At 35.5% G+C, this 144179-nt stretch overlaps 1 non-coding gene across 1 annotated transcript; it reads right to left on the bottom strand.

The window, feature by feature from the left end:
* Nucleotides 1–141686: 141686 nt before the first annotated feature.
* LOC139894803 (small nucleolar RNA R71) lies at nucleotides 141687–141793 on the bottom strand. Its single transcript, XR_011775285.1, has one exon. It is a non-coding gene; the product is annotated as a small nucleolar RNA R71 (small nucleolar RNA).
* Between the last annotated feature and the right edge of the window lie 2386 nt (nucleotides 141794–144179).

Raw genomic sequence — 144179 nt, 5'->3', positions numbered from 1 at the left:
GTAAGTATCTCATTAGGTATTTTAACAATGAGTTATATACATAAAATTGAGTTTATTGAATTAAGAAACTCGAAACAATATATATAATGATTATCGTTATAACAACGTCTTACTAAATACATATGAATCATATTAAGATATTGTTACATATGAATCAATTCGTCGAATCTGTCTTTTGTCTTCACCTTTTATTATTTAAACGAATATCACTTGTAAATAGAACAATTGCAACTAAAAGCTTGTCTTTCTTGAGGGATAATGCTATGAAATATATGTTCCTATTTAACGTTATCAAATATTCCCACACTTGAGCGTTGCTTGTCCTCAAGCAATATAGAACTTGAATATAGCTTTACAAGAAACACTTCTTTATTCTTCACACTTTGTACATCAGTGATTTCTATACGGCAGTATGAACAATGATAGTAACGTTGTGGTTTACAGTCCCACATGACTATGAAAATTTAGATCCATTAGGAAATTGGATCTTTATGAAAACATTTGATTTTTTGAAAATTCAATCTAGTTTTTACCCTAGATAAGTTTTCCGGAATAACCCTTCACTGGTGTTTGCAAAATATTTTTGTGGGTTTTGTGGGTTTCAGATTTGAAAATTTTGGCTCAAAACTTATGGTTTTGTGTCACCCACTTGCTAACCTTGTATTAGGAAAGCAACACGTCCAGTTTACTTGCTCCGTATATTACCTTTCAGTAAACTACCGTCCAGTTGTAAAGGAAAGCGTTGAACAAGCAACTGTTAAGGCAATGTCCCGTGACATGCTTTTGATTATGATCTATAACGTGTCAGATGCAATTACTATCCTTTGTAGGAGCAATAGTAAAGATCACCCTATAGTTTTTCGGTCTGCCACACGGTCCTGTCTTCGACCATGCTATGCAACCACCGTTCTTACGCTTGACACCCGATTTGGTTCAGGTGACCTAATGAATTCCAGATGAATTTCTAGGATTTTACGTTCAATAGTAATGAACGCATTAAAAATGGGTTTTCAGAAAACAAAACGGTTTGTAATTTTGATCAAAATATTTTCTCGTTCAAGCTCGAGTTTAGATATCATCGAATTCCATGAGTTTATAATTCTCAATCTTTAAGGTCAATCTCAAGGATTGAGTAATATCAGTCTTAAAAGCTAATTTTTGATCTTTAAGGAAATTATCCTTTCCGGGGATCTGATTCATTAGTCTTATAAGCTAATTTGCATGGTGCCCCCTTATTGTACAAGACAGATCCTCTCATGGTTAGGATAAGTCTGACCACTTGGCGACCCTGTTTGATGCTGAGGTCCGTGGATTTCCAGCTGATTTTCGAGAAAACTTTTCAAGATTTTTCGTAGACTCTACAACTGGTCTGGACGACAACTTCCTGACCTAAATCAAGAAGCACGTGTCTTTTTCTCTCGGAAGACTTTACTTCCTTTTAATTCAAGTGGCACATTTCTTTCAAATATATTATAAGAAATCGGGTAAAACTGATAAAATTGTCCAAAACAAAAGTATCTTCAATTATTTGTACAAAAATATGTGATATATGTTCTAAATAACTTGGTAAATTTTTCCCACACTTGGCTTTTATTTTCCTTTCTTTGCCTTTTTATTTTCCTCTATTCTATTTTAAATGAATTCTAACATTTTGGGTTGTTTCTCAATTTATGTCCTTTCCAAGGTAACAATAATGTCGGTGTTAACACCTAGTTTTATCGTTCATAAATATGTATAAAAATGATTTTGAGTTCATTTAGTTGAAAATTTTGAAAAATATTACTAGAATTGGGTAGTCAGTATATAAGACTAGGGCTGTTCTTTATTATCAGAGAGCACTAGATTCTAATGCAACTACTGCGTTACTAGTATTTTTAATGGTAACCAGTGTTTAAATTTAAAAATTTTAAAATTCGAAAGAATTTAACCCCTTCGCACACTTAAGATCTTGCAATGCCCTCATTTGCAAGAAATCAGTAACAATTTTAAATTATTGAGGGTAATTAGCGTAGAAAAATGATTAAATTTTACTAAAGTTTCCAAACATGTTGTTGTTTATGTTGAATGATAAATGGTGCACATCATTTGTTCATTCCTGCAGTTGTTATTTCACATATATTTTGCATCTTGTCGTCAAAATTAGTTGCTTTTGCTGAACTTCATGCCAGTCTTTGAAAATGCTCTGTTTTACCCTGTTTTGCACATGAGATAAACTACAAACATATATATACATATTTTTGAAGTTGGGTATATTACCCACATTCAAAAATTATTAAAAATCTAATAATAAAAGTTAGAAAATTATAAAAACTATTATAGTATCAAAAGAAATATTAAAAGTATAAAATTACAAGTTACCAAATAAATAAAAATAGGCATAAAAGAAAATTAGGGTTGATGAGGATGGTGCCAGTAGGGATCCCATTCATAGCCGTATGTGTTGTAGAATGCTTGATCTGGGTCGTATGTAGGGTACGGTGGTCGGGTCTGTATAGTCCAGGGAGGAAATACGGGCATTGGAGTAGAAATGTAGTTTGAATTTATTTATGCACAATGACTTATGATTTGATTTTGATGATACTGCCAATCTTGAAATGCTCGTTGTCTAGCCATTTCATACTCATGTTGAGCCATAAAAAATTGCATTTCTGTCATCTGATTCCCCCCTCCCGCAATACCTTGCTGCTAATCTCTTTCGACCTGTGGATGATGGCCGTCATATGGTGCTGCAGCGTTATGTCGTTTCTTTAAAACCTTAGCACCATGATATACTTTCAAACCAATTGGATCACGGGGTTCTGGTGCTGCAATTATTAATCCCCCCTGATTTCTATCGACACCGAGATACTCAGCAATTAAAGTAACAAAGATACCACCTCCTATTATACCATTAGGCCATATACTCCTAACCATATCCGATAAATAATAACCCACACAATAAGGTATACTCACAGCGCTCTGTGGGTCTCGAATACACATGAGATAAAATAAATCATTCTCATTTACTTTCTCTTTGTTCTTACCTCGCTGTGTAATCGAGTTTGCTAAGAACCTATGGATTACTCTTAGCTCAGCTCTATCAATATCAGTATAAGAGTTATTCCCCCCTCGAAATCGGTTATGCCTAGTCATTCTACTCCATATTCCATTCATATCAAAATTTTCATCAACCCTCCTACCATTAACTATCAACCTTTGACAATCAGTAGATGCTAGTTCCTCAGGCGTATATATACACAAAGCCTGAGCCATGTCTAGTAGAGACATATGGCGCATCACACCTCCTAATAAAAATCTAATAAAACTACGATCGGTTAAGGTAGCTACCCGATCATTTATTTCAACACTACATAATAATTCCACACACCATTCTCTATATACACACCTACGTATATTAAACAAACGTTCCCAATCATTAAAAGTAGAATTACCATACCTTTGTGTAAGTAATTCTCTGATTGGACCGGCCAGTCTCACTGTTTCTAACGGTTCCCAATCTATTACTCTGGATACTTCAACAACATTAGACTGAAGGGTGTGCAAGTTCCTCTGGTATTTTGGATAATCTATCCAATGTCGGTCAAACCTTAAATTAGGATGTAAATCTGCCAATTCTATATTTGAATATGAAATGAATTGATGCGGTAGATTTTGTCTATATTGGTCGTTAATCTCCTATTCTTCTGCATTCTCAGGAGGAGCATTGTGAGCCTGAGATGCGGATGAAGATTCACCCCTTTCAGTCTGCAAAACACATTAAACACAATTTTTGTGCATCCAAATATGCATTAGTGTTAGCAAAATCATAAATCAAAACAATCATAATGACATGTTTAATCCATATTAAACTTTATATGCATTTTCACAAAATTAACAATTCTACACTTTTACAAATAAACATATATGAAAATGTATACAATGTTCTTTAGCTTTTATCTCAATTAACATGTTAAAATAATCATTACTAGCAATTAAACAAGTTCCTAATGGCATTTCTATCAATTAAATTGAGTTCATGCATTTTTTTTATTCAAAAAGTCCACTTTAATTCTTAAAAATCATGTTTAGGATCAAAGTTTTTATCATTTAGCAACCTAAACATGTTACACTACTCAATTTAGTATAAACTAACAACAAAATTCGGCCATAACCCGTTTATATCAAAAAGCCCTAATTTTGCTCAAGAACACAAACCCTAGATTACTCAAAATTTGAAGTTTAAGGCTTCTAATCATGTTAAATAGCATCAATCTTGGTTATACAAGCATAATATACAAACAATTTGAGTATAATTAATCTAGAAATCATCAAAATCAAATTAGGTATAAATTTATTCAAGAACACTAAAAATCCGAATTAAAGGGTGTTTAGATGTAGAAATTACCGATCTCCTAGAGAAACTTCTTGGTAGCATCCTTCTCAACATGATTTTAGCAAAAAATTTGATGTTTAACGGTGAAAAATCTCGAATTTGAGAGCGTTTTTGTGGGTTTTTTCGCAGAAAAATGAGTGTGGGTGTGTTGGGGACTGGTCTATTCTACCAGTTAACCCATCTGGGTTTTGATATCTCCATGAGTGCGGATGTGGGACCCTATCAAGTTCCGCGAGTGCGGTTATTTTTTTTATTTTTATTTTAGTTTATTTTTATTTTAAAAACTTTAACTAATAAAACATAGACTAATAAATTTTAAAAATTTGTTTCTTTTAAGACTGAGGGCGTTTCGGATCGTTGTCCTAGTCCGTCTCTCAACAAAGTTTTAAAATTTGTTATTTAAGAGTCGTTTTAAAAACAAAGATTTTTGGGTTTTTTAAGGTTTTTGGCATACTTTAAATCAATATGATTAAAAATAATGATAACAAAATTTTTCGTCCCGCCCTCGGGTAAAGCAATTTCAGTTCAACGACCTAGTCTTCAATTCACGACGAATTTTAAATATCAAATTTTTAACTTAATGAAATAAAGTAAATTTTTGTTTTAAATTCACACCAAACTTAAATTTAAAATGTATAAAATTAAAAATTCATATAAATATCATTAATATTTTTATACATTAATTTTACAAACTTAAATTAAAAATATTAATTTTTAAAAATACCTAAAAACTTAAATATATTGGTTTTAGAAATTTACAATAATAATTTAATATTTATATATTAATTTTAAAAACATGGTAAAAATTAAAATTAAAAATCTTTTTGGTCTTTTTATCCCACTTTAATCAATCAAATATTATCAAAAATATACGCCCCACTTTTCGGTAAAGTAATTTCGGTTCCATAACCTAGTTTTACTCCTGACGAATTTTTGAAATATTTTGGGTCGATTGATTAAAGATATTTATACCTTAAGAATAAACGGTAAATTTCGCAGTGATGTAATAAATTTTTATATGATATTAATAATTTCGGTTACGCATACCTAATTTTATTGAATACCAATTTAATACTTTATTGCGAACGATTCAGCGTTTATTATTAAAAGGTTAAAAGCAATAAATAAAAAAAATAAAAACTGTACACACTTACCTGTGAGAAATAATTCTCAAAGACCTGCTTTAGCTGACTCATAGGAGAGTCGTGTGATTTGGTTTTCCATAGCTACATAAGCGTAACCTCGATTCTTCAGTATCTTTTCTTGTAAACATATGAATGGTCCTTCTCTGCATAGAGTAACAAATTCGGTATTTGAATATGTTTGATTGTTTGAACATTTACCTTCGTGTGACCATTTTCCGCATTTATAACATCTTTCAAGGTGTCGTGCTCTTCTTTTTGTTGCGGATTTTGATTTTGCTTTACCAAAATGTATCTTATGATGATCTTTCGTGAGTTCTTTTCTTACTCCGTCCATTTTGCCTATTATGAATGATACCAATTCACTCGGAAGGGTGTCATTATTACGTTTAGTAATCATAGCGTGTAGTAGTAGACCATGGTTCAGATCAAAGGAATTCTTCATCTCGTAAAACCTAAAAAAAAATAAAAATTCAGAATGGAGGGAGAAGACTAGTTCTTTAGGGTCTGCTAGGGAAAGACCATTCGGATTCCATTCTCGAGAACTACACGAAAACAGAATATCTAACTTTATAAGAAATACATATTACCCTAAAAAGATTCGAATTTTCCCACACTTAGTTAGCTGTGGTGTCGAAATTGTGATTAACTTCATCTTCAACTTCCATTGGATTATCTATGTAATGTTTAACTCTGTGATCATTAACTTTAAATTCAATCCCATTTGAATTTATTAATTCTACTGTTCCGTACAGGAAAACTCTTTTGACTATGAATGGTCTAGACCATCTTGATTTCAATTTTTCAGGAAATAGCTTAAATCGTGAATTGAAAAGAAGAACTCTGTCTCCTTCTTTAAATTCTTTTGAACTTCTGATTCTTTTATCATGCCATTTCTTCGTTCTTTCTTTATAGATTAACGAATTTTCGTATGCTTCATGTCTTAATTCTTCTAATTCATTTAATTGACTTAATCATAAACGTCCGGCTTCATGTAAATCAAGATTACATGTCTTCAAAGCCCAAAATGCTTTGTGCTCAATTTCTACTGAAAGGTGACATGCTTTTTCGTAAATGAGTTTAAAAGGTGTGGTTCCAATTGGAGTTTTGTAGGCTGTTCTAAAATTTCAGAGTGCATCCTCCAATTTTATGGACCATTCCTTTGGATTTGATCCTACGGTTTTCTCTAGAATACGTTTTAATGCTCGGTTGGTATTTTCAACTTGTCCACTTGTTTGTGGATGATAAGCGGTTGAGATTTTATGAGTTACTCCATATCTTTTGAGAACTTTCTCAAGTTGATTATTACAAAAATGAGTACCCCGATCACTTATTAAAGCTTTCGATGTTCCGAACCTAGCAAAAAGACGTTTTAAAAAGTTGACTACAAATCGTGCATTGTTAGTTGGGAGAGCTTGTGCTTCCGCACATTTAGATACATAATCAATGGCAACGAGAATGTAGAGATTATTATGAGATTTTGGAAATGGACCCATAAAGTCAATACCCCAAATGTCAAATACTTCACATACTTGAATGACATTTTGTGGCATTTCATCACGTTGCATTATTTTCCGGCCCTTTGACAAGCATCACAGGATTTACAAAGAAGGTGTGCGTCTTTGAAAATTGTAGGCCAATAGAATCCAGCATCGTAAACTTTTCTTTCTGTAAGTTGAGGCCCATAATGCCCTCCTGTTGGTCCTGTGTGACAATGGTTTAAGATTTGACTAGCTTCATCTCCGAATACGCATCGGCGTATTATTCCATCGAGACAACTTTTAAACAAATTTGGATCTTCCCAGAAATAGTGTTTTATATCACTAAAATATTTCTTTCGTTTTTGGTACGACAACCCTTTTTCAAGGAATCCACATACTAAGTAGTTTGCATAGTCTGCAAACCATGGAATTTCATTATAATATATCTTCAATAGATATTCATCAGGAAAGTTATCTTGTATAGCCGATTCATTTAGAACTTCTAATTCGGGATTCTCAAGACGAGAAAGATGATCAGCTGCGAGATTTTCTGCTCCCTTTTTTGTCTTGGATTTCAATATCGAACTCTTGTAGGATTAAGATCCAACAGATTAATCGTGGTTTGGCATCTTGTTTTGAAAATAAGTATCTAAGAGCAGAATGGTCAGTATAGACCACCGTTTTAGCTAGAACGAGATATGAACGAAATTTGTCAAAAGCAAAGACAATAGCAAGGAGTTCTTTTTCAGTAGTTGTATAATTCATTTGTGCTCCTTGTAACGTCTTACTAGCATAATAAATAGGTTGAAATCGTTTTTCAATCCTTTGTCCTAAAGCGGCTCCCATTGCAAAATCACTTGCATCGCACATAAGTTCAAATGGTAGATTCCAATTTGGAGTTATCATGATCGGCGCATTAGTGAGTTTTTCTTTAAGAATATTAAAAGATTTGATGCATTCATCTGAAAAGATGAATGGAGCATCCTTTTCTAAGAGTTTATTCATAGGAGTGTCAATTTTAGAGAAATCTTTTATGAAACGTCGATAAAAACCGGCATGCCCAAGAATGATGCCTTCTCTAACCATGAAATGGCATTTCTCCCAATTAAGTACTAGATTTGATTGCTCTCATCTAATAAGCATTCGTTCAAGATTAACTAGAGATGATTCAAATGTATCACCGAAGACTGAAAAGTCATCCATGAAAACTTCCATGCATTCTTCTATCATGTCGTGAAAAATCGTCATCATGCACCTTTGAAAGGTTGTAGGGGTGTTGCAAAGTCCAAATGGCATGCATTTGTAAGCAAAAGTACCATAAGGGCATGTGAACGTGGTTTTCTCTTGGTCCTCGGGTGCGATTGGAATTTGAAAGTATTCGGAAAAACCATCAAGAAAACAATAGTAACTATTTCTGGCTAACCTTTCCAAGATTTGATCAATGAAAGGTAAGGGAAAGTGATCTTTTTTGGTGGCGTCATTTAATTTTCTATAATCAATACAAACACACCATCCTGTTACAGTCCTAGTAGGAATAATCTCATTTTTCTCATTTGTGATGACAGTCATGCCACCTTTCTTAGGTACGCATTGAAATGGGCTTACCCATAGACTATCAGAGATTAGATAAATTAAACCTGCATCTAGCAGTTTAATAATTTCTTTCTTAACAACATCTTGCATATTATGATTTAGTCTTCGTTGGCGTTGCACATACGTTTTATGGCCTTCTTCCATAAGGATTTTATGTGTGCAATACGAAGGACTTATTCCTTTAATGTCAGGAATCTTCCATGCAATAGCTAGTTTGTGAGCTTTTAGCACAGAAATGAGTTGAGATTTTTCATTTTCAGTAAGAGAAGACGATATTATTACAGGTAATTTAGATTCACTATGTAAATAAGCATATTCCAAATGGTTTGGAAGTGGCTTTAACTCTAATGTCGGTGGTTCTTCTATCGATGATTTGTATTGATATCTGTCTTCTTCTTTTAGCATTTGAATTTCTTCTATTGTTGTTTCATATCTATTAGCCATGAGTGCGGTTAACATTTCAGCTTCATCAATTGGTTCAGTTCCTTCTCCTAAAGAACATTCTCCTGTTCCTTGTAATTCTGGAAATTATTCTAACAATTCTGCATGTGAATCTATAGTTTGAATGTAATAACATGTATCATCTACAGATTGCGGTTGTTGCATGGCTCTATCAATAGAAAAAGTAACACTCTCGTCCTCTATACTTAGGGTTAATTTCTTACCGAACACGTCTATTATTGTTTTAGCCGTGTTTAAGAATGGTCTTCCTAATATGAGAGGAACTCGAGAATCTTCTTCCATGTCCAGAATAACAAAATCTACTGGAAATACTAAAGTACCAACTTTAACTAGCATGTTTTCCATTATCCCTCTAGGATATTTTACTGATCGATCGGCTAGTTGTATGCTTATTCTTGTTGGTTTCAATTTTCCAAGGTCTAGTTTAGCGTATAGTGAATACGGCATTAGATTTATACTAGCATCTAAATCTGCCAATGCTTCTATTGAACTAAGACTACCCAGAAAACATGGAATTGTGAAACTTCCTGGATCTGATAATTTTTCTGGTATCTTATTCAACAGTACTATAGAACAATTAGCATTCATAGTAACAGCCGAGAGTTCTTCCATTTTCTTTCTATTTGTGATTAGATATTTTAGGAATTTAGCATATCTTGGCATTCCTTAAATCACATCAATGAAAGGAAGATTTACATTTATTTGTTTAAACATATCCAAGAATTTGGATTGCTCGGCTTCAAGTCTTTCTTTTCTCATTTTACTCGTGTAAGGAAGTAGTGGTTGGTATGGTTTAACATAAGGTTTAGCCTTAACTGTGTTATCTTCATTAACCTTTTCAATTACCGGTTCTGTTTCCTTATCTTGTTCAGTCTGTGGTGCCTGTAGAGTAGGAATAGCGTCATCAGAAATTACAGGTATTTCAGGTGGTTTAAGTGTAATACCACTTCTTGTGGTAATGGCTTTAGCTATTTCATTCCGGGGGTTAGCATTTGTATCACTAGGTAAACTTCCCGATTTTTTTTCACCTATCAACCTTGCTAGGTTACTCACTTCTTGTTCCAGATTTTGAATAGAAGTTTGTTGATTTCTAAATGCTTGAGCATTTTGTTCATTAGTTTGTTTCTGGGATGTGAAAAATTAAGTTTGAGATTCAACTAGCTTTGACATCATATCTTCTAAATTTGGCTTTTTATCATCGGTTTGTGGTGGTTTATTTTGAAAAACAGGTCTTTGCTGGTTGTAAGTATTATTGGATACTTGTTGATTTCTAGGACCTTGTTGGTTGTTGTATGGAACATTTCGGTTATAATTCTGGTTTTGATTGTAAATTGGTCTTGGCGGTTGATAATTATTCTGATAATTATTTCCAGGCCTTTGGTTTATATATGAAACATTCTCTCTTTGTTCCATTGTTTGTTCAATGCTGAGACAATCTTTTGTCAAATGTGGTCCTCCACACTGCTCACAACTAATTCGTATTGAGTGAATATCCTTAGTCATCTTTTCCATTCGTCTCTTGACAGCATCCATCTTTGCAGAAATGGAATCAAAGTCATGTCTAGAATTGGCTCTAGCTGTGATGCCCAGTACAAAACCATCGTGTACGAATCATCAACAACGGGATCATTATAAGGTCAAATACTATATGATGTTTCAAAAGAATTTTGCATTCATAATAAAAGGTGATGTCTTAACCAACATCAAATATTTTACAACAGAAGTATGCTTCAATGAACAGAAGCAATTAGTATTAGTACGTGACCCCAATGGTTGTTAAAATCATTGTTTCAAAAGGTAACATAGTTTGAATGCAATAAAAATGTTTCATGCGGTGACATCTCTAGTAAGCACAGTGGAAGTCTACAAGGCATGACTAGTATAGCGGAAGCAAGCAAACCTTAAGCATCTGAGAAAAACATGCTTAAAAACGTCAACACAAAGGTTGGTGAGCTATAGTTTAAGTATAACAGTAATGTAAGGTAGGCAACGAGATTTCAGTGCTTCAACAGAGTTTCAAAACAGTATGAAAAGTATATGTATAACCGTGGGCACTTGGTAACTAACTTAACATTTATCACCCCCTAAAAGTACACTTGGCGAGTGCATACGTTTACGAAGTATTAAACACCCGTTAAATGCTAGTGCTACTAGCCTGAGTGGGGATGTCAAACCCTATGGATCCATATCTAAGATTCGCGTTCACCGGTTCAAAGACCAATGACTAAACGTTACTGAGCTAAGGGGAAAGTTTATGCCGTTGTATAACTCACACATATAATAAGTTTAAGTACTCGTGCCTAGTATGTAAAATGTAAAATGCGCATGTATTTTCAGTTCCCAAAATAGTTAAAGTAAAAAAGGGATGCTATAACTCACAGTGGAAAGTAGTAAAAGTCGGTACGCGGGAATAGTAAGCAAATGGTTGGTCCGGAAGGTCCTCAACCTAAGTCAAAAGTTACTAAGTCAGTAAATCGTTCCCAAAGGTTTAAAAGTATGTAAATTAGGTCTTAAGTATCATCATCATTCATCATTAAACAAAAAGTGTAAAGTAAGTTTCATTCTAGAAAAGAGTTAACAACAAAGGCTGACTTCGATCAGTCGCCACGACCTCTATAAAAACTGAAATGAGGTGATACCAGTGGCCATGGCTCCGTATATTAGTCCCCTAGAGGCTGACCAATTTACAGAACCAAACTCATCTTCGTTTGACCGTGGAGATGGTTTAAGTGCGAGTAGGTCAGAATTTGTTAGCACAACATTAAAAGGACATAGTGACGTTCGGAGGGCCATAGATCCTAAACCGTAACTCGGATTAAGACGAGTCTTAAACGAAAAATTATCTACTTGAACAGAGATAACTGAAAATCAACTTTACAGTAGCCCAGGTATTTTTATCAGACCCAAAAAACAGTAGGTTTAGTGTTCCGGTGGGTTCTTGGTGCTCGATGCTCATCACGGTTCTCATCCTTGATGCGTATAGCTTCAAGTGTACAACTCGTTGATGGGTTTGCATCATCTTAGCCAAGTTTTGACCATCATAACACTAGTGTAAGTCTAAGATAAATTGTACAACTCACTTAAGAGTTGTATGTAGTTTGATGAACCAAAGTTACATCAAGATCTTAGATCCGACACATACATGAGTTACAAAAGTAATATTTAGCTACAAACTTTAAATTAAACTAACTAATCAAGATCTTAAGTTGTAGAACATAGTTCTTAGTTAGATCTTGAAGATCCTAGACCCAAAAGTCTAGATCTAAAGTTCTTAAGTTAAATCCTAAGTTATAAGACATGAATCTTTACTTTAATGAAACCATAAGTTATGAAACTTAGATTTTCATCTTGTAAAGTGTATGTAAGCTCATAAGCTCTTGTTTACAACAAAATAAGTAGACCATAAGCTATAGAAACTTAGATCTTTCATAAGTATATGAAGTTATAACTAGAAAGTTATACTTCTATGTTCTTGAACTTATAAAGTTAACTTTTAGTTTCAAGAAATATGAGATCAAGATTAACTAGTAATACTTGACCAAAATAACAACAGCACAACTTTAAAGTACATAAAATGAAGAAATAAGTTAAATCCACAAGTACTAAGTTCATGGTTGTTCATACTTGGAAAGATTCAAGCAAAAGCTTTGATCCTTAAGAAAGTAAACTTTAAGTTTACAACATGAACACAAGTATGGTTTTACAACTCATGAACTTTAAATCTTTCAAACATTAAGTGTAGAACCATAAAATAGAAAGTTTAGATTCTTTGTTCTTTTTTCTTTTCAACAAAAGATGAAAGTAACCAAGATTAGATGAAGATACAAGTTATAGAACTTGATCTTTAACAAAGATAAACAACAAGTAAATAATCAACAACAAAGAACAAGTAATCAAAACAAGCAAATGATGATGATGTACATGTATATGTTTCGGTTTTTGGAAGAGAAAAAGAAGAGAGGAATTGTTCATGTTACTTACAAGGTAGAGTGCAAATAAGAGAAAAAAGAGAAGTAAGTTTGTGTGTGTGAAAAAGTGAAGTGAACTAGTGAATAAGTAACACCAAAAATTGAAAACAAAAACTCCCTCCCTCACTAGTGTGGCCGATGGTTTTTAGGAGGAAAAAGGGGTGGTCACAAGCTTTCTCTCATGCATGGGGAGGAGATGTTAGCCTAAAATGGTAATAAAGCAAGTTGGCATGGGAAAGTTTTGTAAGTTTACATGTAACTAGCCTCCTTACTTCACTAACCATTCTAGTTGTATCATAATGAGCTACTTGCATAAAAGATGGGCTAATTAGTCCATTAAGTGTGTAGGGTGGGCTTCCAAGTCCATTAATCATGAGTCCATTAATAAAAGACCAAGTAATCAACAATTTAAATAAAAGCCCAAGTAATTAACTAGTAACCTTAGTTAATTAAAATGATTAATAATAATAATTAAATCATGAATGTAAATAATATTTGGAAATATTATTCGTGATACGTACATGCGTCACAAAGACAATTCGGGCCATGAAAAGTTAAATACGGTAAAAAGTAAATCGTATAAGAACACGTTTATTAAAACTCAAGCATTAATAATAAATTATTAATAATTAAACGTTGGAAAATCCAGGGTCGTTACATTACCCACCTGTTAAAGAAAATTTCGTCCCGAAATTTTAAGCTGAGGTAGATGGAGGAGTTGGGAAAAGGTAAGGATACTTCTGCATCATTTGATCCTCTCGCTCCCAGGTAAACTCAGGTCCTCGTTTGGCATTCCATCGTACTCGGACGATCGGAATCTTGTTGTGTTTCAAAGTTTTGACCTCACGGTCCATAATTTCAACAGGCTCTTCCACGAAGTGGAGTTTGTCGTCAATCGTAAGTTCCTCCAATGGTATGACATGTTCCGGTTCAGCAAGACACTTCTTCAAATTCGATACATGAAAAGTAGGATGAACGAAGCTCAATTGAGTTGGAAGATCCAAACGGTAAGCAACGGGTCCAACACGCTCCAAGATTTCAAAAGGACCAATTTATCGCGGGTTGAGCTTCCCATGTTTTCCAAAACGGATCACACCTTTCCAAGGTGCGACCTTCAATATTACACGGTCACCCACGTTGAATTCAAAGTCTTTACGTTTTAGGTCAGCATAACTCTTTTGGCGAACACGGGCCGTCTTAAGTCTCGCTTAAATTTGGACAACCTTCTCAGTTGTTTCATGGACTTCCTCTGGTCTGGTGATTTGCGTTTCGCCTACCTCAGCCCAACAAATAGGAGATTGGCACTTGCGGCCATACAACGCTTCAAAAGGTGCGGCATTAATACTCGAGTGATAATTGTTGTTGTAGGAGAATTCGGCTAGCGGCAAATGCCTTTCCCAGGCCTTTCCAAAATCAATAACACATGCACGCAAGATGTCCTCCAAAGTCTGAATTGTACGTTCACTTTGTCCGTCGGTCTGTGGGTGATATGCAGTACTCATGTCGAGACGTGTCCCTAAGGCTTCTTGCAAAGAACGCCAAAATCTGGAAGCAAAACGGAGATCGCGATCTGAGATGATCGATAAAGGTACACCATGACGAGATACAACCTCTTTGATGTATAGTTGAGCGAGTCTCTCCATCGTATCCATCTCCTTCATGGCTAAAAAGTGTGCAGATTTGGTAAGACGGTCAACGAAAACCCAAGTGGTATCGTATCCGCCCACCGTCCTTGGTAGCTTCGTAATGAAATCCATTCTTATCCTTTCCCACTTCCATTGCGGGATTTCCGGTTGTTGAAGTAATCCAGAGGGCCTCTGATGCTCGGCCTTAACTTTTGAGCAAGTCAAACACTTACCGACATAAGCTACAACGTCCTTCTTAAGATTCAGCCACCAATACTGTTCTTTAAGATCGTGGTACATTTTGCCTGCTCTGGGATGAATCGAATATCTCAACTTGTGGGCTTCATCTAGTATAAGGTTCCGTAGATATCCATAACGGGGTACCCAAATTCTTCCGGCATAGCATCAGAGTCCAGTCTCCTTAACCTCGAATCGAGAGACAAGTATGTTCAAATGTTCATGAGATATATTCTCCTCCTTGAGAGCCTCATCTTGGGCTACTCGGATCTGGCTGTTGAGATTTGAATGGATGGTGATGTTCAGTGCCCAAACACGAAGAGGTGCCATCCTATTCTTTCGGCTTAAAGCGTCAGCTACAACATTTGCCTTGCCAGGGTGATAACGAAGTTCACATTCATAGTCGTTCAGTGTCTCGATCCATCGACGCTGTCTCATATTCAGTTGCTTATGATCAAAGATGTGTTGGAGACTTTTATGATCGGTGAAAATAGTGCTCTTTGTTCCATAAAGATAGTGTCTCTACAGTTTTAATGCAAAGACAACGGCTCCAAGCTCGAGATCGTGAGTAGTGTAATTTCATTCGTGAATCTTCAGTTGTCGGGAGGCGTAAGTGATAACCTTTGTTCGTTGCATTAGTACACAACCAAAACCACTTTTCGAAGCATCGCAATAAACAATGAAATCATCGCTGCCTTAAGGAAGTGATAAGATAGGTGCGGTGATTGACTTCCTTTTCAAGGTTTGAAATCCAAATTCTTGTTCGGGCTCCCAAATGAACTTCTTCCCTTTGTGAGTCAGCGCGGTCAAAGGACGCGCAATCAGAGAGAAACCTTCAATAAATCGTCGGTAGTAACCGGCGAGACCTAAAAATTGGCGAATATGAGTCGGAGTAGTGGGGGTTTCCCACTTGCTGATAGCTTCGATCTTTGCGGGATCAACTTTGATACCCTGGTCGCTCACAACATGACCCAGAAATTGGACTTCCTTTAACCAAAATTCACACTTGGAGAATTTTGCATAAAGTTGCTCTTGTCTCAAGAGTTCCAATACTAGACGAAGATGTTGTTCATGTTCTTCTTCGCTTTTGGAGTAGATGAGGATATCATCTATGAAGACGATAACGAATTTATCCAGGTATGGCTTGCATACACGATTCATGAGGTCCATGAACACAGCAGGAGCGTTGGTTAAACCGAATGGCATCACGAGAAACTCATAATGACCATAACGGGTTCTAAATGCAGTCTTCATCACATCGCTCTCTTTCACCCTCAACTGGTGATAACCGGATCGCAAATCGATCTTAGAGTAAATGCTCGATCATTGTAGTTGATCAAAAAGATCGTCAATTCGGGGAAGAGGATACCGATTCTTGATCGTCAATTTATTGAGTTCACGGTAGTCGAAACACATGCGGAATGATCCGTCATTCTTCTTCATAAATAAAACAGGTGCACCCCAAGGCGAGAAACTTGGTTGAATAAATCCACGGTCTAGCAGTTCTTGTAATTGGCTCTGCAACTCTTGCATTTCGGAAGGTGCGAGTCGATAAGGTTCGCGAGCTACAGGTGCAGCTCCTGGCACTAAGTCGATCTGAAATTCTACTGCTCTTTGTGGCGGCAATCCAGGCAATTCCTCTGGAAAGACATCGGAAAATTCGTTCACAATTCGTACATCGCCTACGCTCTTCACTTCGGTTTCTAATGTTTTCACATGTGGCAAAACAGTAAGGCGTCCTTTCTTCATGATCTTTTGCGCCTTCATGCAACTAATGAGATTCAGTTTCGAGCTACATCACTCTCCATAAATAATCAGTGGCTCACCATTTTCGTGCGGTATACGAAAAGCTTTATCTCCACAGATAATGTCAGCCCTTATCTTGGTCAACCAGTCCATACCGATAATAACGTCAAAGCTTCCTAACTTAATAGGTATCAAGTCAATCTCGAAATCCACACCAGCTATATTGATAATAGCTCCTCGGCTAATTTGGTCAACTTTCTCAAGTTTCCCATTGGCTACCTCTACAAGCATACTCTCCTTTAAAGGAACTAACGACCAATTTATCTTATCGCAAAAGTGTCTACATACATAACTTCTATCGGCACCAGTATCAAATAGGACAGAAGCTAATAGATTATTGATAGTGAATATACCTGTCACCAAGTCAGGGTTCTCACGAGCATCCCTTGCATTTACATTGAAATTGCCCCTACGCGGTGGACCACCGTCCTTTCGCTAGTTGGGACCCTCATTTCTGAAGTGGCCCGTCTGTCCGCATTCATAACACTTTCTCGGTCCATTGGGGTTCGGCTTCCCAGTCATGGTGGTGATCTTGCAGTCTCTGCCAATATGCCCGATCTTTTTTCACTTTTCACAGACAACATTACAGTACTCGATATGGTGCTTGTAGCACCTCTTACACTGTGGTAGAGTACCTTGTAGTTGGGGTTCGAGTTGGTATTCGGATTGGGATTTCCACCGTTGTTGTTTCCCTTAAAACCCTCATGTCGCTTCATCGGGTTTTGATCATAGGCTCTCCCTTTGTTGTTATCCCACTTTCGCTTATCACTACTACCCGCTTCGAATTTTTCCTTTTCCGGTTCATCGATGATGATTTGGTTCATTAAGGTATGTGCCATGCGCATCACTTCCAGGACATTTGGTGGCTTAGATGAGGTGACATTTCCCTTAATGGACTTAGGAAGTCCCCACAAGTACCTTTCCATGCGCTTAAACTCCAGGGTAACCATGATAGGACACATCAGGGCTAATTCTAGATACCTACGGTTGTAACCATCGAGATCGTTTCCCACAACCTTCAACTGCATAAACTCCATCTCCATTTTCTGGATCTCTGTCCTAGGGCAATATTCCTCAATCAGGGCCCTTTTGAATTCCTCCCATGGGGTAGCAAACGCCTCATCAATACCCTTTGCTTGAGCCAGTGTGTTCCACCAAGTTAGTGCGCCGTCTGATAGCGTACATGAGGCATACTTGGTTTTGTTCGCCTCTGAGCAGTTACTAACTCGAAACACAGATTCTAATTTCTCGAACCATCTAGTGAGACCAACTGGCCCCTCAGTTCCACTAAAGTTCTGGGGCTAGCAGCTTTGAAACTCTTTGTATGTGCACCCATTAGGAATGGGCTGGATAGCCGGTGGCGGTGGATCTTGGGGGTTCATTTCCGCTAAAGCTGCGACGACTCGTTCTTTGATCATTTCCTTGATTTGGGCTGCGGTGGGTGTTGATCTTCAGTTGGCCATTAATGTTCTAAACAAAATTTTGACTCAAGTCAAAATCCAGCATTCAATAAATAATAATACAGTGTATGGTAACCAACATGGAATCAACACATCACATGTTTATTAAGTAATGCAACTAGGTACAAATACCACAGAATCATCATACAGTAACGTAAATTGAACACCGTGCAAGAATTAAATAACACAAAGTTCCATTCATTAATAATAATAAGTTGCATACATTCTCATAGGTTCGTACAATACATAAGTGAAACATGAAACTACAACTAGATTACATAATGAAATCTACTACAAAAGTCCTACGGTGATGGTGGGTGTAGGATGTCCAATACGTGGGACATCTGGTCCTCGAGCTCAGTGACCCGAGCAGGGAGGATCTCCACTTCCCTCGTCAGTTCCTCGACAGAGGGAGATGGTGGAGCAGGCGGTGCAGTCGGTACAGGTGGTGCTGGTGGTGCAGGTGGTGCCGGTGGTACAGACGGTCCGACTCCAGAAGTAGAGGCTGCAAAGCGGTAAGGCATACGCACAAAAGGATCAGCAGGGAACGGCACAAGCAGATTACGGGCGGTAACCCTACGACGCCGACCATGAGCGTCAACGAATGATCGACCTCCATTAATCCCTGGAATGACGGTACCTTCGAAACGGTACCGTTTCTTCGGCGGGGTGGAGGCTGGCTGTACAGGTGCATCATTAGGGTCCTCATCTGAATCCACGTCACTAGAGTCGTCAGAGGATGAGTCGTCGAATGAAGAATCGGTAGATGATGGGTCGTCTAAATCGGCTGGGGGTGGCTGCACGGGTGGCTATCCTCGGGCAGCCATCATCTGTCGATATCTGCCGGGTCCGATCGGCACGAGACGTCCATCAGGAAGGCGTCAGCACCAATGGTTATGCTCATTACGGACTGGACCTTCCCCAAGTTCCGCGGGAATCACAGCACAACCGGAATTGTGCTGTGGCTCCGGAGGTCCTGGGGCAAGTGGAGCTGGAATCTCCGGTGGGTCCTCGGCTCCGTCTGAGGTAATCACTGGGCCGTGTGCATGGCTACTAGCTCCGGAGGACGAAGCGTCTGAGTTACTGGAGGGTGTCAACGACGGGATCTGAGAATCGGCAACGATGGCAGGTGAGGTGGCTGATGAGTCTGTGTCGCTATCCAAAATGATGACAGGTGGAATATCCGACATCTGAACAAGGAAAAATAACTTTTTCCTTGTCAGTAAGTCATAAAGCAAGCACGTATCAAGCAAAGTAACTATGACAGTCTAGATCATGTATAGCAGTAAGTAACATGGCAATAACGACAAGCATCATGCAATCGAAAACAGATAATAGCATGCAGTAGTGAAATCATATAGTAGCATACGACAGATAGCAGTAAAAGTAAGCAGCAGCATGCAGCAAGTTTCGCGGAAACAAGTAAACTAGCAAGTTGTAGATTAGTCCTATTAGTGAATCCTACTCGAGTCGGTCAGACTCACTAATGCAACCTAATTCCCTACAACCAATGCTCTGATACCAAATGTGATGCCCCGTATAAAACCATCGTGTATGAATCATCAACAACAGGATCATTACAAGGTCAAATACTATATGATGTTTCAAAAGAAGTTTGCATTCATAATAAAAGGTGATGTCTTAACCAACATCAAATGTTTTACAACAGAAGTATGCTTCAATGAACATAAGCAATTAGTATTAGTACGTGACCCCAATGGTCGTTACAAATCATTGTTTCAAAAGGTAACATAGTTTGAATGCAATAAAAATGTTTCATGCGGTGACATCTCTAGTAAGCACAGCCGAAGTCTACAAGGCATGACTAGTACAGCGGAAGCAAGCAAACCTTAAACACCTGAGAAAAACATGCTTAAAAATGTCAACACAAAGGTTGGTGAGCTATAGTTTAAGTATAACAGTAATGTAAGGTAGGCCACGAGATTTCAGTGCTTTAACAACGTTTCAAAACAGTATGAAAACTATATGTATAACCGTGGGCAATTGGTAACTAACATAACGTTTATCACCCCCTAAAAGTACACTTGGCGAGTGCGTATGTTTACGAAGTATTAAACACCCGTTAAATGCTAGCGCTACTAGCCCGAGTGGGGATGTCAAACCCTATGGATCCATATCTAAGATTTGCGTTCACCGGTTCAAAGACCAATGACTAAACGTTACCGAGCTAAGGGGAAAGTTTACGCCGTTGTATAACCCAGACATATAATAAGTTTAAGTACTCGTGCCTAGTATGTAAAACATAAAGTGCGCATGTATTCTCATTTCCCAAAATAGTTAAAGTAAAAAGGGATGCTATAACTCACAGTGGAAAGTAGTAAAAGTCGGTACGCGGGAATAGTAAGCAAATGGTTGGTCCGGAAGGTCCTCAACCTAAGTCAAAAGTTACTAAGTCAGTAAATCGTTCCCAAAGGTTTAAAAGTATGTAAATTAGGTCTTAAGTATCATCATCATTCATCATTAAACAAAAAGTGTAAAGTAAGTTTCATTCTAGAAAAGAGTTTAAAACAAAGGCTGAATTCGATCAGTCGCCACGACCTCTATACAAACTGAAATTAGGTGAGACCAGTGGCCATAGCTCCGTATCTGAGTCCCCTAGAGTGTGACCAATTTCCAGAACCAAACTCATCTTCGTTTGACTGTGGTGATGGTTTAAGTGCGAGTAGGTCAGGATTTTTCAGCACAACGTTAAAAGGACATAGTGACGTTCGGAGGGCCATAGATCCTAAACTGTAACTCGAATTAAGATGAGTCTTAAACGAAAAATTATCTACTCGAACAGAGATAACTTAAAATCAACTTTAAAGTAGCCCAGGTATTCTGATCAGACCCGAAAAACAGTAGGTTTAGTGTTCCAGTGGGTTCTTGGTGCTCGATGCTCATCACGGTTCTCATCCTTGATGCGTATAGCTTCAAGTGTACAACTCGTTGATGGGTTTGCATCATATTAGCAAAGTTTTGACCATCATAACACTAGTGTAAGTCTAAGATAAGTTGCACAACTCACTTAAGAGTTGTATGTAGTTTGATGAACCAAAGTTACATCAAGATCTTAGATCCGACACATACATGAGTTACAAAAGTAATATTTAGCTACAAACTTGAAAGTAAACTAACTAATCAAGATCTTAAGTTGTAGAACATTGTTCTTAGTTAGATCTTGAAGATTCTAGACCCAAAAGTCTAGATCTAAAGTTCTTAAGTTAAATCCTAAGTTATAAGACATGAATCTTTACTTTAATGAAACCATAAGTTATGAAACTTAGATTTTCATCTTGTAAAGTGTATGTAAGCTCATAAGCTCTTGTTTACAACAAAATAAGTAGACCATAAGCTATAGAAACTTAGATCTTTCATAAGTATATGAAGTTATAACTAGAAGTTATACTTCTATGTTCTTGAACTTATAAAGTTAACTTTTAGTTTCAAGAAATATGAGATCAAGATTAACTAGTAATACTTGACCAAAATAACAACATCACAACTTTAAAGTACATAAAATGAAGAAATAAGTTAAATCTACAAGTACTAAGTTCATAGTTTTTCATACTTGGAAAGATTCAAGCCAAAGCTTTGATCCTTAAGAAAGTAAACTTTAAGTTTACAACATGAACACAAGTATGGTTTTTACAACTCATGAACTTTAAATCTTTCAAACATTAAGTGTAGAACCATAAACTAGAAAGTTTAGATTCTTTGTTCTTGGTTCTTTACAACAAAAGATGAAAGTAACCAAGATTAGATGAAGATACAAGTTATAGAACTTGATCTTTAACAAAGATAAACAATAAGTAAATAATCAACAACAAAGAACAAGTAATCAAAACAAGCAAATGATGATGATGTACATGTATATGTTTCGATTTTTGGAAGAGAAAAAGAAGAGAGGAATTGTTCATGTTACTTACAAGGTAGAGAGCAAATGAGAGAAAAAAGAGAAGTAAGTTTGTGTGTGTGAAAAAGTGAAGTGAACTAGTGAATAAGTAACACCAAAAAATGAAAACAAAAACTCCCTCCCTTACTAGTGTGGCCGACGGTTTTTAGGAGGAAAAAGGGGTGGTCACAAGCTTGCTCTCATGCATGGGGAGGAGATGTTAGCCTAAAATGGTAATAAAGCAAGTTGGCATGGGAAAGTGTTGTAAGTTTACATGTAACTAGCCTCCTTACTTCACTAACCATTCTAGTTGTATCATAATGAGCTACTTGCATAGAAGATGGGCTAATTAGTCCATTAAGTGTGTAGGGTGGGCTTCCAAGTCCATTAATCATGAGTCCATTAATAAAAGACCAAGTAATCAACAATTTAAATAAAAGCCCAAGTAATTAACTAGTAACCTTAGTTAATTAAAATAATTAATAATAATTAAATCATGAATGTAAATAATATTCAGAAATATTATTCGTGATACGTACGTGCGTCACAAAGACAATTCGGGCCATGAAAAGTTAAATACGGTAACAAATAACACGTATAAGAACACGTTTATTAAAACGCAAGCATTAATAATAAATTATTAATAATTAAACGTTGGAAAATCCAGGGTCGTTACACTAGCTGCTTTAGATGATCTAACGATATCTTTTTCTTGATGCCACTCATGTGAGTGGGAAGCAGTGTTATCAATAATTTTGTAAGCTTCAGTTACGGTTTTCTTCATAATGGAACCACCAGCTGCTATGTCGATGTCTTTGCGTGTAGTAATATCGCATCCTTGGTAGAATATTTGTACTATTTGATAAGTGTCTAAACCATGTTGCGGATATCCTCTTAATAACTTTCCAAATCTTGTCCACGCCTCATATAGTGTTTCATTTGGCTTTTGTGTAAACGTAACAATTTCTCCTTGAAGTCTCACGGCTTTAGATGCCGGAAAGAATTGTTTAAGAAATTTTTCAACTAAGACATCCCATGTATCAATTGTCCCTTCAGATAACGATTCTAACAAATCTTTGGCTTCTCCCATTAAAGTCCAGGGAAATAACACGAGATAGATCTGTTCATCCTCAACTTCTCTTATTTTGAATAGAGTACAAATTCTATTAAAAGTTCGAAGATGTTCGTTTGGATCTTCCTTCGGCGCACCACTAAATTGGCATTGATTAGTTACCATGTGTAGGATTTGTCCTTTTATTTCATAATCTGGCGCATTAATATCTGGTTGAGTAATTGCGTGACCTTGGCCAGTGCGTTTAGCTCTCATTCGGTCTTCCATACTTAGAGGTTCCAGATTTTCCATGATTGAATTTGTTGAATCTGAATCACTAGAGGATTCTGACTTAATGGTTTCTTTCTCGACAACCTCTGGATGAGTGATTTGTGGTTCAGGAGGAATGATTAGTGGTTCAGGATCTCTGAATTGTCCCTGAATATCCTCCGAATTCTCAATTGTGAGGTCGGGTTCAAAAAATGGATTATCGGAAATTTGAATTGGAGTACTTGGTCGACTGGATGACGATTCTAAAGAAAAATCAATGGCGACATTATTGGATAGATGTCTTGATCGAGTTACAGGTGGTGAACGTATGAAAGGTGGTGAACGTTTCGCTCGGTGCATTCACTGAATATTCTATTAGTTATAAAAATAAAAATTATATAAGTTATCAAATCAATAGACTTTTCTGATTTTGCCCACATTTCGGATAGCCAATAGAAGCAGCAGGTAGCCAGGACCCTTTAAATCGGAAGCCCACAACTCGCCACTAACAAATTCAACTATTACTACGAACCAGAAAATTTTGGATGTCTGTCAATTTAACCACTTAAAATATTATTTTTTTCGAAGTTTAAAGAAATTTTAGAGAAGAAATAGAAAATTCTATGTCCTAAAATAAACTAGAGCGTCGAGAAATAAGAAAGAAAAAGTATACGTCGAAAAACGTCGAAAAATAAAAGGTCAAAAAATAATAAAAAGAACGTAGCGGGTCTGATGTCGTAGGGGGTGTATACAAAATAGTATTATTTTTAGTGCGAAATACTATTAAATATGCTACAATTTTACACAAATTATTTATTTATTTATCGAGTGGATATACTTAAACCTTGCTACAACACTTATAGGCAGTGTACCTAATCGTATTATAGTATAGTTTTTAGTAAGTCCGGTTCGTTCCACAGGGAGCTAGTGAAGTTTAACGCTATATTTTTACACACAATATTTGTAAAAAATACAAAAATATATATATGTACTAGTAGTATTATTATTATAAAAGGGGAGTTTTTTTACCGTTTAATGACCGGTTTGTCGATTTTTAAGACTTAAGTCACAATTAAAACCTAATGTAAAATATAAAAATAACTTAATTTAAAGAGTAAAGTAAATAACGATAATGAAATTGCGAATAATAAAAGTGCGATAAAATAAACTTGCGATAATTAAAAAGTACGATAATTAAAAGTTCAATTAAATACAATAACAATAAAAATGCGATAATTAGAAGTGCAATTAAATATAAAATAAAGGAAATAAAATATGAAATAAAAGAATTATGCTTATTTAAACTTCCGTAATCATGATGTTTGACGTGTTGATTTTAATTTTATGCCCATGGGTTAATTGTCCTTTGTCCTGAATTATTTAATATGTCCGTCTGGTTTTTGTCCATAACAGTCCATCAGTCATAAATATAAAGTGCGAGTGTCCTCGTCAAATTATCCTTATACCCGAAGTTAAATATTCCAACTAATTGGGGATTTAAACTGTAACAAGATTTTAATACTTTGTTTAATAATTACACCAGGATGTCGACTGAGTGTAACCCAAGGTTTTAATATTTTGTTATCAATTATACCAAGTGTCCTTTGTACATAATTTCACCCCTGTTTTAATTATTCTAGTGGCTATTAATCCATTCCCGTGTCCGGTTAAATGAACGATTATTCGTACATATAAATATCCCGCCCATCGTGTCCGATTGAGTGTATATGGTAATTTATAGGGACGCCCAATTGTAAATCTTTATATTAACATTAACAAACTATCATTTAGTTAAACAAATATAAAGCCCATTAATATCCCATAGTCTAATTTCCACAAGTGTCGTTCTTTTGTCCAAACCCCAATTATGGTACAAAGCCCAATTACCCAATTTTAGTAATTAGCCCAACATCATGATTACTTCGGATTAAGATAAGCATAATAATAACTTAGCTACGAGACATTAATGTAAAAAGGTTGAACATAACTTACAATGATTAAAAATAGCGTAGCGTTACACGGACAGAATTTCGACTTACATACTCAAACGATCTCTATCATAAATCTTATTATTATCATAATTTAAACTTAAAATTAAGATTATTGTTATATCTTATTACATTAACATTATGATAGAGAATTATAGATATTGATATTAGATATAGAAAAGGGATCGATATATATAGAAAGATAGATTTAGGATAGAAAAGGGTGTATCCTATATCGATAATACACTGCCTTTTATAGGCGAATTCTGAAATTGAATTTTCATTTACGACCCCTGAACTATGCTCAATTAACAACTTTTTATTATTTAATATTATTCTTATTATGAATTATTTAAATATTATATTTTATTCTTGTGCATAGTTGACTCGTAATTTTTACACCGTTGCGTCGAGCGTTGAGAGTTGACTCATGTCCTGGTTCCGAATTTTCGAACGTCCTTTCGTACAATTTTATATCGTGTACTTTGCGTTTTGTAACTTGTACTCTTGTCATTTTTAGACGTTCTTAATCAATAATTTGAACCTTTTTAATTGAATCTTGTACTTTTTAGCTTTTTGGACCTTTCTGTCTTCAATTCGTCGTTTTTGCCTTTTGTCTTCGCACTTATTTAATATAAACGAATATTACTTGAAAATGGAACAATTGCAACTAAAATCTTGTCTTTCTTGGGGGATAATGCAATGAAATATGTGTTCATTTTTAGCCTTATCAATATTCCCACACTTAAGCGTTGCTTGTCCTCAAGCAATATAGTCTTGAAAAACACTTGAATCACTTCTTTATTCTTCACACTTTGTACATCAGTGATTTCAATATGGCGGTATGAACAATGGTAGTAACAATGTAACCATGGTTAAAGGTGGGTGTGTCATCCACAGTTGCCTCGGGTTTAGGTCAACGACACTTGCAATCAAATAGCCGATTTACTTTCGGTTTCCAAAGCAAAGTGCACATTTGAAAGGCGGTTTACAGTCCCACATGACTATAAAAATTTAGATCCTTAAGGAAATTGGATCTTTATGAAAACATTTGATCTTTTGAAAATTCAAGCTAGATTTTACCCTAGACAAGTTTTCTGATTTGATCCATCATTGGTGTTGCAAAATATATTTGTGGATCAATATTTTGGCTAAAACTTTTAGGTTCGTGTAATCCACTGCTATCCCGGTATCGGAAAGCACACATCCAGTTTACTTTTTCAGTATATTACCTTTCGGTAAACTACCGTCCGGTTGTAAAGGAAAGCGATGAACAAGAAACTGTTAAGGCAATGTCCCGTGACATGCAGATGATTATGGTCTTTTAACGTGTCGGATGCTAGAACTATCCTTGGTAGGAGCAATAGTAAAGATCATCCTTATAATTTTTCGGTATGGCACAAGGTCCTGTCTTTGACCATGCTATGCAACCACCGTTCTTACGGTTGACACCCGATTTGGTTCAGGTGACCTAATGAATTCCAGGTGAATTTCTAGGATTTTACGTTCAATGGTAATGAACGCATTGAAAATAGGGTTTTCAGAAAATAAATCGGTTTGTAATTTTGATCAAAATATTTTCTCGTTCAAGCTCGAGTTTAGATATCATTGAATTCCATGAGTTTGTAATTCTCAATCTTTAAGGTCAATCTCAAGGATTGAGTAATATCAGTCTTAAAAGCTGATTTTTAATCTTTAAGGAGATTATCCTTTCTGGGGATCTGATTCATTAGTCTTATCAAGCTAATTTGCACGGTGCCTCCCCATTGTACGAGATAAATCCTTCTCATGGTTAGGATAAATCTGACCACATGACGACCCTGTTTAATGCTGAGGTTCGTGGATTTCCTGCTGATTTTAGTGATGACTTTTCTAGATTTTTCGTCAACCTACAGCTGGTCTGGATGACAACTTCATGACCTAAATCAAGAAGCGCGTGTCTTTTTCGGAAGACTTTACTTCCTTCAAATGATGGAATTGATTCATCGTGTAGATCCATCTCTTCTTTTCTTTCATCGGATAAAACAGTTGATTATCGTTTAAAACAAAAGTATTTTCAATTGTTTGTACAAAAATATGTGATATATTTTGAATAATTTGGTAAAGTTTTCCCACACTTGGCTTTTATTATCCTTTCCGAGGTAACGATAATTTCGGCATTAACACCTAGTTTTCATCGTTCATAAATATGTATAAACATGATTTTGAATTCATTTTGTTGAAAATTTTGAAAAATTTTACTAGAAGTGGGTAGTCAGTATATAAGACTAGGGCTGTTCCTTGTTATCGGAGAGCACTAGATTCTAACACAACTACTGCGTTACTAGTATTTTTAATGGTAACCAAGTGTTTAAATCAAAAATTTTTAAAATCCGAAAGAATTTAACCCCTTCCCACACTTAAGATCTTGCAATGCCCTCATTTGCAAGAAATCAGTAACAATTTAAATTATTGAGGGTGATTAGCGTAGTAAAATGATTAAATTTTACCAAAGTTTCAAACATATTGTCGTTTGTTTGTTGAATGATAAATGGGGCACGTCATTTGTTCATTCCGTCTTGTTGTTATTTCACATATATTTTGTATCTTGTCGTCAAAATTACTTGCTTTTGCTGAACTTAATGCTAGTCTTTGAAAACGCGTTGTTTTACCCTGTCTTGTAAGATAAACTACAAACAAATATATACATACTATTTTTTTTTATAAAACCTTTAACTTATAAAACAAATATTAATTAATTTTAAAAATTTGTTTCTTTTAAGAATGAGGGCGTTTCGGAACGATGTCTTAGTCCGTCCTTCGACAAAATTTTAAAATTTATCATTTTCAAGCAATTGTTTTAAAAGCTTAGATTTTTGGATTTTTTAATTTTTTTGGCATACTTTAAATCAATAAGATTAAAAATAATGATAATAAAAGTTCTCGTCCCTTCCTCGGGTAAAGCAATTTCGGTTTAATGACCTAGTCTTCAACTTACGACGAATTTTAAAAATCATATTTTTAACTTAATGAGATAAAGTAAATTTTTGTTTTTAAATTCACACAATTTAAATATAAAATTCAAAATTAATATTAAAAATTCACACCAAACTTAATTTAAAAATTCATATTATAAATTCACACCAAACTTATATTAATTTTTCAAATATTTACAATTTTAAAAATATTATTTTTACAAAGTTTACAATATTAATTTAAGATTTAAATATTAATTTTAAAAATATGGTAAAAATAAAATTAAAAATCTTTTTGGCTTTTTATCCCACTTTAATCAATCAAATATTATCAAAAATATGCGCCCCTCTTTTCGGTAAAGTAATTTCGGTTCCAAGACCTAATTTAACTCATGACGAATTTTTGAAATATTTTGGGTTGATTGATTAAAGATATTTATACCTTAAGAATAAACGTTAAATTTCGCAGTGATGTAATAAATTTTTTGAATGATATCAATAATTTCGGTCGCCAAACCTAATTTTATTCAATACCAATTTAATACTTTTTAGCGAACAAATTAGCGTTTATTATCAAAAGGTTAAAAATAAAAATAAAAATAAAAACTGTACAAACATACCTGTGAAATAGATTTCTTAGTTATATGATCTATCCCATTCATAAGATAGTCGGTTTAATTGTTTTCCATGGCTACATAGGCGTAACCTCGAGCATTCAGTGTCTTTTCTTCTAAACATATGAACGGTCCGTCTCTGCATAAAGTAACAAATTCGGTATTTGAATAGGTTTGATTATTTGAACATTTACCTCCACGTGACCCCTTCCCACACTTAATTTATATTTGTAAAAAAAAAAATTAAAAAAAAAATTATATTTTTAAGATTTTTTCTATAAAATTAAAAAAAAAAATATATTTTAAGTTTTATTACCTTTAGTTTTTTTTAGACTATAGTCACAACTTTTAGTATTAAATTTAGTTTTTTTTGCCGTAGTTATTTTTATACTACCAGATTTTTAGGCTTTGCCAAGGGGTTACGTGCTCATAGTCACATTCTGTATACATTACTTACATACATATGTAATGACTTTCGAGTGAAATGAATGGGGTCAATTGACCCCAGTGCCACACAAGTAGCTACGCCACTTGGGTTGAAGAGGTCCGTTTGTGGGCTGAAGAAAATGGAAGTGGGTGGCTCAATGATTAATTGAGAATGCTTTTAATTATCAAAAGGCAAAGAAATTTGAAGAATGGGAGATAAATATTCTCGTTTGTCAAGTGGGTGAAATTGTGATTGGGACACTAACACTTTTTTTTTTTTTTTTTTTTACGAATTTTTTTTTCTTAAAAAAAAAACGTTTTTTTTATATAAATTTTTTTTTTTAAATATATATATTTTACAAGAACTAAAAAAAACTTAATAAAAAAAAACTTTTATGTGGCGTTTCGCTTCGGCGTGTCCCCTGCAGCGGCGCCAAAAATACTTGATGTCGTAGGGGGTGTATACAAAATAGTATTATTTTTAGTGCGAAATACTATTAAATATGCTACAATTTTACACAAATTATTTATTTATTTATCGAATGGATATACTTAAACCTTGCTACAACACTTATAGGCAGTGTACCTAATCGTATTATAGTATAGTTTTTAGTAAGTCCGGTTCGTTCCACAAGGAGCTAGTGAAGTTTAACGCTATATTTTTACACACAATATTTGTAAAAAATACAAAAAAATATATATGTACTAGTAGTATTATTATTATAAAAGGGGGGTTTTTTTACCGTTTAATGACCGGTTTGTCGATTTTTAAGACTTAAGTCACAATTAAAACCTAATGTAAAATATAAAAATAACTTAATTTAAAGAGTAAAGTAAATAACGATAATGAAATTGCGAATAATAAAAGTGCGATAAAATAAACTTGCGATAATTAAAAAGTACGATAATTAAAAGTGCAATTAAATACAATAACAATAAAAATGCGATAATTAGAAGTGCAATTAAATATAAAATAAAAGAAATTAAATATGAAATAAAAAATTATGCTTATTTAAACTTCCGTAATCATGATGTTTGACGTGTTGATTTTAATTTTATGCCCATGGGTTAATTGTCCTTTGTCCTGAATTATTTAATATGTCCGTCTGGTTTTTGTCCATAACAGTCCATCAGTCATAAATATAAAGTGCGAGTGTCCTCGTCAAATTATCCTTATACCCGAAGTTAAATATTCCAACTAATTGGGGATTTAAACTGTAACAAGATTTTAATACTTTGTTTAATAATTACACCAGGATGTCGACTGAGTGTATCCCAAGGTTTTAATATTTTGTTATCAATTATACCAAGTGTCCTTTGTACATAATTTCACCCCTGTTTTAATTATTCTAGTGGCTATTAATCCATTCCCGTGTCCGGTTAAATGAACGATTATTCGTACATATAAATACCCCGCCCATCGTGTCCGATTGAGTGTATATGGTAATTTATAGGGACGCCCAATTGTAAATCTTTATATTAACATTAACAAACTATCATTTAGTTAAACAAATATAAAGCCCATTAATAGCCCATAGTCTAATTTCCACAAGTGTCGTTCTTTTGTCCAAACCCCAATTATGGTACAAAGCCCAATTACCCAATTTTAGTAATTAGCCCAACATCATGATTACTTCGGATTAAATAAGCATAATAATAACTTAGCTATGAGACATTAATGTAAAAAGGTTGAACATAACTTACAATGATTAAAAATAGCGTAGCGTTACATGGACAGAATTTCGACTTACATACTCAAACGATCTCTATCATAAATCTTATTATTATCATAATTTAAACTTAAAATTAAGATTATTGTTATATCTTATTACATTAACATTATGATAGAGAATTATAGATATTGATATTAGATATAGAAAAGGGATCGATATATATAGAAAGATAGATTTAGGATAGAAAAGGGTGTATCCTATATCGATAATACACTGCCTTTTATAGGCGAATTCTGAAATTGAATTTTCATTTACGACCCCTGAACTATGCTCAATTAACAACTTTTTATTATTTAATATTATTCTTATTATGAATTATTTAAATATTATATTTTATTCTTGTGCATAGTTGACTCGTAATTTTTACACCGTTGCGTCGAGCGTTGAGAGTTGACTCATGTCCTGGTTCCGGATTTTCGAACGTCCTTTCGTACAATTTTATATCGTGTACTTTGCGTTTTGTAACTTGTACTCTTGTCATTTTTAGACATTCTTCATCAATAATTTGAACCTTTTTAATTGAATCTTGTACTTTTTAGCTTTTTGGACCTTTCTGTCTTCAATTCGTCGTTTTTGCCTTTTGTCTTCGCACTTATTTAATATAAACGAATATTACTTGGAAATGGAACAATTGCAACTAAAATCTTGTCTTTCTTGGGGGATAATGCAATGAAATATGTGTTCATTTTTAGCCTTATCAATATTCCCACACTTAAGCGTTGCTTGTCCTCAAGCAATATAGTCTTGAAAAACACTTGAATCACTTCTTTATTCTTCACACTTTGTACATCAGTGATTTCAATATGGTGGTATGAACAATGGTAGTAACAATGTAACCATGGTTAAAGGTGGGTGTGTCATCCACAGTTGCCTCGGGTTTAGGTCAACGACACTTGCAATCAAATAGCCGATTTACTTTCGGTTTCCAAAGCAAAGTGCACATTTGAAAGGCGGTTTACAGTCCCACATGACTATAAAAATTTAGATCCTTAAGGAAATTGGATCTTTATGAAAACATTTGATCTTTTGAAAATTCAAGCTAGATTTTACCCTAGACAAGTTTTCTGATTTGATCCATCATTGGTGTTGCAAAATATATTTGTGGATCAATATTTTGGCTAAAACTTTTAGGTTCGTGTAATCCACTGCTATCCCGGTATAGGAAAGCACACATCCAGTTTACTTGTTCAGTATATTACCTTTCGGTAAACTACCGTCCGGTTGTAAAGGAAAGCGATGAACAAGAAACTGTTAAGGCAATGTCCCGTGACATGCAGATGATTATGGTCTTTTAACGTGTCGGATGCTAGAACTATCCTTGGTAGGAGCAATAGTAAAGATCATCCTTATAATTTTTCGGTATGGCACAAGGTCCTGTCTTTGACCATGCTATGCAACCACTGTTCTTACGGTTGACACCCGATTTGGTTCAGGTGACCTAATGAATTCCAGGTGAATTCCTAGGATTTTACGTTCAATGGTAATGAACGCATTGAAAATAGGGTTTTCAGAAAATAAATCGGTTTGTAATTTTGATCAAAATATTTTCTCGTTCAAGCTCGAGTTTAGATATCATTGAATTCCATGAGTTTGTAATTCTCAATCTTTAAGGTCAATCTCAAGGATTGAGTAATATCAGTCTTAAAAGCTGATTTTTAATCTTTAAGGAGATTATCCTTTCTGGGGATCTGATTCATTAGTCTTATCAAGCTAATTTGCACGGTGCCTCCCCATTGTACGAGATAAATCCTTCTCATGGTTAGGATAAATCTGACCACATGACGACCCTGTTTAATGCTGAGGTTCGTGGATTTCCTGCTGATTTTAGTGATAACTTTTCTAGATTTTTCGTCAACCTACAGCTGGTCTGGACGATAACTTCATGACCTAAATCAAGAAGCGCGTGTCTTTTTCGGAAGACTTTACTTCCTTCAAATGATGGAATTGATTCATCGTGTAGATCCATCTCTTCTTTTCTTTCATCGGATAAAACAGTTGATTATCGTTTAAAACAAAAGTATTTTCAATTATTTGTACAAAAATATGTGATATATTTTGAATAATTTGGTAAAGTTTTCCCACACTTGGCTTTTATTATCCTTTCCGAGGTAACGATAATTTCGGCATTAACACCTAGTTTTCATCGTTCATAAATATGTATAAACATGATTTTGAATTCATTTTGTTGAAAATTTTGAAAAATTTTACTAGAAGTGGGTAGTCAGTATATAAGACTAGGGCTGTTCCTTGTTATCGGAGAGCACTAGATTCTAACACAACTACTGCGTTACTAGTATTTTTAATGGTAACCAAGTGTTTAAATCAAAATTTTTTAAAATCCGAAAGAATTTAACCCCTTCCCACACTTAAGATCTTGCAATGCCCTCATTTGCAAGAAATCAGTAACAATTTAAATTATTGAGGGTGATTAGCGTAGTAAAATGATTAAATTTTACCAAAGTTTCAAACATATTGTCGTTTGTTTGTTGAATGATAAATGGTGCACGTCGTTTGTTCATTCCGTCTTGTTGTTATTTCACATATATTTTGTATCTTGTCGTCAAAATTACTTGCTTTTGCTGAACTTAATGCTAGTCTTTGAAAACGCGTTGTTTTACCCTGTCTTGTAAGATAAACTACAAACAAATATATACATACTATTTTTTTTTTATAAAACCTTTAACTTATAAAACAAATATTAATTAATTTTAAAAATTTGTTTCTTTTAAGAATGAGGGCGTTTCGGAACGATGTCTTAGTCCGTCCTTCGAGAAAATTTTAAAAATTGTCATTTTCAAGCAATTGTTTTAAAAGCTTAGATTTTTGGATTTTTTAATTTTTTTGGCATACTTTAAATCAATAAGATTAAAAATAATGATAATAAAAGTTCTCGTCCCTTCCTCGGGTAAAGCAATTTCGGTTTAATGACCTAGTCTTCAACTTACGACGAATTTTAAAAATCATATTTTTAACTTAATGAGATAAAGTAAATTTTTGTTTTTAAATTCACACAATTTAAATATAAAATTTAAAATTAATATTAAAAATTCACACCAAACTTAATTTAAAAATTCATATTATAAATTCACACCAAACTTATATTAATTTTTCAAATATTTACAATTTTAAAAATATTGTTTTTACAAAGTTTACAATATTAATTTAAGATTTAAATATTAATTTTAAAAATATGGTAAAAATAAAATTAAAAATCTTTTTGGCTTTTTATCCCACTTTAATCAATCAAATATTATCAAAAATATGCGCCCCTCTTTTCGGTAAAGTAATTTCGGTTCCAAGACCTAATTTAACTCATGACGAATTTTTGAAATATTTTGGGTTGATTGATTAAAGATATTTATACCTTAAGAATAAACGTTAAATTTCGCAGTGATGTAATAAATTTTTTGAATGATATCAATAATTTCGGTCGCCAAACCTAATTTTATTCAATACCAATTTAATACTTTTTAGCGAACAAATTAGCGTTTATTATCAAAAGGTTAAAAATAAAAATAAAAATAAAAACTGTACAAACATACCTGTGAAATAGATTTCTTAGTTATATGATCTATCCCATTCATAAGATAGTCGGTTTAATTGGTTTTCCATGGCTACATAGACGTAACCTCGAGCATTCAGTGTCTTTTCTTCTAAACATATGAACGGTCCGTCTCTGCATAAAGTAACAAATTCGGTATTTGAATAGGTTTGATTATTTGAACATTTACCTCCACGTGACCCCTTCCCACACTTAATTTATATTTGTAAAAAAAAAATTAAAAAAAAAAATTATATTTTTAAGATTTTGTCTATAAAATTAAAAAAAAAATATATTTTAAGTTTTATTACCTTTAGTTTTTTTTAGACTATAGTCACAACTTTTAGTATTAAATTTAGTTTTTTTTGCCGTAGTTATTTTTATACTACCAGATTTTTAGGCTTTGCCAAGGGGTTACGTGCTCATAGTCACATTCTGTATACATTACTTACATACATATGTAATGACTTTCGAGTGAAATGAATGGGGTCAATTGACCCCAGTGCCACACAAGTAGCTACGCCACTTGGGTTGAAGAGGTCCGTTTGTGGGCTGAAGAAAATGGAAGTGGGTGGCTCAATGATTAATTGAGAATGCTTTTAATTATCAAAAGGCAAAGAAATTTGAAGAATGAGAGATAAATATTCTCGTTTGTCAAGTGGGTGAAATTGTGATTGGGACACTAACACTTTTTTTTTTTTTTTTTTTTTACGAATTTTTTTTTCTTAAAAAAAAAACGTTTTTTTTTATACAATTTTTTTTTTTTTTTTAAATATATATATTTTACAAGAACTAAAAAAAACTTAATAAAAAAAAACTTTTATGTGGCGTTTCGCTTCGGCGTGTCCCCGGCAGCGGCGTCAAAAATACTTGATGTCGTAGGGGGTGTATACAAAATAGTATTATTTTTAGTGCGAAATACTATTAAATATCCTACAATTTTACACAAATTATTTATTTATTTATCGAGTGGATATACTTAAACCTTGCTACAACACTTATAGGCAGTGTACCTAATCGTATTATAGTATAGTTTTTAGTAAGTCCGGTTCGTTCCACAGGGAGCTAGTGAAGTTTAACGCTATATTTTTACACACAATATTTGTAAAAAATACAAAAAAATATATATGTACTAGTAGTATTATTATTATAAAAGGGGGGTTTTTTTACCGTTTAATGACCGGTTTGTCGATTTTTAAGACTTAAGTCACAATTAAAACCTAATGTAAAATATAAAAATAACTTAATTTAAAGAGTAAAGTAAATAACGATAATGAAATTACGAATAATAAAAGTGTGATAAAATAAACTTGCGATAATTAAAAAGTACGATAATTAAAAGTGCAATTAAATACAATAACAATAAAAATACGATAATTAGAAGTGCAATTAAATATAAAATAAAGGAAATTAAATATGAAATAAAAGAATTATGCTTATTTAAACTTCCGTAATCATGATGTTTGACGTGTTGATTTTAATTTTATGCCCATGGGTTAATTGTCCTTTGTCCTGAATTATTTAATATGTCCGTCTGGTTTTTGTCCATAACAGTCCATCAGTCATAAATATAAAGTGCGAGTGTCCTCGTCAAATTATCCTTATACCCGAAGTTAAATATTCCAACTAATTGGGGAATTAAACTGTAACAAGATTTTAATACTTTGTTTAATAATTACACCAGGATGTCGACTGAGTGTAACCCAAGGTTTTAATATTTTGTTATCAATTATACCAAGTGTCCTTTGTACATAATTTCACCCCTGTTTTAATTATTCTAGTGGCTATTAATCCATTCCCGTGTCCGGTTAAATAAACGATTATTCGTACATATAAATACCCCGCCCATCGTGTCCGATTGAGTGTATATGGTAATTTATAGGGACGCCCAATTGTAAATCTTTATATTAACATTAACAAACTATCATTTAGTTAAACAAATATAAAGCCCATTAATACCCCATAGTCTAATTTCCACAAGTGTCGTTCTTTTGTCCAAACCCCAATTATGGTACAAAGCCCAATTACCCAATTTTAGTAATTAGCCCAACATCATGATTACTTCGGATTAAATAAGCATAATAATAACTTAGCTACGAGACATTAATGTAAAAAGGTTGAACATAACTTACAATGATTAAAAATAGCGTAGCGTTACACGGACAGAATTTCGACTTACATACTCAAACGATCTCTATCATAAATCTTATTATTATCATAATTTAAACTTAAAATTAAGATTATTGTTATATCTTATTACATTAACATTATGATAGAGAATTATAGATATTGATATTAGATATAGAAAAGGGATCGATATATATAGAAAGATAGATTTAGGATAGAAAAGGGTGTATCCTATATCGATAATACACTGCCTTTTATAGGCGAATTCTGAAATTGAATTTTCATTTACGACCCCTGAACTATGCTCAATTAACAACTTTTTATTATTTAATATTATTCTTATTATGAATTATTTAAATATTATATTTTATTCTTGTGCATAGTTGACTCGTAATTTTTACACCGTTGCGTCGAGCGTTGAGAGTTGACTCATGTCCTGGTTCCGGATTTTCGAACGTCCTTTCGTACAATTTTATATCGTGTACTTTGCGTTTTGTAACTTGTACTCTTGTCATTTTTAGACGTTCTTCATCAATAATTTGAACCTTTTTAATTGAATCTTGTACTTTTTAGCTTTTTGGACCTTTCGGTCTTCAATTCGTCGTTTTCGCCTTTTGTCTTCGCACTTATTTAATATAAACGAATATTACTTGAAAATGGAACAATTGCAACTAAAATCTTGTCTTTCTTGGGGGATAATGCAATGAAATATATGTTCATTTTTAGCCTTATCAGGGTCGAAACTTAAAAGTCTAAAAACTAAGAATTATAGGTTGCGTCTAAATGTATTAAAGCTTAAAGGAATTCTATATCCAAAACGGTAATTACTTAAATAGGTACTAAAATATATTACAAACAAAAGCGATAAGCGACGTCGTAAAATTCTAAAGCACCTAAATCTTAGTCTAAAGAAAAAGCACTTAAGGGATTTTACGGCAAATCCTAAAAATCTAGAAATAAAAATAACTACGGCAAAAACTATAACTTAAAACTAATTACGAGCGAAAAATATAAATATTACGAATAAACGATTAAAAAGATACAAAATTTAAAAATAAAACTTAAAAAATACAATTTTTACAAAAATATTATTTTTATATTATTATTTTATAAAAGTATTAATTTTTATAAAACTAAATAAAACTTAAAATACAAAATTAATTAAACTAAAACTAATTAATATTAAATATAAACCCTAATTAGGTTTAATTAATAATAATAATAATAATAATTAATTTAAACCTAATTGTGTAATAAATGCGTACAAGGTTCAGCCTGTCAGAAGGCTCCGCGAGTGCGGATACCAGCTGGCAAAAAGCTCCGCGAGTGCGGAGGATACAGACTCAGCTGAGGTGCAGGTCGAATTTGTGCAGGTTCAGTTGTTGTTTTTTTTTTCTTTTTATTTTATAGAAAATATAATTTAAACAAAACTTATATTTTTTTCAAATACTTATTAGTTTGTTGTAACTAAAAAAATAAACTTTTTTTTAATTAAAACACCTAAATATATATATATATATATATATATATATATATATATATATATATATATATATATTTTATATTTTTATATTTTTGTTTTTAATATTTAAAAACTTATATTTTTACAAAAATAAATTAAAACTTAATAAAAAAAATTTTTTTATAGCGTTTCACTTCGGCGTTGAAATTTCCCCGGCAGCGGCGCCAAAAATACTTGATGTTATGCGAGGTGTATACAAAATACTATTAATTTTTACTAGGAAATACTATTAAATACGATACAATTTTACACAAGTTATTTATTTATTTATAGAGTGGATATACCTAAACCTAGCTACAACACTATAAGCAGTGTACCTAATCGTACAGTAGTGTAGTTTTTAGTAAGTCCGGTTCGTCCACAGGGAACTTGCCAAGTTTAACGCTATATTTTTAAAACTATATTTGTATATAAATATATATATAAGTAGTTTTATTATTATAAAAGGGGGTTTTACCGTTTAATGACTGGTTTGTTGATTTTAAAACTTTAGTCGCAGTTAAAACCTAATGTAAAATATTAAAAATAAAAATAACTTAATTTAAAGCGTAAAGTAATTGACAATAATTAAAGTGCGGTAATTTAAAGTGCGATAAATAAAATGACGATAAGTAAAATTGCGATAATTAAAAGTACGATAATTAAAAAGTGAAATAAATAAAATGACAGTAAATAAAAGTGTGATGAAATATGAAATAAAGGAATTATGCTTATTTAAACTTTCGTAATCATGATGTTCGACGTGTTGATTTTAATTTATTACCATGGGTTAATTGCCCTTTGTCCTGGATTATTCGATATGTCCATCTGGTTTTTGTCCATAACAGTCCATCAGTCATAAATATAAAGTGCGAGTGTCCTCGTCAAATTATCCTTATATCCGAAGTCAAATATTCCCACTAATTGGTGACTTAAACTGTAATAAGGTTTTAATACTTTATTTTCAATTACACCAAGTGTCTTTGCATGTAATCCACCCCTGTTTTAATGAGTCCATTAACTATTAATCCATTCCCGTGTCCAGTCAAATGAATGATTATTAGTATTTATAAATATCCCGCCCATCGTGTCTGATCGAGTGTATGTGGTTATTTATAATTACGTCCAATTGTAAATCTTTATATTAAATTAATTAACTATCATTCAATTAAACAAATATAAAGTCCATTAATAGCCCATAGTCTGATTTCCACAAGTGTCGTTCTTTTGTCCAAACCCCAATTATGGTACAAAGCCCAATTACCCCGTCTTTAATATTTAGCCCAACATCACGATTACTTCGATTTAAATAAGCATAATAATAACTTAGCTACGAGACATTAATTTAAAAAGGTTGAACATAACTTACAATGATTAATAATAGCGTAGCGTTATACGGACAGAATTTCGACTTACACACTTACAACATTCGCCACTATAACCTTATTATTATTAAACTTAAATTAAAATTAAAATTATAAATTATATATATATATATATATATATATATATATATATATATATATATATATATATATATATATATATATAATTTATAAGAGAGAAATTGAAAAAGAGTGAATAAAATCAATCAGAATGCGCAACCTTTTATAACCCCACATTTCACTGTAGATCTCCGCGAGTGCGGATGTTTTCTTCATAAAAGCTCTGCGAGTGCGGAGGTCTGGAATCCAGCTCACCAAATGAATTCAACGTGGGCTGCTTTGATTAAAATAATATATAATATATATAAAATTAATTATATATAATATTATATTCTTGTGCATAGTTGATTTGTAATTTTTAGTCCGTTGCGTCGCGCGCTGAAAGTTGATTCATGTCTCAGTTTCGGATTTTTGAACGCCTTTTCGTACAATTTAATATCTTGTACTTTATGTTTTACGGCTTGTACTCTTGTAATTTTTAGACGTTTCTCATCAATAATTTGAACCACTTTGATTGTACTTTGTACTTTTTAGCTTTTTGGTCATTTGCGTCTTCAATTCGTCGAATCTGTCTTTTGTCTTCACCTTTTATTATTTAAACGAATATCACTTGTAAATAGAACAATTGCAACTAAAAGTTTATCTTTCTTGAGGGATAATGCTATGAAATATATGTTCGTATTTAACATTATCAATGATGAAGGTTTGGTCTCATTTAGTTTGATTTTATCTTTCAAAACCTTGTTTTCGGATTTTAAACCTTTGACTTCTTTTGACATTGAAACCAAATTCTTCATCAAGTTATTTTGCATTTTGACAAAATCAAGTGGGATTTCAGTTGATTGTACCTCATCATCATCAGATGCTAAGTCAGAATTCTCCATTGCTTCCTTTGCTTTGATGATCTTAGTCACCTTGCAAACATTTGCATGTTCCACCTCTGAATCTGAATCATCAGTCCAGTTAAACCAAGTATCATCAACCGGTTTCAGCACTCCTCCAGTTTCCATGATCTTTGCCATCAACATTTTCTTCTTGTAGTAAGCTGCATCCTTTTTCTTAGGCATCTTGCACTCACGAGAGTAATGACCGGCTTTGCCACAATTGAAACAGATTGAATCATCCTTCTTGGAATCATCAGCACGTTGATGTTTTGATTAATCAGGTTTCTTGTAATATGAGGAAGAAGATGAGTTCTTGCGTTGATTACTTGATTTGCCTTTGAACTTATGTTTGTTCAAGGCTTTAGTGAACATGGCTGCCATCTTGACTAATTCAAGGTGAGAATCATCAACATTAGAAAGATTCAGCTCTTCAGAATCATTTGATTCTTCAACAAGCACTTTCTTGGATAAGCTTTTGGAAGTAGTATATAATTTTCTCTTCTTTTTGGCAATGAGGGAAAGTGGATCACCCGGAGAAGAACTCCAACAAGCTCATGAATAGTCATCGTGTCAATCTCTTTGGTAGAAAGAATGATGGTTCCATAAGGAAACCAATCAACATTGAGCTTTTTGAGGAACTTCATATTGATTTCAGCGTTTACTTTTGTAATCTTTCACCTTTTCAACTCATTGAGAACACCATTGAAATGACGGTAGGTTTCCTTAAGTTGTTCTTCTAGTTCCTGCTTGAAATCTTCATAAGATACCAGAGCCTTATTCAGTTTAGTAACATCGGACATGTCATAACATTCTTGTTGTCGTTTGATCTCATCCCATATTTCTTTTGCTGTGGTGTTGCTATCAACATTTTCGAACAACTCAAACGGAATGGCTTGCATAACAATGTTCTTAGCTTCTATGTCACCCTGTGCTCTCTCACGTCTGTCTCTAGAAAGTTCATAGACTGGAATTGGCAAACCAGTATCCGGATGATACTCTACAATTGGACCATCTCTCAGAGAAGCTCATATGTATTTTGATTTTTCACCCTTGTAGTCTATGTACTGAGTGATACGGTGAAGTCACTGAGTGTATTTGCCATCAAACAATGCTGGAGGTCGGGAATCTGATCTAATGATCAATGTATCCTGGGTAGACATCTTAAAATTGAGGTAGATTCGGTAAAGATTCGGTATTACACAAATCTAAGATGAAGGTTCACAAAAATCTAACAAAAATGTCATATTCGGTATTTGGTTCGGTACTGTAGCAGACTCGGTAAATGGTTCGGTACTGTAGCAGATTCGATAAAACAGATTCTGTATCAAAAACTGATTAGTAATACAAGTATCACACCCAAATTCGGTATAGATTCGGTAACCACAAGACTTGTGTTAACACCTATTTCCTTATGAGGTAAGGTATAGTGTGTTAGCACAATACTAGAAGTATCTAGATAAAAGCGGGGGAGTGTTGTTGATTGATGTTTACCCTCGGGAAGTAATCCCTGCAGACCCGGTTCACAAGTATAGAAACTTGTGGGGTGGCTTAATCAATCTTTTGTCCGTTCAGCGTAGAGCTGCTAGCCGGATGACTTCTAGTGAGAGAAATTACTATGTGAGAGAGAAAGGTGAAGTCTCTGCTCACAAGTTGTCAGAATGTCTGAATGTGGAAAATGACGACCCAAGGGGTCTATTTATAGTGATAGATCCACCGGATTTTTCGGGGACACGTGTCAAATGATGATACGTTCTGTTATTTTGATCCGAAATATGCACTAGATGTGACGTTCTCTGGTCAGGGCTTAAGCGCTAGGCGGACTTCAGGGCTTATGCATGACGGAAGCAGCCTGCACAGCGGAGAACTCTTGATGTAAAGTTTCCTAAAACTGTTATTCTCAGTGTTCCTGATGCCAATTTCATGCGAATATTATGCCTTTATGCGTGTATACAATAGGATACACCATTAAGTCCCCCCAGTTTAATGACTTAAGCATTTGAAAAAGGATTAAGTTGTTAAACTTCTGCTAACGCATGCCAAACAAGTCTTCACATTTTCCATTTGCATCAGGGAAAACATTGTTGATAATGATGACAGACGAATTTTACTGACATTGTGATGATTACTTTTAAATGGTTGAGATTCTTCATGCGCCACCAGCTGTAAAAAGCGTTTCTTCATATCCCACTTTTAAACTTGCCCATACACGTGTCACGATCGTGTCCATAAAAAATACATTGATGAATCTCTATATAAACCGTCATAACCTTTGAACTTCACTTTTTTACTTTTGCTCAAGATCTAAAAAGCATATCTCTGCCCAAATCTTCATCGCCTTCCTCAAGCTTTTACTTTCAACTTTTTAAGGTTTTTTTCATCTTTCAAGGTCAGTTGCATTTTACCTCGCTGTTACTTCATTTTCACTTTTACTGTTCATATTATTACCATGGCTTCTGTGTCGAGTACTGGCCGAGAGAACGTGGAGCTTTCTTCTTCATAAACAACCGACCTTCGTGAGGTTAGCACGATAGCATCGTCATTATCGGAGAGCCATTTTGACGGCTTGAAGATCGCTTTTCATCATCTTAATCAATACAACCCTATTCTTCCTACTGGCAATCAAAGGGCCAATAAACCGCCTGCCAGAAAAATTACTTTGTATGCTTTACAACTTACTCACGGCAACCTCCGTGTTTCTCTTACTAAATTTCTTCTCCGTATCCTTAGATACTATAGAGCCTGCCTGAGCCAAATCCATCCCCACGGCCTTCAAAAAATTATCCTTTTTGAAATGTATTGCAATGCCAGCAATATTAAGCCTTGCCTTAATGTTTTCATCTCTCTTTTTAGAATTCGAACGATTAGCCACTGATGGCTTACGATTGACAATAAACGAAATACATATTTTGTTGGGAAAAATAAAGTTTCAAACTTGAAGGACTAGAAGAGTCCATTTTTATTTGTTGACGAAGGAGTTATTCCGGAGGAGTATTCCGTGGTCTGGAAATGGAAGTCTATAGATGCTGGTGTGGGAAAGGCCGTTAAGGTAACCTTCGCAGAGAAGCGAATAGTGAATAATCTTAAAGCTCTCCGCCTTCCGCCTAGATCATATGCGAAATATGAGGGTATTCTTGTGTTGTGTAAAGTGAGCCAAGAATGGCCAAGTACTTCTGTGCCAGTACTCCGCCAGAAAAACCAGGGTAGGATGTGATATGATCATCCTAACATATATATTTGTCTATCTTTTTATGTCATTACTGCCTATGTTTGCTATTTTTGCCCTTGTTTAATTTTTGCAGAAAATACCGAGATGCTTGTTCGTTCTGCTATCTTATCCCTTGATCTTGAGGATGACGTGGAGATCACTGCCCGTGACAAAACCCCTGCTGAACTAGAGGTAGAAAGGGTTGTTGCTGAACCTGAGGTTGTTGCTGCTGCTGCTAATGTTGATAAGGAAGGGGAAGGCAGCGGCAGTAGTTTAGATAGCGAGTCCGAGTCTGACACTGAACGGACGGCGGAGGACACCACTACCGAGCAGGAAACAACAGGCTCGGTTGATATTACTGGTGAAACGCTTCCTAGCCCTCCTGCAACCAAAAAGACTCGCAAGAAGAGCATAGGCTCTAAGAGAGCAAAAAGTGTTGAGGGAAGCCCTAAGCTAAAACGTAGAAGAAGTATGCCAACATTATCCTTTCTTGATATTACATATATCTTTGCTCATAACTGTTATGTTTGCTAATTTATTTATGTTAGTAGTTTTAGTAGATTCTGATGATAGCCAAGGAAAGGCTGCTGAAGGTGGTGAACAGAGGACGGCGGAGAACCTCGAAAGTCAAGAGGATGAAATTTTGAAATCTCCTGACCGAAACTTTACTTCCTTTGATGAGGCTGATTTTCAGGAGCTGAGGACGGAAGGCGACTCTTCTTATCATTATCCTCCTCCCAGTACCACTACCCCTGCTGTCACATCATCAAATGTTCCTGTACCACCAATTCCTGCTCATTTGGGCGCGCTGCATGTGTTTATTGATAACCATGCCACTAAGTGCAATGATCTTTTGACTCTTCTTCAGGTAACAATGATAAAACAATTTATGCCAACAATTTATTTATGTGGATTGCTAATGTTGATCATAACATTCTTCTTTCACAGGGTTGTGCTATCCCTGAGCTAAATCCTCACTTTGTCGCTCTCCGTTCTGAACAACTTAGGCAATTAGCTGCTGCATCTGCTATGTTGTTCATGAATCATCTAAGGAATGCTCTTCAATTGCAGCAGCATCAAGAGTCTATTCTTGCATTAGCCTGTACTAAAATTGCTGAAGGTGCAAATGCTCGCAAAAGAGCTATTGAGGCTGAACATGCCTTAACCAGCACTCAAGAAGCGTTAAAGGCTAGAGAAGTTGAGTTGAAAAGTGCTCAAGATGTTGCTGTTACTCTGCAAGAGGAAAAGGATAGAGTGGTGGAAGCTGAAAGGAAGAAGGTTGAGGAAGAGAAGCTGAAGGTTAGCAATTTGGAGAATCAGCTGAATACTGAAAGGAAAAATCTGCTGAACTTCTCCGCAGGGCGGAGGCCGGTGAGGGTAACTTTGCTGAGCTGAAGAATGGGATACCAGGTGTAATAGCGAAGGTTCTAGGATCTCAACTTGTTAGGACTCCCTACAATGATTATGTTGACGCTATAGTCACCCACACCATATCTGATGTTGCCGATAAGGTAACCAAACGCCTTGCCCCAAACCAGTGTCTTCCCCCTTCTATTGCTAATCTGATGCGTCCTGGGACCCTGGAGAGAGTCAACGAGACAAAGGACAAATTGATAAATCTCAAGATTGATGTGTTTAATGATGTGTGCAGTATGGAAGAATCATCAGCGAAGGATGTACTTGGTGTGCAGTTTACATGAATTCTATAATGATTCCTGAACAATGTCTGTAATAAACTTAACTACTTTTTATGTTAATAACACATGCTACTTTTGATGATGATATTTGTCTTTATGCTTATTACAAATATTTTGATGCTTTCTTGCTAAAATAAATCTGCTGTGCACTAAGCATATGATAGATTTTCCATGTTTAATTGCATATTGAAAAGTGTTTGATGTAAGTCTTATGAAGATGTTTTGCATTAGTAACTTCTGCTGAATTAATAACATATCCAGTATTGAAATTTTACTTTGCAAACATCATGCCTTCAAAATAATTGCTAGGACATTAAAGTCTATTATATGCTTTCCATCATAAAATTAATGAGGAATAGTTATGAAGTATTGTTGAAGAGTGGTTATGAATGAATAACCTTTCCGCCATACGCCTTCCGTCATAAAATTTATGAGGAAGAGTTGTCAAATATTTTGCCCTTCATATATTGTAAGAACTTCATTCGTTATGTGAAGTAAGTTTTTATAATGTTTGTCATGACAAGTATCTGATTTTTCATTTTGCCTCGGTGCGTTCTAGTAAAACTTTAATGTTTTCTAGCCGATCCCTTGTGCCTTTTTCTGGCCAGCACAAGAGCATCCGCCATCGGAGGTATAGAAATACTCTCCTTCTGTGGGCAGGATATAAATGCAATGTTTTACATTTGTCATAGGCAGCACTTTGCATAAGAAAAAGATAAAATTTTATTAACTGATAGTGAGCAGTACATAAACAAATCATGATGAATTTAGGTGGATCAGGCCTAATTAGTACATTATGATAGTTTGATGTATGCCATTGTAAACATAGGCATTGTAGCATAGCTACAATATCATACAGTGAAATGATAAACTTTGCTCTTCATAAAATAGTGAAATTTGTTCTTCATACGCCTAGCACTGTCTGGCCTAAACACTTGATCATGGTATAAAAAACTCCCGAACTTCATCATCTCTGAACAATCGATTACGCCTTCTCCGATGTGCTCTATCCTCTGGCAAATTTGAAAATGTGGATCGTTCCCTAGTTGGTGCCACATACTGTGAATGTATGGCAGCTACTCCGTTAGGAGTTGGAAATCTGATCTCTGCATGAGCGGTGGATGTAATTGCTCCAAATTTAGCCAATGTTGTTCTTCCAAAAAGCACATTAAATCGAGAAGTGCCTTCCAAAATAGTGAAATCAATTGTTTCAGTCCTTAGCAATGGGTATGTTCCCATGACAACCTCCAAACGAATTCGCCCCATGGCATTCACCGGTGTACTTGTCAATCCTGAAACTTTTAGACTTGTTCGCCTAACTCTATCCTGCACGTGCCTTGGGAAAGTTCTCAAATAATGCCAATAAATGATGTCAGCCTCACTGCATGTGTCTGTGTAGATATGGCTGATGAACTTATTAGCAATTTCTGCTGATATGACCACTGGCTGGACGAAAAAAGTCCAATTTTGAATTGGTTGAAAGATGATTGGAGCATGTCTCCAGTTGTCCACATTGTTGTTTGACTGCACGCCATCTTCATAGCAACTGTCATTAAACCATACCATCTTAATTACCACATCTGGAGTTGGTTCACACTCCGTTACCCGGTCTCTGTACTGGTTTCTGTTATCTCTTCCACCATGCTCTTCCCTTCTTTTATTCTCATCTCGACATCCTCTTCGACCATCATTTTTTTGCCATGTGAATTTCTTTCGGGGATCATTTCTTCTATATTGTTTGCCTGGAAGCAAATGATTTAACTCTCCTGCCTTGATCTTTGCAATGATTTCTCTCATCAAAGATTTGCAATTATCTGTGTCATGACCCCATGCCTCATGAAAGTCACACCATAGTTCACTCCTTGGACCATCTCTTTCCTCCATATGTGCTGGAAGAATTAAAGCAGTCCGGATGGGTTCAATGAAAAGAATCTCCTTGGGAGTTTTAGTTAATGCCATTATCAACGGATGTCTCTCTATAGGCCTCATGTTGTGGTGAAAATCATTAGGATGATTGTTGCCTCTCCATCCGCCATTGGAATTGTCATTTCTCCTCTGGTTTCTATCAAAGTACCGTCCTCCGTTATTCAGTTTGGTACTGCTGCTGCCACCATAAAATTTGCTTGGTCCTCGCTCGCTGGCTCGGACATGCTTTTTATGCAACTTCCAATGCCTGGTGCAGAGTTTTTGGCAGGTCATACCTTAACGTATGAACGAGTGTACTAAACCTTCGCTGATCCAAGCAGAAAATAAAGCCAGAAACTAGCTGTGACTCTGGGGAATCAGGTATCTTTTATGCTTCAAGCGTATATCTTTTCATAAAATTACTCAAGGACTCATTATGATGCATCGTTATCTCATGTGCATCAAGATGCGTCAAAGTGCAGCTACGAAGATTTTGATACTGCATAACAAACTTTGCACGAAGATCCAAATAACTTGTAATACTCCTTGACGGTAAGCTAGCAAACCATTCCCTTGCCATTTTATGCAATACCATTGGAAACATATGACAAGCTACTTCTTCATCCCAATGATGCAACCTCATTGCACCTTCAAACATAGTAAGAAAATCCTGAGGATCTGTAGTACTATCATAAACTCCAATTACCGGTATGCCAAGGTTCCTAGGCAATGGATAGTTAGCAATTCGATCAATGGAGCATTGAGTGGACTCTGCCATAGCTGGTGGTTTTGTTGCTTGTTCTCCAGTGATTAGAGCAAAAAAATTATCCACAGCCACATCACGGACGGCGGGCTGCGCTAAGCGTTGTTTATACTTTGCCGGAACTGTCTGCTTAAGGATGTCGTTTAAAAGCAATACTGCCTGTTTTTCGGACATGAACTCGTCTTTCTTATCAATCTCATCATCAGAATCATTATTAATATAACTCAGATCATTATCATCTTCAGATTCATCAATAAGACTGCCCAACTTGTTAAGTAGTCTGGATAACTTGGACTTTGATATAGATTGCTTCTTCATGATTTGCTTGTCTTTACCATCCGCTATCCGTCGAAAAGGTATAAATGATGGACATCGCCGTGGATGCATCAATGGTCGCCTCTCTGGATTATTAACAAGATTTTGAAGCCTTTCTGCACTTTTGGTTGTTGTTTCTTCGATTACTGGCCTTTTCTCTGAATTAGTTGCCAAGCGTTTAAGCCTTTCTGCAGTTTCAATAACTGTTTCTTCAATTGTATCCTCCGTTGGCTGAATAAGTACATCCCCTTCAGGAATTAACGGATAAATTTCCACGTTGTCAATTAATGGATTGTTGGATTTTTCGAGCACACCCGTGGATGGGGCCTCAGTTGTTTTTGTTCCTTTTCCGTTCCGCGTGTTCTTAACATTAGTGGATGGCGCCATTGTTAACACCTATTTCCTTATGAGGTAAGGTTTAGTGTGTTAGCACAATACTAGAAGTATCTATCTAAAAGTGGGGGAGTGTTGCCGATTGATGTTTACCCTCGGGAAGTAATCCCTGCAGACCCGGTTCACAAGTATAGAAACTAGTGGGGTGGCTTAATCAATCTTTTGTCCGTTCAGTGTAGAGCTACTAGCCGGATGACTTCTAGTGAGAGAAAGTACTATGTGAGAGAGAAAGGTGAAGTCTCTGCTCACAAGTTGTCAGAATGTCTGAATGTGGAAAATGACGACCCAAGGGGTCTATTTATAGTGATAGATCCACCGGATTGTTCGGGGACACATGTCAAATGATGATACGTTCTGTTATTTATGATCTGAAATATGCGCTGGATGTGACGTTCTCCGATCAGGGGTTAAGCGCTAGGCAGCCTTCAGGGCTTATGCATGACGGAAGCAGCCTGCACAGCGGAGAACGCTTGACGGAAAGTTTCCCAAAACTGTTATTCTCAGTGTTCCTGATGCCAATTTCATGCGAATATTATGCCTTTATGCGTGTATACAATAGGATACACCATTAACTTGAAGCCTTAGAATAGTTAAAACCAAAGAATTAAGTGATACCAAGACTCTGGTTCGGTATTTGACTCGGTAGTCAAATTCTGTAAAACTTTGAACTCAAACACAATCCAATTCTTTTGAATTAGATTCGGTAACCTTGCTGCACAAGGAAACAAGTTAGTAACACACATAATATCAATGATACCGAATGTGAAAGATACCGAATGTCAACTGTAGCAGTTGACAAACTGAGTCTAAGTATAGAACTTAGAAATTCAATCGAATCCTTTCTCAAACCACACCAATTAGCTGCATATGAACAAACCAAATGTGATAAAATCACTAACACACCATAATCTGCAACACTTAATATGAATTATCAACTTTGAAGCAGACTCGGTATGGCAGTTACGATACCGAGTGTTGATCGAATCTTCAAAACTTGAAGAATTGATGAAATTGAACCGTCAAAAATGTGATTAAACACCTCACGAACACAACTGAATCTACAAACGTTAATTAAAATACATAATCAAGCTTGGATTGATCAATACCGAGAGTTTTTGCTACGAACTCTAAAAATCAACTTGATTCTCCATAATTGTTGTTAAAAAGCTGTAATGATGATCGAAACTCTTTCTAATCAATCTAATAAACCTTCGCTGAACTTATCACATGAATCTGAACTTCGGATTATCAAATTTCAATATACCGAATGTGATTCAATCTAACCGAGAGTGTACAGATTCTGTAATCTTCAATCTCTGGATCGATATAGTGATGTAGAATCACTTCATGGAAGCTCTGATACAAAATGATAGGTCAGTTCATAGTGAGATTAGAAGATGTGATGAGTTAGAGTGAGACTCGGTAAGTGAAGAACAGATTCGGTATTATAGAGAATCGGTAAAATTACATTCCACAGCTTCTTAAACTCAGTTACAATGGAATGGCTATCTAATTAGGACTACTTAGGTTCCTTATATAGCCCTCTTCTGAGGAACCTTCATTTAGGCATGTTTCACATTAACACTATACATACTTCGGGGTCCTAACACCGACCCATCTCCAGTCCCTATCTATTTTTACCTAAATCGACCCAAGGAAAACCATCACCCTCCACCACCTGGTTACAAACCGGATGAACGTCAGAAACACCATTTACATCCAAAAAATTAGGAACACGACCCGAACCCCAAACTTCATTATCCATTTTGCAATTCTCTGAAACCACATCATCATCCCATAAAATAAAACAACGAGCCCATTTGCGACTTCGAAAACCATGAGAATCTAAAGCCGCTTGAACCTTGTTAATAGATAATGTAACCGAGGGAGACCGATCCAAACCCAAACCTGCACATACAGCAGATTTACCCCCAATGCTCTTGCCACCCGACTTCAAAATTTCCAAACACAAAATTGCCATCACTTCGATCAAATTGCTCGGACTAAACCACAGGACTCGACGGCACATCCATATCAACCATTACAGCTATATCCACATGGCGACCAACACCACCCAAAACAGAGGAACCGAAACAGACTCCCGTAGCCCGTGGAAGTTCAACCGAATGTACATCCTTCAAAATAGAAGCATTTATCTCCTGCACAAAGTCACAAGAAAAATAAAGAGCCTGTATTCTCTCCACAATCGATGTGTCGGAGAGCTCGTTAACCCAAATCTGTCCTTTAGCAAGTGAATCATAGATTAACGCCACTCTGACAAGCTCATGAAGATGTTTAACACATGTAGTTTCAATAAAAGCAAACGAAGATCCAATTCTTGATAAAACAGATGAGGGTTGACCCACCTTCACCACCTTACCCACACTGCTTGCAATTCTCTTAATATTCTCATCGGAAACATACTTGACCGGAAACCCTCGTAATTTGACGGAAACGAATAAAAAACTCGCTAGCCTTTGGAGAGAAAGGAACCACCATCTCGAACCCGAACCCCGGACCCATCGCAAGAACTGTGAAATATGACTCCAAATTGACACATTCGACAACCCCAGCAAATGTGCCAATCTTTCTAAATTTTGAAACACGCCCACTACAATTGAGAAGGAACTCTTTAACCTTGACCTCCACAAGAGGCGTAAAATCAACCAAGAGCATACACCGATCCAAATTATCAGCAACGACTCAATTTGGTGTAATTGACACACAAGATCATGAGTGAACACCACGGGTAAAATTCCCACCACTCCGCCAAAATGGCCAGCCAAAAATGATAGGTTTTCCGAAGACAATAGAACCATTCATCTCTTGAATTTCCAAAGAAGCATGAGCAATTTTTTCATAGGTAATCAATGAAAATCTCCGAAACGACCACGACTTTATTTCCTTATTCGGCCCAAACCTACCAAAAGTGTCTTCGAGCATATTATGTGAATTCCCTTCCAATCTTCCAATAAAAATGGAATCAACCATCTCTAAAACTTGTAGAATGATGGTTATCGGGTTAGAATAACCAAATCCGCTACCCCACAAAACCACCACCACTTATCTATTCCAAATTAGCCAAAATCAGAAACACCATTAACTGCGGAACTAAATTCCGAATCAACCCTGAAAATTTCAACTACGCCGACCTCCATACACGTATATGGGGATGGACTGGACAAATATGGGAGTGAAATGGGTTCCCTTTAGCCCACTTTAATGTACGGAAAAATAGCTTGTGGCTTGAAAGCCCGAACGAATCCCGATTCGCGAAAACACTGTTACGCGATTAAATTTTTGGAATGAACACGCATACGTGGAAAATAAAATATAGAAATATTTTATAATTTCATATGATATAAAAATATCATAAATAAAATAATTTAGATTTAAAAAAATCTCAAAAGTGTTGGTTTGAAAACTGAAATGATTCGCCGGATAGTAATCCACGATACATAGAAACGTACAATTTTAAATACGAATACATATATTCATATAACACATAATAAGGAATATATTATTACTAAAATAATAATATAAGTCATAGAAATGATGTGGCATGAATATCAATTAACGGACGTTAAATACTAACGAAAAAAGATAACGGAAAAAGTAGGGTCGTGACAGTACCTTCCCGTTACGGAAATTCGTCCTGAAATTTAAGTAGGTGCAGGGGTTGACTCGCAATTTGAGAACAAATGCGGGTATTTATGCCTCATCTGATCTTCATGTTCCCAAGTGAAGCATTCCATCTAACTCGGACGATAGGAATCTTACTCCGCTTGAGCTTCGTAACTTCTCGATCCATAATTTCGACAGGTTCCTCAACAAAATGGAGTTGTTTATCAACACGAAGTTCATCAAGAGGAATGATTTCATCGGCCTCGGCCAAACACTTCTTCAAATTAGATACATGAAAAACGTCATGAACAGCGCTAAGTTCTAGTGGCAATTTCAAACGATAAGCCACGGTCCAATTCTTTCAGTAACCTCAAACGGTCCAACAAATCGAGGACTCAACTTCCCCTATTACCAAAACGTACCACACCATTCCAAGGTGATACCTTCAACATGACACGATCACCAACTTGAAATTCTAAGGATTTTATTCTAACATCGGCATAACTCTTTTGCCAACTCCTGGCAGTTCTTAACCTTTCTTTAATCTGCACGATCTTCTCGGTAGTCTCATGAATAATCTCCGGGCCTGTGAGTTGAGCATCCCCAACCTCATTACAACAGATAGGAGACCTACACTTTCTACCATATAGTGCCTCAAACGGTGCGTCTTTAATACTTGCATGATAGCTGTTATTATAAGAAAATTCAGCCAACGGAAAATATCTATCCCAACACTAAAATCAATTACACACGCTCGCAACATGTCCTCCAACGTTTGATTGGTCCTTTCACCCTGACCATCCGTCTGTGGATGATAAGCAGTGCTCATATCCAACTTTGTTCCCAAAACTTCCTGTAGAGATTGTCAAAACCTCGATGTGAATTAACTGTCTAAGTCTGAAATAATAGATACGGGAACACCATGTCTTGAAACGATTTCCTTCAAATACAAACGAGTAAGCTTCTCCATCGAATCAGTTTCCTTAATCGGTAAAATGAGCTGACTTCGTGAGTCGATCAACAATCACCCAAATGGTATCATAACCACCCACAACTCTTGGTAACTTCGTAATAAAATCCATAGCAATACCTTCCCACTTCCACTCGGGAATCTCAGGTTGCACTAAAAGTCCGGATGGTTTCTGATGTACAAATTTAACTTTAGCAGAAGTCAAACACTTAGCCACATAAATAGCCACATCAACTTTCAAGTTAGGCCACCAATATAACTCATTAAGGTCATGATACATTTTCCCTGAACCAGGGTGAATAGAGTATCTAGACTTATGAGCTCCATCTAAAATAAGTTGTCAAAAATCACCAAATTTCGGAACCCAAAGTGGTCCCGCAAAATACCGAGTACCATCTTCTAGTACCTCTAACTGTTTACTCAAGCCTTTGATATTTTCGTTCACAACATTCTCCTTCTTTAAGGCTTCTTGTTGTGCCGCAAGAATCAGTCTTGCGAGGTTTGTTCGAATACTCATATTCAAGGCTCTAAACCTACGAGGTTCAACTCTCTCTTTTCAACTTAAAGCATTAGCCACAACGTTGGGTTTTCCCGGATGATAAAGGAGTTCACAATCATAATCGTTCAGCAATTCAACCCATCTTCGCTGTCTCATATTTAACTATTTTTGGTCAAAGATTTGTTGGAGACTTTTGTGATCAGTGTACACTGTACATTTGACCGCATATAAATAATGTCTCCAAATCTTGAGTGCAAATACAACAGCTCCCAATTCTAAATCATGGGTTGTATAATTTTGTTCATGAATCTTCAACTGATGTGACGCGTAAGCAATGACTTTCTTTCGCTGCATCAAAACACAAGCAAAGCCCTGACGTGAAGCATCACAATAGATAACAAAATCATCTTTACCTTCAGGTAGTGATAATATCGGTGCGGCAGTTAACTTCTCTTTCAACATTTGGAAAGCAGACTCTTGTTCACTTTTCCACTCGTACTTCTTTCCTTTATGCGTTAAAGCAGTCAGAAGTTTCGCTACTCGTGAAAAATCTTAGATGAACCTTTATATAATAGCCTGCCAAACCTAGGAACTGACGAATCTGAGTAGGATTCTTTGGAGTTTCCCACTTTTCAATTGCCTCAATCTTAGCAGGATCAACTTGGATTCCCTGTTTACTAACAACGTGCCCAAGGAATTGAACTTCTTTCAACCATAACGCACACTTTGAAAACTTAGCACACAACTCTTCTTTTCTTAACAAATCAAGCACTAATCTCAAATGCTCTTCGTGCTCTTGATCACTCTTGGAATAGATAAGAATATCATCGATGAAAATGATAACGAACTTATCTAGATAAGGACTACATACACGGTTCATGAGGTCCATGAACACTGCAGGTGCGTTAGTCAATCCGAACTGCATAATCAGAAATTCGTAGTGACCATAACGGGTACGGAAAGCGGTTTTCGAAATATCAGTTTCTTTAACGCGTAATTGGTCATAGCCGGAACAGAGATCGATCTTAGAATAAACGGATGAACCTTGAAGCTGATCGATCAGATCATCAATTCTCAGAAGAGGGTAACGATTCTTAACAGTAAGCTTGTTCAACTCGCGATAATCAATACAGAACCGAAACGAACCATCTTTCTTCTTAACAAAAAAAACAGGAGCTTCCCAAGGGGACAAACTAGGACGAATGAGATATAGTTGCAACCAACGAAGGAAGAAATATATAAAGTAGTCATATCAGTGGTATAGATATTTAAGGCAATTCCTTCAAAGGGGATAACGAGGATCATAGATTTCAAATTATATTTTCATTACATTTTCGAAAGGAAAACGTACAAAAAGTGTGATCATTCAACGAGAGTGAACTTCCTCGTACAATGAGCGAGTCAATCTAAGATTCATCCTTATTCTTAAATTTATGTGCGGATGAAAAGAAACGTGAATCATGGCTTATAAAGAATAGTCGACCCCAGGTGAGATGAATCTCCAAAAATGATTTCGTGCACCTTAAAGTATTGAATCATAGGATTGATGTTTACGAGGGTGTTGCGGTTAGCCGTGAATATCGAGAGTAGAAACTTCTCAGACGGTCTAGTGTAATATCTTTCTGTGATACCAACTATAACAATAGTTGGGGTAGAAACTCACCCAGTGCCTTTCCTGAGAACAGGGTGACCACTGAACGTACCTCAGAAAACTGATTTATCGGTCCGCGTTTCGGTCATGTCCAACCATAAGAGGGAAAATTTTATGAGCGCAAAGACTTCCCAACAATTTTATAAAACCTCCATCCAAAGTGGCGTAAGAGTTTTTATCAATGAACTTAATGGTAAGTTTCATCCTTAAACGGAGGATGAGAAGAACTTTGATCCAAACACACTGTAGAGTAATACGAAAATTTTATTATAATCAATCAAAGAAGTTTTGAAAAAGCTTTAAATGTCTGATGTGACCCCATAAACGGAACGAAGTTCTTAGTAAATTTAGAAGTATGTACAACGTGTACCATTTTACATAAAACAATTTGACTTAATTAAATGACTCAATAAAGGAGTGGTTTTAAAATAATTTGAAGGTATAGTTTAGTATGTACTAACCAAAATAGGTAAAAGTAAATTTATTCATTTGATTTTATACATACATATATGATTTTATAAATTGCATATGTGACAGAATATTTTATTACTTCCATTCGCCCATAAATCTCATGAGGACCACACAAATAAACAAATGTGTAAAAATTTCGATAAACAGAGTATTCGTATTTCAGAGGTTACGAGTTGAAGTAAGATCGTGGATGATCGGGTGAAGGACTTGAATCATCGTGCGACATTTGATCAATAAATGCTACGAGGTCATGAAAACAAATGAATTAAATGTTGTTTTGACTATCATCAGGACGTAAATCCTTGGCCCAAAACTGTTCACGTGCGAAGCTGGTGCTAACAAGCGAGATATGAAGGATAGAGCATGAGATAGGTAGTTTGGTTAAAACGAGTTTCTCGTATATCAACAAATAAGATAATGAGTATTTACCTTACTCATGTAATACATTGGAATTTCTGAATGAGCGGTGTAAATATTTTCTTTGACTCGCTTTATATTCCTCATGTCACAATATTGGAATTTCTATATGAATTACCGTAATATAATTCCGTTGGCCAGACGCCATTATATTTCACAAATTTATAGTTCCATTCCAATAGCACAACATAAGGTCAGGACACGTGATCAACCTCGAATTTCTACACAATTTTCTCTTAAACGTTTTCTTAAATATTGTGCTAAGGATAGCACAAAGAGACAAAAACATCAAAAGTAATGAATAGGAGTAACGATGACATAAAAATATCTTTGAAGTATCAAGAATCTCTAAAAGTTAAGAATGACGTTTTCCGGTTCGAAAACCAAAGTACAAAGGCACAATGAAACGTAATATAACAAAAATGTTATATACATAATCATAATAGCTGACATTGAAATGCCGAGCATTTTAGAAGTCAAGAATGACATCTCACGTAATATAACTCAGACGTTATATGCATAACCATAATGGATGACATAGAAATGTCGAGAATTTCAGAAGTCATGAATGACATCCCTCGGTTTCACTAATCGAGAGGATCTTGTAAAAATATAATCTCATAAGAGTCGGAGAATACGTTTAATCGAAATGGGAGTTCCTCCCGGATTCAGAACATAAGAGGGAGATATGAACGTATATGAATCGGTATACATAGTATAGGATACAAACAATCACCTATAATAATACTCTAAAGCTATAGGTCGAGCTATAGACTAGACTCACTAATGCACCCTATTGACTCGGGTAACGACATCGATGCAGTCTAATTCCCTACAACCTGGCTCTGATACCAACTGAGACGACCCATCAAGTACCTTTAACGGCTCCATCACTTGGTCCCACAGCTTGATCATAACTCTAAATGAATTTAATAAATAACATTGTATTCTTTATTTAAAAATGATTTCCTATAAAGGAAACATACCAAAATATGTATGTTTAGAAAAACCAACATAAGTACTTAACCAAAAGTTGACCAAAACAAAGTCAACAAACACCCACGATTAATATAATCAAAATAGAATGCAAGTTAATATTTATCAAAAGTTGCCAACATGCATGCAGACTCTCTAAGCACATCGGAAGCCAAATAATCAAGTATATGAGAAAACATGCGAGTAAACTGTCAACAAAAATGTTGAGTGAATTATAGGTTTAAATACCGTATAAACTTTAGACCACAAGATTTCAAATGTTAGAAAACATAAAAACATTATTCTATTAACCCGTGAGCCACCTGGTAACCACTTAACCATTCCTTACCCTTAAAATACAACAATATACACTGAACAGGTGTATCTTCAAAAATAATGAAGTACTAATAGATTTTGATTATAAATTGCTAGCGCGACTAGCTCGAAATGGGGTTGTCAAGCCCGATAGATCTATCCATAGGATTCGCGTTCACCAGTAGAAACCAGTGATTACAGTTACCAGATTAGGGAATATTTTTGTTCAACTCACAATGAATAATTTAAATTAATTTCCACTTGTGTCTAAACATAAAACAAAAGTTGCATGTAATCTCATCCTAAAAATACTTTAAAATAGTATGAAAAACGGGACTATAACTCACCTTAAAGAAAATGAAGCAACGACACAGAAATGCGAACAGTAAAAGGTAAAGTGATCAAGAATGACCACAACGCCGACCTATAAATAAAGCAGGTCGATATAAATAACTATCTTAGGTCGAGTCTTAGTATGATAACCATAGTGCTTGTTTTATTAAAGCATAGAACATCACTCGGTATGACCCGGTATGATCAGGACAACGTATAACACGTACTTTCTATTTTTAGTAGGTGTCCATTTTTGGAAAGTTTCTATTTTTGAAAAGTTTCTATTTTAGTAAAGTTTTTGTCTTTGGAAAGTTTCCTTAATTAGAGAAGTCAGCAAAAGTCAACTGAAAGTCAAAGTCAACCAAAAGTCAACCAAAAGTCAACTCAAAAGTCAACCTTGGTCAAACTTAGTCGACATTTAAATTTAAAGTGTAAATTATATTAATAATATAAGTTATAATATTATTTAAAATAATATTTGCATAATCATTTCATATCATAAGTTTAATTGAATTAAATCGAATTATAAAGTTAACATAAGTTTAAATGATATAATCGATATAACATAAGTATTTAATTAATTAATTAAATATTAATCATATCATAAGTATTAGTAATTAATAATGAATTATTAATCATATCATAAGTATCTTGAATAATTATGAAATGTTACACATATCATAAGTATTTTAATATAATTATTAAATCATAAGTATTTAATAATTAAATTGTATTATAATTAAATAATAACTAAGTCTTATAATAAATAAATAAATAATTAATCTTTATTATAAGTCTTGATATAATAATCTCATAACATAAGTTTTATACTTATCATAAGTATTTACATTAATAATAAATGTATTATTAATCATAAGTTTAATTATAAGAATAATTAAATCATAATGTAATTATTAAATGATATAATAAATATATATCATAAGTATTAATAAATATATATCATAAGTATTAATTAATAACAATTACTTTTATAATATAAGTAATTTAATAATAATGAAAACCATTATTCATATAACCTAAGTTAAATTTTATAACCATAAGTTTCGTTAATAATCGCCGGGTCATAACTTGAGACTCGGGTGTCGGTTTTTGACGAATCTTATATATATCCTCGTCCAACAAACCATCCTAAAACTTTAGAACACTCAAGAACACCCTAAAATCAGTTCATGGGGTCGTGATGATCAGCCATGAACCAACCATATCATTAATCCGTTTCAAAACAAGTTTAATCATTCTGGGTGATCCGTGGCTCGGATATTGATAACCCGAACATGAAAGTTCATCCATTCATCAACCCTAACCCAATGGAACACCCTAAAATCTCAGATTATGGCCCCAAAGTCGGACCACAACCTGACTTTAAAAGTTATCCATTTCAATCTTTACAAAACCTTAAATTAAGCGTAGATTTTGATCCGTAACTCGAAACGAGACGAATCCAAAGACTAAAATTATCTACTCGATGAGAAGAACACACTGAGACACTTAAGTTAATAAAAAATATTAGTCAAAGTCACTGATTTTAACAATATATCCGCTGTCCAAAAATTGATCAACCGAAAACATACGAAATCGAGCATTTCTAAGCAAGCTAACTACACCACAATCAAATACAAGTACTATAAAATTAACATACATGTAAAATCAGTAAAAATAAATGAAAAATAAAAAGATAGGGTTTGTGTTCTGTAACGACCTGGATTTTTCCGATCATTTTATACTTATGAGATTAATATTTACATAAAATAAACCTTACCAACATGATAAGCAATCCAAACTGTTGAGACTTATGTTTTTGAAAAGAGTTTCACACAACGTTTGACCGTCCAATTTGACCGATGATATCACGAACTATATAACACACGATAATTATACGATTACGTATATGTACATATCTATATATATTTAACATGATTTAAGGATGGTTTAACATTTCATTGTGAACTAACAACAATGAGTTATAAGTATACTTTGAGACCACTAACTTAAGTTTTTAAAACGATAACTATATGTAACGTTCTTTGACATATATACTTACAATCTATAATGTGTTGGTGATCTATGTCACCAATATGATTTAAGTGTAATGAGATTAATTTGTAACCAAAATAATCTTGATAAATATCGAACAAGTTTGGGGAAGTGTGGACTGCACACTTGTTTGAACTTATCTTGATTATAACGGGGGTTCAGGGGCAGCGCCCCCGATTAGCGGGCTCCAAGGGGTGGCAACCCCTGGCGGGGTCCAAGGGGTAGAGCCCCTGGCTGGGGTCGAGCTGCCAGGTCAGCTTGGAAATTTTTTTTTGGGCTAACATTGCTTTATTAAAAATGTCTTAAAATTTTATTTTGGCCCGGTTTGACCCAAAAATAAAAGCCCAGTTTTGAGCCTCTTTTACAGTTATAAACCCGTCATTATTTGAATTCTCGTTCCGATTCCTCAAAATTTCTACAAGTATATCTAGGGTATATGTAACCGTATCATACCCAGCTTCTATACGTATTTACTATTGGTATATACCAACAATAAACTTCAATGATCAGCCACTAGACATGATGTTACATGTGGGAACCAGCCATTTAACCTCATGTGTGACTTTTGTGCAAGAAAACAAACTAAATCTCCTATATATCCATCCCATAATCATGCTATTTTGCACACACACACATACAATTTCATTTCCAATTTTCTTTCAAGTTAATTCACTCCCTAATCTCTCTTCATTTACCTACTCAAGAACGTATCAATATAGTCATCCGATTTCAAGGAGATTACTTCCAATCTTTCAATCCCACTCCACCACTCTTTTGATTCCAAGATTTTTCTTACCTTTTCCAGTAGCTTTGTCCAAGTAACTTGAGGTAGTAACCTTATTCATAACCTTATTCGATTCATATTTATATAGCTATCTTATTTTGTGTTGTAAAATTTTAACAACAAGAACATAGTTTGAGAGATTTCAAACTTGTTCGCAAACTAAATAGATCCTTCTAATTTGATTTTTAAAAACACTTCAAGACCTGTAATATATCATATTATGACAAAATCGGATTAATCATATCTTGGCTAATTAACATAATATTTAATATATATTTACTTATGATTTGATTTTATATATTTCAGGACCACCCGTAAACAACACGAGAAGATTAATCATAAGACCTCATGATTGTACGCAACACGTCATTTGACAACACGGTACTTTATGTACGCAACACGTCACTTGACAACATGGTACCATGGGTCGAGATTAATTCTGATCAATACGAATACGATGGGGTCTTTATTTATTTTATTTAAGCAACTAATTGTGGACCACTAACATCGGACTGCTAACTACGGACTAAGAAAATATTAAAAGTATATATATATATATATATATATATATATATATATATATATATATATATATATATATATATATATATAACGATTACTTAAAAAGAAAATATGTTGATATATTATATATATGGTTAGGTTCGTGATATCTATTGGAGACCAAGTCTAGTTAAATACCTTCAAGACAAAAGTGAGTATATAGTCCCACTTTTAAACTCTAAATATTTCGGGATGAGAATACATGCATTTTATGATTTACGTTATGGACACAAGTGGTTAAAAATATATATTCTACGTTGAGTTGTACCACTGGCATACTTACCTGTAACTTGGTAACTACTATTTACATGAGGTATTGTAAACGCGAATCCTGTTGATAGATCTATCGGGCCTGACAACCCCAACCGGACTGGACGACCAGTATTCAACGGTTGCACAGTACTTCGTTTCGGTGACTACACTTGGTACGGTGTAGTAAGATTTCATAATAAAGGGAATATGCGACGTTGATTAAATGTTAAGTATGGTTATCAAGTGCTCAACAACTTAGAATATTTTTATTAGAACGTTTATATATGAAATCTTGTGGTCTATATTTATAACGCTGCCGGCATTAAACCTATATCTCACCAACTTTATGTTGACGTTTTAAGCATGTTTATTCTCAGGTGATAACTAAAAGCTTCCGCTGCAACATGTTGAATTTAAGCAAGATCTTGAGTATGCATATTTGTGTCAAAAATAAAACTGCATATCGGAGGATTTGTAATGTAAAATATGTTGGAAGTCGTATTGTTATTATCACATGTAAAGTTTGTAAGTCTAAGATTATCGCTAAACGATAATCATTATTAAGTTGTTTAAACCATGTATTTGTAATAAAAGCTATGGTTTGTATTGTAAAAACGAATGCAGTTTTTGAAAAATGTCGCATATAGAGGTCAATACCTCGCGATGAAATCATATGTTATTGTATTCTTCCTTATTGTTAAGGTCGAGTTATGACATGTTCATACCCAAATCGAAAATTAAGAAGATATAGATTAAAGATCGCGAGATGAAGCACCCGAATATGTAATTAACCTTGAGAAATGATGATCAATTGTGTATGATCAAAGGTTGGCCAATTTTTGGTGATGGAAGAGGCTAGGGAGGCAGGAAAAGTTTTCCATAGGTGATGGGGAAAGGAGAAAGAAATTAGGTTTAGGTATTTTCAAGTGAAGTACTGTAAAAATGTAGAAAATAAAAGATATGTGATATTTTACATTTTCAAACCCATGGGCATATGGGGATGGGCTGGACGAATATTTGAGTGAATTGGGTTCCCTTTAGCCCACTTTTAAGTACAGAACAATAGCTTGTGGCTCGAAAGCCCAAACGAATCCCGATTCGCGAAAACACTGTTACGCGATTAAATTTTTGGAATGAACACGCATACGTGGAAAATAAAAAATAGAAATATTTTATAACTTCATATGATATCATAAAATATCATAAATAAAATAATTTTGATTTAAAAAAATCTCAAAAGTGTTGGTTTGAAAACTGAAATGATTCGCCGGATAGTAATCCACGATACATAGAAACGTACAATTTTAAATACGAATACATATATTCATATAACACATAATAAGGAATATATTATTACTAAAATAATAATATAAGTCATAGAAATGACGTGGCACGAATATCAATTAACGGACGTTAAATACTAATGAAAAAAGATAACAGAAAAAGTAGGGGCGTGACACAATCAGATTCCCAGAGATTCAAGTACACTCGTTCGAGTTAAAATATCATATTATACAGCTCATCCAAAATGGCTGTCAATTTTATGGATTACCGAATGATGATCCTAACTCTCACCTTGATAAATTCATCTCTCTTTCGAGCTCCTATAAACAGCCAGGGATAGGACAAGATATAGTCCGACTATACTTGTTCCCCTGTTTTCTCACTCATCATGCACAAAAAGGGTTTAAAGGATTGGAAAAAGATTCCATCACGTCATGAAAGGAGATGGCTACTAAATTCTTAACCAAATATATCCCTCCTTCTGAAAGGACCCGTTCATATACATTATAAACGATTCACAATAGTTGATTACATCGCGAGGTATTTGACCTCTATATGATACATTTTACAAACATTGCATTCGTTTTTAAAAGACATACTTTCTTTACAATGAAAATTGACGGTATGCACACCATTTCATAATACATCCAACTATAATTGACTTAATAATAATCTTGAGGAACTCAACGACTCGAATGCAACATCTTTCAAAATATGCCATGAATGACTCCAAGTAATATCTTTAAAATGAGCTAATGCACAGCGGAAGATTTCTTTAATACCTGAGAATAAACATGCTTTAAAGTGTCAACCAAAAGGTTGGTGAGTTCATAGGTTTATCATAACAATCATTTCAATATATTAATAGACCACAAGATTTCCGTTTATAAATATATGTACACTCGCAAGTGTATAAAAGTATTCTATAAGTTGTAGGCACCCGGTAACAAGCCTTAACGTTCATGTTTTACCCTCTGAAGTACACCAGATCAGGTGTGTTTAAAATAACCTCGAAGTACTAAAGCATCCCATAGTCAGGATGGGGTTTGTCAGGCCCAATAGATCTATCTTTAGGATTCGCGCCTACCGTACATAGACAAGTAGTTTAATGTTACCAAGCTAAGGGTATATTTCTGGTTTAAACCCACATAGAATTAGTTTTATTACTTGTGCCTATTTCGTAAAACATTTATAAAAACAGCGCATGTATTCTCAGTCCCAAAAATATATATAAAAGGGAGCAAATGAAACTCACCATACTGTATTTCGTAGTAAAAATACATATAACGTCATTTAACAAGTGCAAGGTTGGCCTCGGATTCACGAACCTATATTAATTATATATATTTATATGTTGGTCAATATTTGTCTAACAATTTTTGGTCAAGTCATAGTGTACCACAATCCTAATGCTCGAGACTAATATGCAAAAGTCAACAAAAGTCAATGTGACCCAAAATGACTTCTAAAATTTATACGTGTTTATTATATAACTTAACTATATTCGTTTTATATGTTTAAATATATTTATTAGATTTTATAATAATAAAAGTCATTTATTAATAAAAATTTATATTAACGTTTATATATGATAAAATATACTTTTATATATCTTAAGTAGTAAAATTTATAAAGTTCACTTAATATCTTAAAACTATAGTGGTAAGTATTATTAATGTAATTATATTACACGTGGTGAAAAATATCTTTGTATCCCCTATTTATTTGATAAAATAATATTGATCATAATAATAATAAGTAAAAGTTGTATTATTTTGTAATAATAATTATTATTATTCTATAAAAAAATAACAATATTTATATTTACTAAAAATGTTATTATAAAATGATAATACTAACATAATAGTAATAATGATATTTTATAATAACAATGATATTTCTATTAAAATAATAACGACGATAGTAATAATAATCATTTTAACAATAATACTAAAATTCAGTTGACTATAACTTCAAATCCGTTCATCGAAACCATTCGATATCTAAATGAAAAGTTCTTAATTTTTCGCTAGCTTTCCAATGACATGCATATCATATACCCTATCTCAGTAGCATATGTATCTAATTCAGGATTCAACAAACCTATCTAAGGACAATATCGAATGTACAAGCATGCATAATCCTATATACTCGAGCACTAGTCAGGGATACACTATTGATATATAAAAGTTAAGTTATGAGTGCTCACGTATCAATATTGAGATTCAATATTGCAGGAAAGTATGTAGACGCAACGGAGATGATAAACACTAGATTGACCTCACGAGCATACCCATGAACCATACCCATCACCTCCATAGCTATAACCCATAATTTCCTTAGCTTCGACTCATTCAAAAAAACTATTTTGAAATCACTCCGTCGTAATATTTTATGTATACTAATAATATCTTGAAATAATATAGAGCAAATATATATATATATATGTAAATCAATTGAGAGAGTTTAGAGAAATATATTTTCAAGTTTCTATGAAATAATGAAACCTATTGAATTCTATTTATAATAGATTTTTGAATTATTAAAGTGAATTATTAAAGTATGAATTATTAAAGTGAATTATTAAAGTATGAATTATTAAAGTGAATTATTAAAGTATGAATTATTAAAGTGAATTATTAAAGTATGAATTATTAAAGTGAATTATTAAAGTATGAATTATTAAAGTGAATTATTAAAGTATGAATTATTAAAGTGAATTATTAAAGTTAAAGTAAAGTAAAAGTAAAGTAAAGGTAAAGTTAAAGTATAGTAAAAGTATAAAAACTATGTATGTATAATACGTGTATAAATATATATAATATTAATTTAAATCGTTATATATATTTAATGAAATAAAATATAAATATCGTTATATTTATTATACTGGTTAAGTAATGAGTTGTCAAAAGTGATTCTAGAAATTTATAAAAGTTATATAGGTTTTAATAATAAAGTTCTTTTTAAACTGAAAACGTTTTTGTACGTTTGAAAATAGATTAATAGAATATTATGGAAACCAATTCTCCACTAGCTTTTGTCTAACTTTCGTAAATGACACTTTTTATTTTTATTTATAAATAGCTTTACAAATTATTCCGAATATCGTTAAGAGAAAGATTTCTCAAATCATAGTGGACCTCTCAACAGAGACTTGTAATCATAATTCAATGTTTCTGATAATTCAATCATTTAATATATATTTTTTAATTTCGTCGATAATCATATTGAAACAAATACGTTCATATAAAGCATTATACTTTTAAATACTTTGTTGACATTTTCAATTTATAACATATACACATATACATACATATTCATATATGTTCATTTAATGGTTCGTGAATCATTGGAATTTGGTTGAGGTTTAAATGAATGTATAAACATAGTTTAAAATCCTTGAGATTTAACTTAACAAACATTGCTTATCGTGTCAGAATAATATAAAGATAAAGTTTAAATTTAGTCGGAAATTTCCGGGTCGTCACAGTACCTACCCGTTAAAGAAATTTCATCCCCGAAATTTGATAGAGGTCGTTATGGCTAACAATGAGAATGTTATTATGACGATTATGAAGTTTTATCATGTCTAAGAAGTATGGATAAAATAATTCGATTACTCAAAGCATATGAGGGAAGTTATCGTAAATGAAGGAAATAAGATTATAGTGATTCGTCATATCTTTTGACGTCATCACAATTGATCTCCGAATTTAAAGAAAATCTTTGTAATCTATGTTGGATTTGATGCTTCGGTGATTAAGGAGATTATGATTCTCTTCGAATTAATACGATAATCCATCTTGATTTCTCTGTCGGGTATTTCACTATAAATCCACCTCCTTCGTTTCCTTACAACTCACACCTTCTATTCTCTCTCCCTCAACTCATATTTTAAAGTATTTGTCAATATGCTTCATCCAGTACTGATTCTCGATATACTCCTCACTTTCATATCTGTCGTTCTTCTTTTTCATCTGCCTCCGGAATAATCTATTTACTTCTACTATACTCTCAGTTTTATAGTGTTTTTAGTTCTTCCGTGTCTTTATATTGCTATATGCATCGATATATACGGTTTATAATTTTTGGGTGGTTGTTGGGTTTTATATCTTCCCTTATATTTCAAAGCCCCTGCTTTTGTCTTCTATAATCATTGACATCCAAGTTAATGCTCCCTTCTATTTGCTACGATTTATACTCCAATTTCTATTTTGGAGTTTTATCCTTTCGTTTCTTCTTCTTGCGATTAAGCAATTTTTGTAATGGTCCAGTATTCGCAGATATGAATTTCAGAATGAACATAGTTAATGTTCTAAGAAGGAAATGGTAATGGCACGATCTTGATTTGTTAATTTACCAGAATACCCTGAAAAGACCGAATCATCAAGAAAGTATATTCTTGATATTTTTAGAGATTAAATAGAATACAAGAGTCGTGTAACATGGAACATGATGACGGCATAGTCTGTGAATCGTCATGTCCTATTAGAAACTCAGCATGACTTACTGTAATATAATCACGTTGATCAAGTGTCATTATATTATACTAACTCATGCTTCAGTTCCCAACACTACTTCAAAACATTCATAATTTAAACTCGAAAGTTTATAGAATATAGAAACTAATAGTTTCTTATATGATGTAACACTGATAGCGCAAAGAGATAAATGACTTCAGATAAGATTAGTTGTGAAAATATCTTCAGAAATATCGCGGATAATTATAATGAAAGATATGATAATATCTTAGAATTTCTAATATTGATGGATGATGATGAAGATTTGTCTGTAAAGGTTTAGAATAAAGAGTAAGTTATTCGTTAATGACTTTAGCAGGCACTGAATCATTTGGATTCTTTGAAGGCAGATATAGTCTTTGTGATTTGTCCACAGCCTCCTTCATAGTCTGTTCAATCCGTTTTCCAGTTCCAAACCTTCTCTTTTTCTCAGCTTTACCCCCTTACTATTCTTTGTCATTAAACTTTTTACTGTTAAGATCGTTTACAGTTTTTGATGCTTCGTCAGCATTTCAAGAACTAGTTTGTTGTTCAAAATATTTTTCAGAACTTCACATTCAAAGTATGTAAGTCCAGGAGATAGAAGTTTTACATACACATATAACTGTTGGCGTAGACATGCTGCGAGATTTCAAAATACTGGTTACTGTTTTTCGATGATTCGTATGACAATTCTCGTTACAAGATGCGAATGAGTAAATGATGTGATTTCAATAAATATAATGATTTTCCGAAAAGTCAAAGATAATTGAAGTTGTTGGTAAGTTTATTGCTAAGGTGGCGAGATATGAAAGGTCCCCAGTAACGATGACGAAAGGGAAACGTATCTATCGAGGTTATAATAAGACTAGTCCGACTGAAAAGTCGAAGTTGACTTGCTGGAGCTGTGACAAAACTGTCTACTTTGAAAAGGAATTGAAAAGTCATTTTAGCTAATAAATGCCAAAGGGTCTGACACGGATACGCGTCGAACTATGACTTTGGCTTCGAGAGCTTTTTTGGTACATAAATGTGGGTAATATGTGGTTGGATCATCATCTCGATTGTTCATTGTTTGAAGTGTCTTCGAAAACTTCGGAGAGTTTGAACACAGTTTGTAATCGTTAATATAAATATGATGTTCTAACACGGTTTTGAAGTCAAAGTATAGCTTTGAAAGATGTAGGAATCTAAGAGTGATGTCTTCTGTTAAATCATGACTTGGATTTTGATTTGTCAAAATCAGAATGCGTAATCAAATTTGGGTGAGAATGGTTGTTTTGATTTCTATACAAGAATGTATATTGTTGTGAGATTTTGGGAGTATAGTTGATGATTTGCTTAATCAGATTCGAAAAATGTAATATATTAATTGTGAATTTATATATCTCTCGGGTATTACCTACCCGTTAAAAAAAAATTTCACAATTAATATTTTGTACAACAGAATTTTATTACAGTCTTTATGAAAATATATATGTGCATATTTTCTTCAGATGTAACATAGATTTAATGAGTTAATATTAAATTAAACTCATTTGATTTACGGTTGAAACTAGAACTGAATAATCCCTAAAGACTTTAGAAATTACATAACTTTTACGGAGTATTTATTCAATAAAATTGAAATTATGAATTAATACTTCGTTATTTGTTGGTGTTTGTAACCCTTGCACCATATTCTCTAAAGCCACTACTCGAGCGCGAAGCTCGTTGACTTCTTCTATTACACCGGGGTGATTGTCGGTTCGGACGAGCGGATAAATAAAATCTAGAATTTGATGTAGTATATAATCGTGACGAGATACTCTGAAAATGAGAGAGAAAATGGTGTTTCGGACCGGTTCGCCGGTAAGTGTTTCAGGTTCATCGCCAAGAGGGCAATGTGGTGGATGGAAGGGATCACCTTCTTCTTGTCTCCAATTATTGAGGAGGCTACGAACCTATCCTCAATTCATTCATAATAGATGATGGCTAATTGGTTAATCCATTCTGGTCACACTACAACGGAGATGATAAACACTAGATTGACCTCACGAGCATACCCATGAACCATACCCATCACCTCCATAGCTATAACCCATAATTTCCTTAGCTTCGACTCATTCAAAAAAACTATTTTGAAATCACTCCGTCGTAATATTTTATGTATACTAATAATATCTTGAAATAATATAGAGCAAATATATATATATATATATATATATATATATATATATATATATATATATATATATATATATATATATATATATATATATATATATATATATATATATGTAAATCGATTGAGAGAGTTTAGAGAAATATATTTTCAAATTTCTATAAAATAATGAAACCTATTGAATTCTATTTATAATAGATTTTTGAATTATTAAAGTGAATTATTAAAGTATGAATTATTAAAGTGAATTATTAAAGTATGAATTATTAAAGTGAATTATTAAAGTATGAATTATTAAAGTGTGAATTATTAAAGTGAATTATTAAAGTATGAATTATTAAAGTGAATTATTAAAGTATGAATTATTAAAGTGAATTATTAAAGTTAAAGTAAAGTAAAAGTAAAGTAAAGGTAAAGTTAAAGTATAGTAAAAGTATAAAAACTATGTATGTATAATACGTGTATAAATATATATAATATTAATTTAAATCGTTATATATATTTAATGAAATAAAATATAAATATCGTTATATTTATTATACTGGTTAAGTAATGAGTTGTCAAAAGTGATTCTAGATATTTATAAAAGTTATATACGTTTTAATAATAAAGTTCTTTTTAAACTGAAAACGTTTTTGTACGTTTGAAAATAGATTAATAGAATATTATGGAAACCGATTCTCCACTAGCTTTTGTCTAACTTTCGTAAATGACACTTTTTATTTTTATTTATAAATAGCTTTACAAATTATTCCGAATATCGTTAAGAGGAAGATTTCTCAAATCATAGTGGACCTCTCAACAGAGACTTGTAATCATAATTCAATGTTTCTGATAATTCAATCATTTAATATATATTTTTTAATTTCGTCGATAATCATATTGAAACAAATACGTTCATATAAAGCATTATACTTTTAAATACTTTGTTGACATTTTCAATTTATAACATATACACATATACATACATATTCATATATGTTCATTTAATGGTTCGTGAATCATTGGAATTTGGTCGAGGTTTAAATGAATGTATAAACATAGTTTAAAATCCTTGAGATTTAACTTAACAAACATTGCTTATCGTGTCAGAATAATATAAAGATAAAGTTTAAATTTAGTCGGAAATTTCCGGGTCGTCACACCTTCTAAACAAACCGAGCTTAAGAACGACATCATTAACTTTAAACAAAGTTATGATGAATCTCTTTACACTGCATGGGAGAGATTCAAAACCCTGTTGAAGAAATGCCATAATCACCAGTTAGAACGGTCACCCAAAATCTGTACCTTCTACAATGGTCTTACGGTAAATCATAGGACGACGATTGATGCAGCAGCTTAAGGAAATCTGATGAACCAAACCGCAGATGAAGCATGGGAGTTGCTCGAGAACATGATGATGCATCCTCATGACTGGAACAGTGGTGAAACAACCTCATCATCTGCTCCAATCTCCGCACTTAACAATCAAACGGAGGCCATCAAATTTCTCACAGATAAGATGGAATCTCTTGCCAAACAACTCAGAGAATTGAAGACACAACCGCAACAGGTCAACCAGTCAGGCTTGTGTTAATTGTACTAACCCATAACCCACTGAAGAATATCAAGTTGAGTACGAGAATCCTGGCGGTTCAGTCTGTTACGTTCAATACCCAGCTCATCAATCAAATCCTGGATTCAATCAACAACCTAGGGTTAACCAATTTCAAAGAAACAACCAGACTTTTCGCTATCGTTACCCACCTTATCCATCCCAACAATCTCAATTGACCTACGATCAACCGCTTCCACTCACTGGTCTACCACCCAAATTACGAAAGTAGCCAACCCTTCTCTCGGGACTGAAGATCAGTTGACTTAGTTCATTCAAGGACAACAACAGCTAAATCGGATAACTGCATCTAGACAAGGCCAGATTGAGATACTAATGCGAAACCAATTGGCTCTGCTCAAAAGTCTAGAAACGCAGCTCAGACAGTGATCACAATGCCTTGAAAACCGACCCCAAGGAAGATTACCTAGTAATACTATCCCCACATAGGGGAAGTGAAGCAAATGGACTCCATAATCTCAAGGGAAGAACCACGGAGAAGATCAGCTAGGCTCAAGAACAAATCAACATATACTCAGAAGCTTCCCACTCAAACCTCAGTTCGTATAACTTATCCTGGAAGGCTACAGGAAGAACCATCCAAGCTTGATACCTACAAACTTGATGGAAGATTCCTGGACACCATTCCAAAGTTCCCAACCAGAAGAGATACATCGAAAGGCTTCTCTCTACGAAGGAAAGGATACCAGATTCCAACAAAATTCCACTGAGTGAAGAACGCTCGGAAAAACTAGGAGATACGGGCCTATTCATTTTCACGTGTTCAATCTACTAATCTGGAACCATTCATGCCCTAGAACATATAGGAGTAAGTATCAACCTAATCCCCTATTCTCTCTACAAGAGATTAGAGTTAGGAGACTTGACACCAACTAAAATGATAATCCAACTTGCCAATCACACAATTCAATACCGTAAGGGCATAGTTGAGAACGTCTTAGTGAAAGTCGACAAATTCTTGTATCCTACAGATTTCGCAGCGATGGACATTAAGGAAGACCTTCACACGACGATAGTGTTAAGATGACCTTTCAAGAACACGGTTAGGACTGTGATTGATGTGTACAATCAAACCTTGATCTTGCGATCACATGGGGAGAGTGTTACCTTCAAAATTGATCGACCTACCGATCTTTCTGGACAGGCAGAGATGTTTGCTATTTCCACCAGATGGATCACTTCCGATGATGAGTCTCCACCACCAGCCGATGATATTGAGATGGGTGTCGAATCATAGTCTGTTGACGACTGAAAAATGGAAGAAGAGGATCCCAGCGAAGAAATAGATGAAGAGGAAAAATCTGAGGAGGAAGAGCAAATGGGAGACGAAAAGAAACTGCGATAATACCCTCTCTAAGCTTGGAAGCGAATCATAATCGTCATGAAGAATTAATGAGGCTAGAGACGGAGGATCACAGTTTAATTATTCGATTAAAAAAAAACTGCTGAGGATGTCAAAATTAAAGATATAGAGATTGACCCTGCAAGAGTCGAAATGAAGCACCAGAATACTGAAGAAGCTCGTTCCTCATATGAATCCACAGAATAAAGCTATATCGATGATGACGAGGAAGAACAAAATGAAGACATTATGAATGATTCATATTCTCCACCCGAACCAGATCAGGAGGAGCCGGACTCTTCTTCAGATCAGATTCCGGTCATATCTAATCATGCCGACATGATAACCTTCATCAATGACACCGATGAATTTGAAGATATTCTAGAAGCCATCCGTAAATCAACAATTGATTTTACACTACGTTAAAGGAACAGATCAAAGCTATCGAAGATGAGTACAACCTCTATCTACAAAGGGAAGATGATAATATTGAAATCTTAGAAGGGTGCATTCAAGAATTTATCAATACCCTTCACGATCATATCTACCATGAAGAAAGGCAAAGAGAGCACAATTAAGTGGTTTGCACTATTCTCGAAACAAGATTTTGTCAAGATCAGAAGGTCATTTACTCTAAGGTTTATAACGCCTTGGACGGATCTGCACTTCTGTTCTCAGCACCCCAACGAGCACTACTGACTCTCATCCAAAAGTACATGGATCTTTCCACCGGACGCCCGACTTATCACTCTGATTTACAAATGATCAAAGATATTCACAGCCTCTTCATTATCTTAGAAAAAGATAATTTCAAAAGCACACCAGACAGGCCATTAATTTACGTAACAATTGATCACCACGCTGATCTGATCATCAAGGAGTTACGAGACGTAGTAGCGGAAGAAGGGAGACGCAACAATCCATTCTCACATCTTGAGCCAGACCGAGTCAACATCGCCACCTATGTTACGAAGCAGATAACGCGTATCTTCCATGAATTCACGGATCCTAGTTTCACATTCAAAGCTGGATGTTAGGAGATATTCTAAGATGGTGTCATTAATGTTTGGGTCAGGACTGCTTTTCACTTCTTTTCAGCTTCGCCTCTTGAAAAAATTTGTGCAAAGCTACAAACTCCTACTATGGAGATCACCGTTCAGAAAATTTTGAGATACTGAAGATACAATTTCTAACACTATTTGAAGATCTCCGAAATGAGCATCCTGTCAGAGAAATAATCACCACCAGCACTGCCTCGATGATTGACGTTCATGGATCAATCAGCACAGCCGTAGATCATATTCTAATCAGACTTCAAGATTTGTCACGAGCTGAAACCGCACATTATCTCTCCTTCAGAAGATCTTCAAGAAAAGTACCAGATCTGCTACCATTCTTAGTCCGGCACTTTCTTCGAATTTATCAACCAAGACTCACATTCCCTCGAGAAGACGACGATTACAACTACCAGAGGGGAATTTCTTCTTTTTAGGCATCATTATGGTCGAGCCAACGACCTTAAATAAAAGCGCTTCTCGGGAGGCAACCCGTGCAATAAAGTAGAGTAAAAGAATAAAAGATGACAAATGAGCCGATCAGTAAAGGACGTAACTTCCAAGATTGCTGAAACAACCTGTCTTCACAAGCCAGCTAGTTTCTCAACATGCAACCACGACTATCCACTAGGTTACTCCTTTCTTCCCGTTACTATCTCAAATTTCAATTATGCGCATCCTAGCTTATCACTAAGTGTGAGACTCCAACCAAATAAACACTAGACAAATATTCCCAAATCTTCAACTAAAACCCCTAAGTGTGGGATACACTAGGAACATTGGGGACAATGTTCGTCTGTTGGTATAATCTTTTTATGCTGAATTTAAATAACCCCATTACAAAGATTCCGAGTTCTTAAGCCAAATTTCAAAATTTTTAACAAGAGAAAGCCTTTCCAAAAAAGTACTTTCGAAAACCTAAAACGTTTGTAAATAAAATTAAGGCTTAAGTAAGGTACAAACCTTGTTGGGACGAACCGAATCTCTAATAGAGCATTGCATGACTAGGCATTATCAACCTAAATTGATTATGGGGAGGCACCCAAAAAAGACCATATGAGCATTTATCTTTTATGCTTCACTATTTTCCGTTGAGAGTGCCGATGTCTGTACTCAGAATCAGAACTTGCTCTAGATCTGCATTTCCATGTAACGAAATGTGATTCGTGTATAATCAGAAGAGCTAGCCATTTGTCAAAAATAAGCCTTTCACACCTTCATCACTTCTACCACATCAAACCCTCATCCACATCATCTTTACTATCACTCGAAAAATCCAGAAAATGAGATTCCTTACAAAAACCCAATGTTATAAACCTCACAAGTATCATGGCAAAGGTCTTGAAAAAGTTTACCGGCAAAAATTTTATCAAGATATTTCTCTAAGAAAAATGTGTATTTTCAAATTTCTGAGAAAACGAGCAGAACTTATAAAGAGAAACGCCAAAGCAGAACTTGACCACAAACGCCTATCACTCAAAAGGAGAAAAAGTCAAAATGCTTCTAAAAAATATCAGCACTCCTATCTATCTTACATTTCCGAAATTCTGAATAAAAGTCTTTAAAAAGACTATATTACCCTTTTCTCACCCCCTTTGAAACAACTTCACCACCATTCCAAAATTCCTTTCCATCCTTTCAAATTGACAAATGACCTAGAAGCTATGGTTACTACCACTTTTACATTAGTAGCAAGGATTTGAGTCTTTATCAAGCCTATGACAATGGGTGCAACATGACTGGCTAAGAGCGAATTCATTTCTCAGATCTATAGGGAACCCTAAACACTTGTGTGATTTAAGTGTCTCGTGAAAGCTATCCTAAGTCATGTAACCTCCTCGCATGCATGCAGAGATAGTTTCAACCGTGACATAGATAACTCACCTTATTTTTCGCCCTTATAATAAAAAGCAAACCACTTATACAAATAGAAAGGAAACTCCAAAAAGATTTCTTAAAGTAAAAACGAGAAGTTTGCTTGAGGAAAAGCAAAGTCTAAGTGTGTGATATTTGATATCGGCTAAAAAGTCATGTTCTCACCCCGGTATTGAGGTCCAAAAACAATAAATTTCCAAGCTTTATTGCCAAATACCCAGTTCGTCGGAAGAAATTGAAGATTAAGTGATTACGAATACGGTGCAAAAAGAATCAAGAGAATCGGAGCTAAAGCGAGGATTCTAGAGCGAAAACGGTGAAAGACGAGAAATCAAGTTACGATCAAGGAAATCAAGTTGCGATCCAGTGAAAACAGCAAACCAGGGCATGCCATATGGCTTGCCATACAGCCTGTAATGATACGCATAGAGCATCGGGCTAATAATTGGTCTTGTCCTTAAGCCTGGCCCGTTAGCGGTCCATTACCCTTTTCCCTTAAAACCCTAATATTGCCTCTATAAATAAAGGGCATGACCTATACCCTAAAGACATCCTGGAAGCTCAAACGCTCTCCTCCTCTCCTTCTAGGGTTTTACCTACACAAGTGTAGGGTTTTTCCCTTAGCCGCCAATCGACACACCTCGATGGCCGGCAAACACCCATAACCGCCCTCCCGAAATCATCATCTCGGCTAGGGTTATCACGGTAACCGGACCAGAGGTTAACGCCGCTGAACATAATAAACCCTCCTCTATTGCACTCAAACGTATTTCTAGCATTCTATGGAAATATGTTTGATTATTTGGCACCATCCGTGGGACCTACTACAACAACTACTCTGGTCTCTACCGTCAAACAAGAAATAACGAACTCAATCAGATTCGTATATGTAAGTTCTCCTTTATATTTAGTCAAATAAGTTAGTGTTATTATAACTTCATGCACCATTATTTGATTGAAAGGTGTTCTCTTGCAACACGTTACACGAAAGAAATATATTTTATGTATAAAAGATTACTTGATCCATGCTCACGTGTGGATGAAATGCTCACGTGTGGATGAAAGCATAAATAAATGATTAAACTAAACATTTATTGTCTTTTCTTTAAATGGTGCATATGAAATTTGCATGAACGTTTGATTATTAGAATTTTTTTTTTGAAATAGTAATATTTTTTAATATGTTTACAAAACTAGAAATTTTGAAAAAAACTTTACAAAACTAGTAAAACCGGAGTTTCAAACTCCGGTTTGGCCAAATCAGTGTTTCAAAGTCCGGTTTCTATCTACTTTGTCCACATGGCAGAGTGACATGGCAAACCGGACTTTGAAACACCGGTTTGCCACGTGGCATTTTTTTTTTTTTTTTTTAGGATTATGGGATGAGCTCGTTTATTTGTTTAGAAATTTTTTTTAATTATTTTTGCTAGATTTAAGGGATGAATATTAATTATTAATAAGCTAATTTGAAACTTCTTTTAATATAGTTTGAGAAGTGAAAGTTCAGATAGTTATTACTCCGTAATTAATAAGCTAATTCTTTTAAGGGATGAATATCAATTATTAACAATTAATTTTTTTTTAAAACAAATAAACAAGCTCATCCCAGAATTCTAAAAAAAAAAAAAAAAAAAATGCCACGTGGCAAACCGGTGTTTCAAAGTCCGGTTTGCCATGTCACTCTGCCATGTGGACAAAGTAGATAGAAACCGGACTTTGGAACACCGGTTTGGCCCAAACCGGAGTTTGAAACTCCGGTTTTACTAGTTTTGTAAAGATTTTTTCCAAATTTCTAGTTTTGTAAACATATTAAAAAATATTACTATTTCAAAAAAAAATTCTTGATTATTACAACTCATATCTCTTCATTAACCACATGAATATGAAAATACATGAAGGCCAATTTATGCTTCTTTTGATTCTTGACCAAACCTAATAAAAATATAAATAAAGATTAAAGAAGGTGTGGCAATAAAACTCCGGCCATGAAATCGTTCATATTGGTTTTTCAAAAAATCTGGCCCGAATCATAATTACTTGGTTACGAACGTTTGTATATTCTTATTGATCTCGAAATATACTCCTGGCAAACATGGTATTTGATATTACTACAAAATAATATCACGTTATTTTAAGATATAACACGTAGCATTTTATTAGGAGAGATATAATCCGATTATATAATGCGAAAACTTTGCATATTTTAAAATAGTATTACATCATTTTAAGATACGGCGCATTCTATGTGCACAAAGCTTAATCCATGCTAATAAAAAGAAAACATATTACTCGGTTATTACAAAAACATAAAGGTAGATAATTATGGGTGAATCTCACGTGGTTATACACACATGTAATCTAGTAACACGTAGCATAATTATGTTCTCTTTTACTCTACCTCTGATTCTAGATATATATGAGATTTATTCACAAAAATATATAACTAGTAACACGTGGATATTATCACTTTAACATACGTGGATATTAACAACTAATAGTCGATTAACTTTATTCTATTATATCAACTGATATTCACCAATTGAATATTTCATCAATATTTAAAGAATATACATCCACAATAAAGGAATGAGATAAATTCTCATTAAGATTTTATCGAACCAGTAATATAACTCGCTCAAATTATTTTATATCCTTAATATTCGATGATAGCTTGCAATAAAATAATTTGTATCTTCAAAATATTGTGACCAATCTTATTGTAACATCCCGTTTTTTTCCGTACACGTCTAAAGGTACATATTTAATCGTTAGTACATATATATATGTGTGTATGAGAACGTATGCATGTATAAGCATAAGCATGAGTTTTGATGGTGTTAAGACGTATGAGGCTTAAAGACGAAGTTTAGATGTATATAGGAAGCGTGAACGAGGTGTACGAGTCGTATAGTTTACATTTGATTTAAAATAGTCTAGATGGTCAGCTGCAGCCTTTTGTCGCGCCGCGATAGGGCTCGGCGCGCCGCGACATTTCACGCGAACCAAATTCAGGAGGCATGTTCTTCAAGCCGAAATTCGTTTGCATTGTCGCGCCGCGGGGAAGTGGGTCACGCCGCGACATTCCTGTGCAACTGGTTCCGAATTCAGATTTTAAAAGGTGTGGTTCAAGGGTAATTTCGTCCTTTCGCGTGTAGATCTGATTGAGACTTTAAGTCTCAGCCACTTATCTCATTTAATTCATTTCTTTTCTCTTTTCTTTCTCTATTTCCTCTCAAAACATAAAACCCAATTGAATTCAAAGTGTGATTTGAGAGTGAAGACTTGAGATTTGATCTTTAGAGCAAGAAGTAAAGTTGCTCTCCTCGTTCTTAGCTTCGAGTGGATAGTGTTGGTAAGTCTTAACTCCGTATTTTGAGTTTTAGTTAATTTATGGCTAGAGTTTGGCCATTTGACTCTTGTAAGACCCATTTAGGGACTTAATGGGTGGATTTGGGTTAATATGATGCAAGAAAACCCAAAGGGTGTTAGTCTAGGGTTTTGGTCATATGAATTGAGGTTGTAAGTGTTAAATGGTGTTGTTAGTCACTATTACACTTGTAAATGATGAAAGATTTGTAAATAGGTCAAGTTTGACTAAAATTGTAAGTCTAAGTATCAAAATGGGTCAAATGGGTAATTGTTGATCTAGTTGGGTGAAATGGGTATGAATTACCCATAAATTGTGTTAGTTGGTAATAGTAGACTCTAATCACTAGCTTTTAGTGATTTATGACGATTCATGGCCATTAATGGGCGGTTTTGGTGGATGTGAGTCATTTAATGCATTTGGGTCATTAAATGCTCAAAGGTAAGTGTTGTGGTTAGTTCCACAAGTTGTGTACTGAATGTGTACTTAATGTAGGTACTTTTCTTTAAAGCATACGGAAGTGTTTAATCACCAACGACGTGTTAAGGTAAGTGGAATAATTATACGTGTACGTATATAATATATTTATTTGTGTAGCATGAAATGTGGGGTAGTCGCGGTGTTCAAGACACCACATTCTACGTAACGAGTGGGATAGTCGCGGTGTTCAAGACACCACTCATTGGTTTGATTGACATGTGGAATAGTCGCGATGTTCAAGACACCACATTGTCATGGGAGTGGAATTGTCGCGGTGTTCAAGACACCACTCATTGATTTGATTGACATGTGAGTTAGTTGCGGTATTCAAGACACCACATTGTCATGGGGGTGAGTTAGTCGCGGTGTTTAAGACATCACCCGGGGGATTAGTGATTACGCGGTGTTAAGTAACACTAATGATGTTATGAACTCCGACAGTCTTTCATGTATCGTTCCCTTGTTCGATTGGTTAACCATGGTTGTGTAATTTAGTGTTAGCATATTAAATTGTGCACCATATGCTATTGACGTTGCTAGCTTATTGTGAATTGCGGATAGTAGTTTATGCATGTTGTATGCATGGTTGTTGAATTGCTAGCTTGTATGCGGTATTGTGTAAGTGATTGCAAGTAAGTAGGTTATATATGCACATGTATAATTATTGCATTCACTAAGCGTTAGCTTACCCCTCTCGTTATATATCTTTTTAGATGCAGGTGCGGACAAAGGGAAGGGGGTTGTTGGATACTAGTTCTCCATGTTGGATTCGTGTATGAAGCTTTTGAAGTCGACCTAGCATTTTGGGTAGTTTAGCCCCAAACCATGCTCGGGTATAGTTTGGATTAAAACTATCATTTTAAATGGGTCGAACTTGTATTACATTTAATTAATGGCCTTCGTGCCTATTGTAAACATTAAACTTATGGTATTGTTTTAATGGATCGTATGGAATGGTTTAAATACGGGCTGGGTCAAAACATAGTCTAAGGGATTTAGGTGACTTGAGATAGGTGCCTAAACTTAGACTTTATTGTGTGTGCGCTTTATGCGGGACTTGTAGGAGACGGGTCGGCCCGGGTTTGGTTAGTGCATAGGTTTATGTGAACTAACCTTGTGCTATTTGTTTTGTGTTGTATTTGAAGTCCATCAAGTGAGATAGATGTTGTACTAGCAAGTTAATGCGAGATGCTAGCGTAACAATGACTAGCTACCATTGTTACGGGTGCAAATCGTGTCAAACAAGCGATGTACGACGATTGTTAAGCAAGAAGGGGCGGTATGGTATATATTTGTGTATATATGTGTTATGTCTTTTCGTTTCGATGTTTAACCTCTTCCGTTTTATAGAATGAAGATGAGAAACGGACACGACACCGATAATGGGGGCACGAGCGAGGACCCCGAGTTCACGGCCAAATTTGAGGCCATTTTGAAAAGTCATCATGCGTCTTTCCTAGAAGATGTTAAGAAGATGTTTCTAGATACGATTGATGAGCAATTAGTCAACGTAGTAAAGGAGCAAATTAAAGTTGTCCTTCAAGAGGACAATGTTGGAAGACGAGACTTTTTCTATAAGAATTTCAAAGATGCTCAACCTCCTACTTTTGAGGGCGAACGGGACCCACTTAAGAGTGCCCGGTGGATCTCCGACATGGAGGGGGCTTTTCTTACTTGTGAATGCCCTCTTGATAAAAAGACGAGGTATGGTTGTAGCATGTTGAGGGGCGATGCTAAGTTGTGTTGGGACGCGAAAATCCAACTTTATGGCGAAGAACAATGTATGGATTTTACTTGGGACGAGTTCAAGGCGGAGTTTTTCCATGAGTACCGAACTTCGGCCGATCTTACTAGACTTAAGGACGAGTTGCGTTCCTTGAGGCAATGGTCAATGGATTTGAACACTCTTAAATCCGTTTTCTTTTCAAAAACCCAATTTTGCCCGGAGTATGTCGGTAATGATAAAATGTTGAAGGAAGACTTCTATCGAATCTTGAACGACAGCTATCAAGAGAAGATTAGTGTGAATGTGGTGAAAAGTTTTGATGAGTTGTTCAATATGGCCAAAGGTTTCGAGTTGCTCATCTTGAGAAAGAGTGGCTTTACTTTTGGCAAAAGGAAGTTTGAAGCTACTAGTCACTCGAACAAGAAGAGTAAAGGTGCAACTGAGAGCGTTGGTAGTGTAAAGAAAGATGCTTCCAGAGCTTTTCCTTATTCTTATCACAATTGTGGACGAAAGCGGCATATGGCCCGTGATTGCACCAAATCATCTACTACAACCAAACTCACTTGTTATAATTGTGGTAAAGAAGGGCATCGGAGGACGGAGTGTACGGCTAAGGGGCAAAATTATTTTATGATCAATGATGAGGCCAAGAAATCCAATGAAGTTGTCTCAGGTACTTTCATGGTTAACTCTAATCCGGCAAGGATATTATTTGATAGCGATTCTAATTTGTCTTTTGTGTCGCCTCAATTTGTGTCTAAGATTAAAAAACCGCTAGCTAAGTTCAGTCATCCGGTAGAAGTCGAAATAGTGGATGGTAAGACAGTGCTAGGGGTTGATGTGTGTAAGGATTGTAATGTTGTGTTTGGTACTGAAACGTTTAAAATTGATCTCATTCCGATGACTTTGGGTGAGTTTGATATTGTTGTGGGTATGGATTGGCTCGATCGTTATAGTGCTAATATTGCATGCCATGATAAGTTCATTCGGGTGAAGACCCCAAGTGGGGGAGAGTTGATTATTCATTGCGATAAACGAAGAAGACTCGTACCATTGTGCACTTATGCACGTGCGCGACGTTTTATTAAGAGTGGAGGTATGGTTTTTCTTGCCCATGTAGTTGATACTCGTGATGAGCCACCATCTATTCATGAAATTCCGGTGGTTAGTGAATTCGAAGACGTTTTTTCGGATGAATTACCGGGTGTTCCGGCGGAAAGACAAGTTGAATTTCGCATTGAGTTGGTTCCGGGAGCTACTCCCATTGCTAAAACTCCTTATCGTCTAGCGCCGACGGAAATGCAAGAGTTGTTAAATCAAACCCAAGAGTTTCTTGAAAAGGGTTTTATTTGACCGAGTTCCTCGCCATGGGGTGCTCTGGTTTTGTTTGTGAAAAAGAAAGATGGTTGTATGCCGATGTGCATCGATTCTCGGGAGTTGAACAAAGTGAAAATCAAGAATCGTTATCGATTGCCTCGAATTGACGATTTGTTTCATCAACTCCAAGGTTCAACGTATTTTTCTAAGATTGACTTGCGGTCCGGCTATCATCAAGTGCGGGTCCGTGAGGAAGATATAGAGAAAACGGCTTTTCGAACACGTTACGGGCATTTTGAGTTTGTGGTTATGCCTTTTGGTCTTACGAATGCACCGGCGGCATTCTTGGATCTTATGAACCGAGTGTGCCAACCTATGTTGGACAAGTCAGTAATTGTGTTCATTGATGACATACTTGTTTATTCTAAGAGTATGAGGGAATATGAGCACCATTTGCGTGAAGTGTTGAAGACGTTGCGGAAAGAGAAGTTGTATGCAAAATTCTCCAAATGTGAATTTTGACTAAGGGAAGTGCAATTCCTTGGCCATGTTGTGAATCGAGAAGGTATTCAAGTAGATTTGGGGAAGATAGAAACGGTGAAGAATTGGGGAAAACCGACTACACCTACGAAAATTTGAAGTTTTCTCGGATTGGTTGGTTATTATCGTCGGTTTATCCAAGACTTTTCTAAAATTGCATCTCCTTTGACGAAATTGACAAGGAAGAACGTGAGGTTTAATTGGGAAAATGAGCAAGAAATTGCTTTCCAATTGTTAAAGGAGAAATTGTGTCAAGCTCCGATGTTGGTATTACCGGAGGGAATCGAAGATATGACAGTATATTGTGATGCCTCATTAAATGGAATCGGGTGTGTTCTAATGCAAAGAGGTAAAGTCATCGCTTACGCCTCTCTACAATTAAAGGAACACGAAAAGAGATATCCGACTCATGATCTTGAATTGGCGGCGGTAGTTCATGCGTTGAAAATTTGGCACACTACTTGTATGGTGTCAAGTGTACGATTTATTCGGATCATAAGAGTTTAAAACATTTCTTTAATCAACGAGATTTGAATTATCATCAACGTAGATGGATGGATGTGGTAAAGGATTATGATTGTGAGATACTATATCATCCGAGTAAAGCGAACGTGGTCGCGGATGCGTTAAGTCGAAAGAGTCAACATCCGGCGATACGAGTAGGATCGTTACGCATGATTATTACTAACAATTTTCTTGTTAAGCTTGGTGATATTCAAATTGAAGCTTTTGTTAACAACAAACATGAAGAACAAATCGTGGGGCAAACGGAGTCCATTACCTTAAGCCCGCATGGTTTGTTGTCCTTTCAAGGAAGAGTGTGGGTTCCTAAAATGGAAAATTTCTGAAGGGTGCTACTTGATGAAGCACATAAGTCAAAGTATTCCATTCATCCCGGTGCAACAAAGATGTACTATGATTTGAAGAAAGAGTATTGGTGGCCCGGCATGAAACGTGATGTTGTTAAGTATGTTGAACAATGCGTCACGTGTTTGCAAGTTAAAGTCGAACACCAAAAGCTGTACGGTAAGTTACAACCATTGGAAGTCCCGAAATGGAAATGGGAGCACATTACCATAGACTTCATTACCAAGTTACCAAAGACGGTGAGAACCCAATATGATACGATTTGGGTGATAGTTTATCGATTGATGAAGAGTGCTTTGTTTCTTCCCATTCGGGAAACGATATCGTTGGAGACTTTGTCCAAGCTGTTTATCAAGGACGTGATATCGAGACATGGGGTTCCTATATCTATTGTTTTGGATCGAGATACTCATTTCACGTCTCGGTTTTGGAATAAGTTTCATGAAGATATGGGTACTCAATTGAAAATGAGCACGACATATCATCCTCAAACGGACGGTCAAACTGAGTGTACGAACCAAACGTTGGAGGATATGTTAAGGGCATGTGTCATTGATTTCGGTGGTAGTTGGGATGGGCACTTACCATTGGTGGAATTCTCGTACAATAATAGTTACCACACTAGTATTGGAATGCTACCTTATGAGATTCTTTATGGGCGTAGATGTCGAACACCTATTTGTTGGGGAGAAGTGGGTCAAAGAGAAATCGGGAGTACCAATTTGGTTTTAGAGACGAATAGTAAGATTGAGATGATTCGGGCTCGACTTAAGGCGGCCCAAGATAGACAAAAATCATATGCCGGTAAAGGTAGGAGACTGATCAAGTTTCAAGAAGGTGACATGGTGATGCTTAAGGTTTCGCCATGGAAAGGTGTTATTCGGTTTCGAAAGCGAGGAAACTTTGATCCTCGGTTTATTGGTCCTTTCAAGGTTTTGGCTCGTGTTTGTGAGGTTGCTTATAGACTAGAGTTACCCGAAGAGCTTCCGGGAATCCATAACACATTTCATGTTTCCCATCTCCGTAAGTGTCTTGCGGATGACTCGACTTGGGTGCTATTAGATGAGATTACCTTGAACAACAAGCTAGAGTATGTGGAAGAACCGATAGCCATTCTTGATGAAAAGGTCAAAATGTTGCGAAACAAGGAAGTTAGAACTTACAAAGTGCAATGGTTACATCGAAAGGGTTTTGAGTTTACATGGGAATTCGAAGAGTTTGTTTTGGTTTACCTTTCGGCTTGTCATGCGGCTTGGATCGCGAGGACGCGCACCGATTCAAGTGGGGGAGAGTTGTAACATCCTGTTTTTTTCCCGTACACGTCTAAAGGTACATATTTAATCGTTAGTACGCTTATAATTCGTTCATTTATGTGATGAAATGAAATTAAAGTGTTAGTTGATATGTTAATGTGTGTATGTGTGTGTGTGTGTATATATATATATATATATTTGAGAACGTATGCATGTATAAGCATAAGCATGAGTTTTGATGGTGTTAAGTTGTATGAGGCTAAAATACGAAGTTTAGACGTATATAGGAAGCGTGAAAGAGGTGTACGAGTCGTATAGTTTACATTTGATTTAAAATAGTCGAGATGGTCAGCTGCAGCCTTTTGTCGCGCCGCGATAAGGCTCGGCGCGCCGCGACATTTTACGAGAACCAAATTCAGGACGCATGTTCTTCAAGCCGAAATTCGTTTACATTGTCGCGCCGCGGGGAAGTGGGTCACGCCGCGACATTCCTGTGCAACTGTTTCCGAATTCAGATTTTAAAAGGTGTGGTTCAAGGGTAATTTTGTCCTTTCGCGTGTAGATCTGATTGAGAGTGTAAGTCTCAGCCACTTATCTCATTTAATTCATTTCTTTTCTCTTTTCTTTCTCTATTTCCTCTCAAAACATAAAAACCAATTGAATTCAAAGTGAGATTTGAGAGTGAAGACTTGAGATTTGATCTTTGGAGCAAGAAGTAAAGTTGCTCTACTCGTTCTTAGCTTCGAGTGGATAGTGTTGGTAAGTCTTAACTCCGTATTTTGAATTTTATTTAATTTATGGCTAGGGTTTGGCTGTTTGAGTCTTATAAGACCCATTTGGGGACTTAATGGGTGGATTTGGGTTAATATGATGCAAGAAAACCCAAAAGGTGTTAGTCTAGGGTTTTGGTCATATGGAATGAGGTTGTAAGTGTTAAATGGTGTTGTTAGTCACTATTACACTTGTAAATGATGAAAGATTTGTAAATAGGTCAAGTTTGACTAAAATTGTAAGTCTAAGTATCAAAATGGGTCAAATGGGTAATTATTGACCTAGTTGGGTGAAATGGGTATGAATTACCCATAAATTGTGTTAGTTGGTAATAGTATACTCTAATCACTAGCTTTTAGTGATTTATGACGAGTCATGGCCATTAATGGGCGATTTTGGTGGATGTGGGTCATTTAAGGCATTTGGGTCATTAAATGCTCAAAGGTAAGTTTTGTGGTTAGCTCCACAAGTTGTGTATTGAATGTGTACTTAATGTATTAGGTACTTTGCTTTGAAGCATACGGAAGTGTTTAATCACCAACGACGTGTTAAGGTGAGTGGAATAATTATGCGTGTACTTATATAATGTATTTATTTGTGTAGCGTGAAATGTGGGGTAGTCGCGGTGTTCAAGACACCACATTCTACGTCACGAGTGGGGTAGTGCGGTGTTCAAGACACCACTCATTGGTTTGATTGACATGTGGAATAGTCGCGGTGTTCAAGACACCTTATTGTCATGGGAGTGGAATTGTCGCGGTGTTTAAGACACCACTCATTGGTTTGATTGACATGTGGGTTAGTCGCGGTGTTCAAGACACCACATTGTCATGGGGGTGAGTTAGTTGCGGTGTTTAAGACATCACCCGGGGGATTAGTGATTACGCGGTGTTAAGTAACACTAATGGATGTTATGAACTCCGACGGTCTTTCATGTATCGTTCCCTTGTTCGATTGGTTAACCATGGTTGTGTAATTTAGTGTTAGCATATTAAATTGTGCAACATATGCTATTGACGTTGCTAGCTTATTATGAATTGCGGATAGTAGTTTATGTATGTTGTTTGCATGGTTGTTGAATTGCTAGCTTGTATGCGGTATTGTGTAAGTGATTGCAAGTAAGTAGGTTATATATGCACATGTATAATTATTGCATTCACTAAGCGTTAGCTTACCCCTCTCGTTGTATATCTTTTTAGATGCATGTGCGGACAAAGGGAAGGGGGTTGTTGGATACTAGTTCCCCATGTTGGATTCGTGTATGAAGCTTTTGATGCCGACCTATCATTTTGGGTAGTTTAGCCCCAAACCATGCTCGGGTGTAGTTTGGATTAAAACTATCATTTTAAATGGGTTGAACTTGTATTACATTTAATTAATGGCCCTCGTGCCTATTGTAAACATTTAACTTGTGGTATTGTTTTAATGGATCGTATGGAATGGTTTACATCATTGAATGGCGCGTAAATGTTTTAATTACTTTCAAAAAAAATTTACTCTTGTTAAATACGGGTTGGGTTGTTTCACTTATCTCTTTGTAAGTTGGCATAAAAATTAAAGATTATTTCTTTATTGTAGTAGAGAAATATACATTAATCAGTTCAATATTAATATTAAATATTAATATATTTAACTGCATATACGTGTGAACATCATACATATTAAAGATTCATGTCTGCAAATTCCCGCACATTTATTATGCAAGCTTAATCAGTGAAGTTTGTCATTAAGCGCAACGCAATACTATGCATCGCTAACAATCCCGCACAGGTATAATATTACTGTGCGGCGAACTACTAGCTTACATGCAATGAATCAACGCTTCGTTCTAATAGAACATACTTGGATCGTTTCTAACATTCATCCTAAAAAGCGCAACCAAGTACTATGTATACAAAACCATTGGTGCCTCTCAACTGAGCTTCGTGCGCACCACGTTCAAGCGAGCTTTATGCGTACAACATTCAACTGAGTTTCATGCGAATCGCATTAAACTTGCTCAAACCTATATGTTAGGTTGATGCGAAAAAAATTCATGACGAGGCATGCATGACGAATTTTGCAGTGAATATATCTTGTGATGTGCGACGCTTACTCTATGATACATGTGGGATCCTCTTTTCAAAAAGTATGCCTGATAAATAATCAACGCGACATTTAAACCGCTACGATGTCTGATTACATGCGCAACGCCTCCGGGCATGACGCTCGGTCTCACCCATACTGCCTTATCGCATATACGGTACTTAATTATTGGCAACCACATGTTGGAAGCTTCGACGAGCCCAACACACCCACTATAGAGGACCTAGACTATACTAGACTCACTACACCAACACTTTGACGTTGGTTAGCCTTTAATTTTATAAATCCTTAGTGCACAATGTACTTAGGCAACAGTGTCGACCATATATCTTTAGGCGGTATAACCGACCATGTATTACTTAGGCGGCAGAGCCGACCATATAATAAGAACAACAAAAGTGCACTAAGAACTTAAACACAAACTAAGGCTTGATCGGGAAACTTAACAAAAACACTTATATTAAATTACAATTACAATATTACTTACAAGCTTTCTCTTCTCTACTTTCGCTAACTCACACTCTTCTTCTCTTCTTCACAACTCACTTCTTATTTCACTCTCACAACTTCACAACTTACTTCACACCTTACACAAATGAACCCACCACCTATATTTATACTACTCCATGGAAGTTTCTAGAAACTAGATATTTCCATGGATATATAAATATCTAGATATTTTTATACATATAAATATCTAGATATTTCTTACACATATAAATATCTAGATTTTTCTATACATTTTAATATCTAGATATTTTTCATATACATATTAATATCTAGATATTTTACCCATATACATATACTAATTCCATATTATTCTAAATTTGCATTGTATTTTAACACTCCCCCTCAATGCAAATTTTCTTCCAACGATGTCTTGCAGACCATTCCAAGTGCTTCTCTGAATTTTGTAAACTTCGGTTTACTTAGGCTCTTGATGAATATATCTGCAACCTGTTCATCTGTCTTTGTTGGCACCATCTTGATCTCCCCTTCAAGGACCTTCTCGCGAACATAGTGATAGTGTACTTCTATATGTTTTGTTCTTGCGTGAAAGACTGGATTCTCTGCTAGACGTATAGCTGATAGGTTATCGCAGAAAAGCTCTACTTGATAGTCTGTTGATTGATGAAGATCTTCCATTAGTTTTTTCAACCATGTAATTTCTTGTGTTGCTGACGATGCCGATCGATATTCTGCTTCATTGCTTGACAAGGATACTGTTGGTTGTCTCTTGCTGCACCATGATATTACTCCTGATCCAAGACTAAACATGTATCCAGTTGTTGACCGTCGTGTATCATAGTCTCCAGCGTAATCGGCGTCACAATATCCAGTCACGTGACATTCTTTTGTTTTCTTGTATAAAATGCCAAAATTAATAGTGCCTTTAACATACCTTAAGATGCGTCGTACAACATCAAGGTGAGGCTTCTTCGGATTGCTCATGTATCGACTAACCACTCCAACTGCATAAGATATGTCTGGCCGGCTTAGTGTGAGATAAATAAGACTTCCGACCATCTTTCGATACATGGTAACATCTTGAAGACTTTTTCCTTCATCTGCTCGTAGTTTTGTATTCGGATCCATCGGAGTTGAGATAGGTTTGCAATTAAGCATTCCGTACTTTTGTAAAAGATCTCGCGCATATTTCTGTTGTCCCAGAAATAATCCTTCTCTTTTCTGCTCTATTTCGAGTCCAAGAAAATGTTTGAGTTCTCCAAGCTCCTTCATATGAAATCTGATAGACAGATTCTCTCTTGTTCTTTGAATCTCCTCATAGTGATCTCCCGTGATGATTAAGTCATCCACATATACTAGCACTATGGCTAGTTTTCCTTGATCTTGTTTCACAAATAAACTAGAATCTGAAGGAGCAACTGTGAAACCACTTTTTACTAAAAACTCGCCAATCTTCCCGTACCAAGCTCTTGGAGCCTGCTTCAAGCCGTATAGTGCTTTCTTTAATTTGCAGACATGGTCAGGATGGGACTTGTTCTCAAAGCCTCTTGGTTGCTCCATATAAATTTCTTTGTCAAGTTCTCCATGTAAGAAAGCGTTCTTGACATCCATCTGCCACAGCTTCCAAGATTTGCTAGCGGCTAAAGCTAGTAGAGCTCGAATTGTTGTGATCTTCGCCACTGGACTAAACGTTTCTCATAATCCAACCCATATTGTTGAGAAAAACCTCTAGCAACAAGTCGAGCTTTATACCTTTCAATGGAGCCATCTGATCGAGTCTTCACCTTGTAAACCCATTTACAAGATATTGGTTTTACATCTATTGGCTTTGGAACTAAACTCCATGTCTGGTTTTCTTTTAGTGCATTAATTTCCTCTTCCATCGCTTTCTGCCATTCTTGACTTTGTGCTGCTTCTTCATAAGTGGAAGGCTCAATAGGTATTGATCCATCCACATGAGCAGCATTGGCATACCTCGGATTAGGTTTCCTCGACCTTGTTGATCTCCGTAATTCTTGCACATGCTCCTCGGCATCCATTTGGCTTGGACGAACCTCTTCAGATGTAGATTGATGTACCCCAGTTTTCCATGGACTCGTTTCCTTAGAGTACGATCCATCTCCTTCTTTAATTGGATCCGATATGTGCTCTTTATGTTCTTCTTTTTCTTCTGGACCTTCTTCTAATCCATGAGATTCTGGAAGCTCTATCTTTTGAGGTGACCACCATGAAGAAGCTTCATCAAATACCACATTTCTTGAAGTATAACACTTTCCAGTATTTGGATCACAACATCTCCATCCTTTTCTTGATTCATCATAACCTACAAAAATGCATCGAATTGCCTTCTTATCAAATTTGCTTCGGAGATGATCTGGCACGGAGACGTAGCATACACATCCAAAAACCTTGAGATGATTGACAGTTGGCTTGATCTTCCATAATCTTTCATATGGTGAAATATATCCCAACTTTGTTTGCGGGAGTCTGTTAATCACGTATGAAGTCGTCCTCATACATTCTGCCCAAAATCTTCCTGGTACATTCTTACCATGAAGCATACTTCGACAAGTTTCCGCAAGATGACGATTCTTACGTTCTGCCACTCCATTCTGTTGTGGAGTATTAGGGCAAGTTAATTGCCTTCTGATCTTATGCTTCTCAAGATACATATTGAACTCAGTTGATAAATATTCTCCTCCATTATCTGTGCGTAAGCATCGAATCTTAGTATTGAGCTCACTTTCTACCTTGTTCTTGAACTCTTTAAACTTCAAAAAAGTCTCCGACTTCTCCTTCATGAAGTAAACCCACACATATCTTGAGAAGTCATCAATGAATGTCACCATATATTTCATACCTCCAAGTGATGTTTGTTTCACTGGGCCGAAAACATCTGAGTGTATGAGCTCTAGTGGTGTCTTGGACTGATGCGCTGACTCCTTGAATGGCAATTGGTGAGCTTTGCCAAATTGACATCCAGCACATATTGTATCTGTTCGGATATCAATTTGAGGAAGCCCATTTACTATGCGTTTTACCATCATCTCCTTTAACTTGTTGTAGCCCACATGCCCAAGACGTTCATGCCAAAGATCAGCCGTCTCATTTTTTCGAGTCTTATCCACATAAGCTGTTTCAGCAGATAATACATAAACCGACTCTATTCTTCTTCCTTGCATAATTAGATTGCCAACCACCTTCACTCTCTTGAATACGGACACATCTTCTGGTCCAAAGAGCACATAATTCTCTTCTGCTGTCAATTGTGGTACTGACAGTAAATTCTTCTTTAGGCCAGGGACAAGATACACCTTCTCGAGTTGGAGCTTATGAGAGCCGCCTTTATTTGGAATTATTGTCTTTCCAATGTGAGAAATAGATAACCTTGAATTGTTGGCTGTCAACACGACTCTCTTTCCTTTGTAATCATCCATTTCTTGCAGCTTTGTCTCATCATTGGTCATATGATTTGAGCACCCAAAATCGATGATCCAATCATCTTTGTAGTTTATTTTTGACTTTAAAGTTGTTGTAAGAGCTTGATCATCTATGTCAGCTTCAACAGAGAGTCCAGCTTCTGCATCCCATGTTTCCTCATTAATGGTTGCTTCGAATGTGACATCTTTCTTCTCATCTCTTGCAGCGGCCACATTTCCTTCGAAAGTTCGCCTTCTGGGGAATCTACAATCTCGAGCAAAATGACCCTTCTTGCCACAATTGAAGCATTCACCATTCTTTCTCTTATCATTTTCCCCGTATTGTTGGCGATGATCTCTTCTTCCTTGTTGAGCTCCCCCTGAAGCGTTGCCTTTTGATTTTGGGTGGCCCTTCCATCCATATGTCTTACTTTCTTTCATCGTCTCTTGTCTTCGAGATGTTGCTTTCTTCTTATTGGTGAAGAGTGCATATTCTTCGTCTTTTATAGTTACTTCATTCATCTGCTTGGCTAATGCCTCTTGATTAGCCAATAGATTCTCCAGCTCTATTAATGATGGTTGAGTAGGCCATCCTCTCACAGCGGCTATAAATCCATTATACTCGGACCTTAAGCCGTGGATGATAATTCTCTTCATCCTTGCATCACTCACTTTCTCTTCAGGAGCAAGTTGAGATATCTCACGACAAATAGATTTCACCTTGGTGAAATACTGAGAAATAGATAGACTTCCTTGTGAGATACCTGCGAGCTCATTTTCCAAGAGCTGGAGGCGTGCTTCATTCTTCTTTGAAAATAACTTTTCAAAAGTTTCCCAAGCTGCCTTTGGTGTTTTCTCGTCACGGATGTGCTCCAATAGATCCTCCTCGATTGTAGTCTTCAATATAAATAAAGCCTTCCCGGCCTTGATGTTCCATTTTCTCAAGGCTTCGGCATTTTCTTTCGGTGGAGGCGTTGTGTCACTGCCAGCAACTATTTCCCATAAATCCTGTCCTTATAGGTAGGATTCTATACAAGTCCGCCAATAACCATAGTTGTGGTTATTGAGACTCTTGATTCCACTGCTCGTACTCGCAAGATCTGCCATCATGACGTCCAACGTCCAATAAGCTTGGTCCCAGACCGATGAGCTTTCACAGTTCCTAACTGTGCTCCGACAGAATCTCCCTTAGAGCCTTGGTGAAAACAAGTCGATGTAAACGTCCAACGTTTAACGATTTCCTCCACTAGAAATGATCCCGAACGACCCGCTCTGATACCAATTGTTGGAAGCTTCGACGAGCCCAACACACCCACTATAGAGGACCTAGACTATACTAGACTCACTACACCAACACTTTGACGTTGGTTAGCCTTTAATTTTATAAATCCTTAGTGCACAATGTACTTAGGCAACAGTGTCGACCATATATCTTTAGGCGGTATAACCGACCATGTATTACTTAGGCGGCAGAGCCGACCATATAATAAGAACAACAAAAGTGCACTAAGAACTTAAACACAAACTAAGGCTTGATCGGGAAACTTAATAAAAACACTTATATTAAATTACAATTACAATATTACTTACAAGCTTTCTCTTCTCTACTTTCGCTAACTCACACTCTTCTTCTCTTCTTCACAACTCACTTCTTATTTCACTCTCACAACTTCACAACTTACTTCACACCTTACACAAATGAACCCACCACCTATATTTATACTACTCCATGGAAGTTTCTAGAAACTAGATATTTCCATGGATATATAAATATCTAGATATTTTTATACATATAAATATCTAGATATTTCTTACACATATAAATATCTAGATTTTTCTATACATTTTAATATCTAGATATTTTTCATAACATATTAATATCTAGATATTTTACCCATATACATATACTAATTCTATATTATTCTAAATTTGTATTGTATTTTAACACCACATAGCTCGCATGATTACATCGTATTTAAGGATAAGTGGTGTATATAAAAAGGGATTTGATTAAGATTCAATTTCATTATACAAGTGATTTTCTACAAACGAATTTCGATGAAACCTTCTGCTAATAGAATACATATTTTTCACTACTTGAATACCAGTTGAATACCAACTTATATCCTATACGCTACTTAATATGTAGCACGTGTACTACATAATTTAGATTTATGTACGGTAAGTGCGTTACTCCATAAAGGTCCTTGCATTGCATGATCGCTTAACTTTGCAACTGTTCTAACACATAATAGATATGTGCACTCCAAACATCACTCTGTGTATACTGCCACATTATATAATTGGTATTCATATATACTCTAATTTCCATATTGAAACATAATGGCCGAGTATTATTCCACAAGTAAATAAATGATTTCGCACAAGTAACCATATCTTTATAGTTACAAAGAATGTGGTAGAACTATAATGCCATATCATGCAGGTATCGCTATGGATCATGCCTTACATCTTTTAGATGCTAAACACAAGTTATTAAAACTTGTAACTACAACATATGCACATAGCGTATATATCACACAAATGATATAATATCAGGAGGATACTTCGAATGTTAGAAGAACTCAGTTAATGAGTGCCAATTGCTTAGCCTGTTGATTCCTTGGTGTGATATTAATTATAGTTCAAGACAACTAAATAGTTTAATTATCTTGAACCGGAGGCTGGCTTAGTATATACTATAACTAGCGGAAAAAGAATGTTTCCTTTATCGGTGACGGTCGTACACCTAAAACCTCTTGGAAGGTTGGAAAGGGTATCCTTTTGAAGATGGTCATCATGATGCTAAAGTTCCGCAATACTAGCCCGCGATGCCGCTCCATAAGTGCTAATCACGCAATATCACATTTCGCACTATTTGTACAAAATAGTCCATGGTTGCAACGCGTAAGACCATGGACAATTGTTTAAAGACCATGGTCGCGTACGCGCTCCCATGGCATATTTATTAAGTCCATGATGGCAACGCGTAAGACCATGGACAATTGTTTAAAGACCATGGTCGCGTACGCGCGCCCATGGCGTATTTATTAAGTCCATGGCGGCAACGCGTAAGACCATGGACAATTGTTTAAAGGCCATGGTCGCGTTATGCGCGCCCATGGCATCTTTAGTATAATCTCATGGCTGCAACGTGTAAGACCACAGACACTTATTATAATCTCATGGCAGCATTGCGTAAGTCTATGAGATCACTTTATTTGCTCATGGTCGCATACGTACTTTTGCGCTTCCCTTCTAAAAGTGGTTTATGTTCCATTCTAGATTTCAACACCACTAAATACTTTAGTACTATTGAAATGGGGGCTACCATGATATGAGCATAACTATTAGAAAGGATTATTTCCCTTTCAGTGATTAGCGGTCAATGCGGAAAATCCTTTAAACAGGTAGGATAGACCCGCATACACATCACATATATTATTTTCGCTGTTAAGCCCGTAAAGAAAGCACACTCATCGAGGGAACTAATCCACCCTCTGCAAACTCGGTGTTTCTTATTTAGTGCGTCCAAAACATTATAAACATTAAGTATGTTGATTGCATGCACCGCTGCACAGGGAACGTTCCGAATCCCAAGTGGCATAGTTTAGTTTGGTTACTAAAACTATAAATAATGGTAACAGTAGCAAAACATTGGTTTATTTTAAATGCTTGTACACCGCGCAGGATGGAGATCTGCAAAGTCATGACTATAAAATACAAGTTTGGTTTACTTGTTTAAAATACACGGACATTGGCGTGGCCATAAGACTCTTGAATAAGCATTGGTTTGCTTATATACGGATAGTGACATTTCTTTGTCCATGCATAAAATACTTATAAGAAATTTATAAAAGTCAAGAGTATAATTTAGAGCATTGGCTTGCTCTCTGCGGACAACATTGGATTGTTGTCGCAAGAATAAAAAGATTATGTCAGACATAGAGGGGTCGCTCCCGTCATGCAACATAACAATTATTCTACGTTATTATGCAAATAATGAAAACTGGCTTTTTAATTTGCTATTTTGCAAAAATTAAGGAACTAAGTTGTTTCTTTGCTCGAGCATATGCCAGAATAAACACTAAATGCAGAATAACGACACCCGCATAAAAATACTATAAGAAATAAAGGCATTGGTTTGCCTGCATAAATATACGCAAATTACGGCATTGGCTTGCCTGCGCACTTATATACCCCTCACCTTTTGGTAGGGATGTCTTAAAATGACTGAGTACAGAGCTTGCAAGTCAGAGATGCCTTGAATCCAACATCGATCTCCAATTTATCGTATTGTTGTATCAAGAAGCCTCCCATGCGGATAGCTGGAGATGCCTCAATGTGGCCTTAAGATTCAGAACTTGATATCGGCTAAAAAGTCACGTTTTTACCCCCGATATTAGCCCCATTTATGATAAAGTAATTGACTTTATCATCTAAATAAGCATTATTTGCTTCATTTGGTAGATTATATCATTATGAAGGCTATGTTTCAAGAATCACTAAAAACGGATGAAAAACGAGGAAAATGAGCAAAACCGGCTAAGACGATTAACTCGCGTTTAAATAACTTATTTTATAATTTTTGGAAAAGTTTAATTACTTAATCTCATGTTGTAGGATATTCAATTACGAACGCGTGGGCGCAAGAATCGTCAAAAACAGAGCTAAAATGAAGATTCTAGAGCGAAAACGGTGAAAGACAAGTTACGATCCAGCAAACCCCTTGCCAAACGACTTGCCATAATGAAAAACGGCCTGCCAGCAAACGGGCACCAAAAATGGCCTGCCAGCAAACGGGCACCAAAAACGGCTTGCCTTGGCAAACGGGCATCAAAAACGGCCTTGCCAAACGGCCTTGCCAAACGGCCTGCCAAACGGCCTGCTAGTGGTTTTTCAGCAATTTAATTACAATTTTGCCACCAAGCATTTCCTATAAATTGGGACTTCATCCCACCATTTCAACACACCAATTCTTCACTTCTTTCTCAAATATCTCTCTATAGTCACTCTCTAGTGATCTATAAGAGATTAGTTCTCTCTACATTCTCTCTCTAGATTCTAGAGAGAGAAAAGTACAGAGATTAGGAAATGTAATTATCTCTCTATTGTCTCTCTCTAGTGATCAATAGGAGATTATTATGTAGTTAGTAGTAGAAGCTATCAAGCATTGTAACGCTATAAATATTATGAAGAAATACAAGTGTTATTCTGCCGACATTATCGGTAACATCTATCCTTTCTTTTATTAATTTATTATAATATTCTTGTTAGATGTTTGTGATTTATTAATATTAGAAATGCTTGTTTCCATGATGTGTGAGTAATTACTTGATTGTTTGCCATGATTTAATAATGTTAGTTAGGGATGATTATCATTTCGTACTCACTTTCTGTCTATGATATTAAACCTCGTTATTATCGTCCTTCCACCAATAAACGTTATTAAAACCTTTTATAAAGTCGACAATTATAAGGTAATTAATTATCCGTGTTTATACATTGGTCAAGGTATGAACCCATCGGAAATACTATAAAGTACATGGGGAATTACTGTAGGACCAGATGAAGACATTGGTCAAGAGTATAAGACTCGAGGAAATACTGTTGCAACAGTAGAGTACAATGTTGATGTACTATAGGACCACTTGGGCATGGTCAAGGTTAGAAGCTATGGAACCACTTTAATTCTAGTACATGGTGGATAACTAAGGGATTTATTGGGTAGATTTAAGTAAGGGCTGGTTTAAGTCATAAATGGGAGTTTAACGCAATACAATACAAACTAAGATTATGAATCTTCAAGGATGACTGAGAACTATCAGATGTTCTAATTTGTCTACAAACCCTTAGATTTTACCAAACCATTGACAAAATAGAATTCGAAACACAATCATAACCACTCACTTGGGTGATACATTAAGGTGTTAAGAAAGGTTGGATATTATCTATATAAGGCTATGCTACTTTATTCGTGCGCCCAAGGTATGCATTGCATCCAAGATGGGCCGCTTATATCCTTAAACCGGATAAATCGTAGGGAGTTGAGCATAGTCCATCTGATCAGAATCTTCAAAGTCTAGTTCCTCGTGACATGCTAATCGGGAAACCGCTTAGTAGGGAATCTAGTTTTCACACCAAGGTCTATCTATCCAAAGAGTATCTCCCAATCATCCCGATACTATGTTATCTTAAATCATGGTGAACCACGTCTTCTCTGTCCTTAGCAGTTGCATGCTAGCTAGCTTATTTTAATTATATTGCTTTAATATTTTAAATACAATTATAAATCAAATCAACCCAACTATTGCCTTTACACAATTTGATATTCCGGATAAAAGTGGTGTCTAAAATAAACCGGTTGGACTTGGTTTTTGGATTTTCCGAACAGTCGCCAATTTATTGGAACCAAAAGGATCCTGCCTCTCCACACAAGGTGTACCTGGCCGCTAGTCTTAGATATTAAATTGTGTATAAACCCAATCTTAATTACTAAATTATCTGAATAAGATCTGTTTCAAATTCGACCGCTCAAGGAACGACCCTAGGTCATATTTGCCCTTGCTAACCTATAGGAAGGAATAATAGATTTAGACCCAGCATATATAAATTAAAGAATCAACTTCTTATGTTGATATCCTGAATTGACGTTTTGCGACCTAACGACACCGCATAAATAAACCGTCCGATATGGGCATATCATAGGAGTAATTAATTTTTTGGCGCCGCTGCCGGGGAGCGGTAGTACAATTTGGAGCGTGTTTAGATTAGTTAGTTTTTAAGAGACCCTTTTAACTAATACTAGCTTTGTCAGAAGTTACTAGTTTACCGTAGTTAGGTTAGAAAATATTAGCTTAATTTAGATTAATTAAAGTTTAAAATGGACTTCCTTATTAGTGAAACTTTAGGATGGTTTAAGCTACTTAGACCGCTAAGAATTCTTCCGACACATCCATTCTTGTAAGACCCTAATATTTATTGTACAGAGAAGTAAATGGAGTACATGAAGTATGGGTGAAAATGTGTAAATAAACAGAAGTTAGAAACTGTCCAGGCATAGGTGCGCTCAGCGCACACCTAATGGTGCGCGTGGCGCACTGTTCACTGTAGCCGGGTTCTGTTTGTTTTAATCAGATATTTTGATGGGCTTTTTGGTAATTTCACTTGGGGACGAGTTAAAGGCTACCAGATCAGTTTGGGGTGAGTCATAACTCCATTATCACCAACCTTATCCTTTTCCACTTCAATTTTAGAGAGAGAGAGAGAGATTCTTATGTGAGAAAGTTCAAGCAAGGGAAGAAGGAGCTAGTTTTGGGTCTTAGCTCGAGCTATAAAGTTGTTCATCTCCTCTCTAGCTACGTTTTGGTTGTAGTGTCATGTTCTAACTTTAATTTCCTTACTTTGATTTTGTGTAAGGGTTAGGATTTGGGTAAATGAAGAACATAAAACCCATATTTGATGATTTTGGGTGTTCTTGGGTAAGATTGAGTCATGAGGACTCAAGAATGACTAACCTAGGATTTCAAAATGATGAATGGGTTTATGAGTCATAATTGGTTAGTTAATTACTAGCACACCTAGTTATTAATATAAATGGGTGTCATTGGGTTAGTGGATAATCCGAAATGGGTGTGTTGGTTTTAAAATGGTCAAGTGTGTAATAATTGACCTAGTTGGGAAATATGGGTATGAAATACCCTAATTGTGTGTTAGTTAGTGTTGACGGACCTTAATCACTAGCTTTTAAGTGATTAATGATGGTCTTGACCCTTAAGGGGCGGTTTTGGTGAAAATGGGGCATTTAATGCATTAAGTCATTAAATGAACATGAGTGAAGTGTTGGTATTTAGTCCAACAAGTTTGTTTGTTGATCGACTACTTATTGCATTTGGTACTTGGCTTTGAAGATTGCGGAAGGATAAAACCATCACCAAATCTTTAAGGTGAGTGGAATAATTATGCGTACATGTATATGGCATGTTTATTTGTGAATGTTATGGTATGAACCACGTGCCGGTAGTACCATAACATGTATGTGACGAATATTATGATGTGAACCACGTGCCGGTAGCATCAAGTGTGAACCACGTGTCGGTAGCACTATAAAATTTGGATGTGAACCACGTGCCGGTAGTATCAAGTGTGAACCACGTGCCGGTAGCACTATAAATGAGGCGTGAACCACGTGCCGGTAGCGCCAAAGTGTGAACCACGAGCCAGTAGCACTATAAAAGAGTGAGACTCAAATGCGTATGGTGTGAACCACGTGCCGGTAGCACCATAGCGTTATGGTTAACCATATTATGTTGATGGATATTGTTTAGCATGCTATATATATATATATATATATATATATATATTGTGTTGAGTATATGCTAATGTTATGTTGTGATAGTGTACGAGTTGTTAGCATTATGAGTAAGACGGCATGCTATTTGAGTTATATTCTCGTATGAGGTATTTGGTGGGTGCGAATGCAAATAGAAGGGTTATATACGTGTATTTATAATTGTTGCACTTACTAAGCTTTACTTACCCTCTCGTTGTTTATCTTTTTATAGGCTCCGGCGGAGACGAGGGTAAGGGCATTCGTATAGATTAGAGATCCCGCTTGGTTTGTAGGGGACGCTTTTGGATGTTATAGCTTTTGGAGTTTGACCGAGATTTGGGTAGTTTAACCCCCAAAAACCATGCTCATAGTGTCGTTTGGAATTTAAACTCTTATGGTCGAACTTATATGCTTTGAACGAAACTCGTAAAACGGTCGATGTGGGCCCCGTTTTGTAAAACTCATTTTATTATTGAATCGTGTGAGTTTTAACCATTATAACATGTTGTGAAAAGCGTTTCGTCTAAATATGTCGGGAAGTGGGAGATCTTTATTTGAAAATGGATAAAACCGGACAGAACTGATTTGGGCCTGTGCGCGCCGCGCTCTCTGAGATGGTGCGTGTAGTGACCCAAACTTTTCCATGTTTATATATATTAAATGAAATTGTTATTTACATGATTAAGTGTTTCCGACATGTTAAGCAATCAAACTTGTTAAGACTTGATTAATTGAAATAAGTTTCATATAGACAATTGACCACCCAAGTTGACCGGTGATTCACGAACGTTAAAACTTGTAAAAACTATATGATGACATATATATGATTATATATATAATTAACATAATATTATGATAATTAAGTATCTCATTAGGTATTTTAACAATGAGTTATATACATAAAAATGAGACTATTGAATTTAAGAAACTCGAAAACGATATATATAACGATTATCGTTATATCAACGTCTTACTAAGTACATATGAATCATATTAAGATATTGATACACTATGTTTAATCATGATAAATTATAAGTAAACATGTCATTAAGTGTATTAACAATGAACTACATATGTAAAAATAAGACTACTAACTTAATGATTTCGAAACGTGACATATATGTAACGATTATCGTTGTAACGACATTTAACTGTATATATATCATACTGAGATATATTATATATCATAATATCATGATAATGTAACAATTTAACATCTCTTTAGATATAATAAACATTAGGTTAACAACATTTAACATGATCGTTAACTTAAAGGTTTCAAATCAACATTTACATGTAACGACTAACGATGACTTAACGACTCAGTTAAAATGTATATACATGTAGTGTTTTAATATGTATTCATACACTTTTGAAAGACTTCAAGACACTTATCAAAATACTTCGACTTAACAAAAATTCTTACAATTACATCCTCGTTCAATTTCATCAACAATTCTACTCGTATGCACCCGTATTCTAACTCGTACAATACACGACTTCTAAATGTATGTACTATTAGTATATACACTCGAATGATTAGCTCTTAACAGCCCATGTGAGTCACCTAACACATGTGGGAACCATCATTTGGCAACTTGCATGAAATATCTCATAAAATTAAAAAAATATTAGTAATCATTCATGACTTATTTACATTAAAACAAAATTACATATCCTTTATATCTAATCCATATACCAATGACCAAAAACACCTACAAACACTTTCATTCTTCAATTTTCTTCATCTAATTGATCTCTCTCAAGTTCTATCTTCAAGTTCTAAGTGTTCTTCATAAATTCTACAAGTTCTAGTTTCATAAAATCAAGAATACTTCCAAGTTTACTAGCTCACTTCCAATCTTGTAAAGTGATCATCCAACCTCAAGAAATCCTTGTTGTTTACAGTAAGATATCATTCCAAATCAAGGAAATAATCATATACAAACTTTAATTCAATTCCTATAACTATAACTATCTTAATTCGAGTGATAATCTTACTTGAACTTGTTTTCGTGTCATGATTCTACTTCAAGAACTTTCAAGTCATCCAAGATCCTTTGAATCTAGATCATTTCTTGTCACTTCCAGTAGGTTTACCTACTAAACTTGAGGTAGTAATTATGTTCATAACATTATTCGATTCATACATATAAAACTATCTTATTTGAAGATTTGAACATGTAATCACTAGAACATAGTTTAGTTAATTCTAAACTTGTTCGCAAACAAAAGTTAATCCTTTTAACTTGACTTTTAAAATAAACTAAACACATGTTCTATATCTATATGATATGCTAACTTAATGATTTAAAACCGGAAAACACGAAAAACACCATAAAACAGGATATACACCGTCGTAGTAACACCGCAGGCTGTTTTGGGTTAGTTAATTAAAAACTATGATAAACTTTGATTTAAAAGTTGTTCTTCTGGGAAAATGATTTTTCTTATGAACATGAAACTTTATCCAAAAATCATGGTTAAACTCAAAGTGGAAGTATGTTTTCCAAAATGGTTATCTAGAGGTCGTTCTTTCGACTGAAATGACTACCTTTACAAAAACAACTTGTAACTTATATTTCTGATTATAAATCTATACTTTTTATGTTTAGATTCATAAAATAAAGTTCAATATGAAACCATAGCAATTTGATTCACCCAAATCGGATTTAAAACGAAGAAGTTATGGGTAAAACAACATTGGATATTTTTTGATTGTTGTAGCTACAGGAATTATTGTAACAATTCTATACAAATCATATCCTAGCTAACTTATATTGTATTATACATGTATTCTAATGTAATCTTGGGATACCATAGACACGTATGCAAATGTTTTTGACATATCATATCGACCCATGTATATATATTATTTGGAACAACCATAGACACTCTATATGTAGTAATGTTGGAGTTAGCTATACAGGGTTGAGGTTGATTCCAAAAATATATATACTTTGAGTTGTGATCTAGCCTGAGACGTGTATACACTAGGTCGTGGATTGATTCAAGATAATATATATATCGATTTATTTCTGTACATCTAATTGTGGACAACTAGTTGTAGGTTACTAACGAGGACAGCTGACTTAATAAACTTAAAACATTAAAACGTATTAAAAATGGTGTAAATATATTTTGAACATACTTTGATATATATGTACATATTTGTTATAGGTTCGTGAATCGACCAGTGGCCAAGTCTTACTTCCCGACGAAGTAAAAATCTGTGAACGTGAGTTATAGTCCCACTTTTAAAATCTAATATTTTGGGATGAAAATACATGCAGTTTTATAAATGTTTTACGAAATAGACACAAGTAAATGAAACTACATTATATGGGTGAATGATCGAAGCCGAATATGCCCCTTTTGCTTGGTAGCCTAAGAGTTAGTAAACCGAACTACTAATTGACACGAATCCTAAAGATAGATCTATTGGGCCTAACGAAACCCATCCAAAGTACCAGATGCTTTAGTACTTCGAATTCGTTTTTATCATGTCCGAAGGATTTGCCAGAATGATAGGGGATATTCTTATATGCATCTTGTTAATGTCGGTTACCAGGTGTTCACCATATGAATGAATTTTATCTCTATGTATGGGATGTATATTGAAATATGAAATCTTGTGGTCTATTATTATGATTTAATAATATATAGGTTAAACCTATTACTCACCAACATTTTTGTTGATGTTTTAAGCATGTTTATTCTCAGGTGATTATTAAGAGTTTCCGCTGTTGCATACTAAAATAAGGACAAGATTTGGAGTCCATGCTTGTATGATATTATGTAAAAACTGCATTCAAGAAACTTATTTTTGATGTAATATATTCTTATTGTAAACCATTATGTAATGGTCGTGTGTAAACGGTATATTTTAGATTATCATTATTTGATAATCTACGTAATACTTTTAAAACCTTTATCGATAAAATAAAGGTTATGTTTGTTTTAAAAATGAATGCGGTCTTTGAAAAACGTCTCATATAGAGGTCAAAACCTCGCGACGAAATCAATTAATATGGAACGTTTATAATCAATATGATCGGGACATTTCAGTTGGTATCAGAGCGTTGGTCTTAGAGAACCAGAAAATTGCATTAGTGTGTCTTACCGAGTTTGTTAGAATGCATTAGTGTGTCTGGACTTCGACCGTGTTTTTTTTAAAAACGATTGCTCAACATTTTTTGTTGTTGGAAAATTTATATTATTAACATGTAAATATTATGTGATATATTAATCTCTTAACGTGTTTGATATTGTGTGATAGATGTCTACCTCTAGTACAAATCCCATTGATTCACCTAATAATAATGAAGAGTCGAATATATTTTGGGAAGATTCACAAATTCCCGAAGAGGAACCGGAAGAGGAGGAACCGGAAGAGGAGGAACCGGAAGAAGAGGAACCAGAAGAGGAGGAATCGGAAGAGGAGGAACCGGAAGAAGAAGAGGTTCCGGAGGAAGAAATATTGATACCTATAGTAAATCGATTAAATAAAAGAAAATCCTCAACCAACGGACCAAAGTTAATAATGGTCAATGGTGTTTCCGCCGAGGAAGCAAAATATTGGGAAGATTACCAATTTTCCGATGAATCGGATCCCGATGAGGATTTCGATGATGTTATAGAAATTACCTCGACCCAATTTAATAAAGCGAAAGAAAATAATAAGGTAAATGGTATAAAAATAGAGGAACCTGATTCCAACCCCGATGAACTTTATATGTATCGGCAACATCCGTATTTCCTAAAATGTAACAATGACCCAGGAACCTCTAAACCACCAGGTTTTTCTAAACCATTATGGAAAACGACGGCTCGTATTAGAGGAACACCATATATTCCTATAAAATTAGGAAAACGAACCAAGTCCGAAGAAGAAGAAGAAACAAGTGATTCAGATTAGAGGGTTGTAATCATGTTGTGTATTATATGTACTGTAGTGTGCTTGTACTTTTATGTTCTATGTAAAAATTGCTTGTATTGTTTGTTATTATGAATCTAATCCTTGTCTATTTTACAGTATAAAAACAAAATGGACGTTAAGGGTAGACAACCGAATATTTTAGAAGACCTACCAGAGGATATGATTGAGGAAATCTTGTCTAGAGTCGGTCAGAATTCATCAGCACATTTAGTTATGGCGAAATTAACTTGTCAAACATTTGAAAGACTTTCCAAAAATGCCTTAGTTTATAAAAGGCTTTCCTTTGATAGGTGGGGTATATCACATTGGGAATACCGTAAGTTACGCCGTGTTTTCTTTAAAGCATTAAATGCGGGGAACCCAAATGCAATTTTACAATATGGGTTAAGAACCTATTTTGACTCAACATATCCCAACATAGGATTTCGTGAATTAGAAAGAGCTTCTAACATGCAACATAAAGAAGCATGTTATGCTTACGGGTTAGTGATGTTCGCTTCTTACCAAAGTGAAAAAAAGAACATCGGATTGCAGGTTTTAAATAAAACCTTCCCACAAGTGACGGATTCAGTAGTTGGGGTGAGAAACAAGTTTTTTAGATTATTACGGGGCTGTTGGACATTACGAAACCCTCGTCCTTTTGACGACATTACAACATGCTGCCTAGCCAATGGTCATAACGGTTATTTTCCACAAGACCAAGGATGGGAAGTCGTCTTAGTAAAACCAGAATGCATGACTTGTTTCTGGACTTATGAATTACGTGTCTTTATTTCCTTTGCTGAACAACTTGCGTATTAACTAGATTTATCTTCAAAACTTTCATGTATCATAGTGTACTATATTTCATGTTATATGTAATATAGCGAAGTTGTAAGTTTGAAGAATATTTGTATGTGATATATTATTATAATCAGTTTTTCATATGGAATTGTAGTAGTTGAATTGTATATTAGCTATAAGTATGAACTTAACGGGTAGGTAGTACCCGAATTTAAACTTATAAAATGCTAATATGAAGAAAAAGCTTTTATAAATGAGTTCATATTATGCTTCGAAATACTATTGACTACTCTTAATATTCTGTATGATTAACTCGATTCAGTTGGCTATTTTGAAGGAAATGGCACCGACTACTCGACAAACCATGAATATGAGCGAAGAGGAATTTCGTACCTTTCTTGCTGCAAACATAGCCGCAGTACAGGCTGCGCTACATACCAACAATAACTCTGAATCTAGCAATGCAGCTAACGGCACAAGAAATCGTGTAGGATGCTCCTACAAAGAATTCACTGCCTGCAAACCTTTGGAATTTGATGGAACCGAAGGACCAATTGGATTGGAACGGTGGACCGAGAAAGTAGAATCGGTGTTTGCCATAAGTAAGTGTACTGAAGAAGACAAAGTTAAGTACGCTACGCATACCTTCACAGGTACTGCGTTAACGTGGTGGAACACCTATCTTGAACAGGTAGGACAAAATGCTGCTTACGCACTACTGTGGTCAGCATTCAAGCAATTGATGAACGAGCAGTACCGTCCTAGAAACGAAGTCAATAAACTCAAGGCAGAACTTAGAGAGTTATAAACACAAGGGTTCGACGTTACCACATATGAACGACGATTCACAGAGTTGTGCCTATTGTGTCCGGGAGCATTCGAAGATGGAGAAGTTAGCATGACTGTATTTGAAGGAAGTCGTCTCCAGACATGGAATACCAATCTCTATTATCTCTGATAGTGAAATGTCCCGTTCTTATTGATTAAAAACATTCCATATTAATTGATTTCGTTGCGAGGTTTTGACCTCTATATGAGACGTTTTTCAAAGACTGCATTCATTTTAAAACAAACCATAACCTTTATTTCATCAATAAAGGTTTAAAAAGCTTTACGTAGATTATCAAATAATGATAATCTAAAATATCCTGTTTACACGCGACCATTACATAATGGTTTACAATACAAATATGTTACAACGAAATAAGTTTCTTGAACGCAGTTTTTACACAATATCATACAGGCATGGACTCCAAATCTCGTCCTTATTTAAGTATGCGACAACGGAAGCTCTTAATAATCACCTGAGAATAAGCATGCTTAAAATGTCAACAAAAATGTTGGTGAGTTATAGGTTTAACCTATATATTATCAAATCATAATAATAGACCACAAGATTTCATATTTCAATACACATCCCATACATAGAGATAAAAATCATTCATATGGTGAACACCTGGTAACCGACATTAACAAGATGCATATCTAAGAATATCCCCATCATTCCGGGACACCCTTCGGATATGATATAAATTTCGAAGTACTAAAGCATCCGGTACTTTGGATGGTGTTTGTTAGGCCCAATAGATCTATCTTTAGGATTCGCGTCAATTAGGGTGTCTGTTCCCTAATTCTTAGATTACCAGACTTAATAAAAAGGGGCATATTCAATTTCGATAATTCAACCATAGAATGTAGTTTCACGTACTTGTGTCTATTTTGTAAATCATTTATCAAACCTGCATGTATTCTCATCTCAAAAATATTAGATTTTAAAAGTGGGACTATAACTCACTTTCACAGATTTTTACTTCGTCGGGAAGTAAGACTTGGCCACTGGTTGATTCACGAACCTATAACAATATATACATATATATCAAAGTATGTTCAAAATATATTTACAACACTTTTAATATATTTTGATGTTTTAAGTTTATTAAGTCAGCTGTCCTCGTTAGTAACCTACAACTAGTTGTCCACAGTTAGATGTACAGAAATAAATCGATAAATATTATCTTGAATCAATCCATGACCCAATGTATACGTATCTCAGTATTGATCACAACTCAAACTATATATATTTTGGAATCAACCTCAACCCTGTATAGCTAACTCCAACATTCACATATAGAGTGTCTATGGTTGTTCCGAAATATATATAGATGTGTCGACATGATAGGTCGAAACATTGTATACGTGTCTATGGTATCTCAAGATTACATAATATACAATACAAGTTGATTAAGTTATGGTTGGAATAGATTTGTTACCAATTTTCACGTAGCTAAAATGAGAAAAATTATCCAATCTTGTTTTACCCATAACTTCTTCATTTTAAATCCGTTTTGAGTGAATCAAATTGCTATGGTTTCATATTGAACTCTATTTTATGAATCTAAATAGAAAATGTATAGGTTTATAGTCAGAAAAATAAGTTACAAGTCATTTTTGTAAAGGTAGTCATTTCAGTCGAAAGAACGACGTCTAGATGACCATTTTAGAAAACATACTTTCACTTTGAGTTTAACCATAATTTTTGGATATAGTTTCATGTTCATAATAAAAATTATTTTTTCAGAATAACAACTTTTAAATCAAAGTTTATCATAGTTTTTAATTAACTAACCCAAAACAGCCCGCGGTGTTACTACGACGGCGTAAATCCGGTTTTACGGTGTTTTTCGTGTTTCCAGGTTTTAAATCATTAAGTTAGCATATCATATAGATATAGAACATGTGTTTAGTTGATTTTAAAAGTCAAGTTAGAAGGATTAACTTTTGTTTGCGAACAAGTTTAGAATTAACTAAACTATGTTCTAGTGATTACAAGTTTAAACCTTCGAATAAGATAGCTTTATATATATGAATTGAATGATGTTATGAACATCATTACTACCTTAAGTTCCTTGGATAAACCTACTAGAAAATAGAAAAATGGATCTAGCTTCAACGGATCCTTGGATGGCTCGAAGTTCTTGAAGCATAATCATGACACGAAAACAAGTTCAAGTAAGATCATCACTTGAAATAAGATTGTTATAGTTATAGAAATTGAACCAAAGTTTGAATATGATTATTACCTTGTATTAGAATGATAACCTACTGTAAGAAACAAAGATTTCTTGAGTTGGATGATCACCTTACAAGATTGGAAGTGAGCTAGCAAACTTGAAAGTATTCTTGATTTTATGTAACTAGAACTTGTAGAATATATGAAGAACACTTAGAACTTGAAGATAGAACTTGAGAGAGATCAATTAGATGAAGAAAATTGAAGAATGAAAGTGTTTGTAGGTGTTTTTGGTCGTTGGTGTATGGATTAGATATAAAGGATATGTAATTTTGTTTTCATGTAAAAAAGTCATGAATGATTACTCATATTTTTGTAATTTTATGAGATATTTCATGCTAGTTGCCAAATGATGGTTCCCACATGTGTTAGGTGACTCACATGGGCTTCTAAGAGCTAATCATTGGAGTGTATATACCAATAGTACATACATCTAAAAGCTGTGTATTGTACGCGTACGAATACGGGTGCATACGAGTAGAATTGTTGATGAAACTGAACGAGGATGTAATTGTAAGCATTTTTGTTAAGTAGAAGTATTTTGATAAGTGTATTGAAGTCTTTCAAAAGTGTATAAATACATATTAAAACACTACATGTATATACATTTTAACTGAGTCGTTAAGTCATCGTTAGTCGTTACATGTAAGTGTTGTTTTGAAACCTTTAGGTTAACGCTCTTGTTAAATGTTGTTAACCCAATGTTTATAATATCAAATGAGATTTTAAATTATTATATTATCATGATATTATCATGTATGAATATCTCTTAATATGATATATATACATTAAATGTCTTTACAACGATAATCGTTACATATATGTCTCGTTTAAGAATCATTAAGTTAGTAGTCTTGTTTTTACATATGTAGTTCATTGTTAATATACTTAATGATATGTTTACTTATCATAGTATCATGTTAACTATATATATATCCATATATATGTCATCATATAGTTTTTACAAGTTTTAACGTTCGTGAATCACCGGTCAACTTGGGTGGTCAATTGTCTATATGAAACATATTTCAATTAATCAAGTCTTAAAAAGTTTGATTGCTTAACATGTTGGAAATATTTAATCATGTAAATATCAATCTCAATTAATATATATAAACATGGAAAAGTTCGGGTCACTACAGTACCTACCCGTTAAATAAATTTCGTCCCGAAATTTTAAGCTGTTGAAGGTGTTGACGAATCTTCTAGAAATAGATGCGGGTATTTCTTCTTCATCTGATCTTCACGCTCCCAGGTGAACTCGGGTCCTCTACGAGCATTCCATCGAACCTTAACAATTGGTACCTTGTTTTGCTTAAGTCTTTTAACCTCACGATCCATTATTTCGATGGGTTCTTCGATGAATTGAAGTTTTTCGTTGATTTGGATTTCATCTAACGGGATAGTGAGATCTTCTTTAGCAAAACATTTCTTCAAATTCGAGACGTGGAAAGTGTTATGTACAGCCGCGAGTTGTTGAGGTAACTCAAGTTGGTAAGCTACTGGTCCGACACGATCAATAATCTTGAATGGTCCAATATACCTTGGATTTAATTTCCCTCATTTACCAAATCGAACAACACCTTTCCAAGGTGCAACTTTAAGCATGACCATCTCTCTAATTTCAAATTCTATATCTTTTCTTTTAATGTCGACTTTGGGCAGTTTTCAACCGTTGTTGAATTTGGATGATCTTCTCAGTAGTTTCTTGTATAATCTCTGGACCCGTAATCTGTCTATCCCCCACTTCACTTCAACAAATTGGAGACCTGCACTTTCTACCATAAAGTGCTTCAAACGGCGCCATCTCAATGCTTGAATGGTAGCTATTGTTGTAGGAAAATTCTGCTAACGGTAGATGTCGATCCCAACTGTTTTTGAAATCAATAACACATGCTCGTAGCATGTCTTCAAGCGTTTGTATCGTCCTTTCGCTCTGCCCATCAGTTTGTGGATGATAGGCAGTACTCATGTCTAGACGAGTTCCTAATGCTTGCTGTAATGTCTGCCAGAATCTTGAAATAAATCTGCCATCCCTATCAGAGATAATAGAGATTGGTATTCCATGTCTGGAGACGATTTCCTTCAAATACAGTCGTGCTAACTTCTCCATCTTGTCATCTTCTCTTATTGGCAGGAAGTGTGCTGATTTGGTGAGACGATCAACTATTACCCAAATAGTATCAAAACCACTTGCAGTCCTTGGCAATTTAGTGATGAAATCCATGGTAATGTTTTCCCATTTCCATTCCGGGATTTCGGGTTGTTGAAGTAGACCTGATGGTTTCTGATGCTCAGCTTTGACCTTAGAACACATCAAACATTCTCCTACGTATTTAGCAATATCGGCTTTCATACCCGGCCACCAAAAATGTTTCTTGAGATCCTTGTACATCTTCCCCGTTCCAGGATGTATTGAGTATCTGGTTTTATGAGCTTCTCTAAGTACCATTTCTCTCATATCTCCAAATTTTGGTACCCAAATCCTTTCAGCCCTATACCGGGTTCCGTCTTCCTGAATATTAAGATGCTTCTCCGATCCTTTGGGTATTTCATCCTTTAAATTTCCCTCTTTTAAAACTCCTTGTTGCACCTCCTTTATTTGAGTAGTAAGGTTATTATGAATCATTATATTCTTAGATTTTACTCGAATGGGTTCTCTGTCCTTTCTGCTCAAGGCATCGGCTACCACATTTACCTTCCCCGGGTGGTAACGAATCTCAAAGTCGTAATCATTCAATTATTCAATCCACCTACGTTGCCTCATATTCAGTTGTTTCTGATTAAATATGTGTTGAAGACTTTTGTGGTCGGTATATATAATACTTTTGACCCCATATAAGTAGTGCCTCCAAGTCTTTAATCCAAAAACAACCGCGCCTAATTCCAAATCATGCGTCGTATAATTTTGTTCGTGAATCTTCAATTGTCTAGACGCATAAGCAATCACCTTCGTTCGTTGCATTAATACACAACCGAGACCTTGCTTTGATGCGTCACAATAAATCACAAAATCATCATTCCCTTCAGGCAATGACAATATAGGTGCCGTAGTTAGCTTTTTCTTCAATAACTGAAACGCTTTCTGTTGTTCATCATTCCATTCAAATTTCTTCCCTTTATGCGTTAATGCAGTCAAGGGTTTTGCTATTCTGGAAAAGTCTTGGATGAACCTTCTGTAGTATCCAGCTAGTCCTAAAAACTGGCGTATGTGTTTCGGAGTTTTCGGGGTTTCCCACTTTTCAACAGTTTCTATCTTTGCCGGATCCACCTTAATACCTTCTTTGTTCACTATGTGACCGAGGAATTGAACTTCTTCCAACCAAAATGCACACTTTGAAAACTTAGCGTACAATTCTTCCTTCCTCAATACTTCTAACACCTTTCTCAAATGTTCACCGTGTTCTTGGTCATTCTTTGAGTAAATAAGTATGTCATCAATGAAAACAATGACAAACTTATCAAGGTATGGTCCACACACTCGGTTCATAAGGTCCATGAACACAGCTGGTGCATTAGTTAAACCAAACGGCATGACCATAAACTCGTAATGATCGTAACGTGTTCTGAAAGTAGTCTTTGGAATATCATCTTCTTTCACCCGCATTTGATGATACCCGGAACGTAAGTCAATCTTTGAATAAACAGACGAGCCTTGTAGTTAATCAAATAAGTCATCGATTCTCGGTAGTGGGTAGCGGTTCTTGATGGTAAGTTTGTTCAACTCTCGGTAGTCGATACACAACCTGAATGTACCATCTTTCTTCTTGACAAACAAAACAGGAGCTCCCCACGGTGATGTGCTTGGTTGAATGAAACCACGCTCTAAAAGTTCTTGTAATTGGCTTTGCAGTTATTTTATCTCGCTGGGCGCGAGTCTGTAAGGAGCACGAGCTATTGGTGCAGCTCCTGGTACAAGATCTATTTGAAATTCAACGGATCGATGTGGGGGTAATCCCGGTAATTCTTTCGGAAATACATCGGGAAATTCTTTTGCAATGGGAACATCATTGATGCTCTTTTCTTCAGTTTGTACTTTCTCGACGTGTGCTAGAACAGCGTAGCAACCTTTTCTTATTAGTTTTTATGCCTTCAAATTACTAATAAGATGTAGCTTCGTGTTGCCCTTTTCTCCGTACACCATTAAGGGTTTTCCTTTTTCTCGTATAATGCGAATTGCATTTTTGTAACAAACGATCTCTGCTTTCACTTCTTTCAAGCAGTCCATACCGATTATCACATCAAAACTACCTAACTCTACTGGTATCAAATCAATCTTAAATGTTTCACTAACCAGTTTAATTTCTCGATTCCGACATATATTATCTGCTGAAATTAATTTACCATTTGCTAATTCGAGTAAAAATTTACTATCCAAAGGCGTCAATGGACAACTTAATTTAGCACAAAAATCTCTACTCATATAGCTTCTATCCGCACCCGAATCAAATAAAACGTAAGCAGATTTGTTGTCAATAAGAAACGTACCCGTAACAAGCTCTGGGTCTTCCTGTGCCTCTGCCGCATTAATATTGAAAACTCTTTCGCGGCCTTGTCCATTCGTGTTCTCCTGGTTCGGGCAATTTCTAATAATGTGGCCCGGTTTTCCACATTTATAACAAACTACATTGGCATAACTTGCTCCGACACTACTTGCTCCGCCATTACTCGTTCCGACACCATTTGTTCCTTTCGTTCTATTAACCCCTGGTCCGTAGACCTCACACTTCACCGCGCAATGACCATTTCTTTTACACTTGTTGAAAAATTTGGTGCAGAACCCCGAGTGATACTTTTCACACCTTTGGCATAGCTGCTTCTGATTGTTGTTGTTGTTGCGGTTATTATTGTTGTTGGGATGATTGTTGTAGTTGCTGTTGTTGTTGTTGTTGTTGTTGTTGTTGTTGTTGTTGTTGGGCCGTTTGTTGTAGTTGCGATTGATGTTGCTATTGTTGGGATAATTGTTGCGATTATTGTTGTAATTGCTGTTGTTGTTGTATTGGTGATTCTTATCACCGTTTTCCTCCCACTTTCTTTTGACTTGCTTCACATTGGCCTCTTAAGCAGTCTGTTCTTTAATTCTTTCTTCAATCTGGTTCCCTAGTTTGTGAGCCATTCTACATGCCTGTTGTATGGAGGCGGGCTCGTGTGAACTTATATCTTCTTGGATTCTTTCCGGTAATCCTTTCACAAACGCGTTGATCTTCTCTTCCTCATCTTCGAATGCTCCCGGACACAATAGGCACAATTCTGTGAATCGTCTTTCGTACGTGGTAATATCAAATCCTTGGGTTCGTAACCCTCTAAGTTCTGTCTTGAGCTTATTGACCTCGGTTCTGGGATGGTACTTCTCGTTCATCAAGTGCTTGAATGCTGACCACGGTAGTGCGTACGCATCATCTTGTCCCACTTGCTCTAGATAGGTATTCCACCATGTTAACGCAGGACCTGTGAAGGTATGCGTAGCGTACTTCACTTTGTCCTCTTCAGTACACTTACTTATGGCAAACACCGATTCGACCTTCTCGGTCCACCGTTTCAATCCGATCGGTCCTTCGGTTCCATCAAATTCCAAAGGTTTGCAGGCAGTGAATTCTTTGTAGGTGCATCCTACACGATTTCCTGTACTGCTAGATCCAAGGTTATTGTTGGTATGTAGCGCAGCCTGTACTGCGGCTATGTTTGAAGCTAGAAAAGTACGGAATTCCTCTTCATTCATATTCACGGTGTGTCGAGTAGTCGGTGCCATTTCCTTCAAAATAGTCAAATAGAACAAGTTAATCATACAGAATATTAAGAGTAGTTAATAGTATTTCGTAGCATAATATGAACTCATTTATAAAAGCTTTTTCTTCATATTAGCGTTTTATAAGTTTAAATTCAGGTAGTACCTACCCGTTAAGTTCATACTTAGTAGCTAATATACAATTCAACTACTACAATTCTATATGAAAAACTGATTATAATAATATTTCACGTTCAAACTTTTACACAATATTTTACAAACTTACAATACCGCTTATTTTACATATAGCATGAAATATAGCACACAATAAATTTGATACAAGATGGTTGTGAAGATAATTCTAGCTAGTACACAAGTCGTTCAGCAAAGGCAATAAAGACATGTAATTCATACGTCCAGAAACAAGTCATGCATTCTGGTTTTACTAGGATTACTTCCCATCCTTGGTCTTGTGGAACATAACCGTTATGGCCGTTGATAAGACAGCGTGTTGTAACGTCGTCAAAGGGACGAGGGTTACGTAATGTCCAACAGTCCCGTAACAATCTAAAAACCTCATTTCTTACCCCAATTACCGACTCCGTCACTTGTGGGAACGTTTTGTTTAATAGTTGTAGCCCGATGTTCTTGTTCTCACTTTGGTGAGAAGCGAATATTACTAATCCGTAAGCATAACATGCTTCTTTATGTTGCATGTTAGCCGCTTTTTCTAAATCACGAAGTCCAATATTCGGATATATTGAGTCAAAATAATTTCTTAACCCATTGCGTAAAATAGCATTTGGGTTCCCCGCAATATATTCGTCAAAGTAAACACATCGTAACTTATGGATTTCCCAATGTGATATCCCCCATCTTTCGAATGAAAGCCTTTTATAAACCAAGGCATTCTTGGAACGTTCTTCGAATGTCTTACAAACTGATCTCGCCTTAAATAGTTGTGCTGAAGAATTCTGACCGACTCTAGACAAGATTTCATCAATCATGTCTCCGGGTAGGTCTCTTAAAATATTGGGTTGTCTATCCATTTTGTGTTTTTATACTGTAAAATAGACAAGAGTTAGATTCATAAAAAAAATATTTATTAATACAAGCAATTTTTACATATATCATAAAGCATAAGCACACTATATTACATATATTACACCACACGAATACAACTATCTTATTCCGACTCGCTTGTTTCTTCTTCTTCGGTTTTGGTTCGTTTTGCCAAGTTTCTAGGGATATATGATGTTCCCCTAATACGAGTCGTCGTTTTCCACATTGGTTTAGAAAAACCTGGTGGTTTAGAGGTTCCCGGGTCGTTGTTACAACTTAAGGACTTCGGGGGTTGACGATACATATAAAGTTCATCGGGGTTGGAATTAGATTTCTCTATTTTTATGCCCTTTCCCTTATTATTTTCTTTTGCCTTTTTAAATTCAGTTGGGGTAATTTCTATAACATCATCGGAATTCTCGTCGGAATCCGATTCATCGGAGAATTGGTAATCCTCCCAATATTTTGCTTCCTTGGCGAAAACACCATTGACCATAATTAACCTTGGTCGGTTGGTTGAGGATTTTCTTTTACTTAACCATTTTATTATTTCCCCCACCGGTTCTATTTCTTCATCCGGTTCCAATTCTTCTTCCAGTTCCGATTCTTCTTCCGGTTCCGACTCTTCTTCCGGTTCCTCTTCGGGAACTTGTGAATCAGTCCACGAATCATTCCAATTTACATTTGACTCTTCATTATTATTAGGTGAGTCAATGGGACTTGTTCTAGAGGTAGACATCAATCACATAATATCAAACGCGTTAAGAGATTAATATATCACATAATATTCACATGTTAAAAATATATAGTTTCCAACAAAATTTGTTAAGCAATCATTTTTCAAGTAAACACGGTCGAAGTCCAAACTCACTAATGCATCCTAACAAACTCGATAAGACACACTAATGCAAAATTCTAGTTCTCTAAGACCAACGCTCGGATACCAACTGAAATGTCCCGTTCTTATTGATTAAAAACGTTCCATATTAATTGATTTCGTTGCGAGGTTTTGACCTCTATATGAGACGTTTTTCAAAGACTGCATTCATTTTAAAACAAACCATAACCTTTATTTCATCAATAAAGGTTTAAAAAGCTTTACGTAGATTATCAAATAATGATAATCTAAAATATCCTGTTTACACGCGACCATTACATAATGGCTTACAATACAAATATGTTACAACGAAATAAGTTTCTTGAATGCAGTTTTTACACAATATCATACAAGCATGGACTCCAAATCTCGTCCTTATTTAAGTATGCGACAGCGGAAGCTCTTAATAATCACCTGAGAATAAGCATGCTTAAAATGTCAACAAAAATGTTGGTGAGTTATAGGTTTAACCTATATATTATCAAATCATAATAATAGACCACAAGATTTCATATTTCAATACACATCCCATACATAGAGATAAAAATCATTCATATGGTGAACACCTGGTAACCGACATTAACAAGATGCATATCTAAGAATATCCCCATCATTCCGGGACACCCTTCGGATATGATATAAATTTCGAAGTACTAAAGCATCCGGTACTTTGGATGGGGTTTGTTAGGCCCAATAGATCTATCTTTAGGATTCGCGTCAATTAGGGTGTCTGTTCCCTAATTCTTAGATTACCAGACTTAATAAAAAGGGGCATATTCGATTTCGATAATTCAACCATCGAATGTAGTTTCACGTACTTGTGTCTATTTTGTAAATCATTTATAAAACCTGCATGTATTCTCATCTCAAAAATATTAGATTTTAAAAGTGGGACTATAACTCACTTTCACAGATTTTTACTTCGTCGGGAAGTAAGACTTGGCCACTGGTTGATTCACGAACCTATAACAATATATACATATATATCAAAGTATGTTCAAAATATATTTACAACACTTTTAATATATTTTGATGTTTTAAGTTTATTAAGTCAGCTGTCCTCGTTAGTAACCTACAACTAGTTGTCCACAGTTAGATGTACAGAAATAAATCGATAAATATTATCTTGAATCAATCCACGACCCAGTGTATACGTATCTCAGTATTGATCACAACTCAAACTATATATATTTTGGAATCAACCTCAACTCTGTATAGCTAACTCCAACATTCACATATAGAGTGTCTATGGTTGTTCCGAAATATATATAGATGTGTCGACATGATAGGTCGAAACATTGTATACGTGTCTATGGTATCTCAAGATTACATAATATACAATACAAGTTGATTAAGTTATGGTTGGAATAGATTTGTTACCAATTTTCACGTAGCTAAAATGAGAAAAATTATCCAATCTTGTTTTACCCATAACTTCTTCATTTTAAATCCGTTTTGAGTGAATCAAATTGCTATGGTTTCATATTGAACTCTATTTTATGAATCTAAACAGAAAAAGTATAGATTTATAGTCTGAAAAATAAGTTACAAGTCATTTTTGTAAAGGTAGTCATTTCAGTCGAAAGAACGACGTCTAGATGACCATTTTAGAAAACATACTTCCACTTTGAGTTTAACCATAATTTTTGGATATAGTTTCATGTTCATAATAAAAATCATTTTCTCAGAATAACAACTTTTAAATCAAAGTTTATCATAGTTTTTAATTAACTAACCCAAAACAGCCCGCGGTGTTACTACGACGGCGTAAATCCGGTTTTACGGTGTTTTTCGTGTTTCCAGGTTTTAAATCATTAAGTTAGCATATCATATAGATATAGAACATGTGTTTAGTTGATTTTAAAAGTCAAGTTAGAAGGATTAACTTTTGTTTGCGAACAAGTTTAGAATTAACTAAACTATGTTCTAGTGATTACAAGTTTAAACCTTCGAATAAGATAGCTTTATATATATGAATCGAATGATGTTATGAACATCATTACTACCTTAAGTTCCTTGGATAAACCTACTGGAAAAGAGAAAAATGGATCTAGCTTCAACGGATCCTTGGATGGCTCGAAGTTCTTGAAGCATAATCATGACACGAAAACAAGTTCAAGTAAGATCATCACTTGAAATAAGATTGTTATAGTTATAGAAATTGAACCAAAGTTTGAATATGATTATTACCTTGTATTAGAATGATAACCTACTGTAAGAAACAAAGATTTCTTGAGTTGGATGATCACCTTACAAGATTGGAAGTGAGCTAGCAAACTTGAAAGTATTCTTGATTTTATGTAACTAGAACTTGTAGAATATATGAAGAACACTTAGAACTTGAAGATAGAACTTGAGAGAGATCAATTAGATGAATAAAATTGAAGAATGAAAGTGTTTGTAGGTGTTTTTGGTCGTTGGTGTATGGATTAGATATAAAGGATATGTAATTTTGTTTTCATGTAAATAAGTCATGAATGATTACTCATATTTTTGTAATTTTATGAGATATTTCATGCTAGTTGCCAAATGATGGTTCCCACATATGTTAGGTGACTCACATGGGCTGCTAAGATCTGATCATTGGAGTGTATATACCAATAGTACATACATCTAAAAGCTGTGTATTGTACGAGTACGAATACGGGTGCATACGAGTAGAATTGTTGATGAAACTGAACGAGGATGTAATTGTAAGCATTTTTGTTAAGTAGAAGTATTTTGATAAGTGTATTGAAGTCTTTCAAAAGTGTATAAATACATATTAAAACACTACATGTATATACATTTTAACTGAGTCGTTAAGTCATCGTTAGTCGTTACATGTAAGTGTTGTTTTGAAACCTTTAGGTTAACGATCTTGTTAAATGTTGTTAATCCAATGTTTATAATATCAAATGAGATTTTAAATTATTATATTATCATGATATTATAATGTATGAATATCTCTTAATATGATATATATATACATTAAATGTCTTTACAACGATAATCGTTACATATATGTCTTGTTTAAAAATCATTAAGTTAGTAGTCTTGTTTTTACATATGTAGTTCATTGTTAATATACTTAATGATATGTTTACTTATCATAGTATCATGTTAACTATATATATATCCATATATATGTCATCATATAGTTTTTACAAGTTTTAACGTTCGTGAATCACCGGTCAACTTGGGTGGTCAATTGTCTATATGAAACATATTTCAATTAATCAAGTCTTAACAAGTTTGATTGCTTAACATGTTGGAAACATTTAATCATGTAAATATCAATCTCAATTAATATATATAAACATGGAAAAGTTCGGGTCACTACAGATAGGGATGGCAGATTTATTTCAAGATTCTGGCAGACATTACAGCAAGTATTAGGAACTCGTCTAGACATGAGTACTGCCTATCATCCACAAACTGATGGGCAGAGCGAAAAGACGATACAAATGCTTGAAGACATGCTACGAGCATGTGTTATTGATTTCGGAAACAGTTGGGATCCTCATCTAACGTTAGCCGAATTTTCCTACAACAACAGCTACCATTCAAGCATTGAGATGGCGCCATTTGAAGCACTTTATGGTAGAAAGTGCAGGTCTCTGATTTGTTGGAGTGAAGTAGGGGATAGACAGATTACGGGTCCGGAGATAATACAAGAAACTACCGAGAAGATCATCCAAATTCAACAACGGTTGAAAACCGACCAAAGTCGACAAAAGAGCTACGCCGACATTAAAAGAAAAGATATAGAATTTGAAATTGGAGAGATGGTCATGCTTAAGGTTGCACCTTGGAAAGGCGTTGTTCGATTTGGTAAACGAGGGATATTAAATCCAAGGTATATAGGACCATTCAAGATTATTGATCGTGTCGGACCAGTAGCTTACCGACTTGAATTACTACAACAACTCGCGGCTATACATAACACTTTCCACGTCTCAAATTTAAAGAAATGTTTTGCTAAAGAAGATCTCACTATTCCGTTCAACGAAATCCAAATCAACGAAAAACTTCAATTCGTCGAAGAACCCGTCGAAATAATGGATCGTGAGATTAAAAGACTTAAGCAAAACAAGATACCAATTGTTAAAGTTCGATGGAATGCTCATAGAGGACCCGAGTTCACCTGGGAATGAGAAGATCAGATGAAGAAGAAATACCGCACTTATTTTCAGAAGATACGTCAACACCTCCAACTGCTTAAAATTTCGGGACGAAATTTTTTTAACGGGTAGGTACTGTAGTGACCCGAACTTTTCCATGTTTATATATATTAAATGAAATTGTTATTTACATGATTAAGTGTTTCCAACATGTTAAGCAATCAAACTTGTTAAGACTTGATTAATTGAAATAGGTTTCATATAGACAATTGACCACCCAAGTTGACCGGTGATTCACGAACGTTAAAACTTGTAAAAACTATATGATGACATATATATGATTATATATATAATTAACATAATATTAAGAAACTCGAAAACGATATATATAACGATTATCGTTATATCAACGTCTTACTAAGTACATATGAATCATATTAAGATATTGATACACTATGTTTAATCATGATAAATGATAAGTAAACATGTCATTAAGTGTATTAACAATGAACTACATATGTAAAAATAAGACTACTAACTTAATGATTTCGAAACGAGACATATATGTAACGATTATCGTTGTAACGACATTTAACTGTATATATATCATACTGAGATATATCATATATCATAATATCATGATAATGTAACAATTTAACATCTCTTTAGATATAATAAACATTGGGTTAACAACATTTAACATGATCGTTAACTTAAAGGTTTCAAATCAACATTTACATGTAACTACTAATGATGACTTAACGACTCAGTTAAAATGTATATACATGTAGTGTTTTAATATGTATTCATACACTTTTGAAAGACTTCAAGACACTTATCAAAATACTTCTACTTAATAAAAATTCTTACAATTACATCCTCGTTCAGTTTCATCAACAATTCTACTCGTATGCACCCGTATTTGTACTCGTACAATACACGGCTTCTAAATGTATGTACTATTGGTATATACACTGCATTGATCAGCTCTTAGCAACCCATGTGAGTCACCTAACACATGTGGGAACCATCATTTGGCAACTAGCATGAAATATCTCATAAAATTAAAAAAATATTAGTAATCATTCATGACTTATTTACATGAAAACAAAATTACATATCCTTTATATCTAATCCATATATCAACGACCAAAAACACCTACAAACACTTTCATTCTTTAATTTTCTTCATCTAATTGATCTCTCTCAAGTTTCATCTTCAAGTTCTAAGTGTTCTTCATAAATTCTACAAGTTCTAGTTTCATAAAATCAAGAATACTTCTAAGTTTACTAGCTCACTTCCAATCTTGTAAAGTGATCATCCAACCTCAAGAAATCCTTGTTGTTTACAGTAAGATATCATTCCAAATCAAGGTAATACTCATATAGAAACTTTGATTCAATTCCTATAACTATAACTATCTTAATTCGAGTGATAATCTTACTTGAACTTGTTTTCGTGTCATGATTCTACATCAAGAACTTTCAAGCCATCCAAGATCCTTTGAAGCTAGATCATTTCTTGTTACTTCCAGTAGATTTACCTAGTAAACTTGAGGTAGTAATGATGTTCATAACATCAATCAATTCATACATATAAAACTATCTTATTCGAAGATTTGAACATGTAATCACTAGAACATAGTTTAGTTAATTCTAAACTTGTTCGCAAACAAAAGTTAATCCTTCTAACTTGACTTTTAAAATAAACTAAACACATGTTCTATATCTATATGATATGCTAACTTAATGATTTAAAACCGGAAAACACGAAAAACACCGTAAAACCGGATATACGCCGTCGTAGTAACACCGCGGGGCTGTTTTGGGTTAGTTTATTAAAAACTATGATAAACTTTGATTTAAAAGTTGTTATTCTGGGAAAATGATTTTTCTTATGAACATGAAACTATATCCAAAAATCATGGTTAAACTCAAAGTGGAAGTATGTTTTCCAAAATGGTCATCTAGAGGTCGTTCTTTCGACTGAAATGACTGCCTTTACAAAAACGACTTGTAACTTATATTTCTGACTATAAACCTATACTTTTTATGTTTAGATTCATAAAATAGAGTTCAATATGAATCCATAGCAATTTGATTCACCCAAATTGGATTTAAAACGAAGAAGTTATGGGTAAAACAACCTTGGATATTTTTTTTTATTGTTGTAGCTACGGGAATTATTGTAACAATTCTATACAAATCATATCCTAGCTAACTTATATTGTATTATACATGTATTCTAATGTAATCTTGGGATACTATAGACACGTATGCAAATGTTTTGACATATCATATCGACCCATGTATATATATTATTTGGAACAACCATAGACACTCTATATGTAGTAATGTTGGAGTTAGCTATACAGGGTTGAGGTTGATTCCAAAAATATATATACTTTGAGTTGTGATCTAGCCTGAGACGTGTATACACTGGGTCGTGGATTGATTCAAGATAATATATATCAATTTATTTCTGTACATCTAATTGTGAACAACTAGTTGTAGGTTACTAACGAGGACAGCTGACTTAATAAACTTAAAACATTAAAACGTATTAAAAATGGTGTAAATATATTTTGAACATACTTTGATATATATGTACATATTTGTTATAGGTTCATGAATCGACCAGTGGCCAAGTCTTACTTCCCGACGAAGTAAAAATCTGTGAAAGTGAGTTATAGTCCCACTTTTAAAATCTAATATTTTGGGATGAGAATACATGCAGTTTTATAAATGTTTTACGAAATAGACACAAGTAAATGAAACTACATTATATGGGTGAATGATCGAAGCCGAATATGCCCCTTTTGCTTGGTAGCCTAAGATTTAGTAAACCGAACTACTAATTGACGCGAATCCTAAAGATAGATCTATTGGGCCTAACGAACCCCATCCAAAGTACCAGATGCTTTAGTACTTCGAATTCATTTTTATCATGTCCGAAGGATTTCCCGGAATGATAGGGGATATTCTTATATGCATCTTGTTAATGTCGGTTACCAGGTGTTCACCATATGAATGAATTTTATCTCTATGTATGGGATGTATATTGAAATATGAAATCTTGTGGTCTATTATTATGATTTGATAATATATAGGTTAAACCTATAACTCACCAACATTTTTGTTGACGTTTTAAGCATGTTTATTCTCAGGTGATTATTAAGAGCTTCCGCTGTTGCATACTAAAATAAGGACAAGATTTGGATTCCATGCTTGTATGATATTATGTAAAAACTGCATTCAAGAAACTTATTTTTGATGTAATATATTCTTATTGTAAACCATTATGTAATGGTCGTATATAAACGGTATATTTTAGATTATCATTATTTGATAATCTACGTAATGCTTTTAAAACCTTTATCGATAAAATAAAGGTTATGGTTGTTTCAAAAATGAATGCAGTGTTTGAAAAACGTCTCATATAGAGGTCAAAACCTCTCGACGAAATCAATTAATATGGAACGTTTATAATCAATATGAACGGGACATTTCAGTGCGCGTGGCGCACTCTCCTATTATAAAAAAATAATTTGCTTCGCGTAATCGGTTGGTTATTGGTTTGGGTTGTTACAAGTGGTATCAGAGCATGGTCTAAGGGATTTAGACGACTTGAGATAGGTGCCTAGACTTAGACTTTATTGTGTATGCACGTTATGCGGGACTTGTAGGAGACGGGTCGGACCGAGTATTGGTTAGTTCCTAGGTTTAGGTGAACTAACTATGCGTTAATTGTTTGTGTTGTGTTGCAATCATCAAGCGAGATTGGCGTTGTACTAGCAAGTTAATGCAACGTTCTCGCGTAACAATGATTAGCTACCATTGTTACGGGTTCAAATCGTGTCAAACAAGTGATGTACGACGATTGTTGAGCAAGATAGGGTGGTGAGGTGCTCATGTATATTGTGTCATGTCTTTTCGTTCGTTATTTAATTTACTATGTTTTATAGAATGAAGATGAGAAATGGACATGATACCAATGAAGGAGGTACGAGCGAGGACATTGAACTCATGGCCAAGGTTGAGGCCATCTTTAAAAGGCTAAAAACGGAATTTCTTGACGATGTTCGAAAGGTTTTCCAAGAATTAGTTGATGGGCAAGTAACCGAAATGATCAATGAGCGAATGAATGCCCCGATCGAGGAGGCATTAGAAGCTAGAAACATTCATCCTTGTGGTGAAGGGGGTGATGGTAATGGTGGTTATGGAAGGCGAGACTTTCATTACAAAAATTTCAAGGAGGCTCAACCCCCGATGTTTAATGGGGTACGAGATCCGTTAAAAAGTACATGTTAGATTTCCGATATCGAGGGAGCTTTTCATACCGCAGAATGTCCTCCCGAGAAGAAGGCAAGGTATGGTTCTAGCATGTTACGAGAAGAGGCGAAGTTGTGGTGGATGATAAAATCCAATTATATGGTGAAGAGCAATGCATGAGCTTGACGTGGGAGGAGTTTAAGAAGGAATTCTTCAAAGAATATCGAACTTCTTCCGACCTTGATAGAATCCGGGACGAGTTGCACATTTTGCGACAAGGTTCAATGGACTTGGTTACTCTCAAGTCTACCTTCTTGGCAAAGACTCGTTTTTGTCCGGAATATGTTAGTGACGATCACAAGTTGATGAAATATTTCTACCGTACCTTGAATGATGAATTAAAGGGTAAGATTAGTCGGGGAATGGCTAGGTCTTTTGAGGAGTTATTCGAATTGGCTCGGGGTTTCGAGCCGAAAGTTCCAAGGAAAAGTGATTTCTCTTTTTCTAAGAGGAAGTTTGAGGGGTCAAGTCATTTGAACTTTTCCAACAAGAAAAATAAGAAAGGCTCTGAAAGTGTTAATAGTGTGAAGAAGGGTGCTTCCGGGGGTTTTGGACCCACGTGTTTCAATTGTAAACAAAAAGGACACATGGCTCGTGATTGTACCAATGCCCCGAACAAATTTACTTGCTATAATTGTGGTAAAGAAGGGCACAAGAGGCCGGAATGTCCCGATTTGAATAATGATCATGTTAAGCGATTAGAGAAGGCGGCGGATACGGCTAGGGGGCGAAATTATTTGATAACTAATGAGGAGGCTAAGCAATCCAATGAAGTTGTCTCAGGTACTTTCATGATTAATTCTAATCCGGCAAGGATACTTTTTGATAGTGGTGCTAACTTGTCGTTTGTGTCACCAAAATTTGTGCCTAAACTTAATAAACCATTAGCTAGGTTAAGTCGTCCGGTAGAAGTCGAAATAGCGGACGGTAAGACGGTGCTAGTGGTTGATGTGTGTAAAAATTGTGATGTTGTGTTTGGTGCCAAAAACTTTAAAATTGATCTCATTCCGATGACTTTGGGTGATTTTGATATCGTTATTGGTATGGATTGGCTCGATCATAATAGAGCTGATATTGCATGCCATGGAAAATCTATTCGAGTGAAGACCCCTAGTGGGGGAGAGTTAATTATTCATGGTGATAAGCGAAGAAGACTTGTGCCGATATGCACTTTTGCACGGGCACGTCGTTTCCTTGTTAGTGATGGCGTGGCTTTTCTTGCCCATGTTGTTGATACTCGTGATGAGCCACCACCCATTCGTGAAATTCCGGTGGTGAATGAATTTGAAGTCGTTTTTCCGGATGAGTTACCGGGTGTTCCAGCGGAAAGACAAGTAGAATTTCGCATTGAGTTGGTTCCGGGGGCTACCCCATTGCTAAAACTCCTTATCGTTTAGCGCCAACGGAAATGCAAGAGTTGTTAAATCAAACGCAAGAGTTGCTTGAGAAGGGTTTCATTCGACCGAGTGCTTCGCTATGGGGCGCTCCGATTTTATTTGTGAAGAAGAAGGATGGTAGTATGCGGATGTGCATCGATTACCGGGGGTTGAATAAAGTGACGATCAAGAATCATTATCCATTGCCTCGGATTGACGATTTGTTCGACCAACTCCAAGGTGCAACGTATTTTTCTAAAATCAACCTACGGTCCGGCTATCACCAAATGCGGGTCCGTGAGGAAGATATTGAGAAAATGGCTTTACGAACGCGTTATGGGCATTTTGAGTTTGTGGTAATGCCTTTTGGTCTTACGAATACACCGTCGGCATTCATGGATCTTATGAACCGAGTGTGCCAACATATGTTGGATAAGTCGGTAATTGTGTTCATTGACGACATACTTGTCTATTCGAAGAGTATGAAGGAACATGAACATCATTTGCGGGGTGTGTTGAAGATGTTACAGAAGGAGAAGTTGTATGCTAAATTCTCCAAATGTGAATTTTGGCTAAGGGAAGTTCAATTCCTTGGCCACATTGTGAACAAAGATGGTATTCAAGTAGATCCGAGGAAGACAGAAACGGTGAAGAGTTGGGGACGACCGACTACGCCTACGAAAATCCGAAGTTTTCTCGGATTGGCCGGTTATTATCGTCGGTCTATCCAAGACTTTTCTAAGATCGCTTCTCCATTGATGAAATTGACGAGAAAGAACGTAAGATTTAATTGGGAGAACGAGCAAGAAATTACTTTTCAATTGTTAAAAGAGAAGTTATGTCAAGCTCCGGTGTTAGTGTTGACGGAAGGTATAGAAGACATGACGGTTTATTGTGATGCTTCTTTAAATGGGCTCGTGTGTGTTCTAATGCAAAGGGGTAAAGTCATCACTTATGCCTCTCGACAATTAAAGGAACACGAAACTAGATATCCGACTCATGATCTTGAGTTGGCGGCGTGCGTTGAAAATTTGGCGCCATTACTTGTATGGTGTCAAGTGTACGATTTATTCGGATCACAAAAGTTTGAAACATCTTTTTGATCAAAGAGATTTGAATTATCGTCAACGTAGATGGATGGATGTGGTGAAAGACTATGATTGTGAAATACTTTATCATCCGGGTAAGGCGAATGTGGTCGCGGATGCGTTAAGTCGAAAGAGTCAACATCTGGCGATACGAGTAGGATCGTTACGCATGATTATTACTAACGATTTTCTTGTCAAGCTTGGCGAGACTCAAATCGAAGCTTTTGTTAACAATAAGCATGAGGAATGAATCGTGGGACAAACAGAGTTTATTACCTTAGGTCCACATGATTTGTTATCTTTTCAAGGAAGAGTGTGGGTGCCTAAAATGGGTGATCATCGACGAGTGCTACTTGATGAAGAACATAAGTCAAAGTATTCCATTCATCCGAGCACGACGAAAATGTATCTTGATTTGAAGAAAGAGTATTGGTGGCCGGGCATGAAACGTGATGTTGTAAAGTATGTTGAACAATGTGTCACGTGTTTGCAAGTTAAAGCCGAACACCAAAAGCCGTATGGTAAGTTACAACCGCTGGAAATTCCGAAATTGAAATGGGAGCACATTACCATGGATTCATCACAAAGTTACCAAAGACGACGAGAACCTAATTTGACTCGATTTGGGTAATAGTTGATCGATTGACGAAGAGTGCCTTGTTTCTTCCCATTCGGGAAGCGATATCTTCAGAGACCTTGGCTAAGTTGTTTATCAAGGAAGTAATCTCTCGACATGGGGTTCCTATATCTATCATTTCGGATCGAGATACCTGTTTCACATCTCGGTTTTGGCAGAAGTTTCATGAAGATATGTGTACACAATTGAAATTGAGCACGGCGTACCATCCTCAAACGGATGGTCAAACCGAATGTATGAATCAAACATTGGAGGATATGTTACGGGCGTGTATTATTGATTTCGGTGGTAGTTGGGATGAGTACTTTCCTTTGGTGGAATTCTCGTACAATAATAATCATCATACTAGTATCGGGATGCCACCTTATGAGATGCTTTATGGGCGGAGGTGTCGAACTCTAATTTGTTGGGGTAAAGTGGGACAAAAGGAAATCGGGAGTACTGATTCGGTTTTAGAGATGAATAGCAAGATTGATATGATTCGGGCTCATTTAAAAAAGGCTCAAGATAGACAAAAGTCGTATGCCGACAAATGTAGGCGAATGATCGAATTCCAAGAAGGTGACATGGTGATGCTTAAGGTTTCGCCATGGAAAGGTATTATTCGGTTTCGAAAATGGGAAAAGTTAGCTCCTTGGTTTATTGGCCCATTTAAGGTTTTAGCTCGTGTTAGTGAAGTCGTGTATCATTTGGAATTACCCAAAGAGCTTGCGGGGATCCATAATACATTCCATGTTTCCCATCTCCATAAGTGTCTTGCGGATGATTCATCATGGGTGCCATTAGACGAGATTGAGCTAAACAATAAGTTAGAGTATATTGAGGAGCCGATTTCTATACTCGATGAGAAGGTCAAAAGGTTGAAAAATAAAGAGGTTAGGACTTTTAAAGTTCAATGGCATCGTAGTAAAGGTTCCGAGTGAACTTGGGAGCCCGAAGAGTTTATGTTAGTTTATCTTCCCTCTTGTCATGCGGCTTGGATCGCGAGGACGCGCTCCGATTCTAGTGGGGGAGAGTTAGAAGACCCTAATATTTATTGTACAGAGAAGTAAATGGAGTACATGAAGTGTGGGTAAAAATGTGTGAATAAACAGAAGTCAGAAACTGTCCAGGCATAGGTGCGCTCAACGCACACCTAATGGTGCGCGTGACGCACTGTTTACTGTAGCCGGGTTCTGTTTGTTTTAATCAGATATTTTGATGGGCTTTTTGGTAATTTCACTTGGGGACGAGTTAAAGGCTACCAGATCAGTTTGGGGTGAGTCATAACTCCATTATCACCAACCTTATCCTTCTCCACTTCAATTTTAGAGAGAGAGAGAGATTCTTGTGTGAGAAAGTTCAAGCAAGGGAAGAAGGAGCTAGTTTTGGGTCTTAGCTCGAGTTATAAAGTTGTTCATCTCCTCTCTAGCTACGTTTTGGTTGTAGTGGTATGTTCTAACTTTAATTTCCTTACTTTGATTTTGTGTAAGGGTTAGGGTTTGGGTAAATGAAGAACATAAAACCCATATTTGATGATTTTGGGTGTTCTTGGTTAAGATTGAGTCATGAGGACTCAAGAATGACTAACCTAGGATTTCAAAATGATGAATGGGTTTATAAGTCATAATTGGTTAGTTAATTACTAGCACACCTAGTTATTAATGTAAATGGGTGTCATTGGGTTAGTGGATAACCCGAAATGGGTGTGTTGGTTTTAAAATGGTCAAGTGTGAAATAATTGACCTAGTTGGGAAATATGGGTATGAAATACCCTAATTGTGTGTTAGTTAGTGTTGATGGACTTTAATCGCTAGCTTTTAAGTGATTAATGATGGTCTTCACCCTTAAGGGGCGGTTTTAGTGAAAATGGGGCATTTAATGCATTAAGTCATTAAATGCACATGAGTGAAGTGTTGGTATTTAGTCCAACAAGTTTGTTTGTTGATCGAGTACTTATTGCATTAGGTACTTGGCTTTGAAGCTTGCGGAAGGATAAAACCATCACCAAATCTTTAAGGTGAGTGGAATAATTATGCGTACATGTATATGGCGTGTTTATTTGTGAATGTTATGGTATGAACCACGTGCCGGTAGTACCATAACATGTATGTGACGAGTATTATGATGTGAACCACGTGTCGGTAGCATCAAGTGTGAACCACGTGCCGATAGCATCAAGTGTGAACCACGTGCCGGTAATACTATAAAATGAGGCGTGAACCACGTGCCGGTAGCGCCAAAGTGTGAACCACGAGCCGGTAGCACTATAAAAGAATGACTCAAATGCGTATGGTGTGAACCACGTGCCAATAGCACCATAGCGTTATGGTTAACCATATTATGTTGATGGTTATTGTTTAGCATGCTATATATATATATATATATATATATATATATATATATATATATATATATATATATATATATATATATATATATATATATATATATATTGTGTTGAGTATATGCTAATGTGATGTTGTGATAGTGTACGAGTTGTTAGCATTATGAGTAAGACGGCATGCTATTTGAGTTATATTCTCGTATGAGGTATTTGGTGGGTGCGAATGCAAATAGATGGGTTATATACATGTATGTATAATTGTTGTACTCACTAAGCTTTTATAACGACCCTCATTTTTCCATTATATATTTTTCCAATATTAAATGCCCAAACAATATAATCAAAACTTAATGATTAAACTTTAATCAACAATTGTTAAGTATTAAGAGTTAGAAAACATATTAATTAACTTTGTGCAATAATTGACAAGTTAATAAAAGATGAAAATAATAAACTGTTAGTCGACACTCACTGCTAATTAAAATTTATGCATTTATGTAATATTATAACTGATAACCTATAAATAATAAATAAAAATTGACATTTATATAAATAATAAAACAATTGAGAACTAAATATATACAAGTCATGAATTAGTAAAAAGAAAATAATACTTATCATGTAGTAAATGTAAAAAATAATAATAGTAATAATAGTAATAATAATGAGACTAAAGAATCTTAAACAATTACATCCTTATGTTGACTAAAAATTAAAATAATATATATATAAACTAGTACCACCTATTGTTGACTAAAAATTATAAAATAAAATAAAATCATTAATTAGAACATCCTTATGTTGACTAACACTCTAATACTTGCACTATATAAACTCCTAGTTTCTCATTCACAAATCACACCAAAATCCTCTCTCAAAAACAATCTCTCCCTCTCCCTCTCTTGTGGTATTCGGATCTTCAAGCTTGTTCTTCGTGTTCTTCAAGAATCTTCAAGGAGTTCTTCAAGATTTTCAAGGCTTTGATCTTCCATCTTCATCGTGTTCATCTTTTCTTTGTTAATTATCTTGAATCTTCAAAGGTATAACATAAACCCTAAACTATTTACATAAACTTTAATCTTTGTTAATTCATATTCATATTATAAACTTGTTATCCATAAACACACCTAGATTTATATATACATATATACATGTAAAAAAAATATATATATATATTTTTATATATACATATACATATTAAAACCTTAAACCCTAATACTACTTATACTAGTACTTAACATGTATATACTATTACTATTACTAGCACCTATAACCTACTACTTATATTGTAGCACACAAACATTTTGGGATATGTATTAGAGATGTATAGATCTTCGAACTTTCTTGACGAATGGTTTCTACGAGATTCTAGGCAGAGGGTTTGGACTTCCGATTTAAAGGGTCCTATGGCTCAAGCCCCTAGATCTAAATTAGCCATTCGAAGGGAAAGGGGTGATTGGAAGCTTATCTAATACGGCAAGTATCCTAAAATGGAAACACTCATAAAAGTAGAAACTCTCTAGTCATAGAAACTTAGTAAAATAAGAAACTTTCTAAAAATAGAAACTTTATAAAAATAGTAACTTACTAGGAATAGAAACTTAGTAAAACAAACTATACTTAAACACATACTTAAACTTAAACATGGGCAAAACACTTAACTACTCTTAAATGTCAATAGGTTGACTTTCCTGCTCACTCGTTCAACTCTCTATTCTGAGGAATAACTCTCTCTCTACTTACTAAGGTGAATTCATAGCCCCACTCTTTATTGCTAGCAAACTTATTTAACTTATTTGGGGTGAGACACATGCTGCTTTTACTATTTACAATTTAGACACAAGTACCAACTGCTAAAACTATGCTATACCCGGCTATGTCCGACTAAGTCCCTACAGTGATATTTTTAAGTGCTGCGGCATGCTTATTTATTGGGGGTAGGCCTATCGGGAGTAACGTCCCCGATACATTTGACTAAGTCTTTGTATTACTTGATAATGAAATTAAACCGACAAGGACAGACACAACTTGTCATGGGGCAAACTTGAACGTTTAGTCTAAATATCACGCACTGGCATAACTTTTTGATCCTGCGGGAGATCAACCTTACAAATTAAATCTTGTGGTCTAAAACAAACGGTCAAACTTATTTGTTAAACCTATGAACTTCACTCAACCTTTTGGTTGACACTTTAGCATGTTTTGTCTCAGGTGCTGTTTGATTCAAGCTCTTATACTTACTGCTTATGTGATGCTACTTGGACATAGGATCAAGAGATATCGCATTTATTACTTCTGCATGTGAACATTTCCATTATTGTTATTCCTATCATTGTAACTACGTTTCATTTTCCGCTGCGTGCTCAATAAAGTTTGTTTTATCATTTAGTATTGTTCTCGTATATTATAATATGTTGGTTGATTTGATATTAAGTCACATTTCACCCAGGCCCTAACTGGGGGTGTGACAGATTGGTATCAGAGCAAACCAGGCTGTTATAGAGAACCAGGATTGCATTTTTATGTGTGCCTTACTTGTTAGCTAGGGTGCCTTAGCAATCTAGGAAACTATAACCTTTCCTGCCTTGGACTTAAAGCACTTAGGATTGTCGTATAATCTTAACAATTATGCTTTAATAAACTTGACTCAAAGATTCTAATCAAGGTCTCTTTCCTAATGATAGGATGTCAAGCTCAAGCGTTAACAAGTCCAACAAAGCAACTCACAACCCTACCACCGAAGTAGGTGTTGGACACTCTTCAACTTCGAGACCAGTTCGAAGTCCTCTTTATAATCCTGCTTCACCACCACTGAATTATAGCCCGAATACTATTTTAGATTCACATGGGTCTCCTCAATACTACCCAACTCCGAGAACCCAAGATAAGGGAAAACGGCATGAAGAAGTTGGTCCATCAAGGAAGAGAGCCCGATCTCCTTTTTATGATGGTCCTAAGTATGAAATCATGAGATTACGAAACGATACCGAGAGAAACATTGGAGGTCTAATTCGCCACATGGAAAGAGTGGATCGTCGAATGAAGAAACTTATGAAAGAAAACGTCGAGCTAAGAAAGGAGTTGCTGATTCTAAAGTGCGAGGAAGAACGCAACACTCGCTGGGGAAAGCAATCACTTGCTTACCTCAAGGAGGATGTTGATGTCCGAATGAAAATGGAGAAAGGTCGAGTCGACGAACAACTTGCCATAAGAGAGTACAACACTAATGCCGTAAACAGTCGTGTTACCAACCTTTATGACAACTTCGAGTATCTCTATGAGAAACAAAAGTCGAAAAATGAGAAAGTTGAGGAGTTTATGAAGAAGGTTGGAGACGAAATATGAAGACTACTTCAATCTTAATATTTCCTAGTTATTTTTCCTATTTTCCATCTATGTAAAGGCTGTGCCTTAAACAATTTCTATTTCCGAATCGTGTAATAAAGGCTTATTTAATGCCTCGTTCTAATAATATAAAGTGTTTTATTAATATCATGCGATATCAATACTTTAGTTTATTCATACTTGTGATTACTCAAACTTATAACTTGTTAAACTTATCAAATATATGTTCACTTTTATGTAGTGACATCATGGTTCGTCCAGCTGCACCTACCGTTAACAACGTTGTGTTAACTACTGAGCAATTCCAACAGTTACTCGCTGCTGCCCAAGGCAACGCCCAAGCTAATCATGCTAATACTCAACCAAAACCTTGTTCCTACAAGGACTTTACAAACTGTCACCCTCCCGCTTTTAAGGGAAACGAAGAAGCTGTCGAACTAGTTCGTTGGTTCGAAAAGATGGAATCTATTTTCCGTATTTGCAAATGTGGTGATGATGATCGAGTAAAGTATGCCACTAGCTCGTTGGGTGGTAATGCTTTAACTTGGTGGACTGCTTATGCCAAGTCCGTAGGAATTGATAATGCTAATGCAATTCCATGGGACGAACTCAAAAGTATGATGGTCAACAAATTCTGCCCAAGGAGTCAAGTTCAGAAGCTTGAAGCTGAGTTCTGGGAACTCAGGGTCAAGGGTACTGACATTGAGAATTATACCAATCGTTATCTGGAGCTTTCTACTCTATGTCCTGAAATGTTTCCTACTGAAGCTAGAAGAATTGAGCGGTATATTGAAGGTCTTCCCGAGGATGTTCAAGGGAATGTTATTGCTGCTGAGAAGGTTACTTTGGATGCTGTGATTCTCATGGCACAAAATCTCATGTTGGCCAAGAGAAGAAGGGCGTCGGCCAATAAGCAAGTTGAAACCAAGGGTAATGATGGTAAGAGGAAGTTTGAGCCGTCTCAAGGTTCAACTCAGAATGTTAGTAAAAAGCTTATGGATAGTACAAGGACGAATTATAAGGGCACTTATCCTTTTTGTGTTCGTTGTGAAAGGCATCACCCGGGGCAGTGCACTGCCACTTGTTCGTTGTGTAAGAAAGTGGGACACGTAGCTAAGACGTGTAGGACTCCTCCAAAGAATAAATCTATTGTTCCTGCCAAAGCTCCTCCTACTTGTTATACTTGTGGGGAAAAGGGACACATTAGTCCAAATTGCCCTAAGAAGAGAGATAATCCTGCTACTGGAGCCAATACTACTGCTGCAAAGGGTCGTGCATTTGTTATTACTGCTGCTGAAGCCCGAGATGAAGATGAGGTCATCACGGGTACGTATCTCGTCAATAATTGCTACGCAACTATTTTATTCGATACTGGTGCCGACCGAAGTTACGTATCTAATGAATTTTGTACCCTATTTACTGAAAAGCCTCAACCCTTAGAAACTAAACGATTAGTAGAAGTAGCCAATGGAAAGATCATGAAAGTTGATAAAATTTATAAAAACTGCAACCTAATCTTAGCCAGCAAAGAATTTAAGATAGACCTTTTGCCGGTCGAGCTAGGAAGTTTCGATGTCATAGTTGGAATGGATTGGTTACGTCCATTAAGAGCTGCGATCATGTGTTACGATAAAACCGTTCATGTTCCATTAGGAAATGGAGAGACTCTTATTATCCAAGGTGAAAAGAGTGGTTCCAATCTCAATATTATCTCCTGTATTAAAACCCGCAAATACCTTATGAAAGGTTATCCAGCTATTCTAGCCCACGTTAATCTGATTGAATCGAAAGAGAAGCGAATTGAAGATGTACCAGTAGTTAAAGACTTTCCCGATGTGTTTCCCGAAGATCTTCCGGGTATTCCACCTCCTCGACAAGTTGAATTCCAAATTGATTTAACTCCTGGTGCTGCTCCTGTTGCTAAAGCACCATACCGTTTAGCACCTTCCGAAATGAAGGAATTATCCAACCAACTCCAAGAACTATTGGATAAAGGTTTCATTCGTCCAAGCTCGTCCCCTTGGGGAGCTCCTATTCTGTTTGTTAAAAAGAAGGATGGTACATTAAGGATGTGCATTGATTACCGCGAACTTAACAAGCTTACTATCAAGAACCGTTATCCGTTGCCACGTATTGATGATCTATTTGACCAACTTCAAGGGTCAAGTGTTTATTCAAAGATTGATTTAAGATCCGGTTATCACCAACTCAAGGTCAAGGAATCCGATATTCCTAAGACTGCTTTTCGCACTCGTTATGGGCACTATGAATTCTGTGTCATGCCTTTTGGTTTAACTAATGCTCCTGCCGTGTTCATGGACCTCATGAATCGTGTTTGTAAACCGTATCTTGACAAATTTGTCATCGTATTCATTGACGACATCTTGATCTATTCGAAGAATGAGAAAGAGCATGAGCAACATTTGCGCATGATTCTTGAACTCTTACGAAAGGAACAACTTTATGCTAAATTTTCTAAGTGCGAGTTTTGGCTCAAAACCGTACAATTTCTCGGACATGTTGTTGATAGAAACGGAATACATGTCGATCCAGCTAAGATTACTGCTATTCAGAACTGGGAGATACCAAAGACTGCAAAGCATATTCGTCAATTTTTGGGACTTGCCGGTTACTATCGAAGGTTTATAAAAGATTTTTCTCTCATTGCCAAACCTCTTACAAAGCTGACTCAAAAAGGGAAGAAATTTGAGTGGTCCGAAGAACAGGAATCTGCTTTCAAGATTCTGAAGGAGAAGTTGACCACAGCCCCGATTCTTTCTTTACCTGAAGGTACCGACGACTTTGTTGTTTACTGCGATGCCTCAAAGCATGGCTTTGGTTGTGTTTTAATGCAACGAGAGAAGGTTATCGCCTATGCATCTAGACAGTTGAAGAAACATGAAGTAAACTATACCACACATGACCTAGAGTTAGGTGCCGTGGTATTTGCATTAAAGATATGGAGACATTATCTCTATGGTAATCACTTTACGGTGTACACTGACCATAAAAGTCTTCGACACATCTTTGATCAAAAACAGCTGAATATGAGGCAAAGTCGATGGCTCGAGACATTGAACGATTATTATTGTGAGCTGAAATATCATCCTGGCAAGGCGAATGTAGTTGCCGATGCCCTTAGTCGAAAAGACGATATTAAACGTGTTCGTGCTTTAAACCTAAAAATCAAATCGAATCTTATTTCACGAATCTGTGAAGCTCAATTGGAAGCTATTAGACCGACACTTATCGAAGGTGAAGGACCTATTGGTTTTGAGAACCAACTTCAAGTGAAAGCTAATGGTACACGGTACTTTGGCAATAGAATCTGGGTTCCTCGTTTTGGTAATCTTCGCGAACTAGTCTTGGATGAAGCACATAAGACTAGATATTCTATCCATCCCGGTTCCAGTAAGATGTATCACGATGTGAAGGAATTCTACTGGTGGCCTAACATGAAAGCCGATATTGCTACTTATGTTAGTAAGTGTCTCACTTGTTTGAAAGTCAAGGCCGAACATCAAAAGCCTTCTGGTCTGTTGACACAACCCGACATTCCGCAGTGGAAGTGGGAAGGTATCACTATGGACTTCGTTACTAAGTTACCTAAGACTTCGAACGGTAACGATACTATTTGGGTCGTAGTTGATCGTCTTACTAAATCTGCACATTTCATACCGATCAAGGAAACTGACAAGATGGAGAGATTAGCACAGCTTTATATTAAAGAAATCGTCTCACGTCATGGTGTTCCTATCTCGATCATTTCTGATCGCGATAGTCGATTTGTTTCTAGATTTTGGAAAACTTTACAATCTGCTCTTGGAACTCAACTCGACATGAGTACAGCTTATCATCCGCAAACCGATGGTCAAAGTGAACGAACCATTCAAACTATGGAGGATATGCTACGTGCTTGTGCAATCGATTTCGGCAAAGGATGGGATAGACATCTACCTTTGGTTGAATTTTCTTATAATAACAGTTATCACTCCAGCATTAAGGCTGCACCTTTTGAAGCTTTATATGGACGGAAGTGTAGATCCCCTTTGTGTTGGGATGAACTTGAGGACAGACATTTAACTGGTCCTGAAATTATTCACGAAACTACCGAAAAGATCGTTCAAATCAAGCAACGTTTAGAAACTGCCCGTAGCCGACAGAAAAGCTATGCCAATAAGAAACGAAAAGACATCGAATACCAAGTTGGAGATAAAGTCATGTTGAAAGTATCCCCTTGGAAAGGTGTTGTCCGCTTCGGTAAGCGAAGTAAACTCAGTCCACGATATGTTGGACCATTCACAATCACTAAAAGAGTCGGTCCCGTGGCATACCGATTAGAACTGCCAACCGAACTTAGTCAAGTACATGATGTGTTTCATGTCTCAAATCTTAAACGGTGTCTTGCCGATGACACACTCGTTATTCCTCTGGATGATGTCCGCATTGATGAGCAAATGCACTTCGTTGAAGAACCTATAGAAATCATGGAAGGAGAGGTCAAACAAACGCGTAAAAGCAATATACCTATCGTTAAAGTCCGGTGGAATTCGCGTAGAGGCCCCGAATATACCTGGGAACGCAAAGACCATATGAAACGGAAATATCCCCATCTCTTCTCAACTGCTGATGCAAACGAGAAAACTACCTAAAAACTTCGGGACGAAGTTTTCAATAACGGGGAGGTACTATAACGACCCTCATTTTTCCATTATATATTTTTCCAATATTAAATGCCCAAACAATATAATCAAAACTTAATGATTAAACTTTAATCAACAATTGTTAAGTATTAAGAGTTAGAAAACATATTAATTAACTTTGTGCAATAATTGACAAGTTAATAAAAGATGAAAATAATAAACTGTTAGTCGACACTCACTGCTAATTAAAATTTATTCATTTATGTAATATTATAACTGATAACCTATAAATAATAAATAAAAATTGACATTTATATAAATAATAAAACAATTGAGAACTAAATATATACAAGTCATGAATTAGTAAAAAGAAAATAATACTTATCATGTAGTAAATGTAAAAAATAATAATAGTAATAATAGTAATAATAATGAGACTAAAGAATCTTAAACAATTACATCCTTATGTTGACTAAAAATTAAAATAATATATATATAAACTAGTACCACCTATTGTTGACTAAAAATTATAAAATAAAATAAAATCATTAATTAGAACATCCTTATGTTGACTAACACTCTAATACTTGCACTATATAAACTCCTAGTTTCTCATTCACAAATCACACCAAAATCCTCTCTCAAAAACAATCTCTCCCTCTCCCTCTCTTGTGGTATTCGGATCTTCAAGCTTGTTCTTCGTGTTCTTCAAGAATCTTCAAGGAGTTCTTCAAGATTTTCAAGGCTTTGATCTTCCATCTTCATCGTGTTCATCTTTTCTTTGTTAATTATCTTGAATCTTCAAAGGTATAACATAAACCCTAAACTATTTACATAAACTTTAATCTTTGTTAATTCATATTCATATTATAAACTTGTTATCCATAAACACACCTAGATTTATATATACATATATACATGTAAAAAAAAAATATATATATATTTTTATATATACATATACATATTAAAACCTTAAACCCTAATACTACTTATACTAGTACTTAACATGTATATACTATTACTATTACTAGCACCTATAACCTACTACTTATATTGTAGCACACAAACATTTTGGGATATGTATTAGAGATGTATAGATCTTCGAACTTTCTTGACGAATGATTTCTACGAGATTCTAGGCAGAGGGTTTGGACTTCCGATTTAAAGGGTCCTATGGCTCAAGCCCCTAGATCTAAATTAGCCATTCGAAGGGAAAGGGGTGATTGGAAGCTTATCTAATACGGCAAGTATCCTAAAATGGAAACACTCATAAAAGTAGAAACTCTCTAGTCATAGAAACTTAGTAAAATAAGAAACTTTCTAAAAATAGAAACTTTATAAAAATAGTAACTTACTAGGAATAGAAACTTAGTAAAACAAACTATACTTAAACACATACTTAAACTTAAACATGGGCAAAACACTTAACTACTCTTAAATGTCAATAGGTTGACTTTCCTGCTCACTCGTTCAACTCTCTATTCTGAGGAATAACTCTCTCTCTACTTACTAAGGTGAATTCATAGCCCCACTCTTTATTGCTAGCAAACTTATTTAACTTATTTGGGGTGAGACACATGCTGCTTTTACTATTTACAATTTAGACACAAGTACCAACTGCTAAAACTATGCTATACCCGGCTATGTCCGACTAAGTCCCTACAGTGATATTTTTAAGTGCTGCGGCATGCTTATTTATTGGGGGTAGGCCTATCGGGAGTAACGTCCCCGATACATTTGACTAAGTCTTTGTATTACTTGATAATGAAATTAAACCGACAAGGACAGACACAACTTGTCATGGGGCAAACTTGAACGTTTAGTCTAAATATCACGCACTGGCATAACTTTTTGATCCTGCGGGAGATCAACCTTACAAATTAAATCTTGTGGTCTAAAACAAACGGTCAAACTTATTTGTTAAACCTATGAACTTCACTCAACCTTTTGGTTGACACTTTAGCATGTTTTGTCTCAGGTGCTGTTTGATTCAAGCTCTTATACTTACTGCTTATGTGATGCTACTTGGACATAGGATCAAGAGATATCGCATTTATTACTTCTGCATGTGAACATTTCCATTATTGTTATTCCTATCATTGTAACTACGTTTCATTTTCCGCTGCGTGCTCAATAAAGTTTGTTTTATCATTTAGTATTGTTCTCGTATATTATAATATGTTGGTTGATTTGATATTAAGTCACATTTCACCCAGGCCCTAACTGGGGGTGTGACAGCTTTGCTTACCCTCTCGTTGTTTATCTTTTTATAGGCTCCGGCGGAGACAAGGGTAAGGGCATTCGTATGGATTAGAGATCCCGCTTGGTTTGTAGGGGACGCTTTTGGATGTTATAGCTTTTGGAGTTTGAGCGAGATTTGGGTAGTTTAACCCCCAAACACCATGCTCATAGTGTTGTTTGGAATTTAAACTCTTTTGGTCGAACTTGTATGCTTTGAACGAAACTCGTAAAATGGCCGATGTGGGCCCCGTTTTGTAAAACTCATTTTATTATTGAATCGTGTGAGTTTTAATGATTATAACATGTTGTGAAAAGCGTTTCGTCTAAATATGTCGGGAAGTGGGAGATCTTTATTTGAAAATGGACAAAACCGGACAGAACTGATTTGGGCCTGTGCGCGCCGCACACCCTGAGGTGGTGCGCGTGGCGCACTCTCCTGTTATAAAAAAAATAAAAATTTGTTTCACGTAATCGGTTGGTTATTGGTTTGGGTTGTTACATTTCTTCTATCCGATATCATACATTGTACCCATCCGACGATGGCAGCATGCATCACTCTCGCTGACATCACCAAACCCTCGTTAGAAGGACGAGGAGGACCGATACTCTATCCAGAGGTTAATGGAGCGTCTTTTGTGCTTAAGCATAGCATCATACAACTCATTCAGAATCACTTTCTATTCTATGGCTTACCAATTGATGATACCAACTCTAACTTAGATAGATTCCTCTCCTTATCCAACTCATATAAGCAAAACGGGGTTGAACAAGATGTAGTTCGTCTGTATCTGTTCCCTTATTCCTTAATTCTTCATGCAAAAACCTGGTTCGAGGGGTTAGAACCCAACTCTATCACCTCATGGGAGGAAATGGCAACAACTTTCTTATTCAAGTACTTTCCCCCATCAAAACAAATCAGACTTAGGAATGATATCGTAAACTTTCAACAAGAATACGATGAATCACTCTACACTGCATGGGAAAGATTCAAACACTTGCTTCGAAGATGCCCGAATCACCGTCTTGAGAGCTCTGATCAGATTTTGACCTTCTACAAAGGTCTGAATCAGAACAATAAGTCTACTCTTGATGCAGTTTCTCAAAGTAACTTCATGAACTTCACTCCGATGAGGCTTAGAGATTGATCAAGGAGATGACTTTGCACCATAATGATTGGAACACGAAAGAGCACATTTCATCAGCAACACCGATTTCTGCCTCCGATCCTATCAAAACCATCAAATTTCTCTCGGGCCAAATAGAAAACCTCACCAAAGAAGTCGGAGAGCTAAAGAAACTCCCGCAACATGTGTCTTAAGTGCAATTATACCAGAATTGTACTGAACCACATTTGGTCAAGGTATATGAGGCTGAGTGTGAGGACTATGTTGTCTACTTCGATAAGCTCCTAGCTCATCCGCACAACCTACCTACCAAACCCACTACCCTACTAGAGATAAGTCCAGACGATGTCCTACTGCATATCATCAACATGATCACAGCAAGACAAGATGCAGCTGACTTAGTCATGACTAATCACTTGAATAGTCTTGAAAATCAAATAAGCCAGCTAAATCAACGTCTCGATTCTCTAGGTTGTCCTAAAAATGACTCAAAGGTGGCACATAGCCAACCTTCAGTTTCTTCTAAGGAGAAGAAACTAACTAGTACCTGTTCGGTAGTAGTCATTGAGTCATCACCTAAACCTACTGGGAAAGCACCCATTCCATTCCCGAGCCATCTCAAGCAAAGACATAACAAGATGAAATCTTTCAAGCTTGACGATAAATTTTTGGATATTGTGTCTAAAAATCCTCATAGTAAGAAGTATTCTAGGAAACTCCTATCAACCAAGGATAAGGTACCCGAAGTACCCAATGTTCCGCTGAACGTGGATTGTTCAGCCATTATCTTAAATACTCTTCTTGAAAAACTAGGGGACACCGGACGATTTACCCTTTCTTGTTCTATCTACCAATCTGGTACTATCTATTCTCTCACTGACCTTGGTGCCAGTATCAATCTCTTGCCCTACTCACTGTTCCAGAAACTCGAAATTGGAAACCTTAACCCTACCAAAATGAGCATTCAGCTAGCTTACCAATCCACTAGATATCATAAGGGAATAGCTGAGAACGTAATGGTTAAGGTCGACAAATTCCTCTTTCCGACCGACTTTTTGATTATCGACTATAAAGAAGACATGAAAACCCCTATCATCTTGGGAAGGCCTTTTATGAATACAGCCAAAGCAATCGTCGACGTTTATTCACAGACTATCACCTTGAGAGCCCGTGGAGAAGAGGTCACTTTCAGGGTCAACGAGTCTGTATGTCCTTCTGATGGGAACGCCGAAGTAAATACCATCTCCACTAGCAAAGTCACCTTCTATTCTGAGAATGAAGAGAAGAAGATAGAAGTAGAAGACAAGAATAATAACCACTCCACACCAACCCAATCTTCACTCCCACCTTATTTTGATCTTTTAATGACTGGAGAGGATTTCGTTCTAGAAGAACTCTCTGAACCAATTATACTTGAAGCTCCCGACCGGAGTGACGAGGAGGTGGATGAAGAAATTGAAATGGAGAGCCCGGATGAGAAGAAGGAGATGGAGGATTCTAGCATTGAAGTAGTTGTTAATGTTGCTACCACATTGGAGACGTCAATGGACATCGTCCCACCTCCATCCTTAGAGTACAACATTACGACCAACCCAAAGTCACAAAGAAGAAATTCGGGTTTTGCGTCAGGACTACCCTATAAACCATCACTCAAATGCATAATGACATACACATCATGCAGTGATGAGGACCCGTTTGACCAACCCACAAAAATCAAGGAGGTAGAAGAAGTTGATAGCTTTGTTATACCTCAAGATAAACAAAGCATTCACTTCAAACCACCTTCTCCTCTCATTGGACATACCTTGTTCTATGTCTACTTCAATCCCATTGGTATGTTCCAATATTACCTCTTGTGTCTACTTATGGATGCAAGGGAGCTGCCTAGATTCCTGAGAAATAAGGCTAGAGTCAGGCTCATGACTCGAACAAAAACAAGCGCTTCTCGGGAGGCAACCTGTGTGTTTATTTTTCTATAGCTTTAGTAGTAGTTAGATTAGAATAATTAGGTTAATTGAATAAATGAGAAAGTGAAAACTTAAATGAGATTTTCAAGTTTCTTACTTATCAGGAACTTAATTGCAATATTTACATCATTTTCAAGTCTTAAAATTAAAGGCAGTCAGCACTTTAAGTGTGGGATTAAGCTTTTTAGTCATACACTGATTTGTTAAATTTTCAAAAATCTAATTTTGAAACCCTAGAGTTTTCAAATGATTTTTCATAAAAACACAAATCAGTGAGTCTATGGCCTAAAGCTTAATCACCTGTCTAGGTTTGATCTTT

This window comes from Rutidosis leptorrhynchoides, chromosome 2 (assembly GCF_046630445.1).
Source record: "Rutidosis leptorrhynchoides isolate AG116_Rl617_1_P2 chromosome 2, CSIRO_AGI_Rlap_v1, whole genome shotgun sequence".
NCBI classification, from domain to species: Eukaryota; Viridiplantae; Streptophyta; class Magnoliopsida; order Asterales; family Asteraceae; genus Rutidosis; species Rutidosis leptorrhynchoides.
This window is presented reverse-complemented; position numbering and strand designations above follow the sequence as displayed.